General features: G+C 47.3%; 5 protein-coding genes across 10 annotated transcripts; 2 read left to right on the top strand and 3 right to left on the bottom strand.

Annotated features, from left to right (window-relative positions):
- Nucleotides 1-37,651: 37,651 nt before the first annotated feature.
- MRPL22 (mitochondrial ribosomal protein L22) lies at nucleotides 37,652-43,536 on the bottom strand. Its single transcript, XM_066329228.1, has 7 exons — nucleotides 43,485-43,536; nucleotides 42,923-42,968; nucleotides 41,555-41,690; nucleotides 40,369-40,434; nucleotides 39,974-40,051; nucleotides 39,067-39,136; nucleotides 37,652-37,949 (listed from the first exon to the last, which is right to left on the bottom strand). The coding sequence occupies exons 1-7, from the start codon at nucleotides 43,510-43,512 to the stop codon at nucleotides 37,738-37,740; spliced, it is 636 nt and encodes a 211-aa protein (XP_066185325.1). The 5' UTR covers nucleotides 43,513-43,536; the 3' UTR covers nucleotides 37,652-37,737.
- Nucleotides 43,537-43,650: 114 nt separating this feature from the next.
- On the top strand, nucleotides 43,651-60,472 carry GEMIN5 (gem nuclear organelle associated protein 5). 2 transcript variants are annotated; one of them, XM_066329225.1, is made up of 28 exons: nucleotides 43,651-43,825; nucleotides 43,990-44,144; nucleotides 44,633-44,814; nucleotides 45,123-45,274; nucleotides 45,480-45,608; nucleotides 45,764-45,896; nucleotides 46,298-46,457; nucleotides 47,084-47,296; nucleotides 47,980-48,065; nucleotides 48,530-48,624; nucleotides 49,222-49,358; nucleotides 50,526-50,599; nucleotides 50,986-51,167; nucleotides 51,309-51,448; nucleotides 51,864-52,035; nucleotides 52,262-52,489; nucleotides 52,983-53,096; nucleotides 53,290-53,418; nucleotides 53,719-53,814; nucleotides 54,095-54,232; nucleotides 54,580-54,727; nucleotides 54,839-54,958; nucleotides 55,829-56,039; nucleotides 56,565-56,822; nucleotides 57,464-57,626; nucleotides 58,206-58,779; nucleotides 59,222-59,318; nucleotides 59,888-60,472. In XM_066329225.1, exons 1-28 carry the CDS (start codon nucleotides 43,651-43,653, stop codon nucleotides 60,041-60,043), a joined length of 4,617 nt encoding a protein of 1,538 aa, XP_066185322.1. In that variant the 3' UTR covers nucleotides 60,044-60,472. The 2 variants fall into 2 exon arrangements, with proteins under 2 accessions (XP_066185322.1, XP_066185321.1); XM_066329224.1 differs by having other exon boundaries at nucleotides 45,477-45,608.
- Nucleotides 60,473-61,407: 935 nt separating this feature from the next.
- CNOT8 (CCR4-NOT transcription complex subunit 8) lies at nucleotides 61,408-69,332 on the bottom strand. Of its 2 annotated transcripts, XM_066329226.1 has the most exons (7): nucleotides 69,206-69,332; nucleotides 67,732-67,930; nucleotides 66,280-66,473; nucleotides 64,710-64,871; nucleotides 63,808-63,952; nucleotides 63,047-63,157; nucleotides 61,408-62,745 (listed from the first exon to the last, which is right to left on the bottom strand). In XM_066329226.1, exons 2-7 carry the CDS (start codon nucleotides 67,846-67,848, stop codon nucleotides 62,596-62,598), a joined length of 879 nt encoding a protein of 292 aa, XP_066185323.1. In that variant the 5' UTR covers nucleotides 67,849-67,930; nucleotides 69,206-69,332; the 3' UTR covers nucleotides 61,408-62,595. The 2 variants fall into 2 exon arrangements, with proteins under 2 accessions (XP_066185323.1, XP_066185324.1); XM_066329227.1 differs by lacking the exon at nucleotides 69,206-69,332 and having other exon boundaries at nucleotides 66,280-66,592; nucleotides 67,732-67,843.
- A 229-nt stretch (nucleotides 69,333-69,561) lies between these two features.
- FAXDC2 (fatty acid hydroxylase domain containing 2) lies at nucleotides 69,562-84,428 on the top strand. Of its 3 annotated transcripts, none has more exons than XM_066329221.1 (11): nucleotides 69,562-69,724; nucleotides 73,297-73,407; nucleotides 76,041-76,105; nucleotides 77,198-77,245; nucleotides 79,399-79,490; nucleotides 79,591-79,688; nucleotides 80,411-80,532; nucleotides 80,848-81,053; nucleotides 81,924-82,029; nucleotides 83,071-83,237; nucleotides 84,173-84,428. In XM_066329221.1, exons 4-11 carry the CDS (start codon nucleotides 77,198-77,200, stop codon nucleotides 84,327-84,329), a joined length of 996 nt encoding a protein of 331 aa, XP_066185318.1. In that variant the 5' UTR covers nucleotides 69,562-69,724; nucleotides 73,297-73,407; nucleotides 76,041-76,105; the 3' UTR covers nucleotides 84,330-84,428. The 3 variants fall into 3 exon arrangements, with proteins under 3 accessions (XP_066185318.1, XP_066185319.1, XP_066185317.1); XM_066329222.1 differs by having other exon boundaries at nucleotides 73,288-73,407; XM_066329220.1 differs by lacking the exons at nucleotides 69,562-69,724; nucleotides 73,297-73,407; nucleotides 76,041-76,105; nucleotides 77,198-77,245 and having other exon boundaries at nucleotides 79,225-79,490.
- Nucleotides 84,429-85,266: 838 nt separating this feature from the next.
- LARP1 (La ribonucleoprotein 1, translational regulator) lies at nucleotides 85,267-130,526 on the bottom strand. 2 transcript variants are annotated; one of them, XM_066329218.1, is made up of 20 exons: nucleotides 130,088-130,526; nucleotides 114,295-114,321; nucleotides 101,777-101,838; nucleotides 100,214-100,279; nucleotides 99,310-99,481; nucleotides 98,612-98,743; nucleotides 98,294-98,437; nucleotides 97,482-97,644; nucleotides 97,117-97,261; nucleotides 96,727-96,901; nucleotides 95,900-96,069; nucleotides 95,347-95,706; nucleotides 94,113-94,236; nucleotides 93,345-93,550; nucleotides 93,143-93,249; nucleotides 92,651-92,802; nucleotides 92,242-92,386; nucleotides 91,953-92,062; nucleotides 91,353-91,480; nucleotides 85,267-90,792 (listed from the first exon to the last, which is right to left on the bottom strand). In XM_066329218.1, the coding sequence occupies exons 1-20, from the start codon at nucleotides 130,428-130,430 to the stop codon at nucleotides 90,571-90,573; spliced, it is 3,153 nt and encodes a 1,050-aa protein (XP_066185315.1). In that variant the 5' UTR covers nucleotides 130,431-130,526; the 3' UTR covers nucleotides 85,267-90,570. The 2 variants fall into 2 exon arrangements, with proteins under 2 accessions (XP_066185315.1, XP_066185316.1); XM_066329219.1 differs by having other exon boundaries at nucleotides 99,310-99,478.
- Between the last annotated feature and the right edge of the window lie 10,173 nt (nucleotides 130,527-140,699).

Genomic DNA, 140,699 nt, shown 5'->3' with positions numbered 1-140,699 from the left:
GGAACCACTGCACCCTGAAACGCCTTTGGAAATACAGGACATCACGCCGAGAGGTTGGGCACATATAAATTACCGAGCTGGAAAATTATTTTGGACCCAAAGTCTCTGTACTTCAATTTTATGGCTAATTAAACCTAATGTGTTATCATTCAGAAGGCAATTAAGTCCAATATCTAGAATGCAACGTCCCCTTCCAGTGAGTGATGCGGAGGAAGTGACAGGATTCACTGTGCTGATGGATCATTGCTGGGAAGCCCCCTCATGACCTTCGGTCTTCTCCTGGAAGGGAAACTGAGCAAAACAGGGAGGTGGAGCAAGAGGATTTTCCTGGGGCTACACTTTGCACTGCTTATCACCTGCACCTCCAGGGAAGTGTGTTGGCTGACTTGGGGAGAGCCTGGAAATGAGATTTCCCGAGCAATTAGACCGATTTATCTGGATATTGCTTTACTAAAGAGACAGAAGTGGCCAGAGATGAGAGAGACCAGGGATGCAGAAACGATTTCCATGCTTTATGAATTTCACATCAAACACACTGGGCACACTAGAGGTCTTTTCACTTTTTCTGTTGGCAGAAGACACCGATTCAATGAGGCTAAAGGCACCAAAGCCATCAACAGAGGTAAGTCAGTCATTGCAAAATCACCTTGGCTGAGAGCTGTGCTCAGCAGGAGGCTCTGAACTCTTACACACCACCAACTGCCCAGGCCTGGGCAGGAGCACAGCACTCCTGGTGTGACTGGGAGCAGACCCCAGGCCATGGCCACAGCCCCAGATGGATGTGAACCAAAGCAGTCCACAACAGGGTGACCCCTGGACCCTCCAGATACCCTGCACAGCCCAACTGCACCAATGCTGCAGGAGATGTGATGTCCTCTCCAATCCTCTCCAAGCAGAGGTGCTGAGACCCATAAAAATTGCACATGACCTGCAGCCCTTGCCCATACAAAAGGTCAGCTGTCCCCAAGCTCAGTGAATGCCCTGAGTTGAGATCTTCAGGGAAAAAAAGGCAGGCTTATGTCAGAGTACCCATTAATATCACAACGTTTGTTTTGAATTCTATGTTTAAATATCATTAGGTTTAATAACAATGGTGTGCTGAGACATAATTGTGATCAAAAGGTTCACCCAAGGTTAGAAAGAAAGTTGGTTGCAAAGTCACAAAACCAATCTAATCTCCTGCTGTGCAGACCTGTACTTTGGGAGGAAGATAATTGTTACTAAGGCTCACCAGTGGGTAGTCGCCATAAAGAAAAAGTTAATAATTTAGACTCTGTATAATGCCTATTTTTTCAGTGTAAGTATGGAATGGGGAATGAGATTGGTAGGGAAAAACTAAAATAAATTTAGCAAATGATACTTTCAGAAATATTGCATCAAACCACATCTCAGAGATGCTGTTACAGTCGTGCTGACCCAGCCAAAACATTGGCCTTTTTGACAGGAAAAGCAAACACCACACTGAGAGTTCTTAAAAAATTTTTCTCTTCTTCTGTTATTTTTTATACCATTATTTGAATGCACCAGCTTTCTGCTTCTTTCATGACTGGGCAGCTTAGTGATAAGCCAGAGTATTACAAATGTTTTCTCCATCTTTGAGAGCAGTGTGTAATATCATTAGATTTACACGGCTGGCTTTGGCAGTGACATGTTCAGTGGACAGGCTGGTCCCCCACCACAGAGACAGGGTCAGCTCTGAGTAAGCAAGATAGAAGAGCAGCATTAGCAGAAACCTATTATCTCTGTTCAATTTTCCCAAAGAGTAACCAAGGCCTCTTCTGCAACAGAGAATAAATGAAAATATTTATTGTCTGATAAAAATTAGAAAGCTGCTCTAACACATTCCTGTTCTGGCACATTTTCTGACTGATTACAGCACAAGGTAGCTTCAGGTGATGAGCAGAGAAGGACTGGTGACAGCTGCAGCAACACACTCCCAGCACCCAAGGACCTGGCTTAAAGAGTAAGAGGGCAAAGATAAAAACCCTGGCATCACTACCAAAAGATTCAATATTTAGTGTTCAACTCACATTTCCACAAACAAAACAAAAAAAGCCAGTCCTGTTCCTCTGCCTGCCTACAAGCCCACCTCTCCCTTCTGAGCTGGCCCCAGCTGTCCCTGTCCCAGCTGTTTTGGGACAATTGTTTCTGAAACAGAAAGGCAGCACATTCAAAGCAACATCACCCCACCCCGGGCACCTCTGGAAGGTGAACTTTCCTGAAATGCCAGGCTTGCAGTCTGCTGTACTGCCTGGCTGATTTTATACCCTGGCCCATCCATGAGGATATGGACAACATATGAGGTCTGTTAATGGCTCATATTTCTGCATCAGAGCTGCTCCACAGGCTGGCAGTGATGTGTGACACATCAGGAATTTCCCAATTTGTTGACTGTCACAGGTTTGCTTTCACCTCCCTGGAAAATCAGTCCCAGGAGTCGAAAGCCAGATTTTCACTCTCTACTTCAATGCCTCTGTTCAGCATGTGTAGGTTAATGATGGTGTGTAATAATCAATAAACAGCTCGTGGCTTTCAGCTGATGGTGCATTACTCCAGGTCGGAACAGGAAGGTGAGCCATGCAATTGCTGCTCGCTGGGGAAGGCTCTCTCGGGGCAAGCACAACCCCTCACAGCTCCCTTGCCTGTCCTGCTGATGTCGTTACCACTCTCCTCAGTCTTTGCTGTCAGCATATTGCTGTGCTCTGGAATTAGAGGGCTGACAGTGATGGTTTTAATGACATGCAAACAGGCAGCGTTTCGATGATTTCCAATAGCTACGTGCCAGCATAAAAGCTGCAACTTCTAAGTGAGGGAGGCACATCCCAGGAAACTTTATGCTTACAAAACTCCGTGTCCACATGAATCTGAGTCAGGACCGAGCTGGAGGCTGTGGCAGGAGAGCACTGCTTCACACAGCACAGGTTTTTGGTGCTCATGCTGCAGGGTTCAGAGGTTGCTTTCTGCTTATGCCCTGCCAGCCTCATTGGACCTGCTAATACCAAAGGTTAAGAATGAAGGAGAAATTCTTTTTGGTAAAAGAAGGAACCACACATCAAAATAAACCATTCTTCTAGCTTCAGACGACAGCAAAGGAAATTACTTAAGATTTCATTTTGCTTTTCTTGGCCATTTCATATCTGCGCCTGATAGCAAGTGACATCTATCCACACTGTCAGACTTCTTTCCATCATGCAGAAGGACAGAAGAAATCACTCACTGACACCTTGAGATTGTAAGGACAGAAAGCAAAGAGACATCAAGGGGTTTATCATTGAATGAGCCAAGTACCTAAATCCATTGAACTCGTAACTTCAAAACAACTTCCACTTGACTCAAGCAAGGAGGCAGGGATCTATTGGACACAAAACCAAAAAAAACTTTCAGGCTTTAGCTCCTCAAGATAGATCACCACTCAGTACCTACATAATCCATCTCATCTAGTTTATTTTCACCAGCTGTGCTCTAGAGGTGGCATGAGCACCCAGCAGAGAAACCATCTGAAACGAGCTCCCTGCAAGGACAGAGGGGCTGAGCCTGCTTTGTGTGATTGAGATCCACCCAGGAACAATGCAGGCACACAGTGCTCCAAGGGGCAGGTTTAAGCTCTGAAACAGGCAGGATCCTGTGACCCCTCCTCACGAAGGCAGCCAGCAATAGCCCCCTTCCAGTGGGAAAGCAGCTCCCATCTCCCTGCAGTGTTGGTCAGGGAGCAGCAGATCCCGAATCCAGCCCAGTGGGTTGTGCAGTGCCCGCACACTGGTGGCCAATCATCCACGAGCTGGTTTGTGTTGAGGAGTTCTCAGAGGCTCCTCTGCCTCTGGCAGGGCTCTGCTGTGGCTGTCACTGGCTGTGATGGCACCAGCTGGGTGACAAACCCTATTGCAGCTGTCACATCTGCTTCCAGGACCTGCCACTTGGAGCCTGGTCCGAGACAGACTGAGGCATTTGCTTCTGGAAACTGCAGAGCTTTGCAGTGGGGGAAAGACGCCAAGGAAAAGGAGATAAGCAGCTGGGGCAGTGGAGGTTAGTTTTATTTCACACCTACACACACTGAGAAAGGGTCCAGCACCACAAAGACTGACCAACCATCTCAGTAGGAGCCAGGTGGAGCAGCAGGGTCTGCAAACCACTCTGGATGAAACCACAGCACAAGGTCTGTGCCTGAGGATGCAGCTCTGAGACAGGCAGAGGAAACACCAGCCCAAATCTGCTACTTATTTATTTTGGACTCCAAGTGTTTTTCCTCTTACTGAGAACACTTGGTCTTACTTGAAGAGCAGCATCATGCTTGAAATCACCCTTTGTTATAACTCAAAGTGTCGATATTCAGTATGTCAATGAGCTGAGTGTTTTTCCTTTTTTTTCTCCTCTTTTTAAATGAAAACAAATAAAACCAACCAACCAAAAAAAAACAAAAATCCAAACAAACCCCACACCATTCTGAAATCCCTGTACAAGTTTACAGCTTCTACAAAGCTTTGTAGAGCAGATGATGTGATGCAACAAGAGAAGATGAGGGAACACAGAGGATTCCCATACTGTTTACCCTCACACAATAAGGAACAATCACAGCAACTCAGTAGCTGAGATAAAATGAATTTCACACCTCAGGTCAGCTTGGAGTGAGTGGCTGCTCCCAGGTCTCTCATGCCAGTGCAATGAATCTGGGATGAAGAGGCATTGCTGAGATTCACTGAGACAAGGAGAATTCTTGTTGCAGCTTCTGCTAAAAAAATTAGCAGAACTAGCCTGTGAATGCTACAGAATAAGGCCAACACTTCCTGCATTTATTTTACCCTCAGAAAAAATAAAAATACTAAAAAAGCAAACAGCATAGCAACCCAACTGAAATACATCTCAACATTTCCTCTCATACTAAGGCTTCTTCTCCAAACTAGATTCAGCAAGTGGCATTAAGCCCATTCCACAGCAGATATCTGCACTACAAAACATTACCCTGGAGGTGAGAAAAGCCAGAGTCCATTCTAGCAAACTGTGAGGTGCCCTGTGCTGAACAGTCCCACAGCCATTAAAGTGTCATGTTATGGAACACAAAATATGCTCCTACAGGAGTTATATCATGTCATGGTTCTTTAAAATACCACAGAAAGACACACAAGAAAAAAAAAAAAAAAAAGCAGACTCCATCCTTGGAGGACAATACAGTCAGACTGACTCCAGGGGAGAAGCACAGCAAGCAGAAGCCACCTTCCTGATCACTAATTCTTGATTAAACTGCTGTCTGTCGTTTGTGGATGTGGCTCTCCAGTCCATCCAACCACCACCACCACATGCTGCTTTCAGACAAAGTGAGGAATTCATGGGAAATGTTAAATTTGTTATAAAAAAGAGAAATGCATAACAAGATCTGAACTGCTCCCAGTGTCTCCAGCAGACACAGGGACCAGCCCTCACCTGCCAGGTAAGAGAGGGCCTGGTGACTTCATTGACTCAGCAACCAGGATCCTTTTGCCTGTGGAATACCCCAAGCCTTTGCTGCAGCCAGAATGGTCTCATTTGGAGCCCCAGGACACGGGAATACTCAATTTTAGGGTTCATGATTCCAGACTCAGCTCAGGAGATCCACCACAAGGTCTGTGTGCGGAGGGATCATGGTGTGCTGATTAGAGTGGATTTGAGTGTGATAGGACAGATGCAAGCCCAGACCTAAATAATGGGGCTAAAGTGATCAAAGTGGGCTCTGCAACCCACACTGCATGGAAAGACAACTCTCCAAAGGGCTTGTTTCATCCTGTGTTTCCTCCATCAGCAGAAATCCCTCCTCGCAAAACTTCCAAAAGATGGAAATGGGTCATCTTCTCTCCCAAACACTCACATCTTCCCTGCCCTTGGGAACCATTTAAAAGCATTAGGTGACAAATGTTTTGTTACCAAGCACTGCAGAGGCCCCACAGAACTTGTCTTCTGACATCTCTGCTGGTAAACGAGCAAGTGGCATAACAACATGACAAGGGATTTAAAAAATTAAGTCTCCCCAGACACTCCCTGGGGGTGCTTCTGCTACAACATGCAGACTGGCAGCACTGCTGCTCGTGAGATGCCACGTTCCTGCATTTCCTTGTTTTACAAGAAATGGATTTCTCCTCTTAATGAAACTTTAATGTGACAGAAGGAAGGGGCACTGCAGTAGTGCTGGGCTGCCCTTTTTTTTTTTTTTTTTTTGGACACCACCATTCACAAAGTTGCCTGTGGTAGGGCATTCACCTTGCTCCTGGACTTGCCTTTGCATGACCCATCATTCAGATCAGAAATCAAACCCCTTTCTGAAGGAATACACAGAGTGTGAAGGGTTTGGCTGTGAACTTTTCACACTGGAAAGCGCTAGGAGGGGAAACAAAGTTAAAAGGGGTGGACAAGACTGGTCATTGGAGCAGAATTGGACAGGCCATGTTTCAAACACCTGTTCTCTTTCCCTCCAAGGGGTTTGAGACGTGGCAAGGCTGCTCAAGACATGCTGGAGCCCTTCAGTGACAGCCCACAGCTCGTGCCAGCCTCCACCAGCCAAAGCTGCCTTATCAATGGCTGTCCCCTCACTTCCAGTACCTGCTGCTGTAAATCATAGCCCACAGCAATGCTTAAGAGAAGGCATCTAAATCACAAAATAAAACAGGTCAGAGCTGCAATTATGATCAGTGAAGCAGGCATCAGTATGTTGTGCATAATTAAAATGACTGTAGGACTTCTCTATAAATATCAGCCAGAAAAGTGTCTCTTTGTGTGTGGGCATAAAAATGAGATGCAGGAAACAGCCTGCTCTGATGTGACAACACGACCTTGGAACAACTTTGTTGCCTCCACACCAGAGTAATTACACTGTGGAAACGTCTGATTGTGTCCCTCTTGCCATCAGCAGCAACCAAGCCTTTGCAGCAATAAATGTGGAGAGAGTAACAGTTCAATAAAGATCCACAGATAGACTCGTTTTGCAGGGGCTGCTGCTCCTTGAAGTTCTCTAAAGCTGCAGCTCCAAGAGCAGAGGCTCTCGTTTTCTCCTTTAAAACTCTGAACTCAGCTTGGAGATGAAATCTCTACTCAAGATGATAAATGGATACCATGCAAAGCTTGTCTTACATACGTCTTTAAATATTTTACTTACTGCTCATCAATCTTCCCCATCTATGCAGCATTCTTAACTACTTTGCAGAGAGAAATCCGATCCCTCCGGGGAATTTGGGAAGCAAAATACATTCCCGATCTTTTCAATGCTCTGATGACAGGAAATATGGAAATATTAAATGGAGAGTGGTGCTAAAGCAGAGAGTTGCTCCAGACAACTTTGTTATTGCCAGACTGAGCCGTGGGGCAAGGGCTGGCCCTGGCTGGACTCACGGGTCAGGGGCAAATCCACACAGTGCATTTTGGACCTTGTGAGTCCAAATATTCACAGTTTCACTGGCAACGACTCAGAACCACAAATCAAGGCTGAAATGTTGGACAGGGCAGGCTCCACAACCGAGCAGGTGAATAACATCACTGTTAATGGGCAGCACAAAAGAGCTCCCTCCATTAGCACAGAGAAAAACCAGAAGTTTGGCAAGTGACAACATGTGAGGTATGTTTTTATTCAGAGCTATTTCAAAACACAAATACTTCAATCAATAATCACTCACCACCCATTCAATACCCCAGTAATCCCCTTTTGTCCAGCATAATGCCTAGACACAATTTTATTGACCCAGCAGTATTCTCTTAGGATGCACCATTCTTTGACTGCTAATGACCGGGTGGGTACATTTCTCCCTGCAGCCAAGTATTTATCAGGCAGAAGGCAAATATGGGATTCATTGATGCATAAAACATCGCAGATAAATAATAATGAAAGACCTATGCATCATTCTTGTCAATGTGCTGAGATTTGCTGAATGCACAGAGGTTGTTGGGGGGGAAAAAAAAATCAAAAGTGTTCATCTGCAAGAACAGATGTTGAGGCAAAAGCTCACTCAGGGGCTAAAGGAATTCTTCCAAGACCAGACTATTAGCACTGTAAAATACACAGCCTGTTCTTGTGTCCAAAATTGCAACATCACCACATACTCCAAAAGAAATGCTCTAAACCATCTTATAACCCAAGGAATGGTTATAAAATGTATATTGAGATGGGGAAAAATGATGGGATTTAATAAATTAAAGGATATTTTTGTGGACATTTCACAAGCTGAATGAGTAAAAAACTGCTGGATAAATTAATTCATATAAATTATTTTCCATATGAAATATTAACATGCTGGAAAACAATCAAAAGTCACAAATTAAATAAAATAAAAGCCTGCAATGAAATTAACTGGAACACTCTGAAAAACAGGAAAAATAAGCAAAGAGGAAACAGCTGTCATTCTCAAATCACTCAAATATAGATCTTCTTTATAAAGAATAATGGTGCATCCAAAACAGTCATTTCCTTAAAATAACCTATATAAAGTACTAAAGGAGAGGAACATAATACATGGTACCATTGCAGCTCTGTCAGGTCACCATTTTCTTTTTAAGGTGTTATACTGCTTGAGCTTCTGCTGGGAATTCTCCCTAATAAATTCCCTTTATATGTCACTTTTCAGGACTGACACTTGAGGGATGCTGTGAAAAGATTTGGAGATCTTCTGGAATAACAAGGTGGAGCTGATAATGCTCAGCAGGCAGGGGCACAGCAGCCCCTTGGGAGATCCCCACTTACACATCAGTGGGTTTGGTGCAGGACAGGAGTCAGGGAGTCTCATGAACCACCGGGACACGAATGAACTCCAGGTTCAGATCCCCTTGTGCTCTGGGAAACCACACACAGAGCAGGGAGCCGGTTCTACCACACCCTGCAGCATCTCAGCCCCTCTCATGTGGAGACAGACAAAACAACAGCAGAGGGGAAAGAACCACCTTGCAAAACACCAGGCAAACCCCCCTGCAATCCAGTGCTGTGATAAGTAAAGTGGAAGAAGAGCTCAGAAATCCCAGCCTTGACACAGCTCATGGAGCAGCCTGGTCCAGCCTGGCAGCACTTTCTGCATTTTACCAGGTCACCCATCTCCTGTTGCTCAAACTCAGAGAAAGCTGACACCTACCTGTTAATACATTCCTCTGTCAGAGCCTGCTAAGTGCCCATCTGCCCTTCTCCATATCCCTCACCCTTGCAGGAGACAAACTCCATTCAAGCCAAGTAACATAAAGAAAGCTCATTTCCTTTGAACTTATTTACAAGTTTTACCATTAAACTTGCCCACATTATGCAAGCAGCTTGCAATCTTCCTTAATTCTCTGACTTTAATTATATAATTGAACAACCTAAAAACTCATTTTTTCCAGGAAACATTAAACATTACCATCTTAATGAAATTCTTAATGAAACCGTCCTCCCTGCATGCAAATGACTGGCACTGGATTTGCTTATCACACTGATAGACAAAAGGACAAGTGCCCTGCCTTTTGTCAATCATCAAGAGTGACAGCCCTTCCTAAAGACACTCCTCCTCGATGGATGGATCAGGCTGACACAACCACAGACAGGAGGAAGCAGCCAGGAAAGGTCAGTAAGTGGGAATAAACCAACAACAAATACACAATTAAGGAAAAATCTTCCTTAAGCTCATCCAAGTTCCAAGGGGCTCTGCATCAGCTGAGTTGTAGCCCACAGGGTGGGGAGAGCTGGAGAGGTGAGTCAGGGATCTCAGCAGGTTTGCACCCATGCACTGTCCATAAGGAAAAAACTGTGGGACATTTTTGACACTTGACTGTTATGATCTGTTTCAAGACACTTGGCTCAGCCTTCCCCACCTCAAACACCCTCCTTGTGTTGCCTTTGTCTCAGGGAGACTCTTGGCTCCAGCCCCACTGCTGCAGACACGCTACACTCACCAAAACACAAGAAACCACCCGGGAAGGAGCCCTGCCAGTGGCATGGCTGTGCTGGGAACACTTGCCCTTCCCCGTGAGGCTGGACGTGCCCATCATATCGCAGCACAGAGGATGTGCTGTATCAGCAGCAGCTCTACTGCAGGGACCCAAGAAATCTGCAGGGGTAAAACCTCCAGGAAATGCTGCAAGAGAGCAGGGGGGAAATAGAAACCAACACTAAACTCTCATTGCCTCTCTCACCTCACCACCAACTTGCCAGTCCTTTGCCCTAAACCAGCTGCAGAGGAGAGGAGCATCTCTCCCCTGGCCGGGGTGTGGAGGCACCTTTTTGGACCCAGGTCCTCTTTTGGAGCCTGGCTGCTGCTGCTCTCCACAGCAGACTTCTGAGGCACTGGCCCAGCCATGACTCCAAGCAATCTGATTTACAGGCTACAGCATTGTTTTCCCAAAGCACACCCATTCTCTTCCAGCCTTTTCTTGCAGGGTATTTTTATGAAGCCAAGTTCTTGTGCAGTATCAAGCTCTACTCGGTACTGCAGCAGAAGGAATTTTTGTCACGAATATTTCGGGTGCATCCTTTCCTTCACTGTCACTTTGTGACCTCCAGTTCTTGTTTTTGATACCAGTTCAAAGACACCACAAATGTCTTTCATTTTTATTCCCATCAAAAACATGTGTAGTTCAAAGACACGACCTTGGTGTCTGCTTCTGCAAACAACCCTGGCCTCGGTGCTACACCAAAATCCATGTCACTGCATCAGCTTGCTCGAGCCTCTCCTAAATCTAATTCTTTCTAAATCTAATTCCCACAGATAAAGAGCAGAATAGTTTTATTCAATAAGCATTAATTAGTTCTTTTTTTCTCCGCTCTCCTGCTTCACCGCACTTACAGTGTCCTACACTTTTGGTCCACAGGTACACCTCACTCTGCTGCAGCTCCCAGATTGTCCTGATGATTTATTGACAATAAAACTCAAGCCCCAGGTGCCCTTCCCGATTTACACTCAGATCTGCAATTATGTGGTAGATGGTCATAGCAAACTTTAAAATAAAGAGATAGCTGTGATTGGTAATTTAGAGGGAAAGATGGAAAAAGCAAAGAGGTGTCAGTGTCCTGGCACTACCCAAACCAGAAGGTCAGGGAGGAAATATTGCAAGAGTTAAAGATCCAGCAGAGCTTTGGAGATGGGGATCTGAACCTGGCCTCTGTGTGGCCTCCACTAAGGGCATTCTGCTCCTCAGATTCCTGCTGCTGTCAGCTGAATGTCTGTCAGTTTTAAAGACATTAGGGCAAAATGGTCTTTCCCATTTCAAGTCTAAAAAATATAAATATTTTTGAGTCAGCTACAAATATCTGACAAGCTAATTGCTTGGAATCATTAGGAGATTAAAGAATTAATTTTACTTAGGTCATGCATCTAATCCAGGTGGATTTTTTTATGCTGGTTTGAAAAAAAAAAAAACAAAACGGTTAGGGAGTCTTGATTTGACAAGCTCCCACCACCAGTTTTGATTTCTCAGCTAAAAAAATCTGTCAAGTTCTCCCCACTGCTGCAAATAAGTTCTATTTTCTAGCTCTTTATCTTTCCTTAAAGTTCCACAGCTCTGCCAGCACCAGAACATTATCTGTGCCCTGACCAGAAAATACTTTTTAAAACTCTGGTGGGCAAAGTGGTTCTTGATCCCATGACAGCTCATGATCCTGAACAACAGCAGGAATAACCTAACTCACAATTAACAGTCTTGGTGCTTGAACAGTCCAGCTGAAACCAACTGATATATTTCTCCAGCAGAGTTAGAAAACATCCACAAAGCACAGGGGATCAAAACATGGCCATTGAGGCCCAAATCAACTCATTAAAAAAAATAAATGGGAGCAATTCCATTGGCCTCAGTGGGAATTCAGTCTGGTGTACAGCTTATAAAGCACTTTCACCAAGTGCCTTTCATTCAAGGCTCTTTACAGCAGAGGTGCATCATTATTTGCCATAACCCCAGAACCTTCCCCTGGTCTGGTTTGTTTTTCACTCTATGATTCATTCCAGTCTCACAGAGTATTCCCCAGCTGTGCATTTTTGTCCCTGGCATTGTTTTCTGTCCTTAGGATCCCGAGTGCTGTATTCCTCAGCAATTATTTATAGAAGGGACTCATGCAGCCCCAGATCCGTGCCCCCAGCCTTATGGCAGTGCAGCTCCAGCTGTTTGTGTCCCAGGAATTCGATCACCTTTCTGCTCACAGGCTGCAGCTCAACATTCCTGACAGCTCATCCTCTCTGCAGGAGCAGAGCCCCATCCTCCCACATGGAAGATTTCCATTTGGCCTCCTCAACAGCCATTTGCACATGGAAGCATGGATTCTAAAATTCATACCTTGGGGGTCCCCAAAAATCTACTTTTTGAGGCTATCAGATCTAGGACAACATCAAAATCCTATTTAACTCTGATATAAAATTTGCCTCTTCATTCATCCCTGTAGAAAGCCTTCTTATTTTTTTACTACCTATACCATGACAGAATTTATGATGACAAAAAGCAACTTGAAGTGCTCAAATAACACACACTTGGACATACAAGCCCAAAATCAAACCCCTGTCCCATTTGCTACACAGATTTCTGTCTGACTTGGTCTCCTCTATCACCTTTTCTCTTTCCTTTCCTCTCCATTCCCCGCTATTGGTAAAGAAGAAGTAATTTTTGCCTTGCTGAGGGGGAAATCTGCAGTGACAGGGTGGGGAAGGCACCCCTCAGCAGTGGGAAGGGGAGGACAGCCAAGTGCCTTGGAGATGCACCAGAAGTGCTGACTCTGCTCCTGGAGAACAGGAGCAGCCTCCTGGTCACGCTCCATGGCTCGGAGCAGGAGGGATGCCCTTTCCAAAGGAGGGATATTGATTGCAAGGAGCCATCCCACCACCACCCCCTGGCAAGAGGTCACTGCAAAACTTCCCCTCCTCTCACTCACATCCATCTTGTTGACTCTGTGGAGATTCTGCAGATTACAGCAAGAGCAACTGAATTATTCCAGCTAATGAGAACGTAATGTTTCATCGCCGACTTCCACAGTCACTTAAATCTATCCTTATCTAATTAATTTTGCAAAACAAAAAGTGACTAGGCAAATAAACTGCACAATGTGACAGCTGTAGTGTTATGAGTTACTGGTCAGTCAGCAAACAGACTGAGAGAATGTAAGGGGGCCAAAGAGAAAAGGATGAAGATATTACTCAATGAATGATTAACTTTAAACCAGTGCAGAATTTGAGGAGGGCAAAAAAACCCCACGACTGACCCACTTTAGCTCTGTAAAAGTGTCACCACTGCCATCCTGCTATTGAAAGGCACAGAGGCTTATGAGTGGGGAAGGAAATGGAGCCGAGCTGTGCAGAGCTAAGGCAGCCACAGCCCATCCCAGCAAAGCAAAATTAAACAACATTAGCAATGACCCATTTCCTCACTCAGCAGGGGCCAGCAGAGCTAATCTGGCACTGGAGGGAACACGCTGAGGGTTTTCCCACACAGAGATTGCTCTCTGCCAACACTTCCACTAATCCACCTTGCCCCAAAATGGTTGACCATTTCTGTTTAAAGAAATAAGTGGGGATTAAGAGGAGGAAGCCTGAAATCCAACTGTATTGAAATTAAACTGGCGGGGAAGGCAAACTGCTGAGAAAGAGGGATTTGCTCAGGAAAGAGATACAGAGCTGCTGTGGGATGGGTGTAGCTGTCACACCCCACTGATGCCCTCACTAGCATGGGGGGGATGTTCATTTCTGGGGGTTTATACTTATTTTTTTATTTTTTAAGTACCAAAAGGAATTCCCTGCCTGTTCACCTCCAAGAGAACAGGCTCAAACATAACTTTAGTCACACAGGCAGACCTTTCACTGTGCTCCACGTAAATGTTTTCACTTAAGTAATCTAAACTGCAGTGACAGCAAGGTTGGACTCCATGATCTTAAAGGTCTTTTCCAACTTAAATGATTTTATGATTCTATGACAACTGCTTCAAGTGTTTGCTCCCATCCTCTACCCCTCACTCCCCCTGCCACAATTTTACTTACTTTGCCTATATCAACAGACATTTGTATCTTCTTTGCTACCAGTTCCATTTGCCCACTTTTTCCCTTAAAAAAAAAAAAAAAAAAAAAGACAGCCCCTCCATGCCTCCTGGCAGAGATCTTCAACTGCAATCACAGCAATCCTCATTTATTCCAGCTGAGGATCTGACCCCAGGACTTCCAGTGCTTCAGCTGTAATAGAAGCAGAATCAGACCAGGCTATTACACGTTTGGGAGAAGTCCAAGACACTTTCAGGTGGTGCAGAAAGCAGTGCCAGCAATTCTACAGTTTGTAAGGATTTTATTTTTTCCCCCATCAGAATCAAACAGGGATGGTCAGTGCAATGGGTAGGGCACACAGAGATCTCATCCAGGCACTCTTTTGATTATCAAACATGCCCAGATCTGCCGCAAGGTTTAGTTGCAGGGTGAGGAGTCCAGGGACATGCACCAGCCCGTTTTATAAGCCGAGGCTTACTTACATTCCTGGGCTATTGTTTTCAGTCCTAAAGGCAAGAGAGACCCCATAAGTCAGACAACCTGGTGTGGTATTGCTGTGAGGGCCACAACCCTCAGTATGTGCCATTTCTGCAAACAGGGCCATCTTCACATCCAAACTGGAACAACTAGGTTAAATTTGAAAGGAAGTTCAAACTATACATAAAAAAATCCAATCAAAGCAAACAACTGACACAAGAGCCTGGTCACATTTTCACCCAAGCATCTAAAGAGAAGGTGATTTTTCATTCTCCCTTTCTTCCTTCAACTGAACAATTTTTTCATGTGTTTTTCCTACTTCTCCACAAGAAGGATAGCCCAAGATGAGACAAAGGACAGACACCAGACCCTACCAGGTCATATCTTGAACCACCACATTTTCAACAAGAGCATGTAATAGTTACATTCAAGACCTAAAGGGCTGCCTTCCTCAGTACAATGGTCCAGCCCACAGGAGACTGCTGTACAGATCTTTGGGGATAATAATGATAATCTTCCCCGAATCTTCCCAGGTTATGCTTGGGTAAGGGACAGGGCACATCCTGCTTAACCTGGAATACTAAAACAGAAATGCCAGTCCCTCTCCAGCTGACCACTCTCACTAGAACAAGCCACTACTGTTTGCTTAATAAAGTGTTTTGCAAGACAAACCAAGAGCATCGCAGGGTGACAGTGACACAGAAAGCACCCTCTGCCCAAGAGCTGTATCAATATGTCACTGCACACACGGACCAGCAAAGAGCCTGACCCTGCACACACCGACAGCAGCTCTTCCTTGCAGGAGGAGAACTCAGCCAAAGCCTGACAAATACAATTAACAGGTGAGGAAAGACACGGCCAAGAACTAACATGTTTATTTGCACAGTTATTTTTGCACTAGGAGGATGGCATTTGGCGTAACTTGCCATGCTCTCCATTTCTGTCCCTCCAGCACTCTGACAATCTCCCAGGAAGGCCAGGAATAGGAATATGGCTCTTTTTCTAAGCAATCCTGTTTCTTTCTTGGTTTGTCTTTCTCTACTAATGTCCGGGGTTAACTAATTGAATTCAAGTTGCTTAATTAAAACATCTTGGGTTAACTGATTGAATTCAAGTTGAAACTTGTTAAGTGCAGTGCCTGTTTCTCATGCAGCAGGAACCCAAACACTGAGTGCCAGAGCCCTCTGCATTTGTTGGCAGCATTTTTTTTATTTTTTTTTTTTTTACTTTGACATGGATTAGGATCATCAGAACAATATCATGGAGACTATTCAAATTTCTAGCCAAGAAGGAGAGAGAAGATATTCCTTTTGTACAACAACATTTCTGTAAATTTTGTTTAGCTTGCGTAGGATACAGTTAATTACAGTAATCTATCAAACTGGCACAAGGTAGTATTCACACACGAAGTTTTTCCTGCAGTCAGAATCCTTAGTTTTATATGAGACTGGTTTGTGCTAATTGAATTTTCACTTGGGTAGATAAAATCTTTAACAACTCTGGAATAACTAAGTGCTCTTTGTTCAATGATGTGGATCAGAATGATTTACAGCACCTTTCACATAATCATGCTAATTTTGCTTTCATATGATTAATTAAAACAATATGTTCTTTCTTTGTAAAATAGAATTAGTGCACCCAAGGAGACAGGTTTTATTGCAAACTTCTTTTTCTGGCAATAAAAGCAATTTTCACACACTACCTTTTTGGCAAAGCTAAATAAACACGCTTAAGTGGGCAAGGAAGCTGCAGCTGGGGTCAGATCCCTCCGTGGAGTGCCACCAACAGGATCTGCAGATTGCACCAGGGATGGTTCAGCCCCAGTGCTGTGAAGCAGAGCATGGCCAGCAGGAAACTTTTGGAATCTCCAGGCCAAAGCCCCTTCCCACTGCCAGTTTCCTGGAGACCATCTCTCTCGTCACATCTGGAGCCAGACTGAAGGATGCTCCTGTAACAGCACAGAAACTCCAATGCTAAAATGGACGGTGCTCATGGTCCAAGCCCTGGAATCAGCACATCCCTCTGGAGCAGGACACCTGACTGTGATGGTCACTGACCCGTGGGAAGGGTGAGAGGGAACTTGGCAGGGCACTGCTCTCTGTGTTTGGTGCCAACTTTACACTGTCCCCTCCAGTTTTTGCTACTGTGCCTTGGCAGGATTATTAAGATCTTCTCCTTGAGGTAAACACTGATGAAATACCCAGATAATGAGAACTGTGGGAGGAGAATGGTGAAGTGGGTCCCATGGGAGACTCTGGAGGGAGGCAGGTGCTCTGGCTGATGGCAGAAAGTGAAGAGGGAACCTCAAGAGATGCTCTAATGGCACCAAAGGGGTAATTGTGCAACCTGATCCATGAGAATGTGGATTCACAACCATCATTACAATTGATGGCAACCATGTGGATGGCTAAACTCCCCACACAGAGCACTCAGTGTTTACCTCCAAGGGCTCCTTCCTGGCAAATTTCACTTCAAGTTTGGATCAAAGCTGGTTCAGAAAGGTTTCCCAACCCAAAGTTTCAAACACACTAAGGTGTCACAACTCTGACTACATGCCTGGGTCTAAGCATTCTTTACTGCAGGAAACAGTAAAGGAAATCCTATAGTGCTGGGTTTCGTAAACAAATTTTTAAAATTAACAATAAGAAATTTATTTTTGTCTGTCAGTCCAAGATCTCAAGTCACTTTGCCTGAAGCCTCCATGTGTACCAGCAAAAAGAAACCCCTCAACTACCAAATGTCACATTTCAAGTAGTTAACCCACCAACCAGACCATACAAAGAAACCTGGATAGAAGCACAAATACAAGGAGAGTGAAGATCAGGCAAGGTAATAATTTGCGTGGCAAAAAAGAAAAACAAACAAACAAGAAAAAACCACACACACACACACACACACAAAAAAAAAAAAAAAAAAAAAAAAAAACAACCCACCACCCAAAAAACAGTGGACAGATCAAAATAGAACATAACCAGTACTTGAATCTAATCCCAGTGTTCAAACGTGCTGGGCAGAAACCAGAATACTTTTAGGAAAGCAACTGTGAAAAATTGAGGCACTAAATAGAAACAGCCCATCAGCAGGTAACAGAACTCTAGAAATCAATCAAGTTTAGGACAAGTTGAGTATGGATGGAACAAGCACTTCCACTGGTGCAAGCAAAAATGAGCATTCCCAAAGAGCCTAGAAAAGGCACCCTCTCAGGAAACCAGTTGATTTGGACTCTGAAATGGAGATACTTAAACCCAGTCCTGACTCCTAGAAAAGACTGTTGCAGAACAAGCCAGAAAAAAAGAAATAAAAGGAAGAAGTTTTGCATCCATGTTTTTCTGTCCCTATCAAAGAGTTTCCAAGGGCTGTCTGATTAAGGGACCTTCACTACACCCTCTGCTGTAACTATCTCCACATCTCAGTTTGCTTTCTCCAGCAGGCAGGCAAGTGTGTGGTTATTGGGAAAATTCCTGCTGCTGCAAATAACTCCTTGTGCACACGGTCGTCTCCAGGGCAGGGGATGAGCAAACCAGCAAACTGCATGTGACAGGCCACTTACTGCACTTCATGGCAATGCTCAGGATGTAGTTTGACTACAGCCCTACCAGGCTCTAATTTAGGTGTCATGACTGCTTCTCTTCAGTGCCTGATGCACGAAGAGGAGCCCTGGCTTGTTCCTGGTCTTAACCTCTGCCTACAGCTTATGGGATGCAGCAGCTGTGGCAGCCAAGGGAGCTGCCCTTTGGTCATGTATCTTCAGTGCCATGGTATAAAATAAAAATTCCTTCTAGAAAAGCGAGGAGAGAACAGATTAATGTGCTGCTCCTGGCTCAGGGTGGTCTGGACACCAGCAGTGGTCAGACAGCCTGGTCAGTCTGTCCATCCTCTCACTGCATCCATCAGTCCTGTTGGAGCCACACTCTGCTGCCACCTCCTCTGGGACTGGCATTTCCTGCTTCTAGAAAATTAATTTGATGACTGAATTAAACTAATAATTTTTTTCATTTACAAATATGGTCTCTGAGTGTGTTTGACTTATAGCATGTTTCTCTTGGGAGGTGCCAGCGAGATCCAGTTGTATTGCTTAAGGAATCTGGGCTAATTTAATTACTTTTTGATGGAACGTGCATGATTTTGCAGACGGTAGCTGTCTGCAGGGCCACACACAGTTGCTGATATCTTTTCACTTTCCTCTGTGATGCAAGAGATGATAAAGAGCCCAATTAATAAAGTCACCTTGAGAAGGAGACCTTCTGTTAATGGGAGAACCAGAAGTGATTCACCATTTGGGAAAATTCTGGTTTCCTTATTTCCATCTTATCAAACACTCACCCACTCACAATATGCCTCTTGAAAACAACTGAATGCTAAGGGAGTCCATATGGCCACACTTCCACAAAGTCTTGCAAAGCAAGGTAACAATTAGAAGCATATTTATAAATGACATCTTGCATTTGTGCCCTTTCCCTCTTTCACCTTTCCCTCTATCACCTCCAGTTCCATCTGCTCTCACTGGACACCGCCAGCTCCACACGAGGGTTCTCAGCCCATGTCAAAATTTTGGGGACTTGAGTGCTGACAATGCAGAAATGACACCACAATGAATAACAATAAACAGTTGTTTCAGAAGTAACCTGTGCTGCTCAGACAATTAAATCTCTTTTTCCACTCCTCTCCAGGCAAGGGAAAAGTCACAGACCTCCACCCAAGAGCACCACACATGCTTCTTTTGCTGCACCAACATCCAGAGCATCCACAAAGTCATTTCTAGGGCTTCTGGCAAGCTCCCTAGGGAAGGCTGCTTCTCTCAACATTCTGCCTTGAATTCCCCATGGAAAAGGGAAAATAATTTTGTTTCTTGCCTTCCATCTTGGCTGCCCAGATCACTTCTTCCTACAGGTCCAACCACTGCTCACCGTAAGTACACACAGAGTTTAGTCCTGCAAAAGGAACAGGGTCTCTGATTTCACAGGGATTGAGATGCCAACATGACACAAGCAAAATGAAATCGAGCCAGTGAGCATTTTGTGGTAAGTGCCCTGTCAGCAGGCAGAAGAGAGGTGGAGAGCATCAGCTCCTCCCCACAGCTCACAGGAAATCCTGACAGGCACCTCAATCTGCAGAGCATGAAACACAATGGTAAAGATGCATCTTGGAATTTGAGATTTACTGTCAAGGGCAAAGTGTTTGAGTTCTGCTGAACATGCCCAGCTTTAAACAGCATGAGGAATAGCTCAGCTGCTTTTTCCAGAAAAGATGCACAAGATCTAGGTCATAGTCTGTCAGCAGTGAGGAGGAAACTTCCTCAGAGGAAATAAGCCAGAGGAGGAAGTTTGGAAGTGAAGGTAGAATAGTTTTGCAAAAAATGAGGAGGTAAGAAAAAGCTCTCCAGAGCTCTGAATCATCCTACAGATGAAGAAAATGGTGGATTTTAGTGGCACAGTGAGATGCTGAGTGGTCTTAACCCCACTCCTAAATGTGGATCATTTTCCATCAAAACTTATAAAACTAGTATTTCCATTTAAATATTTATTCTACAGGGGCCAAACCACAATTTGTAAGGTTTTATCCCTCAAACTCTCTGAAAGCACTGAAGGAAGGGGTAGACAGAAAGCAAATGGCACACACAGAACCCTGCCTATTCGTTGGAAACTCAGGTGTCCTCTCCTCTCCTGTGGTCTGCCAAGGACTGCACGCACATCAGCGGAGGGAGTTGAGGCTCCATGGGGTTTGGTGCCTCCACAGCAGAGGCTCCCACCATGAATCCCTGGCAGTGAGAGATTATTTTCACACACAGTTCTTTCCTGTTTATTGCAGAGTCACAGAATGGTTCGGGTGGGAAGGGACCTTTAAATGACATCTAGTTCAACCCCTCCCCATACTCATCTCAAGACGAGCTTTCACTCCGGACATTATTCTATTAAAGAGGCTCAGAGCCTGAAAAATCCAAAGGCAGAAGAGTGAACACACACCCAGCAGCATCCACACACACACACACACTGACAGCAGCCAGCCTGGCACCTCGTGACTCCCCTTGGGACAGAGGAGGGCTCGAGAGAGAAAACCTCGATCCGGCAGCGCTGACGTTACAAGGCCTCCAGTACAATATTAAATTAGAAGCTTGGTAGTCCCTCTAGGACCACAGACTTTTATTTGTAATACAGTCGAGCTACACTTGAAATGAGGACTTGTGAAAGGAATAGACTACTGTAAAAAGAATTAATTTTCTGTACTCCAGATCAGAGCCGTAGCACTGAAGCGAGGCCTTTGGAAACAAATGAACAAAAAGCAACAAATCTATTAAAAATAAACTTTTGCTGCACAAAAAGGGTGAAATAGTGACCTGTCAAAGGGATGGCGCAGCTAAATGAACACGTTTTCATTTTTGCAAGTCAAAGCAAGTTTCCCTGAGAAATGGATCTTCTTTGAACAAATCTTTCTTTTAGGATTGGGCACGCTGGAACTGCAGCTTGACTTTACAACATGGCTATGCATCAAGAAGACTTTCACTAAAGAAAAGAAGTTATGAACATAGTTAGTCAGGAAAAAAATTTAAAGTTGATTATCAGAAGAGTTAGGCATTAAAGACCTTGAGGGAGACTGCCTGGCATGGAAAATGCTGCGGAGCTGCAGCTTTCAGTGCATGGTGATGACCATGGCCAATGTCTTGGTTTAAAGGTGACTGTCCCTTTTCCCAGTGACTCTGGCTCCAGCCTGTTCTTTGCCAGTGACAGCTGTGGTTTGCACCTCTGGCAGGTTGCAGCAAGAGCACATTCAGTTTATTCCAACCTCTGGCCCCTGCTCCATGAAATTCATGACATGGACCAATAGCTTTCATGCCATAGGGACCTTCATCAGGTTACATGGGTCCTGGGCATCACCTATTCTCAGCCCCATGGCTCCAAAAATACGCGTACTTCAATAAAACTCCTAGGGTTTGATGACAAAAAAGGTTTGGCTTTTCTCCCAGCCTGGTGCAGACAGGTCAGAGATTCATGATACACCTATGAAGATGGTAAGAGTTTTGTACTTTTGAAAACAAGCAAGTCAGACATTTCTAGAAGCTGCAGTTCCTCAGAAAGACAACAGGAAAATTAAAATTAGAATGGCAGAACCTGTAATTGTTACGTGTACCCAAAACACATCCATAATGGTGAGGGGGAAACTGCCTCACCCTCAGACCTCGGAAAAATTCATCCAGTCCCCGAAGTTTTCCAAAGTGACAAGGTTTCATTTACTTAAAAGAGATGTATCCAGAGTTTGATGAGCTCTTGCTGCTGTTTAATCTATCACTCAGGGAGCAGCTCTTGCAGGGAGCATTTGACACTGAGTGAGAGGCAGCAGTGCCTGGCAGAACCTGACTTGCCTGTTTTCACAGAGGCTGTGTTTGAGCATCCATCAGGTGTGCTGCACACACAGCCCAGCCAGACTCTGCTCTCTGGCAAGTTTGGCAGACATCACAGCACTGTCTCTCACTCAGAGAGAGTGTTTTTTCTTCTCTCACTACACAGATGAAGGAGAAACTCGAGGAGACAGTCATCCTTCCTCCTCACACCGCTTTTGCACTTCACAGTAACGGCGTTGCTGAGCTCTACAAAGTCTCCATCTTTTCCTTGATGAGACGCAGCAATTTTATTCCACCTTTAATAACACAGGAACTGGCATTTAATTTTTAATGCTTGCTTAAAACCCAGGAGGCTGCTGGGCTTTACAGGCAAGAATCAATCTCCTCTTGGGTCAGTTAGAGAGTTCAGGAGTCCAACACCACTGCGGGCAACTAATCCCTTCCTCCCCTTCTCCCTTCCACCCTCAAACACCCCTTGAATTTTGCTGGACTAAAGGCAGGGGTAAGGTCAGATGACTAGCCAGGCTCCTGGGGTACTGCAGGGCCATAGACCAAGAGGAATCAAAGCAGGATTTACATGCCAAGTGATTGAAATGGCCAGGCCATTTCCTGGCCAGTGCAGTTTAGTGGCCCAATCACTGATCACATTCACTGATCACATAAAGCAAAAGAGAATGATGATCACATTCTCTTTTGCTTTATCTGCAGCTCTTGAACAGAGCTTGCTGCTGTCCCTTTCTGGCCACTTGGACTTTGGAGCTCTTAAGATGACCTGCAGTCTGGTTTGATCCTACCTGCAAAGGCTGTCTTGTCTAAAAGAAAAAAAAAAATCCAGTGTATAAAGGAATAGATAGGAAGATATTCCTGCAGAGATGAGTCCCTGAGGTTTTAGGGTTTCACGCACCACCAGGCAAGTTCACCAGACTTGTGACTTGGGTCCATACCACCAGTGTTATAAAACCTACTTTAGAGAGCAGACTGCTTTTTCTACTCCTTGGGTTTTTAAAAGGGAAAGATCAAGAGACTAGAATGGAAGAGGGGAGGGGGAAAAAAGCCACAAATAGGATGAGTTCCAAGAATATCAGCTACTTGTCAGCTCTGCAAAATAGCTGTTAATTTATAGAGTTGAAGTGTGCAGGTTCTTTCAGAGCCATACGTCAAAGCTTTCCCACTGTGATACCTGGCTTTATTTGGCCTTCATATTATGGACCAAAATGGATTTCTCTGGTTCTGGATAAACTGCACAAGGGTGATGTACACTGTGATTTATTGCTGCAAGTGCTTAAAATGCCTCCCACTAAATTTGTGGTGACCTTATCACACTATTAAAACCTGAAGTAAATAAATGCACTGAGTAAAGGTTAACAACACCTCAAATAAAACAAACAGCAAACAGAGGGGATAGGAGATTCTCAACCCCATCAGCAGCACAATCCAGGGAATGAAATCGCTGGATGTTCTGGCAGCACCAGGGAAGAGGCCAGAGGATGCAGAGCCATGCAGAGATAAGGAATGTGGTTTAACACCTCAGCCCAGCAGCCCACCGAGCATGACAGCTTTGCTCTGACATGTTTTCACCTCGGGAAGCCCCTGGATCAGGATCCATAATGAGCCCAGGCTGGGCAAACACAGCAGCACAGAGGCTCACAGGGCTCCCTCTGTGCAGGGAGCCTGCGTCGAGCATCAAAGCCCAAAAACCACAGAAGAGGACAGAGCAGTAACTTCTTAAGAAATAGCTCTGCAGCCATGAGGAGAAAAAAAAAAAAAAAGTTTTACACTGCAGTCTGAAAAGAGAATCATCGCCAAATCTATCTCAGAGTTTTAATCAAGGCCTGAGTATTTTCCCTATAGTAATTGGTTTAGGTTTATTTTCTAAAAGACCATGCCCAGGTCATACCTCCTGTTGTCTCTGATAAAGATTTATAATTAGCGGATACCTGAATAAAACCAGTATCAAGAAGTAGAGAAGCACTTGGAGAAACATGAATAAGGTGAACAAATGCAGACACTAATCCAGAGAAAGAAAAACAATCTTTTAAGCCACTGATTTGAACAAACTCCTTCCTGATTTGTAGAGGGAGATATTCTCACCTCCATGTGCCCATTGTTACAGCCAGATAACAATAAAGTTTTCTGCAACTCAGAGCATCAGAACACACCTTCCCACCATCAGAACACACATCAGAATTCTAATAAAAGCCAAAATTTATGGAGGGAAAAGCATTTTTCATTAGAGATCTCTCCCAAAAATGTGTTTTAAGCCCTCAAGAAAAAAGGAAAAAAATCATGAACTGATTTCTTAATGAAAGCTGGAGCAGGTTTTGTCCATTTGGCCTCTGCACTTGAAATGTTTTTATATTCCAAAATAAATATTCATTTCCCATTTCACGTAAGTGTGAAGCTCTGAAAGTTTCTCTCCAAACATTAAACTGTTTGAATATAACATTTAGTACTCCCAGCCTCATTTTCTCCCTTTACATCAGCAAAGGTGAGTCAGGTCATTAGAATCTTCTTCCTTTTTATTCCAACAGCAGTTGTGATCATAAATTCATTATTTTCATAATTGCTCCATTATAATTTAGTAATAGAGTCACATTAATTTCAAAAGTCGTACTATGAGGCATTATCCAAACAAAATAAGAAACAATTAAAATTATATTTATCTAAAATCCTATTTAGAAGGCATTATCCAAACAAAATAAGAAATACATGGCATGAAATTTATCTAACATCCCATTAAAAATGATAACTTTGAGGCCAAAGAAAGTATTTTACATAAAAGTGCACAAGATAATTGACTTTTTCCGCTATGCTCTTGAAGAGATGATGGCCAGTAGTAGTGGTAAAACAGAAAAACTGGGCAGCCACAGGGGCTCCACAGCCCCAGGGCTGACCCCAGCAGCCCACCCCACACCCAGGCTGTCTCACCCTCCCTTATAATAACCTTTAGGAATTCAGAGATTTATCACACCAGTACGAAACTCACTTTTGCCAGGACTCCTTGGGAAGTTTCTCCCCGCCGCCTTCAAGTCTCCAGGTTAAGAAATTCCTCCTCTTGAGCTGCAGGGAAGCTCCATGGGTGGTGTTTCCTCCTGCCAGCCCCAGCAGGTGACCACTGTCCCACCTGGGCAGCTCCACACCCACAAACCCCCACCAAGAGCTCTGAGGAGAAGCTCTGAGCAGTTCACGCTTTTCACCTGGGTCACTCACTGAGGAGCAGAGTATTTCAAGGAGAAATACTTTTAAAGCCAAGGCAGCTGTTGCTCATTTCTGCTCTGTCCAGTGCTCCTGCAGAAAGCACAGCTGATTATTGTCTGTTCCCTAAGGCTCCCAGATCTTTGTCTCACTATCTCGAATCATAAACTGCTTTATTGTTTGCCACTTCAGGGAGCAGCACGTACCTGAGCCCTGCCTTGGGCTGCTCTCTTCAATGTCCCTCCATTGGGTTGTTGCCGCTTTTAATTTCAAACCCTCATATATTTCATTTATTTTTTGGTTTTAAGCATGTGTTGAACTGTTCTTGCCAGACAGATGTGTTTTCTCAGCAGTGGTGGAACTTGTATTGATGCAAAGCTGCCTTCTGTATAACAAATATGTGGTAACCTTAACATGTTTCCTCGTGTCTCAATAACTAGGTCATGTTCAGCATTAAGAAAGAATGCTGCAGATCAGATTGCTGTCTGCCATGGCCCACCAGAGGAACTCACAGTATCATTTTATATGATTTACTTGATCTCAGTGTCCAGTTTTAAATTTGAGAATGTATGTCCATGGTCAGAAACACATTAAAGCAAACACTTAACTCCACCCATCAGTTATCTCCTGTCTCAGCCTTCCTGAAATGAGTCATTAGCTGCATTTCATCTCTTCAGTTCCAAAATCCTCAAATTCAGCTGCAAAAATGGAACCCCTTTGATCTTAGATTGCCACTAATTCATAATTGATAACCCCGTCTGGAAGGAAAGGAAAAAAATTCGTCCCCATTAGTTGTTCCACTTAATATGTTCTGGTGCTTCAATTATGCAAAACCCAACTCTCAGGGCCTGACTGCTTTCCAAAATGTGAGTCAATGGGGGGAAGAGAAAAACCCAGATCGAATTATTCCAGCTGTAAATCTTTGTAATAGCAGAGATGTCACGAGAGCAATGCTCAACACTGAACCATTCTGTTTGTTTTCCAAGCTGTTCCTTTGTACAATTCCCAAGGCATCCATAAATGACTCCAGAGAGCTCAGTGGAGGACTCAGGACGTGTTCTCCCTCACTTATATTTTTTTGGTCAGGTCATTAGGCTGTGAGTTGTAATGATCCTTTTTGGCCCAAGGCACTAAAAGCCTTGGAGTAATATACAACCCTCTAAGTGAGTAAGTGAGGAGGAATAATTAACACAAGTCATTACACTCTTTATTTTGTAGAAGGGAAACTGTCACTTCTTTCTGAAGACCTTTGAATTATAAATGTTCAGAATATGAGCAGGGTGAAGAAAACAGCAGTGCAGACATCACTGGGCCAAAGCGTGTTTTTCTACTGGGAGACTGACAGAAGCAGGACTACACAGCAGGGAACTCTGCTGAAAAGGCACAGATGCCTGCAGCACCTCATGAATAACCAGCAATCAAAGATATGGATGTGACTGTACCTGTGTTCTGACACCCAGCAGGTTCTTGGGCTTAAAGAAGAATCTTTGGACTTGCATTTCTCTCAGACAAAATTGTACAACCACGCAGCAAACTCCCAGGAATCAGGGCAAATTAAAGCCTGCAATTGCACAGGTGCTGGTCAGGATCAGGAGGATCACCTGTTCAGGATATTTTGGTTTCATAGTTCTCCAGAATTCACACACATTAGCAAAAAAAAAAAAAAAAAAAAAAAAAAAAAAAAATTTAGTTTGATTTTCTACTTTTATGTCAAGTGACTGATGGACTTCATGCTTTAGGAAGGTGGGAATTCAGGTGAGAGTTTTCCTGGAGTAGGGCCAGGATAAGGTCTCTTTTCTGGAAAGCATCAGAGCTTTTCTTTTTCAGGTGCTTACAGGATCTCCCTTCTTCCTCTCACTAATTTTCTGTAAGCTTCAATCTCTTCCACACTCATTCTCAAACCTGGTCAACAGCTCCTGACACTGCTGGGAAGCCTGGGAGATACCAACACAGAGGCAAGAACTTCCCTCCTGGAGTAAACTATGCTAAAGAAAAACACATTTATTTTGCAACAAATTCACATTTGCTCTTTTTTTCTTACGTACAGTTTCCTACAGTGGCAGAGTGAAGTCAAAGGCTTAAGGCAAATGGAGGGAACATCTTCACATTGCATTTATTGCCAGAATGTGTCAAAGTCATCACATAAACCTCCTTGCATTTTCTGGTACATTTTAAGGGCTAAGCCATTAACCTCTTACAAGAATAAATCTATCAAGTTCCCCAGGCTTCCCTTGCTCTGTTATTACTTCCAAATCTAAATCCTTTTGGTATTTGGAAATTGAGGGGTACACTGTGCCTTTTACAGACAGACAGCTGCCACTTGTCCTCACAGCCCACTCCCTTCTCTCCCTTTCTTTGTCATGTGCTGCAACACACCTGCCCTTTAGCTTTGCGCTCCTGGTGTTCTCATTCCCACCTGAATCGCCTCTTATTTCTCAAGGGAAATATATATCTCAGCCTTACAGAAGTCTAGGAGAGCAGAAAACACTCAGCTGGCTTCCCTGGGCAGTGCAGACCCTTCCCCACCCCTGTCCTGCAGGTGACAGAGCTCTGACTTTGCTGGCAGAATTTGGGGATCCTGTCTTGTGGCCAGCAGGATTGCGACCATTGATCCAGGGCCAGTTCTTCTTTTACATTTTGCCCCTCGTGCTGCTTGTTTTCTGGTTGTTTTTACTTTTCACAGACACCTGGCAAAGGAAAAACAACCCTGCACCTCACAGACATTTTAATAATTCATATTCAACTTCAGTCACTGGAAGTTTAATAAACAAGTACTTATTAGAATACAATCAGTTCTTCTTAAAGTGGGCAGTTTTTGCAATGAAATCACAATAATTACCTGTAAGAATATGTATGAATAACAAATATTCAGTCCTCCTGTTTTCATTGTTTCGTTCATTTGCATGAAAGACTTCTGCACTGTTCCCCTTGCCTCTGCTTTAGCAAAGACTGTGCTTTTAATTGGACTGAATATTCAGCTGGGTTCAAACCCAAATTTGTATGTAAAAAAGCTACACATAGAAACCAGCTCATCCTGGAATCCATTAAAAATAACAAGAGGGATTGGAATGAGATTATTTCAAGGGCTCTCTTGCATTCACAGGAAAACAAATTTATTGCACTTGCACAGAAGATCTCCTAGGCAAGGGAGATGCAGGTGATAGCACTGAGTCCTCCTGGTTTTTCCTCTTGTCCACAAAGCAAAACCTTGAGGATTTCTGAGCTAATTTCACCCCTGAAAACCAGCTTGCCATGTGCTGAGAGCCTTTTGTCGACACTGCCTGTTTCTGCAGCCTCCTTGCTCCCGCCCTCTCTTGGGATGCATTGCAGGTCCCTGTGAAATTCAACCTGGCACTAACTGGAAGCAGTGGAGAATACTGTACAAAACTAAAACAAACTAGATGCTGCTAAGTGGCAGCTGCAATTAAAACACCTGCAAGAGGCAGGAAAGCAGGCTGAAAAGCTGCCTGACACCCTCAGAGCAGGTAAGCCCAGCAGCTTCAGCAGCACACTGAGGGTGAGCACATCCTGACCACCCACCCCTGACCCAGCCACCCTCTCACTGGGCTCCCGTGAAATTTGGGCTCACCAAATAAAAAAGCAGCATATTGCCCTAAGAGCAGAGCACAGTGCTAAATTGCAGCCTGCCACCTCAGCTGCCACCCCTCTGGGAGGACGCAGGCTGTGTTTTCATTCCAATGGAGGTTTTTTATTTCTCTCACTTAAAAAAAAATAGCTATTTTCATTAAAAGCATCTTTCCCGCACTCCCACTCACAGCAAGAAAATGGAAAGTGATCCAGAGACTTTAGGTTTCTCCTTCTAGCTCTTGACAGGGGAAATTTTCAGGAAGAAAAAGAAACCCTGCTTTAACAAGATAATTAATTGTTTTGGGGGACATATTGTGGAACTCTTGAATGGAAAAGAACGTGGAGGTAGGAAAATTTTGACTTTCTCAACAGAGAAAGAAAAAAACCTTTGTAAATCAGAGGCACACACACCCTGAGGCTGTAGCTGAATTTTTGAAGGGCAAGTCCTCTACTAAGACTTTCCTCACTGGCTGCCCCACAGTGACCTCATGCAGCAGCCCCTGCAGAAGCCTTGAAGTCACCATCTCCAAAGGCACAGAGGCTCAGATGTGCCTCCTGAGCAGGATGCACATTTAACTCCAGGGCTACAAACACAGGCCAGGTGTGAGCAGCATGATCTCCTGTGTCAGGTAACACATGGCCTTTCAAGCTGCTCCTCAAAGCAGAACATCTTCCTTTGGACCCCAGAGCCACAGGCAGCTCCAGCTTGGGGTTCTGGGGAAAGGTTTGTGATAGAGGAGCCCTGATTAGAAGCCAAATGAAACAGGGTAAATTTGTAGAGGTTTTAAGAACAAGTTTTACTTACTGCCATGCACCCTTAAGCACTGAAAGTCTGCTGATCCCAAAGGTCTGAGTTGCTAAACAGAAGTCACAGGAGCCAAGGAGGTTTTCTTTGAAGTCTTGTTTCTAGTTGCTTACAACCTGCAGTTCCCAAACTAAATGAGCTGAAGTTGGGCTCTCTCAGATAAAGGTCTCACATTTGCACTAAACCCAAAGAGCTCCCAGAGGAGCAGGTTCCTGCAGGAGTTCATCACAGTGGGAGCTTCTGGTGAAAGGCACTAAGTCCCACATTTTCCTGCAGATCTCACGTCTCAAGTTTGTTGCTGTTGTGGGTTTTTGGGGGGTTTTTGGTGGGGGAGGAGGGGGTGTTTGTTTTTGTTTTGGGTTTTTTTTTTTTTTTTCTTCTAAGAGCAAACTAAAACGAACTGAACATTGACATGGCTTAGTTCTGTAGCAGTTCTTTAGCTGATATAAATTAACAGAGCTCTGACCCATATTCCTAATTCACACTTCTTGCCAACCCAGGAATGGGGAGTGAAACACAACCAGGAGGAATAACAGTTAACAATAAGAGCCTTGGCTTCAACAAGGTCAAGGACTCATCTTTCACCTCCGTTTTGATAACCCTCATACCAACACCAGAAGAGGAAAGAGGCATTTATTTCATTGTCCTGGAGTTCATTCACTCTGTGTTTTATAAGAATCTATAACTTTGTGTTTACTGCCAACTCATTTTCCCTGGTGCATTGGCAGAGAAGCATGCTGGGCAAACACAGAAATCCCAACAAAAATACTGACCATGTTCGGATCTAACCTACTTTGGGAATCTCTGGGATGCAGAGGAAGTTGAACTGGCTACCCAGTTCCAGCTGTGTAAGAGTGCCCTGGCTTCTTTTTAAGCTTATTTATGTACAGATCAAACAAACAGACTTCCAAGTGCTTTCATTTAACTTTGATGCCAAACTTTGATGTCTTCACCATTTACAGTAATCATTTTTATGTGCATTTAATATTATTTTTTTTAGTCCAAAACGCTATACATAAAAAGACCAACTTCATTTAAAATATGCAGCATTTTTGCTATTTGAAAACTCTGCATTTTTAATTTGTTTCTTATCAGCAGAGTACTTCTGGGGCAAGGAGAACATCAAGTTCTTAATGCCTTTCAGTTGATTTAAATTAATATTTTATGTTTTTATTCAAAAGAGCTGGCTGATAGAAGGGTGATGACTTTTTTTCACACTCTTTCTCTGGCATGTGTTATATGCAAAGTAATGGTTATTTCCTAAATGTTTGGTGCTTTATTCCATGATGAATACCCAGGAGATGACATTTCCCCACACTTTAATGCACTTGGATCACTGCTCAAATGCCCAGGCTGGGTAGGAAAGGGTCTCCTCTCTCAAGGTCACGATTTGTATTTTAATATATCAAACATTTGTTTTAGAGGCAAACACTACGTTTGTGTGCTTGAAAGCCCCATCCCCTCAAAGCAACAAAGCAAGGAAGTGTTTCCCTCCCTGGCTCTGTGTCTCTGCCGAACTCTTTTCAAAAAACATAGAAAGCCAGAGAGATAAGAGTGAAACTTTTAATCAAAAGGGGCCTGAATGATTTCTATTGCATTTAATAACCACTTCATCACTGTCTCTAGATGGAAGTGCTGTATTGGATTCCACAGCTGACAGGAGTGGTGAGGCAAAGGACAGTCTTCAGTTGGGAAGCTGGACCCCTCTCCTTTTAAAATCGATGGAGGAGCATCTGAAGTTACCTTTTCACTGCTGAATGCTTCCCCTCACTTTAGCCCAGGTAGCTCAGGGGCTGACAGAAATCTGGTACCTGCAGGATGGAGCTCAGAGAGGAGCCACTGGGGATGCAAATTCAGATTATCCCTGCCACAGCTACCGCAGTCTAGAAATGTCATTTCTAGGATCTAGAAATGTCTGAGAAAGTGGGGGAACTTAGGGGAGAACTGGTATCACACAGCCAAGTCACACAGCACAGGCTACTGCAGTGTTAGCACCACATTTTTACAGAAAGAAAACATTATTGCCATTATCCATGAGGGCAAAGTACAGGGGAGAAAGTTTCTCTCTCGAGGGCAGATGGAGGAGGAGGAGAGCAGTGAGAAGAAATCATTAGTAAAATAATTGGCTGCCTGCTTCGCACAGTTGCCACAAAATGTTTATGCTGTCAGTGCCATGAGGGTATTGACTTGCCAAAGTCACAGTTGTGCCAAGGAACTGTCAACCACAGGGGCTGCTGTTGCTTTTCACCTTGTGGGTACAGGAAGCACCCCTGGGTCATCACCCCCACTGCCCTGCCTTTCCCAGAACCATATCAGAAAGATTTATTATCAGCCTCCTACTGAAACCCAAGATTTTGCCCCTGCGATTGCTATCAGGAACAAACATAACATCTGAAAATATCTCTGAGAAATAAAGATAGGATACTGTGTGATAAAGGATCTGAATTGTTTTTGGAGGGTTGTTTTTGTTTTTTTTTTTTTTTTTTTTTGTGTGTGTGTTTTTTTTTTTTTTTAAGTGAGTAATAAGTTGGAAAATTCTGTGTCAGGGAACAAAAGACCCGTTGTTTTTCCCTGCTGTAGATAGAAAGAAATGTTAATATCTTACATTCAGCAAAATGATACTGAGTTTATTCCAGGACTGTGCTGAAGTGGGGCAGAAATGTCACTTTATTAAAGTAGTTTTGTTTGTTTTTCCACCTCCTTTTCCAACTAACTTTAACAAAACACAGCTTGAAGAAGGAAGAATGCCTTTGTTTTGTATCAAAGCAGATGGATGTAAAAAAAAAACCTCCTGGGATATCCAAAAGTGGTTAACTGAGCACAGGCAGTCATTGCAAAAATTCCATCAAGAAGCCTCACTTATCAACAAGAAATCATATTAAAGAAGGGCATGGTCTGGGAAGGAAAGACATGCACCACACAGTAACTTATTCATCTATTACATGTGTAAAGAAAGCCTCTAAGGGCAGAATCCTGAGCGCAGCTGCAGCTCCCTGCAAGGCCCTGCTGCCCTGGGGGTGGTGAGCACACTCAGCACACGGCAGGATTTACCTCTCATGGCTATCTCAGCCCAAAGCCAAACTGTTAAATGAATGCAACCCCTGCATACTAGATCAGGACATGAGAAGATTGCCCGTGTTGCTGAGAGATTATCAAGTGAATAAATCTAGCATGTGATAGATAAAACAAATACCCATTAAAAATACAAATCTCTCAACACTAGGAAGAGAACTGCATTCCCAGCACAGACTCTGAAAGCCTTCAAAAAGACAGGCATATCCAGCATCACAACAGATGGAGAAGATGAACAATAATTGCTTTCCAAGCATCCATCCCTACAAAAGCAGTGAGTACAGGCCCCCTAAAGAGACAGATAATAAGAGCAAAAGAAAAATGAAGAGTATCTCTGAAACACCTCAGACTTGATGAGAACAGCTGGGAATGTCTGCTTTGAAGTGTGACATACTACAGACAAATGCAGACACTTCTGGCTACTCAGCCAATAGTTCATTTGGTATTGCCTTGATCTCAGAAATTTTCACTGACTTCTGGAGGTAAACCAGGTGCAACTGCACCAGATTTCTGATTCTTGCTCTTGACTCGAGTCAGCACAAAGTAAACCCAAGTTTCAAATAATTTTGCCCCTTCCCTTCCCTGACTTCGGAATCTACCTCCCCTCCTAAGGGCACCTCAGTTATGGTTGTGGCACACCCAAATTCTCCAGAATTCGCCTAGAACATGAAACTTGTCTTGCCTCATTCACCTGTCAATAGAGAGGTAGTAGCAGAAGGCTTATTATTAATTATTAATCAGCCGTTTGTGGGGGTTTCTGGGCTCATGCCAGCTCTACCTTCAGAGTTTTAGGACAAACACAGTGTGAGGAGGATGGACTCCTGTGCACTCTCCCAAGCTGTTCCATTACACCTGATTTATAGCATGACACTACTTGTTCTAGCCCATAACCTTGAGATTGTAAACTACACAGGGGAAAATTTACTAACTATTGAGTTCATCTTAATGCACTGTTGGGAATCTAAAGTGGGGAAGAAAGAAGGCAAGGAGTTGGGCATCTAGAGAAGCTGGTTTTCAACACCAATCCTGTACTGGCCCAGTGCAGTGCATCTCACTCTGCTTTCCTTTAAATAAAGTTTTAATTTACACAGTCAGCATACAGTAAGGACCCATGTTTGCCTTGCTCTGAAGGTGATAATCAATAAGAGAGTTGTAGACACATTTCCCAGCTTATTAGCTGCACACATGGATGGAGTTTCCTACAACAGCATGTACAAATGTCTTTACTCCACTCTTAGCTGGCATCAGAGTTTGATTAATAACAGAAGTCAGAGCAGTGGTTTACAACTTTTTTATTAGGATAGAAAATTGTCACCCACATAGCAGATAAATTCCTAGCAGTAAAGGAGTCCCCATTAGTGTAAACAGAAAAGCACTGAGAGCTGGAACATGGGTGCCACAGGTCCTTTACCACACAAAGCTTGATGTCTGCACTGCTGTGCAATACACACAAGCACCACCCACAGATGCAGCAGTTATTCAGATGCCCTGTCCCACGTTTTGTCATTGTTTTCAAGTGTATTACACAGACTTTTAGGTTAATTTGCTCAGCTAATACTCCTGAGGTGAATGTCTAATTTACCCAAGGTGGAGTCAGGCTCTCCTTGGCTTAGTCCCTTCAATGGCAGCCTGCCCTCTGTACTAATGTACAACTTCCTTGAAACAAGTAGAGTGTTGATGTTACAGAGTAAATACAAAATGAGCTCTGCATTCACTCACTACTCCCAAGAGATATCTTGCTCCTTACTTCAGTCTAAGTACTCAAAAGTCAGTCCCTGAAACTTTTTCCTCAAGTTATTTTCACCATGTAAGGCTCTGGCAAATAGCAACTTGTGTGATTATTTCTGCCATTACAGTCACTGACTTTGTTCAGCTTTTAATTATTTTAAATTACATGGCTGAAGTGCTGCTGTATAGATGTCATTCAGCAATAAAGGCTTGTTCTTTGAAGAGCCTGAACTTGGGGCCTTTTCAGCAGGGCTGTAGCTCATACGCTGGGGAATGTCAAACTCTGTTTCTGTGGTTCACTGAGGACATTAGGAGTAACCTTATTTCTATTCAAAGCAGAATTCAGTTTGCAAATTACTTTCCAGCATCCCAGCAGTGGATTTTCATAGGGACTGGCAGGAAGCAGTGATTCCTATTGTTCCTTCACTCCAGTGACTGAAGGATTTCCCAAGTGACAGCGCAGTGCAGACAAGACAGGACTGTCACACAGCTCCTGCTCGTGCCAACAGGGAATCACAGGATTTGCACTGCACGACCTTGGTTGAGCAAAGTTCACAGCAGGTACAGCAACAGGGCTGAAGCACCAGGCAGAACACACCTGCCAGTGCCCAGGTACCTGCTGGGCCTCAGTGCAGCCCACCCACCTCCCCACAGCAGCTCCCAGCACAGACCTGGCCAGGACCAGCGGCACCCAACGGTCCAGCCACGGACTCTCACATTCTGATTTCTCTTCCATGTTTAAAAAAGGATGATGATCATTATAGAACTACAATCATGAGCCTTTCTTACTCTACCTTTGATGAACCACCTCATTAATAACTGCCCAGAAGTCTCAAAAAGGAAAAAAAAAACCAAACAACCACAAACATCCATAAAGAGATCAGGCTGCAAGACTAAAAGTACTTCTTCTTTCTCACTGGATACATCAAAATTTTTATGAGAAAGCCCAACAGCAGGTTTACATGTTTCTCCTCAGTTAAATCTCACATTTCTGAGCAGAGCTCACAGTTCTGCTCTCCCCAGATTTCCCTGAAGCCTCACTACATCTCCACGTGTACTTGCTCCTTTCTCCTGCTTCCATACCACCAGCACAAACCCACACCAGTGGTGAGTTTACAGTGCCCCCAGATGTTACTCAGGAAATCAGCACCAAGTGGAGGCCTCACTGCCTCTCCATCCCTTCTGGTGACAGTCCATTTTAAAACATTCTTTTATAATAAATGGTCTGCTAAAGGCTTATTGCAGTTAGCATGGGATTTTGTGTCTGAATCTGTTCCAAACACCTGAGGTGCAGATGTACTAACTACCAGGAAAGCACAGTAGAATCAAACCTCTAAAATTTATAAATATAGAACCGTATCTAGAACTTGTCAGTAGAAAGCTGTGTCACTAGATCTTACTGAAATGGAAAAGGTTAGGTTCTCAGGATTCTGATGGACCTACCATGGAAACCACTCCAGAGATTTTTACCATCCCACCAGGGAAAGGCAGAGACCAAGCCAGTTCCTCACCTCACCCATCTCCCATCACTCCTGTCACAGACACAGCTGTAGAGCTCCTTTAGCCAGCACCATAAAGATCAGCTCTGAGTTATGCATGTTTAAGGTAGCAGAAAATGGCAATAAGGAATAGAAGAATACTAAAAACATGCTAAAAATGAGTTTTTCCCACTTACAGTCTCGAGGAAGAAAACAAGAACAAGCAACAACCTTGCTTTTTAACTGAAAAAATTTTAAAGCCCAGGTCTGTTTGTTTAAAGGACTTTCAGGGCCACCCACAAATCCTAAAGAAGCTGGAAAGCACATCAGTCACATTCTCACTTCTCTGTCTGTGGATTCATAACCAGAGTAATAATATCTCTAAGGATACAGCCTTTTCTGGAGTCCAGAAAGGATCTAACGCAAACTCTACAGCATGCAGGACTAATAGGTACTGGAATAGAATTCCTAGAAGCCAGGTTTTAGATATTTAGATGTATCTAAGTGTAAAACATGTGAGTGCTTATTAAATTTGGATTATTTTGCAATGCTTTAGTCTTCTCCCAGATCAGTGATCCCCAAAAAGATGATAAACAATCCAAGTTCGCTACAACTTGTAAGAGATTCCTTCTGACAGAGAAGTTAAAGGGCAGCTGGCAGAGCCCAGCACAGTTGTTTATCACAGTACAACAGAAACAGTTCTTCAAACACACATCAGGGACTGCAGAGATAGAGAGTTTTATCAGAACACACCTTTCAGGCAAGTGACTAAATCGTGGCTTTACAGCAAGAAATGTGTTTGAAAGAGCACTGCAGAAAACCAGACTGCAAATAGGCCCCCATAAACGGTACAGAGCTCTCAATGTGCTTCTTGTGTAACTTCACCATCCCCTAACACTCTTTTAACATCATGAGACCCTTTCTGTGGTAGCCAAAAGAAATCACTCTGTACTTTAGGACAATAATTTGTTTCCTTATAGGAACTGTCCCTTTGCCATCATCCAAGTACTGATCAAAGTAAACACATGTAAAAAAAGCTACTGTGAGTTTTTGTGGTAAAAGAACCCAAATTAGGTAAGCAATCTATCTCCCACTTTAATGTTCCCAGAATGGAAAAGAAAAGTCTCCATATCAGACATTTGCACATGCAAGCAGCTGCTCATTCTGTTTGTATGCTGATGTTCATCAGTTCTGGACATCTTAATATGAAAATCTGACCAAATGAAATGAGATGTTTCCTATCAGTCTTTTTCTCTTCAAAGAAGTAATGATAAAAATGGGATTGTTTTCAGGGAACTGAAAGCCTGATTTGTATGTGCAAGAAGCCGTTTCATATTAAATCCATGGAGTGTTTCACTTTCCTCAATATTACAAAAGCAATTTGTTTCCAGACAATGCAGAATTAGTTCACTCTTCACCCAAAAAGGCTTTTCTCCATATTTTGCCTGTTACCCACAATGAATTACCAGAGAGAACAGCCTGAACTCCATGCCTGTATCAGATTATTAATGGCAAAATCCAAAACAGTTTGACCATTCTGGAAGTTTTCACTGCCACTTCCTCCGTGACAAACTAAATATTGCCACCTACTGACTGCCAAAGCCTGAACTTCCAAAGATTTTTTTATTTCCCACTCCCAGACACAATGCTCAAGACACACAACAAAGGCTATTACAGCCCAGACAAACCACAACTTGATGTCTGGTATTCTGATATTGTTACTTGGTTTTGTCCACTATTACTTGCTTTTTTCCAGTGTTGTAACTACTTTAAGACGGCAATTTTTAGTTTGAGGCTTGATCTCGCAACATGACTGTCAAGTCCAGTTCTACAATGAAAGGCCCATCATACATAACAGAGACACCAGGCTTTGTAACAGCACCATACGTTTTAGATTTGACAGCCCAGGGCTGAGCTCAAATGCTGTGGTCCAAGTAACTCAGAAAAAGTAACATCTGCAGCTCCAAGATTTTTACATACCCATGATTTGACAAATAAGAAAAAAACCCCATCATTTTTCTCACATCATCCAGCTCCAGCAGCACCAAAGACATAACTAATCCGTGACTTTAATGATTCCTTTACATAATTGCATTGCCTAAGAAGGAGATACACACACCATACAGACACTGAAGTGTGTCACAGTGTATGAACAAGGGTTCTGTTTCTCAGCTGCTGCACGTATTCCTTTGCTTGCTCAAAGCCAGTCTTTGGTGGCTCTGGGGGAGGAGGAGGACCTTCCACCAGCTTCACAAAGTAGTGGCACCTGCTGATCTTCATCATGCCAAACATGCCCTTGCCGTGGCACCGCAGGCGCTTCACGTAGCGGCCCCTGCCCGTCTGCGACTCCGCTGAGGGAAAGAGGAGAGGGAAGATTATTCAGTCCAGAACAAACTGCTACAGCTGCAATAAAACACCTTGTCTTGCCAGGGTATTTTTCATGGCTGCTTCTAGAAAGTTAATTCTGCTCGGGATTCTCCCCTCCATCTTTCTTGTGTTGCATTTAGCGGATCGCTGCTACAGAGGAGCCCGTGAGCTGCATTAACGCCCTTCGGGAGCACCAGAAAGGTGGATTTAGAAAGCAGGCACATGAAGATAAATATGTGGTGAAGGACAAATCACACTGAGCACTTACTAGATTATACAGCTCTTCTGAAGGTGGTATTCGTTTCACTGCCTTTCAGTAGTTTGTCTCATGAATTCCTGTGAAGTCTTACAGACTTCATTTTCCCTCCTTTCTCCCTTTATTGCATTCATCACAGGTATTTTCATTATCTGCACATCCAGTCCTGCACTACAGCTGAGCCTTCATGTGGCAGAGGCCTGGAAGGCTCCAAAGAATTCCAATCAAATCTCTCTACAGTCCAGGTGACTTTAAGCTTATGAGGTCAGTTTAGTAAAATTTATCCCCTCTTAGACAAAATGAGAATATTTTTCCTTGGGTCCCAAAACACCTAAGAGTAAACATTTCTCTAACATTTTTGTAGGTTAAAAAGCACTTTAGTTATTACAAGCCTATCCTGAAAATTATCTACAGACAAGTCTTTTTATTAAGAAGTTTACTGTCATTACTCATTTTACTTTTATACTGTGTCTGATGGAAGTTTAACTTTGATCCTGTAAATCAAGTTGTAGCAGCCACAGACAAAGCTTCCAGCATCTCTGACTGGCAACATTATAAACACTTCTTGTTGTCCAATCTTTCATATTTGTGTCAAGCACCTTTCCTCTTCAGGACCTTCTGCTCAATAGCGAGCAGAAATTCCACTCTCAGATTGATACATTCATCTTAAAAATTTGCAAACATGTGCCTTTCGTGTTTGGTAAAGTTAAGTTTAACAGAAACTGTCCTCTATTCACTTCTGGCGATTTCAAGCATCAAAATCTTATTAAATATAAAGCATTTTCATAGGGTAGGATAGAGTAGGATGACATTTTTTTCTAATACACTAAATTAAAAAAATGTACCTATGTGTAAATTTGATTTGAATTCCACATTGTGCTTTCTTACAGCCATTTCCTGTGCTTCTAACAGAACCTGTAATAAAAGGAAAAGAAATGGAAATACTGAGGAGGAATTTAAGCAATGCTATTTCTTATCTCTAGATAACATGAAAGAAATTGCAAGTTTAAGTCAGTTACAGAAAAAGTATTTTATAGAGATAAAAACTGTTAAAAGACAAGCATCTTTTACATAAGGATGTTCCTTGCATAGAATGAAAAAGCCTCAGGATGATTTTATTACATTTTTGGGAGAGAAAGGGAGTGGAAAAGATGGTTTCCAGCAGCATTTGTCAGCCTTCCATCCATGGACCTTTGTGTAATTAGACATCTGACTAGAAATTCCAAGCAAAATTAACTTGGTCCATTCAATATTTTTAGCTAATACAGGACATTTCCTTGCCATAATTGTATCAGAAATCAATGCTTCAGCCAAGAAAATGAGTAATTTGAGAATTCAAACTACTATGGTGTATTCAGAGCTTTTGTGCCTTTACAGAACTCAGTCCTCTCCTTAATACTATCTTTCATCTCTTACAGTTCAAGAACCAAAGCACAGAGATGTAGCAGCCACTAGTGACCACGATTCTGCACCTTTTACCATGAACTTAACACCAAACTCTGCTGAAGAGGACACCCACATGGAATTTACCACCATGACAAACCAGAACAGCTAGCACAAGTGACCCCAACATATTCATAAGTCACAACATTACATGTCTGCAACAAAAATATGTTGTTGGGATGTAGTCACAACAGGCTTACTTGAAACACAAAAACCCACAGAAGTAGAAACACCTCCAAACTTCTGGTGACAGGTATTGATTTTAAAGTTTTCTGGAAGCCAAGAGTGTTAAAGAATACTGCTATTTACCTCTTTGATCACCTTTGCTCCCTTTTTGTCACTGAATTCCAGCTGAGCAAGAGCCTGATCAATGGACATTCCTTTTATCTGCAAGCAAAGTGTTCAAATTAACTTCTGTATTTACAAATATTTCCTTTCTCTTATTCAGAAGACATTACTTAAATTATACAGCTATTATAAAAACCCAAAAATACTGTAATTTCCTTAATTACCATTTCTTCAGTATAATACTTTACAGTTAAACCAAACTACAAACAGCTATTCCCTGGCCAGATCCATGCTCATCCCCAGGACTCTGCTAGAAAGATGCTGATTAAACTGTGATTCAATGAGGCTGTTAAGACAAATACAGCAATTAAATTTTGCATTCTCTCAGGCACAGTTACAAAGTACTCTTTGCTTACCAGTTTTGCCAGATACCACATCTTATCCTTGCTGTATTTTATTTCCCTCCGACAGTGATATATTTCCTAGGGGGAAAAAAAAAAAAAAAGTTAAAGGATGAGTAGTTCTGCTGTGAAAACAGGAATGGAGCATCCATGTCTGCCCCACAATCTATGTTCTTACTAGGAATAAAATAAGAATGGCTCTGCCTACCATGAGAAGAGCATATCAGGGATAGCTTTGATATTTGAAACTGAAAGCACTAGAAAAAGGTTGCGGGCACACAGAAATTTTAATACAATCTTATGGCATTTAATTTATAAGCAGTAGTCTCTGAAAAGGATAATCAGAAGGTCTATCACCATTTTTTCTCTCTCTTCACTTGAGAAGCAAAGATTGATATGCCCATTCAGCCTTAAAAATATTACCCTGCTGTCAAGTCAACTTACTGGGAGAGCAAGTAAACAATATTACCAGAATGAACTTAATTAGCCGTCCAGAAGTGAAGAGGGTTTCAAGTTTGATTGGCACAAAGAGCTGCCTCCACAGACCCAGTTAATACTATTGCTAACAGGGAGTAGCACCAGCTGGTGGAATCTAACATCAATACAAATTTGAAAGAGATGGCACTCTTGATAAACACGTAAAACACTGATTTAATAAACAAGTCTGTCAATAGCTGCATTTTCACAGACACTGCATCAGTCTGCAGCAGGGATTTCTGTCCTAGGCCACAATGTTCACAAGAGCAATCAAGAAATGCTCATGGCCCACACAGTACATGCCTAAAAAACCCATTTCTTTTGAGATATAAATACTTCTACTTTGCTGAGCAGTGTGTCTAACAGAAGCCACAACACATCAATTCCTAATGAAGAAAAATTATAACAATGGAATTCCAGAGCATCAGGTTTTGACAGTACCATTTCTACCTCCTTATAGTTCAGAAACTTGCACAGAGGATGGGCCTCTTACAGCTCAAACCACACAGTGAGCAGGTGAACAGCTCCAAGTAACTTGAGGCTCCAATATAATTTCCATGTGATATTAACTTCTACAATACAGCCAAACTAAATAAAACCTTAAATAATGAGCAAATAAGCTTTCAAACTAGTGCCTTGTGCAGTCACCCCGTGCAGACAGTGACAATCTGTTCAGAAATTGCTACACATTCCCAGGTAGGGACATTCCCAAGTGCATCCTTACAGCTGGTCTGCGAGGCTCCCCAGGCAGCTGGGGAGGGTAAACAATCCTGTTCTTCTTCTCCCACTTCCCAATTTTCTGCAGAGATGTGCTTGTGTGGATGCATGACAGAGGAAAGAGGCTACCAGATGCCAGCCACCTGCAAGACAAGAGCACAGCCTCAGCTGCTGGACACAAGAGTTCTTTCTCCCTGCCCAGTTTATCTGGAACGTTGTGAACTTGCTGTCTTGAAAAAGAGAACTGGCACATTTGTGTACTCAAAAACCCAAACTATTAAAGTCCTTTGTAGTTTATGCTAAATAGGGTTTTTAATTCAGCAAGAAGACTCAAGCTGCTTAAAGCAAACCAGGAATACTGGAACGAGATTCCACATTAAGTGTCCTCAGATTGCCACACGAAGTCACAGTCCCCTCTGTTCTGATGTTCTCGTGGGGCTCAGGACTCACACGAACCATTTGTACCTTTCCCAAGGTACATTCCACACTTATTTAACCTTTACCAACAACATATTTAGCAGTGAAAATTTCTGGTTTTCAAAGGGGCTGAGTATCTCAGAGCATTAGAGGTTTATAAACACCATGAAATCTGAAAAGAGAGGTGTTCTAAACTACTTCCAACACACAATCCAGTCAATACAAAAACCAGACAGCTGTTAGCAATAAAATCAGTTTTCAGGCAGTTTGTTCACCTCAAGATTCTGAGAAACCAGGCTACATTTTGCCCCCTGCTGCCTGAATAAAGCAGCAGTGAGCAGCCACTCCTTGACTGCAAGAAGCAGAGGAGTTCAGGACCAAGTACTCTGAGTTTTACTGAGCCTTGAACGTCTTTGTGTGCACCTTAAAAATACCAGGCAAACAGCATGCTGATTAGTTTCAAAAGGGCATTGGACACCACTGTTCACATCCTATAAGCAGAGATTAGCATAATACACCTATTTCCATGTCATGGAATATTTTTTCAGCTATTTGCAGGGATACAGCTGGTAGTAGCAGTGCTCCTACAGCACAACTATGGGATTCCTCCAGAATGAGGGGAAACTTCAACAGCTAAGGAAATCAGTGACTAGGACAGTACAGAAACCACATTACTGTCACCTGAAGTCAGAGAAAATATGGATGTCCAACAGAAAGAAGTGAGGAGAGAGACACCTCCATCATGGCACAAGCTCTGAACACACAGAAAGACACCACAGGGGCAGAGAGTGACCCCTGTGAACACAGGGCTGTACTCCCCACAGCTCCAGGACTGGTGAGATGGCCAAGCCAGGCGACCCCAGACTCAGCCCCAGGTTCCCAAGCAGGGCACGGTTTCCAAACCTGTTTCCAGGTTTCCAAGCCTGTCCCACGGGCCAGGGAACAGAGGCAGACTCACCTCTCTGGCCGTGCCCAGCTGAGGAGTCCCCGTGCCCAGGCAGCACCTGAAGGGAAGGGAAAGTGAACGAGGCATGAACAGAAGCATAAAATTACAGAATGCTTTGGGTTGGAAGGGACCTTGAAGCCCATCCAGTCCTACCCCTCACCATAGGCAAGGACACCTTCCACTATCCCAGGTTGCTCCAAGTCCTGTCCAGCCTGGTCTTGAACACTGCCAGGGATGGGGCAGCCACAGTTCTCTGGGCACCTGTACCAGGGCCTCAGCACCCTCAGAGGGAAGAATTTTTTTCATAATATCTAATCTAACTCGTTGCCAGTTTGAAGCCATCCCCCTTATCCTGTCACTTCAGGTGCTTGTAAATATTCCCACTCCATCATTCCTGGACGCTCCCTTCAGACACTGAAAAGCTGCATCTCGATCCCGCCTCACTTCTCCAGGCTGAACAACCCCAATTCTCCCAGCCTTTCCTCATACGAGAGCTGCTCCATCCCTCCACCAACCCGCTGGCCTCCTCTCAAGCTGACCCTCCCAAACCAGTGCCGCGTCCCCTCAGCCTCACCCGCGCTCAGCACCCAGGGCGCCGCCATCTTCCCGGCCGCGCTTTGCGGCAGCGCCCTGGGCGGGCACAAGGGCAGGGGCGAGGTTTGCGACACTTTGCGGTGGCGTGCGCAGCGCTCGACGGCAGCACCTGGGGCACGTGGGGCGGCGCGGGGGAAGCGGCGGCGATGGCGGCGGAGACGGGGACGGGGCTGGGGATGGGGGTGCGTGCCCTGCCCGCCTCTCCCAACTGGTACAGCAGCCGCTGCAGCGACGCCAGCAGCGACGGCCGCCTCTTCGGCTTCGCGGCGAGGCACCGCGTCTGCCTGCTGGATGTCGCCGGCGCCGCGCCCGCGTTTTACGGTACCGTCACAACCTTCCCCGGTCGCCCTGCACTGTACACGGGGGGGGGGGTTTCGGGGCCTCCCCGCCACCGGGAGCCCCGGGAGGGCACGTGGGATGCGGGGGTTTTTGGGACGCGGGAGGTTTGGGAAGGCTGCGGATGCCGATTCTCGCTGTGGCGGCAGGGGAGCTCATCGGGCACACGGACAGGATCTCCGGCTTCGCCTTCTGCCACTGCCCCGGGCAGAGCGGCCTCTGCGCCAGCAGCTCGGACGACGGGAGCATCAAGATCTGGGACAGCGGGAGCCTGTCGGCGGTGCTGGAGTACAGCCTGCACCAGGTGGGGACACGGGCCGGGGGACTCCCGGGACGGGGTGCGGTGTTTCAGGGCTGGCACACAAAGCACGGTGAGGCTGCTTTACCCAGAAGTGAATTTCTAACGCAGTGGAATAAAATCCCGTTGGCGCTTCTTTGTTCTTAGCCTGCAGCGCTGTTCCGGCGCTGTAATTAGCGGCTGGTTGCCGTCAGAGCCGCAGTGAAGCAGCGTGCTCCTGGTTTGGACTCGCTGCCGCTTAACCCAGCTCGCCTGAAATGATCTCAGCAAGCTGCTGTGGCCCACAGGACAGACAAAATGTGTATATGAATCGTTACTGCGGCTCGGGAGTCCCCATCAGCAGCTACTTCTATCCTGTAAAGCCTAAAAGAACTGAGACACTCAGAGACAAACCAAACTGATGCTGGGCAGTGCTCACAGATGATTTCCTGCCAGTTTTTCCGTGTTAGATGGCAGTAAAACAGCTTTAAACGTTTCCAATGCTCTTTCTTCAGAATGCCATCTCAGCTCTACACTGGTCACCTCTTGTGAAGGATCTGATTGTGTCTGGTGATGAGAAAGGTGTCATTGTTTGTTACTGGCACAACAGAAGTGACAGCCAGCAGTTCTTCCCAGAGCCCCGGACAGTTTTCTGCCTCACCTGTTCTCCTCATCATGAAAACCTGGTGGCCATTGGGTAAATGCTCATGAGTTAATATTCCTTGTGTTTTGTTTTCCACTCTTACTCTGCAAGAGTTTAATTGTGAGGTTTTGCTACATGGTTGAAAGTTAGATTTTGTGGCTGTTCTTTTAGTTTTGGAGTAAAACAAACTAGAAATAATTGGTAGACCTGCAAAGGCAGGGAAATCTGTAAAAGCATAATGGTCCGGGCTGGTTTCTCTGTAATAGGGTGATAGGGACCCTGGAAAGAGCCTGTAAATCACCTCGGGTATTATTCCACAAGCATCCAAGAATCTCTTCATTAATTTAAATCTCTGCTTTCAGCTACAAGGATGGCATGGTGGTGATAATTGATATCAGCAGGAAGAGAGAAGTTGTGCACCGGCTGAGGGGCCATGAGGATGAAATCCATTGTCTGGCTTGGTGCCCTGTGCCTGGAGAAGAAAAGTTATCTGCTTGGCACGATGAGCTCCAGGGTACGTAGACATGATTAACAGTTTGTGGAGTGATTTTTATTCCATGCAAATGTCCTTCTAGAGGACTGAATTTTTTACAGAAGGTTTGTAACTAGCTAAGCAAGAATAAAACATGTTCTGATACAAATCAGTATCACTTTTAGCTGATTTTTATGGAGCTTTGTATTTTAAAGCTTAGTAATGTGACTTTAATGGTATTCAGCAGCTCCTTCAGAAGAAGGCAAGGTTCCAAATGGGGAGGTGACACAGGACACAGCCACGAAGAGAGGTTGTTACCTGGCCTCTGGGAGCAAGGATCAAACCCTACGAATATGGAGCTGTACCAGAGGCAGGAGTAAGTAAGATAGAAAAAAGAACGAGGTGTGGAATAACTCTTGAACTGCAGCCTTTGAGCGCTAAAAGCATGGGGAACGTAGTTAAAGCTGCAGATTGCTCTGTGTGTCTGAGAATTTGCGTGTGTGAGGTCAGTGCTGCCTCCTGGCTGTGCAGGTGTGATGACCCTGAAGCTGCCGCCCACCAAGAGGAGAGGCGGGGCCGTGGACCCGGCGGTGAAGGAGAGGATCTGGCTGACGGTGCTCTGGCCTGCTGGCCGTGCCTCCGAGCTCGTGTCCAGCGCCTTTGGGTGAGTGAGACACTCTGCAGCAGCTGCACAGTCGTTTGTCCCTGCTGAGGGAAGTGCTGAGTAGAAAAGACACCCCTTTCTTCCTTCTTCTCCAGTGTAACAGGAGAAAATGGGCCAAGAGGTAGAGGTCAGGTGTTAAGAAAATTATTATTTGTCCCATAATTTGCCCCATAATCTAACTGGGTGTTGAGTGCTAATATCACTCGTTGTGGTTTTGCCCATCTACTGGGAAAAATGTCATTTTTCAAGTGATGTTTGTGTGTGTAGCTTTGTACAGGCATTGGATGTGTGCAGTGGATGTGTGAACTCTTACTCCTGACGTGCAGGATATTTGTGATGTAGTCTGTACGGAGCCTCTGTTCTTCTGAAGTAAAGAATTTAAATAAATTTCAATTTTGCAGAGGAGAACTGCTCCTTTGGAATTTGACCCAGCCTGGCAAACGCAAGTGGACTCTTCTGGGATCTTCAGAAGGACAAAACCACTCCCGAATTGTGTTCAATCTCAGTTTTGTGAAGCACCAAGACAAAGAGCTCCTTTTTTCCATTTCAATGGACAGAGATGTAAGAACCATTTAAAAATTAGCATGGGAATGCCTCTACAATACAATTTGACTGAGTGAAGCTAATCCTTTTAGGGCCACAGTTTTTCTCTTGAAGTGGGTTTATTTTAGCATTTTATAACATCACTTCCTAATGTTTGTTCTGAGCACAGGTTGTGTATGTTTCTGTTGATTTATAAGTTCAATCTCTTACCATGGTGGAGTGAATGATTGTGACATTCTGGACTTGAATAGTAAGCATTTAATGAAAGGTGTTTTCCACTTCTTTTCCTCTGTGTTTCACTTCTGAAAGACCTGGTTTTCCTTCTTAAAATCATTTAATTGTACAAAGTAGTGAATCTATTTTTTTAACCGGGTTTTCTTTTCAATCCTTGGCCTTTTACAAGCAGCAGAGAGTTTCTTGTTTTGAAATTCAAAGAAATACTTAGAAAAATATATTCATTAGGTCCATTCCAGTCTTGCAGCTACTGAAGCCCTGTCTCTGACATGTAATCCTCTGGGTGCAGATCACATCCTGTCAAGCCTCAATTTTCACCCTTTGATTCATTTCACTTCTGCTTTGGTTTTTCCTCATCCTGTCAGTCACTCTGTATTTAACCATTCCTTGTCCATTAAAATATTCTTCAGGTGAAATGCTGGGATCTGTCAACTCTGGATTGCAGCTGGACCATGCCCTCCCTTGGAGGATTTGTCTACAGCCTTGCCTTCTCCCCTGTGGACACGGGCTGCCTCGCCATCGGGGTTGGGGACAGCATGATCCGAGTGTGGAACACTTTGTCCATGAACAACGTTTATGATGTTAAAACCTTCTGGCAAAGCATAAAGTCCAAGGTTACAGCAGTAAGTGGGCTTTGGATTCCGTTTTTTCCCCCCTCTTCTCCCTTCTTTTCATTCAATTTTTTTTCAAGTATGATTTTCTCTCTTTCGCTCTGAAGGTTTGTCCCAACTAAAGTGAGATAACGCCAAGTTGTTCATTTTATACTCAATTCTTTCTGTATACAATGCATTTTAGAATCTGGCAACAAGTTTCTAGAGCTGTTTACAATCCTAGAAGGTTGCATTTACATCTAGTGGAAATAAGGTGAAGTCCTGCTGTCTGTTATGTTAATGTTTCACTTTTATCCTTCATGATTCTTCCTTGCTTTATCCATGGTTTCCCTTGCTCTGCTGGGAACTTTGACAGATATAAAAAACCAATACAATCAACACAGGTGTCTTCAGCTGGGATTTAACCAGTGGTTGGTCAAGAGCTACTGCCTGGTAAAATAGCTGGCAGGTATTTCTGGTTTGTAATGCAGCTATCAAGAGGCATTTTAATGATTTTAGTCCCTTCCATCTTATCCCATCATAACTGGAAGGAGGAAAGTCTTTGATGCTCAGAGCAGAGTGATCAAGTCAAGTGGTTGGAAGGGTGGGTATAAGGGCCTTGCTCATCAATTTCAGCATTTTCATTTTGTTTATTATTTAGCAGTAAAGTGCTTGTAACTTAGGTAATTTTGTGTCTCTTTGTATTTTCCTTGCAGTTATCCTGGCATCCAACTAAGGAAGGCTCCTTGGCTTTTGGAACAGATGATGGAAAAGTTGGCATATTTGACACCTTGTCCAGCAGGTAAAAATGTAGCTTTCAAATTCATTAATGTCAGATCCCGGTGGTGTATCCCTTTCCTGAGGGATACTTTTGCTGTTAGATGAGTGACATTAAATTAAAATTAGTCAAACGGTTGGATTGTCAGTGCATGTTTTCATTTGCATTATGTCTGTGATCTTCTAAGGTGAACTTGCTTTAAGGTAAACTTAAAATGGCATGACCAGAGATCTCCTGTGGGAGGACATCAGTTCAGCAAGACTTCACCCAGAAAGACATTTTCAGGGAAGGAAGGGAAGGTCACCAGGACAATTATGTTAGAATTTTAGTAGTGTTCTACAGAAGATGTTACAGAAAGCTGGGTTGAGCCATGGCTTTAGAATGTTAAAGCACCTGGTGTCTCAAATATGTTGTTTTGATTTTATCTTCCTTTAATTTCCATTTGCTGAAATCTGACTGTCTTGTCTCTTCCTTATCTTCCTGCCCAGTGCTAAGAATAAACCACCTCAGATCTCCAGCACTTACCACAAGAAGACAGTGTACACTTTAGCCTGGGGTCCTCCAACTCCTCCTCTGATTTCTGGTGAGTCTTCCAACACTTTGTGGCAAAGCAGAATGCCCTTAAAGAGCACACAGATGCCATGAAGCTGCTCTTCCCTCCCTTCTTAGGAGAAGGAGCCCCATTTGCTTGGTGGCAATCCTTTGGAGAATGTGTTCTGCTTGAGGAAGTGTTAACAGTTTTGCAAGGGTAAAAACCTTCAGGAAATAGGTTTGAGTAGTGCCCCAAGCACCTCTGGGCTTGCTCCAGGGTGTTACAGACCAGGAACTTCAAACTTCACAGGCTTCCTGTAGCAATTGCATCAAGTCAAATACAGGTTCCAGAGTTTCTGCCATTTGAAGTTTAGCTCTTCTTACACAGCTTGGAATTTTTTTCTTTTAAGGACCAAAATATAAGGGGAATTTTACTCTTTGCAGGGGTTGTGCTATGAGGGGTCTGTTGGTAGAAATGAGAGCTCTCTTTAAAGGGTTGTACTGTAAGAATTTCCTGCTGCTGGACCACAGGCATTGAAGGATGTATATTGCTTTTTGAAATAATGCTTTGATTTATGGTGGGAGAGATTAGTTCTGTGAAGACTGATGAAGAACAGAGTGTAATTAGCTCTTTTTCTCGGTTGGATAGGAGAAGAAAGTGAACAGCCCTCTGTAACTTTATATAGTTGTGCTGGAGAAGGAATTGTTTTTCAACACAATCCCTGGAAGCTTAATGGAGAAGCAAATGACATCAACAAGGTTATCAGAGACACCAACTCAATCAAAGTGAGTATGAATGTGAGAGGGTTTTACGGATTTATAGTAACCACAGCAGACTTTCTAAGGGCTTGTAGTTTTACGTTTCTGATTTGGCCTTTTTGATGTATTTGTAACAAAAAACTTGAACCCCTCAGGCTCCACAGATGAACTTCAGTTCATTTAACACTAACTGACCCAAACTATTTAAAGAGTTTAATATATTTGTGTCTGAAGAGGGTTGTTGGTATTTTTTTTCCTCCTGGTGTCAACACAACACATCTTTCTCTGGCATCAGTTGCTTAATTTTCTACACTGTGGTTTACTTGGGAAAGGTTAATGGGGGGATAGAGTTTTGGTTTAAACTGTGTGTGGCTGTTCAAAATAGTAGGAGATTCCCAGTTTCAAAGAACTTGAAGTGATATTCTGAATCATATCCTGGCTTAGACCACATGGTGGACATGCATGAGTTATTTCCCTCAATTCCTTTAGTTCCTTTGCTTCAACCATGACCTTTCTAAAACATTTTTTTTTTTATTAAAAACAATCATGACTTTGCAGGAGGCTGTTTCCATTTTTACTGCACCCAGTGCAGAGTGGTTGGTGAACACTGAGTATCTTCTTAAGTGTAATCAGTCATTTCTTAGTTGAAAGTATAAAATAAGTGAAGTGGGTTGGATCTCCAGTTCTTTTAAGTCAGCTGGAGTCAGTCCAAGGGTGCTGATTTGTATGAGCTGGGTTTTGGCTTCTCACTTGAGTTAAGACTCTTGGAGGGTTAAGAGAGTAATGAAATGATCATGTTTAGGGTAAAGTTATAAATTGTAGATAGCTTTTGTCTGAATTCAAATGAATAGGGATAATTAAAAGTAAACTTCAGTTTCTCTTGAAGTGTGAAAGAATTTGCTTGCAGTATTCTGGTGCTTTCCAAGGAGTGTAAGGATATGAAACATCAAGGTCCTACTGGAATCCAGACTGTTCAGAATAAACAACAATAAAAAACAATCACTGGTTCTTGCATCAGTTATTTCAGTCTTAGTTGTTCAGGTTTATGTCACTGCTACAAAAGCAATGGGCACTTTTATGACTTTCTATTTTGCAGACTAATTACAGCTCTGTCCAGTTGCCAGCTTTGCTCTGTTGAATGTATGTGAGAGAGATTTAAGAGTTTTTGGCAATAATTGTGTCTTCTTTCTGCAGCACAAGCTGCCTGCACGTACAGAGATCAGCTGGAAACCAGATGGCAAACTCCTGGCTCTTGGCAATGAGGATGGGTATGTCCCACTTGTGGGTTAAGGTGGTGTCTGTGCTGATCTTGACTGCAGTCACTGTGGTGAAGCAAAAGTACTTTTTGTTGCCCTGGTTTGTCTCCATTCTATCACTGCTGAATCATGATAATACAGAATTCCCTGCTCTTATTTGTTGTAGCTGCTCTTGGCAGGGAGGATCCTCATTATCACATTAAATGCTATTTCAAGGATCCACTCATGGTTAAAATGCACTTTTGCTGATGAGTGAAACCAGGGCTTGAGTTGAATCCAGAAAGCACAAACTCAATTATTCCAATTCACATGCTCCAATTCTGTTTGTGCAAGACAACAAAAAAGTTCCCATTTTCACCAGCTACTGAAATTCTTACACTGTTGTTCTTACATTTCAGCTCAATTGAAATATTTCAGGCACCAAACTTGAAGTTGCTCTGCACTATCCAGCAGCATCACAAACTGATCAATGCCATTCGTTGGCACCATGAGCACGGGACCCAGCCCGAGCTGAGCTACTTGATAGCCTCAGGCTCCATCAATGCCACCATTTATGTGCATAACCTGAAGACTGTTGTAGGTAACAGTTTGCAGATTATGTTCCAAATCTTGGGGTTTTTTTTTGCTTTTTTGTTTGTTCATTTTGGTTTTGGTTTTTTGTTTTGTTTATTTCTGTTTCATCTCTGTGGCCGTACTTAATAATTTTTCTTTTTCCTACCAGAGAACTCTTCAGAAAATCCCGTGATGATAACAGAGCCTTTTCGAACTCTGGCTGGGCACACAGCTAAAATCACAAGTCTTTCCTGGAGCCCCCACCACGAGGGCAGATTGGTGTCTGCTTGCTATGATGGCACTGCACAGGTATTGTCCAAAGCATCTCAGCATTGTGTTCCAAATCGTCCATTCCACAACAAGAGCAAAACTTGTTTTTTGTGAGGTAAACCACTGAAGTACTGCAACTTTACCTTGGGTAACCATCTGCTGGTTCTGGATACCTGATATACAGATTATGCTGTGATTTGTGAATCGATTTGTAAGTCCAGTCATGAAGGTTTTCACGTTAGATTTTTGGATCCTTAGCAAAGAAAGATGTTGTGCAGTTGTATCAATGCAAACAAAACAAGCCCTGCATTTTCTCCATTTACATGTTTGTGTTTGAAATACCCCTGCAAAATCCCAAAAGAGAAGTCCCTACCTGTCCAAATCATGAGGAAATGCAGAGTATTAGGTGAAGCTGTGACTTTCTGAGTAACTGGATTTTTTTCTTGTTGCCAAGGTGTGGGATGTGATGAAGGAAGAGCCACTCTGCAACTACCGAGGGCACCAGGGCCGCCTGCTGAGTGTGCAGTGGTCACCAGTGGAGTCAGATTGTGTTTATACAGGAGCAGATGATTTCTCTGTTCACAAATGGCACATCTCCAAGCAGGAGCACACACGGCCTCCTCAGGGTGAGTGTATTCAAACAGAAGATCTTTCCTGGAGGTGGCGTTGGAGCTGAGAAATGGAGAGTTGACATGTTGAAGTGATGCAAGTTCTTGCACTGAATTTCAAATCTGCCTCTTCCTCTTCAGGAATAAACTGTGTCTAGGTTTAAATTGAATGTCCTTATCTGGAGACTAAATGTTGGTCCTGAGTTAAGGGCAGTTAATATACTAAAATTTGCACCTTTTACAGGCAAAAAGAGTATCGAATTAGAGAAGAAAAGAAGTATACAGCCAAAAGTCAAAGCCAAGAAGAAGAAAAAGCCTGTAGGCAAGAGCCCAGGCAAGCAGGATGCAAATGATACCATGAATGGAGATGACAGCATGAAGGAAATGCTGCTGGAGGAAAATGGAGTGTCAGACCATGAAGGAGAAAAAGAAGCTCAGGAGGCAGAGTTGGCTGATAAAGTCTCTGTGACTGGTAATAATCAAATAATCTCAGTTCAATGTTTCCCAGACTGTTTAGCCCTCAGAGCATCACCAAGTTTAATTTTCACGCAGATTTTCTCGTTGTATGGTTTTATAGAAATTGTCCTCTTGAAGGAAAAAAAGCTCTGGAATGCCTTTTATAATTTTCTTAACTAGTTTGGGACTAATTGTCTTTAGATAACAAGATTCTGGCCTCATGAACAGTTACTGCGTTTGGCATGAAACTATGTCATTTTTGATCAGCATTGATAAATCTTATAATAATTGGTGGATCTTCATTGGTGTCTCTTGACATCTCATTTAGCCTTCAGACAGTTGTTTTCTTTATATTTCCTTTCCCTATAAAGCTCTTAAGTTCTGTGGCAAAGCAAAGCTTGGTTTCTGTCTATTTCAAAATTAATGTAATGGAATGTGAATATGTGAATTATTCTGTGTGCATTTCCATTCACTGCTTTTCCTTTTTTTGAAATCACTTGACTCCACAGTGTCCAGGGATACATCTTCATCTGCATGTGATTATTCTGCATTCAGCTTGCCAAAGCCTTTTGTGACCCAGAAAGCTGCTCCTGTGAAAAAGGATCCACTTAAAGAGAAACCAAGTTAGTATGTTTCAAGGATTATTAACAGTCCTGTTTAAGGCAGAGTTCCTTATGCTGGGCTTGTGTGGCTGCAGATTCCCTTCCTAATTGACACCAAATAAGTGCCAGAGAAAGAAAAGGATGATTTTGAAATAAATTTAGGGGTTCTGCTGTAATTGCAGCAGCAGTGACTCAAATGTGTCTGATTTTTCAGCTCTTGATGCCTCTCTGAAGAAGAGGAAGCCTCGTTCTATTCTGCCCTTCAGCACATTAATGGATCACAGATCAAAAGAAGAATTGCATCAGGACTGCTTGAAGCTGGCTGCATGTCTGAAAACTAAAGGTACCAGTATAAAATTTAAAATACTTAGAGGGTAGCTGCTGTCAAGTCAAGTGTCCAGGGACTTGACTTCAACTACAGGACATTCTTTTTTAAAATCCTCACCTTTATCATAGAGTGCTACTTGATGTGATACCAAACTTAGATCTGAGGGTTGACCAGCAAATTATTTAATCTACTGTACAGGAAAGAAAGTAGAAGACAGAAATATTTGCCAGCACTTGAGTGGTACAGTGACTTGGCACATTCCAGTCCCCAGTTTTGTGTTAAATCCTAAATATTCATTCTTCTTATCTGGTTTAGATAATAATGAAGATGTGTCCCCTGACCTCAAGGATTGCATCCACTTGGGCCTGTTCACAGACAGGGATTCTCTGCACAAGATGATTGATATGGAAGGTAAGTGGCATAAAGAATATGTCCGCTGTAACTGTTACATTCAAGTAGAAAACAAATTGGGAAAAATGCTTGAGTTTTCTTTACTGTGGATTACAGTCTAGGATTAAGAATGCAGCTCTGTGTGAGGACATACATTTTTTTCCCAGATAGTTTTTACATCTTTCAGATGCAAATCTGCCTTATCTTAAGCTTGAATAATTTCCCTTTTGCCAGGCTATTTCACTATGACACATGATGCTATTGCACTGATGCTGATTGGAATTGTGTTTGCTTCCAACAGGAAAGCACCACTTGGAGAATGGGCATGCAGAGCTCTTCCAGCAGCTCATGCTGTGGAAAGGAGACATGAAGGGTGTCCTCCAGGCAGCTGCTGAGAGGGGGGAGCTGACAGACCAGCTTGTAGCCATGTCACCCATGGGTATGTTTGCTCTAGCACCACGTAAACTGGTGGAATTGGCTGCCCTCATTCTTGTGGTTCTGGAGAGAAACTCAGGAATTAGTTCTTTGTGATATGATTAGCGCTCCTTACAGCTCACTGCTGGTTTAAATATGCTTTTAAGGTATTTTACTGGCAGTAAAGTCCTGCAGTCGTATTGAAGTCCTAGTTTTACCCTGCTTCAGTGAGTTGTGTTAGGATGGTTAAGAAATAGAAACTGACTTGGGGCAGAGAGAAGAGGTACATGTTGAAGAAACCAGTGATGGTATGGCACAGGAGTTCCTCCAGGTACAAAACTGTGTCCAATGGTGTTGCCTTCTCTTTTGCAGCTGGATACCAGGCCTGGGTTTGGACAGTGGAAGCCTTTGCCAAGCAGCTGTGTTTTCAGGAGCAATATGTGAAGGCTGCATCCCATCTCCTGTCCATCCATAAAGTCTATGAGGCTATCGAGCTCCTGAAAGTGAACAATTTTTACAGGTTGCTGTATATTTATGTTTAGCACTTTATCTTGGGGTTTTTGTGGGGTAAATTGAGCATTTTTGTTCACTCTTTGCACACAGATTAACTTTTCTGTCTGGTTTGCATTAGGGAAGCAATTGTAATGGCTAAGGCCAGGCTGCGTCCAGAAGATCCAATTCTGAAGGATCTCTACACCAGCTGGGCAGCTCTGCTGGAGAAAGATGGTCATTATTCCATGGCTGCCAAATGGTGAGTGTTGCTGGGGAGAAGACAAAATTAGTTCCATGCCTAAAACAAAAAAGGTTCTTGGTTTGGTGCCAGTTGCAATCTGTTAACTGCTCTGGTCATCGGTTGTCTAAGGTGCTTTCTGAGCCTGATCTGGCTAAACTTCCTCCAAGGTAGGTTGGAAGAGAAGCTCCAGAGAGCAGTTCAGGGCAGAAAGCCCAAATGCCATATTACAGTAGAGCCATCTCTTTCCACAGACATTACTGGAAGTTTCTGAAAACTAGTCTAGCAAGACTAAGATTAAGTTGTCTACAAAAAGCCTATGTGAGATTTCCAACCTTTCCACTGGAAACATGCAGTGCAGCAGTTCATCCTGAGTTTCTTGAAGCCGTAGCTAGTATCTTGGTCATTGGGTTATCTTGCTTCAACTGGGGATTTTTAACTTCGTGACTACCAAATTAATACCCCTTGAAATATTTTGGCTGGAGTAGTGTCCTCTCCTTGATGCTGATTTCAGTTCTGGCGTTTTTGTGGGTATCACACTTGGGAAAGGATTTGCATGAAACCCAGAGAATTGCAGTAAGGACAAACAGCTGCATATAAACTTTGTCCCCATGAGTCTGTTTAGTTTTATTGCTCATGCCAGCCATGTGTGGTGTGCAGACCACCAGAGATGCCAGTGCTGACTTTAAGGCTGCGTGACTTCTCCTTCATGGAGATTTGCATCAGATTGTTCACCATATGTCTGTAGTAAAATTTGGTAAGAAAAAGTGATGAGAGCTCTGAGAACCTGTGGGAAATTCAGGATCTTGTGTATTTGTGCTACTGTGTTGCAATACAATTGTAAAACTGTTTTAGTAACAGTCAACTTGTTTTGCTTTTTATCTTTTTCAGTTATTTGGGAGCTTCCTCACCCTATGATGCGGTGAAAGTGTTGTCCAAAAAGGGGGATGTGACATCTCTTAAAACTGCTGCTGAGCTTGCTCTGATCTCTGGGGAAGAGGAATTGTCAGCAACTTTGTCTTTGAGATGTGCCCAAGACTTGCTGTTATCCAGGAACTGGGTGGGAGCTCAGGAAGCCCTTCAGCAGCATAAAACTTTATTTGTGAGTCTGTTCCTTTCCACTTTCTTCAGTTTTGTGTCTCTTTCAGATTGACATAACTTGGCACCACTTCTCATAGTCCACAGGTGGTCCTTTGGGCTGGTTTTGCCTTAAAATATTTTTGTAGGAGTATTTTGGAATGTCCCTATGAAATGGTCATGTTGGGGAGACATGTAGACTCTGCTTGTTGTATGAGAGGTTGTAGTGAAAAGTGGGATTCTTTTTTTAAGTGTGTGAGACTGATCATGAGAAGAAAGAAGTGAAGCATTTGCTGGTTACATTAGAGGAACAAATGAGCCAACTGGAGGATTAAATTTGAAATGTCTTTTTGTGAACTGAGAATCATGTAGCTGCCTTGCCTTGCTCTGAGGTTTCCTTCTGGCTTCCCTTAGGCACTGTAACCAAGAAGCTGCTACAAGGCATGGTGTTCTGAAGTCACTCTACCTGCTGTGGTCAGCAAGGAATTGTTTTTCTTGTTGCAACAGCTCAGTGCTTTTTTTTTTTTTTTTTTTTTCTTCCTTGTTAAAGGGACAAAGACTTGTTTTCTGCCTGAATGAAGTGCTCTGCAGGTGCCTCAGTGAAAGGAACCCTTGTGAGAGAAAGAGCCCCGTGCCCCCCTGTTACCACAGCTGGGAGCTGAACAGAGAGGCCTCGTTTTTTGACATGGTGACAGAAGTGTGGCAGAATGTGCTGGGCATGGACACCACTGAACAAGCCACATGTGCACAGGAGCAGCTTCACAGGATTGAGCATCCCCCTTCAACCAGCAACACACACCCAAAGCAGGTACATGGATTTTGATCTGTGCAGGCACAAATCCTTACTTGGGTATAGGCAAGTAAACCCAGCCACTCTGAGGTGTTCCAGCAGCCATTCCCAGGGAACTGATGTCTGCACCCTGCTGCAGGATGGGGTTTTAGTCTGGGAGAGAGATGAGGAGCAGCTGGTACAGCTTTGTGTAGCCACCAGTTTGTTTCTGTACAGGGTAAGAACTGCCATAGGATGTTGGGGCTCAGCACTGAGGTCACTGAGATGTCCTGGCTGGCAGTGATAGACAGAGCTGAGTGATCTCAGCACTGTCTCAGGCCTTTGCATTGGACTGTTAGGGGAAGTAAGGCTGCTTGCCATTAAAGGAGTTTGCAAGGTCTGGCCGTAGACTGGTGCTCCTGCAGCTCTTTGTGACCACAGTCAGTCAGTGCTCCCACTTCCCATCTGTTTACTGAGACACAGGCAAGCACAGTGGCTGATTTAACACCTCCAAGTGACGTAGAAATGCTCTTATCTCCTGCATGAAGGAGACTGTGTAAATTGCACTGTCACTAAAATTGCTTTTGGTCAAGTCATGTGCTTCTGGGCTCTTCCACAGTTGTCCTAAGCTCACACTTTAGAGTTAAACTAATAACTGTGCTCTCTGGTGCTTCCTGTAGGTGCTTTTCCATGTCTCCCATGACCTGACCCTCGCAGCCCTGAGCTGTCACCTGGGTATGTGGGATGAGGCAGTGAAAAGTATTCTTGGTGCTGTGACACGCAGTTTTGATGCTGGGAATTTCACTCTGCTGCAGGAGATTTGCAGTATCATCCTTCCTAAGGGTAAGTCTCTCCTTGTGTCTCTCCTGGCACTGACAGGGCTCTTTCCTGCCAGCAATGCTGTGTCCATTGATGTTCCTAGGCTAGATAATGTTTGGAAGCAGCAAGACATAGCCATATCTGTGGAAATTTGGCTAGTGCTAAGACCACTGGGTGATGAAAATTCCTGACTCTGGAAGGAAGCTCAGCTATGTCATCTGGTGTGCGTGATGTAGGAAACTGAGTGAATTCTCTTCTGTGAGGGAGAGAGGGGACATTAGAATGCTGTGTTCATTTCATAGCAACACATACTCCAACTTATCCTCCATTCTCTTTAGCATGTGCAGTGCATTTAGTTTGTGGCTCTTGATTATGTGACTCTTGTGTTTTGCAGCTTGGGACCAAAGAAATTTGCTGTAGCTGATGAGAACACTTTAGCTAGAACAGAGTATTGTGTTCACAAAGATGCCAAAGATGTTTTTGCTTTCATAGTTCTTGTACTGTTCTGCCAGCATCTGAGTAAATCCCTGATCTGGGTTTCCAGGCTTTCCTGGTTCTTTGGAAAGTTCTATGAACTATTTGTAATCTTTTTCTCGTTATTAGGCTGCGATGACCTGAGAGACAAACTGGACAGCACAAACTCTCAGAGCATGGATGCCTGCAGGAGTCTGGAGGGCTTTGTGGCTTACAGACTGCTCTATGACCTGTGGTGGAACCCACCCAAAGACTCCCTTGGCCTGCAGAAGGCTGTGTTGGATCCTGTGCCATGCCCCAGTGAGCAGACAGCTCTTGAGAAGAGCTGCATTTCAGGTGACCCATCCCCTGAGGAAACGGTTCAAACTGCAGCTGAGACGGGTGAAAACTTCTGCAGTACAGCTGAAGTTCCTCAGAGTGAGACACAGAGTGACTCAAGAACTGATTCAGTTGATTTGGTAGACAGACAGTCAAAAGTGAAGGGTTGCCAAGTGCTCCTTTCAGAAGAGATGGCTGCCCTGCAGAACACCCAGAGAGACATAGCTGAGGTCCAGGAGACTTTAGCAGAAATGATCCGCCAGCATCAGCAGCAGAGGAACAATCTCCAGGAAAACACAAATGGAAACACCCAGGGAAGCAACCTGGAACAGAGTTCAGACACTGAATCAGACAAACCATGCTCTGACAGCAACCAGCTGAATGGGTAAGAGTCAGCATATGAATGAATAGATTGAAAAGTGTTGCTTTTTGTGTGTTTGTGCAGAAAATGTCTTGTTTTGCCTATACTGCCTCTAATCTCCTGCCCACTCCCCAGGAACACTTGAATATACAGCTGAGAAATCTTGCATTTCACCTGGGCTGAACCACCACGTGCATAAACTCAGTGCAGCTGAATAGTTTTGTTATGCATGAGGTGTTGGTACAGTGAATAAACAGGGCAGCTTGGAAAAGGGAGGATAATGAAAAGGCTAAGCATGATCTAAGAGTTCTGTTTCTTTGTTGAACATTGGTTTGGGACTTTGGCAAGAATGAGCTAGAGCATAAAACATTCAGCCAGTTCTCTCCTGTGCTCATTGTCCAGGAGGGAGGCTACACAGTCTCCTAACAAAACAGTTCCTCATGACACTTGCTCTTTTTCTTGACAGCAAAGATGAAGCAAAGCAACCAGTTACACTCCCTGAACTCACAAAGCAGCTTCTGAAAGCAAAGCAGAAATTAGCTGAATTCCCAGACAGTTTAAAGGTAAGTTTTCAGAAGAGCCTTTGCAGTTCTGGGAAAAGTCATTCTGTAAAGGCAACCTCATCAGAGAATCCCTTTCATACAGAAACAGTGACATTCCTTCTGATCCTGTGGCAGTTTTGAGAGACAACTGACACATGGCATCAGCGTGGTATTTTTCTTTCAGGTATAATTTTCCCCATGCTGTTGGAAAGCATAGCTAAAGCTCCTGTGTGGGAGAGCTCAATGAGCTCTTCTGTATGGATCATCCCGTGCATTTCAAGAGTAATCCCTTGCTGCTTATGTATAAAAAAGAAAATTATAAACCATAAAATGAAAAATTTAAGCTGTAAAATGGCCTTAATAATTTAGGAACTGTAGAAAGTACAAATCACACATTTGAAAACATGCAACCATGGTGATTGGGCAAGAGGGGACAAACCTGGATAAATGTGAGGAGAAAATGCATTTGACTCCTGGCTGGCTGGTCTGAGAATGCTACAAAGCAGTGTCTGTAGAGAGCTGCCTGGTTATGTTGAACAACTGTAATATAAACTGTAAGACATCACCTGGTGTTCCTTTCTTTTTTGCAGGTCTTCCCATTCCCTGATGTGCTGGAGTGCTGCCTTGTGCTCCTTCACCTTGGATGCCAGTGTCCTCCTGAGCTGCAGGGAGAGGCTCTGGCTGTCCTTAGGAAACACGGTGGTGCTGGCGTTTACAAAAAGGCTGCCAGGAGCTTCCTGACATGACATCCCTTGAGCTGCCTCCAGCCACTTAACACTAGGGCTGCTCTTTCTTCAAGTGAAGGTTTTTTGTGATGGCTGTGGCTGTTACTGATGCAAAATGTCAGGTTTATACACCTCCACTTGTGCTCATCCACTGGTACTTACTTAAGGAGACTGTTAGAAAACCAAAAAGCAGTAGAGTGTGGGCTTGAACTGTTACAACGGATTTTTGTATAGTTTTTTATTTGTTGGACACTATGTTAATGAAGGCTCTTGCTATTTACATGCAAGAGAAAGTTTTGAGCAGCTGTGTAGTCTTTCAGCAGAGGAGGAAGAGTAGCTGCCCTCAGGAAAATCAATGGTTTCTGTAAGCAAACTGACCCTCAGGCCAGTATTGTTCTTAAAAGCATTGTGAGTGTCTTTCCTTTAAATAAAGTCTTCTACCACCATGAATTGGTGTTTAATTTGATGCATAGAAATAAGTTCTCTAGAAAGTGCCAAAACCAATCCTGGATTTTGCAGTTTTGAACATGCAGTATTTTGACCAGTCTTACAGCTTACTTAAAAGGCTTTGTCTGTCTTAGATTTCTGATTAGAAAAAATAACTTCTTTGAAAAGCACAAGGGTGCATAAGCCTTAGTGAACCCAGCATCTTAGTCCTTTTTAGAAGCAAGGTTTTAAATGCAGCAAAGAAAGTTGATGGGAGAAGGTGTGCATCATGAATTTAGAAAGCTTCAAGTACAATGAAGATAATTGTTCAAGAATTAGAAAGAAGAGTGACGAATTTTTTAGATCAAAAGCTGTTCCAGATTCTTCCAGCCAAAATGCGAACTTCATCCTGACAGATTTCCTGCTTCAAGCTGAGTAAAGCCTCAAAACAACTTCAAGAGCAGCAGGTGAAAGCCGACGTTCGACTGAAACAAGATCCTGCTGTAGATGTGTTTCATCAGTGAAGCGTTGCCACCAATTTCAATTTGTTAAATTCTGTACAAAGCGCCCAAAAACCAGGCGGGGGAGCCAGTGCTTCACCAAACTACCTCCCTGCACTTACAGCAGCAACCACTGGAGTTTGGGTGGAGCAGAAAACTTCACACACAAGTTTGTCCCTTTAAGTGGCCACTCTGCAATGCAGGAATTCTGCACCAGACACTTAGCTGTGCTGAGAGACCAGCAGGGAGAAAATACAGCTCTGCCAGAGCTCTTCAGCTCAGCTTTCCTCAGCTACTGTGCAATAGGCTCAAAAACTGTTTTGCTAAGAGCTATATGAGCAGCACATCATAAATGCTAATGGAAACAAAAAGGATCTTTAGGCATGTGTCTCCCAAATTCAGATTCCAAAGCCTCAACTGTGAAAATTCTAGTGCTTGATGGAAAATCCAAAACAAAGCCTGGTTTAAAAAAATTTATTTTACAAAAAATAAAACCTAGTCTTTACAAACATTTCTAATACCAGCTCTAAACCTCAACTCTTTAATATTGGATTAAGCTTGTTCAAAATGCCAGACAAAGTCTTAAAAATTTTTAGGTTCGACATGTCCAAAAGGATCTGTTCTTCTAAGAAATGCCATTACAGAGCTGTTAAAAAAATACTATAGAATGTGTTTCAAAGTCAGAATCCCAAGTTCTTCATCCTCTTAACTACTTCTCAGGTGTTTATAATGAAAAAAAAAAAAAGCAGAAACTCAGGAAAAAATCAGAAATTCTGTTTTACCTCTTAAGCATATTGTAAAATTAGGGGCTGGAGAAGCAGGGGTGAGAGGAGGAACTTGTCCATGGTGATCCAGTTGTGTTGCAGGAGAAGAGTAAAATTTGTAGGTTTAAGATAAAAACTGAATTCAGAGTATTGGTCCAATCCCCTGTCAAAGGTGAACTTTTGGGCCTCTGAATTTCCAGAACAGTTCCTTAATACCCGTAAGAACAAAGCTGAGGCTTAGTATGGGTCAAAGCAGTAACAAAGAGAATTGGAAACTAAGGAGTGCTTAGTTTCAAATCGGCTCCATTAATCTCCATTCCCTCTGTTGTTAAAGCAAATCTCTGAATATTTTTAGCTGCAAGGATCATTTTTAATGTCATCCATTCCCACACCTCTGCAGTGATCAAAGGGAGCAATTTCCACAGACAGAGATAAAATAAGCAACACATGAGGTGAAGCTGTCACCCTCACAACATGCAGAAGTTTTAAAATAAGCTTTATAAAACACAAATTGCAAATTTGCGTGCGTGTCTGTGTCCATTTTCACTGCATTTCCCAACCCTTAGGTCTCCCCAATAATCTACTGGTAAATCTTCCTTGCAGATTCTGTACAGTATAAAGAGGAAAAAAAACAGAGGTATACACAGTAGATTCTGTCCTTTGCCCTTGGTATTAAAAATATGGCAAACCACAAATGCTGGCATTAGGAATTCAGTCAACTCTTCTGGGTTTCAAAGGAAAATGCAGTTCTTCAGCAAAACTGCAAGGCTTGGTGCAGCCTGTATACTGGAGATGCTTTTTGTTTGAGACACTATTTAGGGAAAATGGTTGAGGACAGCAGCTGCCAATATGGTAAACATGTTCTGCTGAGGGGCACTGCTCATCACGGCTGCATGTTGTTGATAATGGCCAAAATGCTCATTTTCTCTTGGGCTGAGTCCACATCTTCATTTTGTTTCTGAGCCACTCCTGTGCCAAGGCCATACAGTCGTCCGCAATACTTTGCATCATCAATTGTATCCTCAAAAAATAACTGCAGAAAAAAAAAAAGAGAAAAAGGTTCTGTTTAATTGTGCCTCTAAATCAGAAAACATCCAATGTTAATTAACAGCTCATTTGAAATTAGCCACCTCCAAGATGGAGTGTACAAATTAAAATAAGCACATGAAAGGCAAGTAAACAGAACAAGTCTGTGCCAATACCAGCAATTGCTATTCCTGACAGTTTGAAGTGTGATGGCCACAAGTCTCAAGAATCCCAAAGCAAAACAACCAACACGTTGTGCATGTTGACTTTTATGGACAGGAAGGGGAGAAGGAAGAACAGTGCAGTACCTCTTTCATTCTGAAAAATGCCATTCCTGTGAGAAGGGAGTCTGATCCTGCCTGGTGTTGCCGTCCAATTCGCTGCAAATCCAGCTGATCTGCCACTTCCTGAAGGCCACCCTGCAAAGAGAACAGAAGGGATTTTATTTTGGAAGATCCATCTCTGGCCAAAAATTGCTACATTTTGCCAAAACATGAGGGCAAACAGGGTATGATGAACCAATGCAGATCCCAGCAATATGCACACTCCAGCTGTGAGTGAAACACAGTTGGAAATGGTGTTGGAGAGTGCACAAATAACTCTTTGCAAATGTAGGTGCCTTCTTTTCCTGTTGCAGATACTTGAGATAGCTGTGGGTACATTCATAGGTTACACATGCTGAGTCTTTCCCTCCCTTTACTCAAGGCTGTGATTGAATAGATAAATTACTATCAACCCTCTTACCAGTTAATCAAGTCATGGAGTATTTCATGTAAAAGAAATACCCTTGCATCGGAAACATAAATATGCTAAATTATAATTAGCCTCCAAAACAAACCAGAAGGCTGTGGCAATGTCCCCTTTATAATAATAAACACATTGCTAAGTCTGAAACTGGGGAGGGCAGTATCCATTAAACACAAACTGTGTCTCAGGTGCTTCTGTGTCACTAGTGACTTTTATACACATTCCTGTTTTAAGACAACATATGCAGCAGTTCTGCCACTTGTATTCCTGTACATGTGCAGTGTTGATGCCCATCACGTGCTTTCTGGGGAGATAAAAGTACCTTGAGGTTTTTGCAGCTCTTCATTAAGTACTTCACATCATAGATAGATGGGAAGAAAAGGTTTAAGATATGGAAGAATTCATGTTCCTCTTCTGGTAACCTGGAATCTGTCAACAACTTCACCATGTAGCCAAAGTCATAACCACTGAAAACAAAACCACAGAGACCCAAGGTAAGCAGGCAGTACCTATAACCCAAGGTACTAGTACCTCCTTTTTCAACAGAATTTTACTTGCTGTGCCTTTCAAGATTAAACATTTTCTGAAATTCATAGAACTCTAGATCTCAGCCAGAACTCATCCTGATTTTCTATGTCATCGCAGGACTTTGGGATGCTCCCCAAGTGCCTTCACCAGCCTTTTGTGGAACACCTAAACCATTGGGAAGAATACACATTCCTTCCCAACTCTGTACATTTCTGTAGCTAAGGGCAATACAGAATAGCAGGAAACCCTGCAAGTATCTGTTGAGGGAGAAGGACGTGGTGGCAAATTCTTTCATTTTTGATACCATGTTGGACCAGAGGCTTCCAAATATAGTTGGTTGAAATGCTACAAGAAAAATGTCTTAACCACACAGGTGGAAGTTCAGAGCACCACCAACTTTGTAAGGAAGAAGAAACAAAATTCTTACTTTACAATGCATTTACTAAGTGCAGAAATCACATTTCAACTTGTTAGTAGCTTCTTCAAAAGAAGGAGACTGTAACAGCAAAAGGATTCACAAGCAGTCAGAAAGTCACACCATGAAGTGGCCTACTTAAAACCTGGCCTTCATATCTTGACGCTTAATTTAAGAACTGTGGGACTGCTAATTTTTCTCCTTAAAATCTATCAATCTCCATGGAAAATGCAGTGAATTAAGAAGAAATTTAAGAGGGTCAGTGAGCATCCTGGACCCACCTGTGGAAGGACAGCCATTTCACACTGTCACTGAGGACGACCCCAGATGTCATCAGCAACTCAGCAAAATGCAGAGTATCAATCCCTTCTTCTTCATGCTTCTGGAACTGCAGCCCAGAGCTGGCAAGGAGGTCTATGGAATCCTGAGAGTACATGTCTTCTCTGAAGGAAAAAAAAAAAAAAAAAAAAAAAGCAGGTTTGCACTCAGGGTGCTGCCAAGACAAGCTCATTTTAGAAAAATTCTCCCCACACTATGTCAAGAATTGGACTAACCAGTAGCATACTGCTGGGCTCTAATTTGTCTCTCTAGAAAATTCAAACTGACTCAGTTTCAATACCACTACTGCAGCCTCCTACATCTGTAACAAGCTCTTCTGTGATCATAACTAGTTAACACTTCCATTGCCAGTGCAAATTCCAAAGGTTCCACCTCCATGGGACTGAAACTGACAGTTTTGAACAATGTCCCTTCTGCAAGGTGAAGGGAAGCACCACAGATGAGGGCCCAGAGGAAAGGGGAGTTCTCCCAAACAGGGAGATGTGCAATTCTAAAGCACTGACCATCATTCCTGTCTACATTTTTCCTTTTCACTCCACAGCATGTACCACCTTATCAGCACCTCCACTTCCATCTCTGGGAGTTAAGAGAATTGCATCATCCTACACTCAGGAAAGAGGACAAGAATGATGTGCTTGATGGAGAGCTGAGCAGTAACCTGATTTCTTTACTGGTTTGTGTCATTTGAGAGGGAGGAAACACACAGAGACAAGTCCTATCAATATGGTAACTCATTTAAATGAAGTGATCATACAGCAAAAAACACTTCACTCTGATTTCAATACTTGTAAGAGGCTCACAGATTTGTGGAGTAAATAGTGCAACTTTTGGGGTCAGGAACTGGATGATCTGCACATAGTAGCTACAGATTTTTGTAATGCTTTCCAACAACAGTTTCATAAAAATAGATTGATTTCCTCTACATATGTGGTTTTGCCAGATAAACCCTTTCTTTATTTCCAGACAGCTCTAGTGGTGGTAATTATGCTGAGTTAATCTTTATAATTACAGGGGAAGGGATAATGAAACTTGTTTCAGCTGCAACCCAGGATATTACAGTACGGAGGAGACAAGAACTGCCACACTCCATTTAACAAGATTCATTCTCCTGAACAGATGTGATGATTACACCAACATCTTTTTAGATCCCAGCTTATACTTAAGCATGGATCTGTAAAAAAGGCATTTTCTTTTTGATGAGACCAGCACATCCATTTATTTTTAGCAGAAAGAGATGGAGTTTTACATAGAGATATATATATATGAAGTTTCAAACATTGTTTCAGAAAAAAACACACACAAAATTATCAAGAGAAGGGGTCATAAGGACAGAATTTTAGCATGACTCTGACCTCCGGATACACTGTTAACTCCAAAACAGGTTCCCACATAATCTGTACTAGAATCTGAAATCTTATTGTGTGATGACCACATGCACACGGGTATTTGCCACAGGAAAGCATCACTCCAGCAGAAGGGAACAGGGAATTATCGCCAAGCCCGAAGACTCACGTAAGGTTGAATTTGAAGTTGAACTGCCAGGTATTGATGCCAGAAGGATATTCCCCCTTCTCGTTTGTGAAAGTCAGGCCCAGCTGGATGATTTTCAGCAGGTCGACGTTACAGCGGAGCAGCTGGTACTGATAATCGATGGAGCTGCGGAACTCACCGATGGGCCGGACAACAACCCCGGGGAACTCCGTGTCCTGGGGAGAAGGGAAACTCAGTTTCACCATGGATGCTGTCAGCATTCACTCCTACCACTCTGGCAGGAGGACAGTCCACACAGTGAAAACCTTCACTGCTTCTGAGCAACAGTCAGTGCCTACATGAACAAAAACTACTGTCAGTGAAAATACACCTCAACAACAGCAGCTTCTATTAGATGAAAACCCATCTATTACATGAAAACCCATCTCTTAGATGGAAAACCTCTTACTCAGCCAGTGACTGTGTGCTATCTTTGCTGAACACCAAACTGCCACACTGTTGTTACCCTCAGACTGGGTCACTGAACTTCTACTGACTAGACACAGAATCTTTCACAACAAACCCAGTGCTGTGCACCTGACACAATCTCCCTTGCCCAAGAGGTTTATCTGGCTACTCTTACAGCACAGACACTAAAACAGACCCTAAGAACACTTTCAGTGAGACTAAAAAGAAGCAAAATGTTCATTTCCCCTTGAAAAATGCTAACAAAAAAAACCATATTCACTTCCACAGCTGAATCTGACACCAAAACCCCACACACTCTGCAGAGGCACCTGTCCTTTGACACACTTTTAATGAGGACATTTCGTATCTTGAGGTTCAGTGCTCCTAAGCAAAGCTGGCAGAACTTACACGATCACAGCTAAAACCAGTTCTTGATCTAACACACTGGGGTGCTGCCAAGCAGATACAGACTTGTAAGAACAGGAGGAAATTCCTCCCACCTGGCTCTTCATAAACAAAGCTTTCTGAACATATTATCTTATCTACAGCCAGAATATTTTTCTTCCCTAAGAATCAACATCTGCCCTCATTAGAAAGGAGGCAGCCCAGCTGGCCAGCAGTCATTTGCAGGACTTCTGACCTCCAGTCCCATGGCATCTTCTATAATCAAATGGACAAAAACATTCAAAGGACAAACATACTGGTGAAAAAATAAGGATTTAAACCCAATTGTGATTTGTTTCATTTTCCTGTTGCAGATACTAATACACTATGACTAGCTAAATATTAAATAAATTAATGTTATTTAAGGTGGTCTCCCTCTTCCCCTTCTTTAAATCAACCCATACTCAGCACTGCTTTTATTAAATTCTGGAAAGGTACTGAACAGCTTTTTATTTTTTCACCATTTCTAGTTTGGTTTGACTGGGGGTAGGGAGAAATCATTTCTCACTCAAGAATCAACTTAGTCCACAACCCAAAAAAATCCCTTGACTAAGAGAATTAGGTCAAGTATAAAACATTTACCATGGCAATGTAGCTGTAACTCAGAACAATCTCCCGAATTTTCCTCATCTCTTCCTCCAGGTTGTTGGCCCATACTTCACAGATAACCTGGCTGTTCTCTGCAAGGGCTGCTGGCATCTTGCAGGGAACAGAAAAAAGGCAGCTGATGCTGAACTCAATGACAGTGTAGGATCACAAGCTGTGCAATCTTATCAGTGTGCTGCATTAAAGAGATAAAAAAATAATACTTTAAGTGAAGGAAGAGTGACATATGAATAAATGCTCTGTAGGACTCAGTCCCACTTCCATTTTCACCTCCAAATAACCCACTTAAAGTTTACACCAAGTTCTTTCTTGCTTTATCACTTTCTGTAAATATGCTGAATGAAACCTAGAGCATCTGTTCACAATATAAGAGCAGATGCACAATCAAAAGTCCAGTTATTTACGTAAAGAATCATTATCCCTATCTTGCTTTTCCTGGCATAAGCTTTGAGACTTTGGTCACAAGATGTTCAGGCAGTGAATCCTCATCTTTAATCCTCAGCTATTTCCCCAACCCTGGAAGTGCTCAGGGCCAGGCTGGATGGAGCTCTGAACAGCCTGGTCTAGTGGAAGGTGTCCCTGCCCTCAACAGAGGGGTAGAATGAGATGATCTTGAAGGTCTTCTCCAATCCAAACCCCTCTGTGATTCTATGATGAAGACAATTGTTTAAACGCAGTAACAGAATGCATCAGAGAGAATACTCATTGCAAAGTTTCAGTGGGTATGAATATCTAAAGGGGGCTGCCAAGAAGATGGAGCCAGGCTCATCCTGGGGATGCCAAGTGACAGGACAAGAGGCAATGGGCAAAAAGTGATGCACAGAAAGTTTCCCCTGAACATGAGGAAGAACATAAGCAAAAACTGTACAGGGATCGGGAAGGAAGAGATTTTGGAGTCTGCCTCAGTGGAGATATTCCAGAACTGTCTGGACACAATCCTGTGCCATATGCTCTGGGATGACCCTGCCTGAACAGGCAAGTTGGACCAGGTGACCCACTGTGTTCTCTTCTAACCTGACCCATTCTAGCATTCTGTCCTTCTCTGCTGTAACTCGGGACACACTGCAGCGGGGTGTTTCAGCTGGAACCACCGGCAGTGTCAGCAGTGCTACAGCTGGGCTGAGCCACCGGCTGGTGTCCCTTTCCCGCAATAACACCGGCGAAACCGCTCCCAGGCGTCTGCAGGGGGCTCCGCCTCAGCCCACGGTTACCCGGCGGGACCGAGCGCACCGCCACAGCCCGGCCGGGCCCGGGGTCACCTCAGGGCCCCCCTCACAACCTGGGGGCGGCCGGACGCGGCTCATCGCGGCCGGGAAGCAGGAGGGCCGCTGTCCGCGCCGCCGCCCCTTCAACCCCAGCCCTGCACCCCCAGTGCTTGTCCCAGTGCTTGTCCCAGTGCTTGTCCCAGTGCCTGTCCCGCTGCCTGCCCGCCCGTCCCGCTCCCCGGTACCTCCCGGCAGCCGCGGCCGGGACGCGCCGCTCTCGCCCCGCGCAACCGCGATGGCTCCGAGTCCCCCCCGCCGCGAGGGGCGGCGCTTCCGGGTCTCGCGCCGCTTTGGCTCTCGCGAGAGAGAGCGAGAGATGGCGGAGCCGGCGGCGCGCGCGGCGGGGCGGGGCGGGTACGTTCCTGCTCGCGGCCGCGGTGCCCGTACTGCGCATGAGCCCCGCCGCGGCCGGCTCGGGTTTCTCCTCCTCCTGCTCCCCCCTCAGTGCAGCTCATGGGCTCGCCCGGGCTCCCCGCGCTCCGAACGGCGGCCGAGCCCAAACTCCGCGGGCGGGGGGGAGGGACGAGGGAGTTGGGTGCCTCCGCTCCTTGAGGGAGGAGGCGCCATAACGCCCACCGGGGCTGGGGTGGGCTCCCAGCATGGGGAGCCCCCAGCACCCCGATCCCCTGGGACACGGGCTGCGCCGGGCCCTGGCTGAGCGTCCCCGAAAGAAGCAGCGGCCGCCCCTCCCTCACCAAGGGGAGGTGAGGGGGTCCCCGGGTCGGGGTCAGGCCCGAGCCCCCCGGGCTCCCAGGCCACGGGCGCGCAGGGTGGGACTGGGATGAGGGTTTGCTTTCCGAGGGGGATTTCCTATGGGCCGGAGAGCAAACCGCTGCTGTCCTGCCACGCGTTGCTCCTACGGTGTAGTGCGTATCAAGCTCATTAAATGAGCAAGCTCTGCTTCTTCCTGCAGGGGCTCAGAAGTCATTTAAGTTCCTGCTGCACCTGCAGACTTTTAGTCTAGCTTCTCCTGTTCCAGGAATGGAATTTAAATTACGTTAGCAACAGAAGGTTGTAGCTGGTAAAGCAGCTACTGCTTGTGTAACACGGCTGCCAACACTTGCTTTGCTGGCTGATGCTGATGGCAGATAGGCAGTTCATTTGGAAGCTTGTCTACTAATTAAGTTTAGATAGTATTTCCCTTCTTTTAGACTGCCTTCCTTCTGGACAGGGTTGCATCTGTTGTAAAATATCTATGTGCCTCTCTCTCTCTATATATATACTATGTTCTGGTACAGGCTTATCTACCCACCATATGGGAATCTTCCCCTGAATCTCGGCTACTTGCCCAGCATTTTGATCAAAGTGTCTGGAAAAATCAGATATTGGTATCTTTCACATGTCAGACACCATTCAGGGGTTCAGGTTTAATGTTCATGCCTCAGCAGAAATGTTACCTTTAGAAAAGAAGAGGGTTTTTCTGCTGCTGCTGTGTCGAGTGACCTTGCTGCTGTCAGCATCTTATTACATTCCCTTTATTGAGCGTTATTTTGATTCCAAGTTTATCTTCAGGGATGATAGAGAGTCACTGGTTTGCCTTAACTCTGCAGTCTCTGGTATTGTGTAATTTATGCAACATGCAATATGCTACACTGCCAGAATGTAATCACCTTTCTTCCCAGGATCATTTGGTCTGGGGTTTTGTACAAGGAAATCTGTGTTGTTAGAAGGTAAATTCAGCAGGCTGGATTACAGCACCCTGTGAATAAATATAAGGTTAGATTTTTATTTCCCAAAAGAGCTCAGAGTAATTTTTCTTGCTCGTAAACCCAGCGCTTGAAGGGATGTTGAATCCAGGGGAAAAGGGAGGACGCATCTCCTCAGGCCACTGTAAATATCTGTGCCTTGGTACTGTAATAAAAATGTGTTGCAGGCAATAATCACCTATGATAAATTACATTTCTAGTGTGTAAAAATTTGTGTGTAAAAAAAAAAAAAAGCTGTTCAAGGATGTTTGCAAGCCCTGGTGGGAGGAGCTGGTGACACATTTTGCTTGATGAGATCAGAATTGTTTTGAAACATGACATGGCTAATAAAGATTCAGAACAGGTGAAAAAGGTACCCTGCTCTTTAAAAAATCCCATCATTTTGGTATTTGGAGGTTACCAAGGTTGCCTCCAGCTCCAGCACTCCAAAGCAGTTCTTAGAGAGTCCTCACATCTACACATGAATATAGAGCTGCATTATAAAGTGGAATATAGGTCTTTAGCTGAACGTTTTCACACTGGGCAGCTTGAGCTGCATGTCCTGTTGTGCCTTTTCTTTAGAGCTTCGTCAGTACCACAAGAAAACTTACTTGTGGGAATCCTGAAAGGTGAATTTATGTTTTCCTCGCCCTCCTGTTGTTCCACAGGTGCTCCCAAAGCAACCAGTGCAGTGCTAGGTGGTGGCACTCATGCCCTGGCAGAGGGTGAGATTTGTGATTTCAGAATGCAGGGAATGGGGCAGTGGAGATCTGTGCCAAGTTCACATTCCTCTTCAGCCTTAGAGGAACTAATGGGCTTGTACAGTCCCCTTAAAGATACTTCATAGATTTCCCCCTGATGTTCCTCTCAAACAATGAACCAACCAGTGACCATTACAAAACCTGTGGGGAGTGAACAAAGTTGTTTTATGAAGTCAGAAAGCTTTTTAGCTGAGAAGGCATCACACTTCTTGCATGGCTCAGCAAAGATTGCAGCAGCATTGGAGTGTCTGATGTGGAGGCATCAGCACAGGGCACAGGGCAGCCAGCAGGCAGAAGCAGCCACCAGTTGGTTAGTGACAAGCTGTGCTTGACACAAAATTGCAGCAGAATATGAATGGCATTTACAACTCTATGACTAATATGCTGAGCTGTCCCTATGGGTATGAATATTTCAGAGATGACCCATGTTGGTATTGAACAGTGATTCAAAAGGAACACTGAGGTCTAAAATTCACTCTTATCACCTACTATTGGCTGTTGAATGAATAGTCCTCCCCCTGCAATCTCCAATCCAAAGATCAGCTGAGGACATTATCCTTACGGCAACCCTCTCTTGAGATGCTCATTTCCACTTCCTCTGCACGTGAGTAAATAGTTTGAAGGAATCACATTCCCCTCTGTTGAATCTACTCCGTGTGATAAATACCAATTAGTAGCAACAGCTAAGAATTACAACTTCTGTCCCTACTAGGGAATAGTTGGAATTAGCCAAGAGAAAGTGACGATGGAAGCAGCAACAGAGTGTTAAATGCTGTTCACTCTTGCAGAGCTCTCTGCAGCTCCAGCTCTGCTGGCATGAGGTGTTACTGAGAAAGAGCATGTGTTGTTCCACCTGTGAAGGGCAAACAAGGCTAACTCTGAGGCAGAGGTGATATTCCTGCTTCTTCTCCTGTGGAAAAATAGATCTGGAAAGTTTTGATAGTAACACCCTCAGTTCCCAGAGCTTAGTTCGTAATAGGGCATGATTTATCAGCCAAGTAACAGATTGGGGCCACATTTGCATAAGAAAGATCAATGCTGCTGTAAATTACATCTTACTCTCTGCAATACCATAATTATACACTTTATGGTCTGTAAACATCATGTTTAAAGACAACTGAGCCCAAGCACATGCTGACCTATGTGTCTCTCCACCTTACCCATGGAAGCAGAGTCTGTAACTGGTTGAGGGCACCATGTGGCAACAGAGTTGGAGTAATTTTTAGACTTAGTAGAACAGCATGAAAACTGGACCGCTGGTTTTCTGCCACATTCCACAGTAACCCTTGTTGCTTTTAACAAATACACCTTTGACCCATTCAGTTGCAGTAGCTATTTTGTGCTCCAGCCATGACTTAGTGAATTATAAAAACTACTTATCTTTAGGGTGTCAGTGGCTTTTTTTGATTCTCAGGTACAATGATGAAAAACTTACCTGGGGAGATGTATTCCACGTGCTTAACTGAGTAACAGCATGCACATCCCCACGGGGAACAGTGCCAGCACTAACAGTGACATGGCACTGGCTTCACATGACTTGTCTGGGAGGGGACAGGCAGCTCCTGCTTGGAAACACCCCCCCCCCCCCAGTTGCCCTTGCCTAAACACTCATAAAGTTTCGACAGCAGTAGTCAAAAGTGAGGAGTTGAACTCTGGGCTCTGAATAGACACAAAGGACCTCTCTCCTAGGCTACATCAGCAGGAGGTGAGCAAAGAACGGGCAGGCAGAGTTCAAGGGTGTAGTAGCTTGAAAAGATATGATAGAGACTTTGAGGAAGTCATTAAAAGGCTGCGTTGTGTCTGTGTGAAGTCCATTGTCAGCTCTTCTAGGAACGGGGTTACTGGTGAAACCGTGCAGTGCTTGGTAGGACATCAAACACCACGTCTACTCCTGTGTCTGTCCCCACAGAGTGGCTGATATGCAACTGTTCAGGTGACCAGGTAAGGGGTCCTGTGGTTTTTGTTCTATATGTTCTGTATTTTCATGGATAGTCACAGCCTTTGTTCTCCCAGGAGCGATTTTTCACTGTCTGTGCCGTGTAAAAGTTGATTTCAGTGAAGTGAGATCCATACCAGAAGTTTCAGGCAGGAAGGCAAGAGGAATCCCAAGGAGCTGGGGTGGGCAGCCAGTCCATCACAGCAGATGGAGCTGCTCTGAGCTGCACCTGCCATGCAGGTCTGGGGCTGGTGGCAGAAGGATGCAGTGCAGTGGGTGCACCACAGGGAAAGGGCACCTCTGCTGCCTCAGCTTGGGGCTGTCTGGGCACCAGAAATGTAAGAGAACAGCAGGCATGGGGCATAAATAATAATTCACATGTTAAAAAAAATGTAAAAAATGCAGCAGGGTTTTTTTTTCAGATTGTACTCAGATTGAGCATTTTAAAACATGACTTAGACAAACTAGCTTTTTTCGGTACCAGAAGTAGAAAATTCAGTGAAAACAAGATCTGTGATTTAATGAACAGTTGTTGGGCAAATGAAGTTATATATGGTAATAACAATATTAAAAATGTATTACAATTATTGTTTGACTAGTGTGTGTTTCCCCTTTAATGCCAAGAGACTGATTGGAAAAGCAATTACTTTTATTCTGAAGTTGAGAATTTGCTTTGGATCAAATTTTGTGTTAACTAATTTGAAATAACTGTAAAGGAACTTTATTTAAAGCAGTACTAGTTCTAGCTGATATTTGGAAATAGCTGCAGACAGCTGAGAGCTTCAGTGGTTGATCTGGGGCTGTAAAATATGCCAACATGAGACCAGTGCCAAGCAGCTCAATGGCTTTTTTGTTTGCTGAAACAGCCATGGTTACATGAATGGTTTTTTAATGTATTTGGTGCATTCTGAATCAGGAGAGACATTACACAATTAAAAAAAGAGTAGGTAATGAGATATTGGGGAAAACCTACTCTATCCAGATTTTTCTGGGTTTAATGTAAATAATGTAAAATTTTATCCTGAAAAGTGGCTTAATGAAGACAGTGTTCTGAAACAGAGGGTAAGCAGACGTGGCAGCTCTGCTTTGAACTGGAAATCTTTGCTTAAGCCAGCCTTCTGTCATAAATTGATTATTTTAAAAGAGTACTAGAAATGTGATTGTAATTTTAAGTCTTTCCTAAATGCACAGAATATTACTTGACTCAATCAAGTAATAGCTCCTTCTCCTTCTAAAAACTCGAAGCAGAGTCACATTTTTTACAGTGCTCTGCTCTGGAGCTCTTCATATGCAAAGGGTCAGCAGGTTTGAGTCAGCACTGCTGGATGGAGGAACCTCTGGAGCATCAGCCTTCCAGCTCACTGAGGTTCCCCTTTCACATCTGCCTCTCCTAATCTAATGTTGTCTGCTACAAAGTCATCAGAGCAGAATAATCTCTTTAACCACAGAAAACTATGGCTGGCACTATTTACTGTCCCAGTAGAATAATTGGATATTGCTCTTTTCAGCTCCCTACTGGGGGGTTGTAAAGATAGGGATGGGCACAGCCTAAGAGAAAATAATAAGAGTTATAACCAAAAAAATTCCAAGTGGCAAAAAAATTACAGTGAAGGTTGTCATGTGCTGGAACTGATTTTCCAGAGAAGCTGTGAAATCTCCCTCTGTGCGGACACTCAACTGTTCAAGAATAACCTGTTAAGAAAGCTAGAATGGAGCAAAGCCTCAAAGGAATGGATTATTCAAACCTGACATATATCAAGCTTTAGCAGTGTTTTCTTGGAGGCAGTGGGCACACCTGCCCTGAGAGGACCTGTGTGACAAGATGGGCCTGTAGTGGATGTTACATAATGGATGTGATTAGAATGTCTTTTAAAAATTAAGATAAGATCCATTTAAATTTGGCCTGTGGCATGTTATTTATGCTGTTCTCTTCAGGCTAGCAGGTTATTTTTGGTTGTTTCTTATGGGTGTTCTTCATCAGATATATTAGAGTTCAACTGTATTTTATCAATAAAGATGTGGCTGGCAAACAATAAATGAGAGGAAAAGAAAATCCCACAGACTGGCTGTGGTAGCTCACACAGTGCAGTACTGATAAGCTCAGTGTCTGGGGGAGGACGAGAAGCCCTGGGACACTGCAGGTTCCCCAACACATTCTCATTTTAAGCAACAGCACCTTAGGACACCACCCACGCTACCATTTTTGGCCAAAGGAGACAAAGTGAACTTGGATATCGTTTCTTTTTTAAGACTGCTACCAAAGCTTAAGTGTTTCCCATAGGAGTACATCCAACCCTAGTGTTGAAATACAGAGTTGGGAGTTGGCCTCAGGGTTCCAAGTTTCAAATCCCTTTTTGCCTTATTTTTCTTTTTTTCCTTCTCGGAAGTGTCTAACATCAGTTTCTTCCACTAAAGTGTGTGGTGTGGTGGGCTGGCCTTGCTCTTGTGTGTCTGTGAGTAAGCAGGAAGAAGGTATCTAATTTTTCTGTCTCATGCCCTTTGACCTGCATACTAATATGTAATGTAGCAGAGCTGGGAACACCTGTAAATAAACAGAGTGGTATTTGTAAGAATATACCCAGAAGGCTATAATTTCAATTCTAAACCTCCTGACTAATACAGGATTTCTTTTTGACAGTTTATTTCTCCTTTCTGAAACGCTGCAAGAAGAATACTCTCAAGAGGCTTCCCTCTATCATCAAGGTAATAGAATATCAACTTCCTAATGTTTCAACTGAGTAATTTTTCAACTGTTTGTACCCTAGACAGGGACCTTTGAACCTTCTCTGTGCTTGCCTTTGTACTTTAGGTAACAGTTTGCCTGTGCTTGAATATTCTGCTGAGTAGGAAAGGCAAAATGGATTAAATTCTGCAATCCTCAGTAATCTGGCTGTCGTATTATTATAAGTTGTGTGTTTGTTCTTAAAGACCATGTGAAACCAAGAAAACATTAAGGAATGTTTTGTTAACTTTTGTTAATTATATCTGATGATAAGACTGCAGAAATATAAAAACAGCTATGCAGTAATCCCTAGGACAGCCAGAACATGGCCTGAAATACAGAACCCTTCATGGCCATGGCCAGCAGTGAAGCCCCAGCAGCTACTCAAACCTTGGGTTTGATTCATTTTTTAATTTATTTTAACAAAACTATCAACAAATGGTCAAGCCAGAGCTAAACACAGGGAGATTTATTATGAGATGGCCACATGCCTCTTTAGGACTAAGTGACCATAGCAGGACTTGAAGCAAAGATGATTTTACTTACCGTGTCCTTAAGCTGTAACTCAGAGTTTGAGTGAAGGCTCTAGTGTGTTAATTCCCTGTGGCACAAACTCACTTTGTTTTCCTCCCTGTTTGTTTAATTGCATGTTGTCATTATGGAAGAACATATGTCCCACATTATCGTTTCCTTACAGCCTGGGAAGGGCTGGAGTAGCTACTGGGTGCTGCAGTGTATTTATTCCTGGGCCAGATCAAGGGAGGAGGTCTTACCACAGCACACCAGTGACACAATCAAAAGCTTTGGTTTTAGCTCTCCTCCCATTTTTCTTTGTTGTCCCTGTTAATCTCCCGGGACACTGCTAACTCCTCAGGAAATAAGGGCACTTTTCTTCTCAAGAACTCAGCTTTGCTTGATGGCCAGCACACGAAGGATGGACATGGCACAGAGAGTAAATATTTTACACTTTCATCACTGAACTGCAAGTGGAGGGGATTTGCTGTTGTCAGCATCATATTCTGCCACTCTCCAGCTGGACAAGGTTCACTTACTTAGGTCACCTTTTATTTCAGATGGAAACAGACTCTGGATATTCCTCCACTGCTGAGCTGCAGAAGCAGGTAAAGGCTCAAGCGTCATGCAGGCACTTTGGAAGGCTGAATGTGTTGAATCACCTTCTAAGAGAAGTGATGGACACATCCTCATTCCAAACATTTTAGCATAATTAGCAGCTCATCTCTTATCGCTAAAGCAACATTTCCCCAGCATTTTCCCCTTCCAGTGGACTGCAGCTACAGCAAGTGTGGGAGGACCTGTTATCTTTGCTTGCATGGCAAGAACCCACCACAGTTCCCCATAACCAGAAACTGTGCCAACTAACTGGGCCTGGTCCTCAGAGTGGTCCTGCTAAAATCTTATGGCCAGCTGATGTGCCCCAGTCTCTTTACCTTGCCACCAGCAACCCTGTTATGCACTTAAGGAATTTGCCAACTTCTACAAGCACTTTAGGAGCAAGAATTCAAGCAATCTGTGAATTAGTTCGGAAACTACTGTGCTGTAGCTGTTGGCATGAGGAGAAACAGGGTATTAAGCACTTGGACTTGATGAACAAGTTTTTTTCTTCTATGTAAACTTCTCTACTTCTACGTCTCGTGTAATTATATTGTGTGGGATTCATGTAATCACTTCATCGCATGCAATAAAAACACAGCCTCAGAACAAGACAGTTTCTAGCCAAAGGGCTGTTAAAATAGCTGAAGTGCTGAACTTCACCTCCTCTCTGTCCTGTCTCAAAGCAGGACATGCAGTGTCTGTGATTATTAGGAGTTACAAAGGTTTGAAACTCTTGAGCTGGAGGATGTTAAAGCAACTGAAACCTTATTTGGACTAACTGGAAATTCTGACACTTGTAAGACAGAATTTGTATTTGGTATGCTCTTCCTCCCAGGAGAAAAAGGATTTATAGTGCATAAGTGTTTAAAAGCTCAAAGCATTTTTTCCAGCAGGCACTATCTGATGCTGGAAGAGAGCCTTTTGCCAGCCTGGCATTTGCACTTCAGTACCCTCACTGATAACAGTGGCAGCTGATTGCACTGCTCTCCTATAAACCCAGAGGGTTCACAAATACCAAACTGTAGGGCAAGAGTCCTGCCAGGTTCTTCCTTCCTATCTTCTTTTTCGATTAAAAAAAAAAAAAAAAAAAAAAAAAAAGGTGATAGAAAGAATGGTTGGTTGATTGGTTGGTTGTTTTAATAGTGAACGTTCCATTGCTAATGAGCAAAGTTCTGTCCTGGGACAGATAAATACTGCTTATAAGTCCTGGGCCACATTTAATGTTCTGTAGCTGTTAAAGAATCTAAAAGCCATGTAAAGAGGATTCATTTATATTGCATTACCCTAAATCACCTGCATTTGGCATTTCTCAGAGCTGCCTCTCTTGTTTGTCCTCTCAGACAGGAGGCGAGCAGGACAGCAGCTATGAATCACACTGTTTTCACTCCAGTCTGTTTGTGCAGCACAACACCACAGTTAAAAAACAGGAAGGACAGAGGAATGAAGAAGACAATAGCTGGTTATTATACTATTCCATTGATTTTTAAAAAAAAACATTTACATTGCAGATAGATATAATTCATATTCACTCACGAAAACCAAATTAATTGTACTCCAGAACCAATTCCTACTTGGAGTACTCTAAAAGACAGATCATTAATCATACCTTTGTTGTATATTTGATAAACAGCTTTGGGTTGAATATTTAAATATTCAAATATACTGAATACTGCTTTTTGAATATACTTTTTCCTGTTAACCAGGTCATCTGAGCACAGCAGTTCTTGATTACTGTGGGGAGAAAACACTGCATCCTGGGAGGGAGAAAATACCGAGGGAGGGAGGTGTTGAGATGGAGTACCATTCCTTATTGCTCAGTGTTCCTTTCCCACTGATCTGAGTTATCCAGAAGCCCCTGGAGTTATAGCCCCCCAGGTACTGAGCAGCATGCCAAATGAAAACAAAGAGGGGAAAAAAATCAGTGGTCCTTTTTCTCCCTTTGGTTATTCCAAAGAAATTTCACATCAGTCATGCACCAGGTCTCTGTAGGCATGACAGATGGATGATTACACACAGTATCCCACAACAGGTTTGTTGTTGTGTTCTTCAGAGTATGCGTGAAGCAAAACAGGCCATCACACGACTGCCTTCATCATTTCAAATACCAAAAATGCCAGGGCAAGACACAGCAGCACGTGCTTACTCTTGTTACTTCTCACAGGGAGAGAAGCTCTCGCATGCCTTGAGGATCAGTGCCTATGTCTTCAGCACGGGCCTGGTCATGTTCACTGCCTTAGCAAACTCTGTTTCCTGGTAAGAATGTTCAAACAAAGCAGCTTGAGGAGAAACTTTTCTGTGGGAAGGGGGAAAAGTGGATGAATAGATGGGCAACTAAGCACTGTTATTCCCACAGGGTTACGCAGAGTATAACTTTAGGCAATTTCTGGCAAACAGCATGGTTGGAGTTCTACGACTATATGGAGGGAGATGAGTGGGCAATCTTCCTCGTTGGTGAGTCCTAACAATGCTTCTCAGGATAAACCATCTGTGTGTTACATAGAAAAGGGACACATGGACAAGTTTCCCAAACTCACTAATTTTCCCACTGACAAGCCCTGGCTTGGAAGGTACCCACAGCTGATGCGGTGCAGCTGTTCTGCTTTTGGATGGGGTCACTATCAGAATCCTGTACAGATTAAAAATCTGATCTTTTTGCTGCTACTGAAGTGGCTTCCCTGTGAAGACACTTCACTCCTGTGAGAACTGAAAGACTCAGTAGAACTAACTACTAAAAATGTAAGTAAAATTAGTGAATTCTACTCTTGCTGTAGTACTTACAGGATTCTTTTCTGTGATTAGCAGCTGGGGAACAGAACTGGAAGGGACCTTGCAAGGTTCTAGATAAACTCAACCTCGTCCTACTTGAATTTAAAAGCAACAGAGACCTCCCAGCCACCTAGAAAAGCCTTTTCTTAGCTTCAGTTATGTCAAGTTTCAACCTCTGAGACATTTGTCTGCTCTAACCTCCTTCCCATTCTTTAATCTTACCTGGATGTCAGAACTTACCCCCATTCCATTTTAAAGCTCCATTTAAACCTTGGGGCAGGGGAGGCACACTCGGCACATCTGGGGCCCAGCAACATCCTCTGGGTACCATGCCAATGTATTTTGTTTCTGATTTAGCCATAATTCCCAGTTCATTCACACATCTCTGCCCTTTCCTCATGCCACAGGGGCTGCATTGGTGCCTGCACTTGCTTTCTGGGGCTTCAATGGAATCCTTCTGGTGGCTGATATAACAGGAAAGCCAACTTTCATTACTCGCTATCGCATTCAGCTGGGCAAGAATGATCCTGTAAGTACTTCTCACTCTGCCTTTTCTGCTGGCTAAACACTTCCTGCAGTCTCTGGCCAGGAATGGGGAGAAGAACCTGTTACGCTTTTCTCTTGCCACCAGGTAGGATTCCAGGAGGATCAAGCCAAGTCTTGTATACCCACTTTAAAGAGAAAGGCAGTTCCTGTTGTGAGGCTACTGATGAGATCTGCACCGACTCCTTGTTAAAGAGTTGATCCCAAAACTATCTGCCAACAAATCTTAAAGCTTTTCATCCTTTCAACTAAAACTGCATTGCTTCTTTCTTAGCCTCAAGTCCTGACTTCTCTTTTGCAGGTGGACAAAAAGAAACTGTACAAAGCCATCTACACAGCGTTGGGTAATCAGTTCTTCATCTCCTTTCCCATGCTCGTGCCCATGTTCTACATCATGCAATGGTGGGACAACACCTTCAGCAAGGAATTACCAACCTTCCAGTGGTTTCTTGTGGAGCTAAGCATTTTTACTGTAGTAGAGGAAATTCTCTTCTATTATACACACAGGTGAGTTGAGCACAGGAAGAGGACTCCTGATTTTCCTCCTACAACAGCAATAATCCTCTGTTCCACCAATCTTGTATTTATATGGGAAATCTTACAGATCCTGAAATCCTCCTCAAAACATGAGGCCTTGGTGCTGCCAGTGACTGTAGTAAACAAAAATAAATAGAATTTTAAAGGTGGAACAGCTTAAAAGCTAAGGAAGAAACAAAACAGGCAGTTTTGCCCAGAAGCTGTAACCCAGCATTCTTTGAAAAGAACAAGACTGACTATCCTGAAAGGCAAAAATCTCAAGGGTCAGTGACTGATCTCTGTTCCCTTGTACAGCACCTACAAGTCAGGGCCTGACTCCCAACACTGCAGGATTTCCAAGCACTGACACTAACATTAGAAGACAGAGCTAAAGCAAGGAAGACAAAAGAAGCAGAAGCAAGCACAGTACTCTCAGAAATCTGGTTTCCCTTTAAGACAAGTGCACCTAAAAATTGTAAATGTCATTTTTTATGAAGGACCCATAGAACTGAAAATTCTAATTCTTTGACAGTTGCCAGTAGAAAAAAATCAAAACCGTAAAACCATAAAGTGAGTCTTTACCTAAGTAGTACTCCCAGATTTGAGTAAAGAAGTAATTCAGGGACTTAGATTTGTGGGATTTATCTGGACTGAGTTTAACATCAGCCAGCAGACACATTAATTGAATAAAGGCTCAATACAAAGAGAGCAAAGGAAGCAAGGAATACTACAATCTTACTGCCAGCTGCTCTGAAATCTTTATGTTAGAGGAGACACAAGCAAGTCTCCTGCAGAAACTGTGTTGTGTTACTCCTTTTTTGCAGAGCTCAAAACCTGCCTTTCTGTGTTTACTCTGCCTAGGCTTGCTCACCACCCAGTGCTGTATAAACACATTCACAAGAAGCACCACGAGTGGACAGCCCCCATCGGTGTGGTCTCCATCTATGCTCACCCAATTGAGCACATAGTAAGTGCATTCTCCCCTGGTCACCCTCCAGTTGCTGTGTGGAGTGTGATTTCCATGGGATGAGGTGGAATGGTGAGAGAAGAGAAGCAAATATGCCCTTAGAGGCTTCTTCCTTAGGAAGAGGAAAGCTGAGCTGCAGTGCCAAGAGGCTTGGCTCTAGGAGGGTTGCAGTAATTGTTTATACTGGACTCCAGTAGCTTTCAGAGCACAGATCCAAGGGCCTCCAGCAGATAAGGAACTGACTGGACAGGGCTTCCCGTGAGCCCCAGGAGGACTGGGAGCACAGTGCTTTCAGCAAGAGCTGGGACACACAGCCTGAATGATTGTGTGGACTTGGAAATCTGACAGGATTTTTGTGGTGGTTGCTGGGATCAGTGTTTGCAAGGAGTGTATTCCAACACTCCTCCAGCTGAGACTTCTCAGGAAAACCCATCCCACCTTCAAAAGATTCCACTTATTCTATCTCCTGTTACCAATGGGCTGCAGCACCAGCTCTGAGAGTGTGCCCAGCTGACGATCTTTGGACAGCACAATGATGGAGGAGCGCAGCTAAGCTGTGCTGATGCACACAGCTGAGTCTGGGCAGCCAGAGCCATTTGTGCCAGGGGCAGGACAGTGAAGGGATGCAGCAGGGTTGTCACATTGCTGTGTGTATGTGCAAGCCATGCTCTTTCACAGTGAGGTTTCCCAAGAGCAGCTTCAGCATTATTCCAAGGTGAAGCTGAAATTCACACCTCTGCCTCCAGGGTGGTTTACTGGAATCTTGCTGTCCTCACCCAGGGTTTGGTGTCATGTCTAACTTCTACTGCAGGCTTAGACAGCTTGGGCTATGACAGTGGTTTGCAGTAGTAGAACTCTCTTAATCTATATTACTGCTTTTTGGATGATTATGTAACTTTAGTAAGATGTTTGCAGAGGGATCTTCCCTTTACACTGCACAGAACAAACCAGTGTGATGGATCACCAGGTGACAATTCAGCTCCTAAAGGAGAGTTTGCTTGTTGTGGACACATTAATGAGGCTGTTTCTTCTCATTTCCAGGTCTCCAACACTCTGCCTGTCATGACTGGCCCGATGATCATGGGATCTCATATTGTTTCAGTCTCAGCATGGTTCTCCATTGCTCTTGTAACAACAAGCATTTCTCACTGTGGCTACCACCTGCCCCTCCTGCCATCTCCAGAGTTCCATGACTTCCACCACCTCAAGTATGTCTGGGCACTGCTCAGCTTCCCCTTCTCCTGCCTCTCCTGCCTGTGCACTGGCACCACTGACAGGGAAAGCTCCTTTCTGAGGGTCAAGTGGGTTTGCCTAACTCCTGCACCAGCAGAGCAGCTCTCCACCTGAGAGCAGGCTGAGTGCTGCCTGTTCTTAGAGCAGTTAAACAGGGATTTCAAGGGATTCCAGCCCTGTTAAGGACAGTTCTCTGCAAGGTTCTTCCTAAAAATTCAGAATACACTTTATGTGACCTAAAGACAGAGCAAGGGCAAGTCACACAGGTGAAATAAACGAGCCTGGGTGTCTGTCCCTCTCCCATACACTGGGATTAGTAACACTGATCAGATTACACTTTGCCCAGACAATCACCATTAACCCTTCCTGACAGATTCTCAGCCTCCTGTGCTGGAGAGAGCAGTTGCAGCAGTGTTCAAGGATACATACCTGAGCAGTGGAGAAACATTCCCATCTCCCAATGGGCACTACGGCCAGACATACTCCCAGAAATGTCTGCCCCTGCTGCTGAACCAGCCCAGGGGACAGTTCAGTCACCACATGCCAGGGCACAGATCCCTGCAGAGGTGACACACTCTAGGTGAAACATCTGTGCCAGCTGGAAGCACATCTGCTCCATATCTCAGGACAGCCAGGTCCTGAGAGCACATGGGGCATGGTGACATGGGTGTTCAATGCTCCCACAGCTCTGAGCTGCCCAGGAGAAACAGCCACTGCTCAGTGCCACCGTTTCTGGGCAATGATGGTGCCAGACAGGAGCAGCACATGGTTCCCCCAGGCTTTGACAGAGCTGCCAGCGAGACTGGTGCAGAAATCCCATGGACACATTATCAGGGCTCAGAAAGGAATGGAAAGAGGAAGGGCAGGGTAACCTCAGTAACTTGCAGTGATGTTTATCTCTGGTTCTCAGGTTCAACCAGTGCTATGGAGTGCTGGGAGTGCTGGATTTTCTGCACGGCACGGACAGAATGTTCAGACAAACCAAAGCCTTCGAGAGACACAAGGTCCTGCTCGGCCTCACGCCGCTCTCTGAGAGCATCCCTGAGCCACCCAAGAAGGAGGAGTGAAGCAGCCCCTCCTGCCCAGCCTGGTGTGGAGCAGACTGAGAGACAATGATTTATGCCAAATAGTATTTTAATCAGGAAACAAGTTCTTTTCCACACATACGAGAACATGAAGCTGAACCTAAATGTGCTGCTTGAAATGACTGTGATTTGCTGCCATTGTTTTTTCTATCTAAGACACTCACAAAAAAATCTGCTCTTGAAATCCATTTTTAAAATTTAATAGTTTGTTTCTGTGTTACTTCCACTGTCTCTTGGTTCCAGCTGCCTGTGTATGAGCCAGGTGTGTTCTGGGCCACATGGCTCAGGGTTCTCATTTTCAAGGTTTTAGCACCAGACTCCACAGTGATGATTTGGCCTCTCTTGTCAGCACTCTTCCTATAGAAACATCGGTCACTACTTCTGCATGTGATACAAAGGGAGTTTTCCCTTGTGAGACATGGAAGCAGACCTGGGAGCTGATGTGCTTCATGGCATCACCTCCTGCTGAGCCTCCCCTCGCTCCAAGACACAAAATTCTGATAAAAGTAGAGCTTTTCCAAGGGAAGCAGAGTCCCTGCTGTCCTGAACTGTGTGGAGATTAAGGAACTCCTCTAAGAAAGGACCCAAGCAAGCAGCTCCCAGAACAATATGCACATTCCCAAGTACCCACAGACCATCCAAGACATACTGTGAATTCTTTCAAGGATCCTAAAAGTCTCAGTCCTGCCTGGGGGCTGGAACAAAACCATCCCATTTCTCTCCAGTGCTAGAGCAGTCTCTCGCTAAACAGGCACACAGGGTTGACCTGTGCTGCACTGCTCAGCTCTGCCTGTGGAACCAAAGTCATGCCCCTGCTCCTCTCCAGTCCCCACAGCTGCACCAGGATGACCCAGCCCAGTCACCCACCTGCAGTTCCCTGGGAAGGGCAAGTCAGCAGAACAGAAAACCCAGGCACCACTGTCTTTTGATCTTTTTATTTTTATACATTTTTTTGTATTAAAAAGGAAAAAGCATAATTACCACAAATTACAAAGGACTAAAGCATTACTAGAATAATGAATCACATCAGCCTAGAAAGCAGATACTCTGAATAATATTAATGTTATAATACAAGCTCTCATTCAAGTATTTTACATTTTTCTCTTTTCCTTTTATACGTGATGATGATCCTAGCACATGGGTCAAAGATTATGTACTATCGACAGAGATGGATCATGTACAGCGGGCCGTATTAACAAGATTTTCCTCCCAAGTGATACATGGTCTGTGATGAGTCATTTTAAAGTTTGTCTCTACTATAAATGCAGCTGAAGAAGGTTGCACACACTCTCTAGGTTTGGGAAACAGAAGGCTGAGGTTGGGGACACAGGGTTTGAGAAGGGCCAGCACATCAAACCATCACCCCTTTAGCTCCAGGCGAGCAAGCAGAAGGCTGCACTCGCTGGGATGCAGCTCAGTGGGTGTCTCTGAGCCACAGATCCAAAGGTTTCCAACCCCAGTGGGACCAGGACAGGCTGGGGGGGAAGATGTGGAGCAGGGCTGCCCCAGGGAGGCTTGAGGAACCAAGTGGTGCCAAGCACCCCCTCCAATGGGGGCACCACTGGCACAAGCCACCCTGGTGCAGGGCTGACAACCTGGGGAGAGAGCAGGACAGTGTGGGGAGCTGGAGGGACCCCAACACATCCCACAGCAGCCAGCTGGCACCCAGGGCACTCCCTGCTCCTCTGGAGCTTCCCACCAAGGGGATGTGCTTGTCACAGATACATCGGTCCTATGTTCAAGTGTCTGCAGAAAGTGAAACTGTAAACTACTCCTGGGAATGCTGCCCTCCAGCCACCCACTCTGCGCCGAGATGAACGTTTGCTTAGAAAAGAAAAAAAAAAAAATTCTTTTATCTGTTACCTGTATTGGAAACTTTAAAAAAAGTCAGTGAGGCATTTAACATCAAGTGTAGCAACCCTCTCAAGAAGAGCCCAGCATCCATTTCAAACAGTGACAAGTGACAAAACCAGCCCCAGAGGAGACAGGAGACAATAAGCATTGCAAACACAGCTTGCTACATTTACAGTTTTCCTTTTTTTTTTTTTCTTTTGATAAAGTAACTGGAAAGGCATTAACAGCTAGAAGGCCCCCTCTGCACTTCCATGTGGAACGTGGCAGGACACTGAGGTTAAACACATCAGTTTGTTACAGTACAACGACCAGTCCCAAGCAGGTGCAGAAACTCGAGGGACCCAAGGGCTACAGTGAGAAGGCGCCATCAGGGATGCCAGGGGGGCAGCAGAAGAGATGGACAGGCAAAAACAGAGCAGCAGCATCAGTACTTTTTAATTTATTATTTTTTTTCCCCCAAATGAGCATGGCAAAGCAACAAAGCCTCCTCAGAAACACATCTTCCCACCTCCACTCCTGAACCCACACCACAGCTCTGTACCTGTTGCAGCCACCTGCATTCTAAAGACAAGTTAAGCTCAGCAAGGAGCCCTAAACTCCAGCATCCTGGAGGACCTCCTGAGAAGAGGGGCAGGATGAGGAATGCTCCCCTGACTCAGCCTCCCTCAGCCTTTCCAGAAGCAGCTGGGGCTCCCCCCAGCCCAGGCTCTGCCAGTGGCTAGACACCAGCACCACGCAGCCCTCGCGGGCTGTGGGACCATCAGCGCTCACAGGAGCAGTGTGCAACCACTCAGTCCTCTGAAATTCATAAAAGCACAACACGTGGTGGAGGTAAAGCACCCAAACTAAAAGCAAGAGCTAACTTGCAGATGGGCAAGAGCTTCCTCAAATGCAAACCCCCTCTGGACAGCTGTCCCTTTATCCAGTGCGGACACGAGCCTTGCTGCAGCCACTCCTGACCCAGCACCCACAGCAGGAGGGAACAGTTCTGTGTTCCCTTCCCTGGAGGAAGACAGGTGTGAGTGAGCAGCAGCTGCCTCAGGCTGTCACATCCATCTTTGCCCTGTCCCATGGAAACAAGGCATACAGCTCACAGACCTGGAGGGCACGGGGACCGCAGGATTGCTCTTCTGACCCACCTTCCCCCGTGTGCACACACTAATGTGACAAACCACTCACTTGGCAGAGAGGGAAGGGAAAACACTTCCATGCCAACACTAGAGCCTCAGGATCAGAAATTAAAAATTACTTAAAATCAGTATTTTGGGAAATTCTCTGGGAAATGTCCTACCTCTTCTACAACCCAAGCAATTCCACAGTTGCTCTACAAGCAACAAATTCATAGCAGCAGCTCATCCCTCCTCATTTCCTATTAATTTGTTGCTAAAACGCAGACAATTGGTTTAAAGAGAGAACACACGCCAACAAAAGCACAGATAACAGCAGTAAGGATCACCTGTGGCACATCCAGACCTGCCTCCACTTGCAAACAACCAGCGACACATCTACAATGTCCTTGATTGACTCTCCAGCCTCCTCCTTCCCAAATCAGGGACAGACCCACTTACATATATAACCTTAGAGATCTGACTCCAGCTCACAGGAGGGGAAATCCAGAGATAACAGTCACGGCCACAGCACTGTACAAGAGTGACTTTTGCCCATCTTGCCCAGTTCCCACCTCACAACCCCAGAGCACTGCTGCCAGAATGGAGATCCACAGCCTCGGTGGGCTCGCCTGCTGCAATCAGGCCTGTGCACCAGCTGCAGGGTGACATGGCAGGGCTGGATGGACCAGGGCAGGAAACACCACCAGGAAACAGCCAAGCAGCAGCTCCCCAGCCCCTCAAACCCAGCTGTGCTTTCGATTCTAGCAGCAGTTCATGAAGCCACTCCAGCTGGAGCAGCCCATGTGCCCCCAGCAAGGCAGCATCCTGGGGGCAGTGCCAGTTTGGGAAGTGATGGCCTCAGCCAGGGCCCCACCAGCACCCACAGCCACTGCTGATGGACAGCTTGGCCATGCTCTTGGCTCCTGCTCTCAGTTGCTGGCTGCTCTCACCCACCCACCCTGCAGCCACACAGGGACAGCCCTGGTGTCTCCCAGCTATGAGACACAGCTCTGGATCAACTGGATCCCTTGGGAAAACACTGTTCAGTATCAGCTTGTGACTTTGCAGAGGGCAACACAACGAGCTGCACCTTTGGAGTGGTGCAGCACGTGCTCACTCCACACTGCACACAGCTCTGGAGCTCACAGGGACGGCCCTGGAGCCACAGCCAAGCCTGGGATCACAGGGACCCAGCAGGAGGAGCATAGTGGCAGCAAAGCAAGTGGGTCTGGATGTAAAGGAACGCAACTTTCCAGTGCTACCTCTGGAGCATCTCCAGAGGTAGCACTGGACACCTCAAGAGATCTCATGCCTGACACACACCCCTCACAAAGGATCCAGCTGACAGCCTGGGGAGGGTTTGCCTGCCAAAGTCCACCTGGTGCTGCGTGTAAAGATCAATCAAGTAAATGCCACAGCAGCTCTGCAGTCAGCCCCTGCCTCAGCTGAGTAAGGAGCTCACGGTGTCATCTCAGCCCTTGGAAATGCACAGGGACTGTGCCCTGAGTGGGAGACTCCATGCAGCTGCCTGCCACAACACAACACACAAGGGAAGCCAGCAAGAGCTCTCCTGTGCCAGGCATGTCTCCTGCTCACCCCTGCACAAATCCCACCAACAGCCCCGAGCCAGTGCCTGCTGTGGGACAGCTTTCCCAGGGCTGCCTCTCTCCATCAGGCTACAGCAGCAGCAGCCCTCGCTCACAGGCAGTTCCAGTGCCCCCAGCTGCTGTGCCAATCTCCCTGCTCACTCCCCAGCCACGCTGGAAGCACAGGCAGGAGCAGAGCCACCTCCTGCCAGGAAGGGCCGGGGGTGTGAGCAAGGCCATGACAGAACAGCTGCTGTCATGGGGACGAGGCTGCCACGGTACCGACAGAGCAGAGCTGCTGTGACTGCTGCGTGAGCACGAGTCTGGGATGTGACTGCCCCCGGCACCTTCCCGGGAGTCTCAGGCCTGGCAGGGAGGCTCCGGGGTGGGGGAGGCATCCGAGCGAGCTGCGGGGTCAGAGGAAAGGCCGCAGGGAAGATCAGCTCGGCAGCAATGCCGTGAGGAGTCTCTGGGCCTGGGGGGAGCCAAGAGCTCAGTGCACCCCAGGGTGCAGGAAGCCAACAAGCCTCCCCGGTCCAGCTCCACCATAAGGCAACTTTTTTTTTGTGTGTTTTTGGGGGATTTTTGTTTCTTTTCTTTTTTTTTTCTTCAATAATATTTCCAAGGAAGAAAGCAAAGGGAGATGTGTCTTTTTTTTTTTTTTAAGAGTTTTTCTGTTGTTGTTTTAGAGGGGTTTGTGGTGTTGATTTTTTTTTTCTTTTTTTGTTAGGTCATTTTTTCCAAGGGAAAAGGAAGAGAAAAGCTCCTTCAGCAAAGTCCTGTCTTTGCAAGCGATGGGCATTCCTGGGGCAGCGGGTGCACCGTCCACACAGGCTGGAGTCCAGGTGCCTGCCAGCCTCCCAAACCAGCCATCCTCGCAGGAAGGAGTCAGAACGAGCCTATCCTTGGCAAAGGTCCTTTGGTTGACTTCCAAATTGTCCGTGACGGAAGGGAGAGGCGGACAGAGGGAGAGCCAGACCCTCGGGAAGGTGAAGACGTCGGGGAGAAGGGAGCGGGAGAAGGAGCAGGGCGACGCTCCTGCGGCAGAGGTCGGTGTTGGAGAGGCACCGGCGCCCGTGGAATGGGAGATGCCAGCCGGGTCATGGAGGTCAGAGGCTCCGCAGCATCGGCACACGCTGTGGCTTCGGTCCCCCACTGGGGGAACCTCGCTCCTCCGAGCTTCCTGAGCGGCTGCCCCGCGATCCGAGGGGGACACAGAGGGGACTCGTTGGGGGCCACACAGAGCAGACTTGTTTTGGTAAATCCAGACGAACTTCTAACAATAATTTAAAACTTGATATATATATATAATAATAAAAAAATCTCCCCTTTCCAACCCAGCCAGAACACATTTCATTTTTTTTTTTTGAAGAGACACTAAGACACGAGTGTGTGCACAGGAGGAGAGGGAAGGGAAAGAGTGGATCTGCTGGGAGCGGGTCTGGCTCTGGTCAGGGTAGTAATAGCAAAACGGTGTTTTGGATGCAGATCGTCTTTGCTTTCCAGCCACAAGAGAAGAAAATCATGTGCGTTGAAGTTTCTCCCAAGCAGCCTGTTCCTGGGAACCCACCTTCCAGCTCCCTTCCTGTCCCACCCCCTCATGTCTGCCCTTTTCCGAGCCATTCCCCACCAACCCACCCCACACCCCCACAGGAAGCGGACGCTGCAGCCTCTCTACTTCCCCACTGTCTGCAACTCTGCAGCTGATGGAGCAGGGGATTGCTGGCTCAGGTTTTTGGCATCCTCTTGTGCAGGCTGGCTGGGTGAGGCGTGGGCTTGGCTGGATGGGCACTGGCTGACCGTTTTGCTGGAAGACTGGGATGGGTAGCGCTTCCTGCCATCTCCCCCTGACGTCGTGGGGTATCTCTTGTGTCCACCTTCCTCCCCCATGGGTGGCTGGAAGAGAAGCACCCCAGTATCAACACAACCTCCTCCAAATACAGGTGCCCTCCCCTGGGATCAGTAAACAGCCTTCCTGCATGCCTCCAATTGCAACTTCTCTCCCTGGCCCACAAGGAACACACTCACCCTCCCCCAAGCACTCAGCTTCCCTGTCCAAATTTCCTGCTGCCAGATTTGACAGAAAAATTGACTGGCTTCTAAACTGACCACAATGGTGACAACTTGCTCGTGGTCACCTGCTTCCCACACAGAGGCACAGTCCAAAATTTGGGAGCCAAAACTCCACACAATGGAGCTGGCTCTACTCAAACCATCAATGTTCCCTTTCCTCATCAGGGAGGACGGGCTCACCCAGCTCCCTTATCCCACACTGACTGCGTTTGCCATATTCTAATCCCACAGTTTGTTCCCGGCCTGGCTGCAATGACTGGGAGTGACAGTAGGTGTCACTGCCCACCTCCTGCCACCATTTGGGGACCCCCCCAAAATCCTCCATCCTCAGAGGGCTGTTTACAGGGGCCATCAGTGGGGTGCAGGAATTGTTGGCTACTCACATCTACTCGGAAGTCCTCGAGGCGCTTGAACTTGCTGAGGTATTCTTGCAGTTTGCTGTTAATGTCCAGATTTTTGGCTTTGGAATATTTTAAGAAGGCCCAGAACTTTTCCAGCCCATAGAGCTGCCCTGGAGGAAACAAAAAAACCAATCCGGATGTCAGCAGGACAAAAACCAAACAAGACACCTTTCCTCCAGGCTTCCCCACAAACCCTACTGTCTCGCTGGTGGGCACAGCCTAGGCAAGATGGAGAACCTAGAGGGAAGCAACCTACATCAGTCCTGGGCAGCAACCTTGACTTGGGATGTCCCCAGGCTCAGCTGACTTGCTGGTGACAAGGTTCAGTTACTCCAGGGCCTTGAGAAATCCCACAGGAAATGCTCTGGGAGAGCTGCAGCCTCATACTACCCTTCTCTAACCCCCAGCAATCCTCAGGATCATGATCTTCAACCCTCTCCTGTGAAATCGAGCAACAGGATATCCCAGTCCTCAACGTACAGCACTATGTGGCTTCCCCAAAATGCTGACAAGAGACTCAGGAACAGCATGCAGCTGAGCTACATCACTACCAATCCCAGGGAAGCCAAAGGAGGCACCTACCAGCTTCATAATCCTTGATGGTCTCTTCTTGGAAGTCCTTAAATATGTCTGGCCGGAATTTCTTCTCCAGCCCGTAGCTGTAGTATCTGAAAAGGCACTCCAGACCGTACCTGGGAAGGGAGCAGCACATGCAGCTCAGGCACTGGTGCACACAACACAGGGCAGCAGCAGGAGACTGAGAATAACCCCAGACCCCACCTTCAAGCAAGGCACAGACACTGCCCTAATTCACTGTGAGCCCTGGAAAAGGCCATGCCCTTAGAAAAGGCCACTGTCACTTCTCTCTTACCTGTATCCCTCCTTCCCATCCTCCACAGCCAGTTGCTTGAACTCCTCATACATTTTCTTGTTGAAGTGATCTCGGAGGAAGAAGGACCAGAACCGGAAAAGCGTGTTCATCTCCTGGGACTGACCAATGCCCAGTCGTTTTCGCTCTGTTTGGGGAAGGGGGATGATTACAAAGCCAATCCTCTCCCAGGGAGTCAGGAGCTCATGCGAAGGAGGGCCCTGTGATGACATCCACCCCCAGCACTGGACACCATGAGCACAGCCCATGCTCCCCACAAAGCGTGGGGACACAGCAGCTGCCAGCAGGGCTGTCCTGTAGGACCCTGCCTGTGCCCATCCCTGCCACATTCCTGCCCCCAGCACGGCAGGGCACTGACACCCTGTCCCAGCCCTCGGTGCAGGGTCCCTACCGTTAAGGCAGCGCCGCCGGTACTTGTGGTAGACGTGTTGTGTGAAGCCATTCTCCTTGAGCAGCTCATGTGAGGGGTGCTGGAACTTGGGCAGGGACTGCGGGGTGCAGCCGTAGCTCCCGACGGCCGGGGTCCCCTCCGAGGGGCTGGAGCTGAGCATGAGAGACTCCTGTCAGCACCCCTCCTTGGCATCACTCAGAAAAGGGGGGTGACAAGCCACCCCACCTGTCTGTTGGTCCCACCCACACCCTGCCACTGTCCTGGGTTCGGGACATGAGCCATAGAGCAGCATACTAGGAAGAGGACCGATGTTCTAACCAAGTCTCATCTTGCTACTCTCCAAGGCTGGAGATTTTCCCAGAAGGGCAGGTTTGATCCCTGTCCTTTCTGCAGTCACATAACAGACGACCTCCCCTGCAAGACCAGATGCTGCCTTTCCCCTTCCTTCCCATTTTTGCCTCCTCCACGATCCTGCACGCCTGTCTGTGGTACCTGATGGAGGCAGTGCGGGGCCTGTGCTCCCTGGAGTCCATCACCCAGCCCACGTGGCACTCCATCGGAGGGTTCGAACTGTGCCTCGTCTTCCTCTTCCGTGGAGTCTGCAAGACACGGAGCATCAACGGCTGCGTTCCCTTCCTCCTCAGGCCCCAGCTGGGAGCCCCAGCTTCTGTCCCCCAGCCCAGCCTGCTCCCACCTTGGCATCTATCGTCCTGCCCTCTTTCACCACAGGGTAGAAGCGGGGCGTCTGTGTCGGGTCCTTGAGCTGAGGCGTGCGCGGGGTGCGGGGGGTCCTGGCGTTGCGGTAGTTGGGCGATTCTGGGACGGTGGTGGGCAGGGAGCGGGCGATGGTGGAGGGCTCAGGGACTCCGAAGAGCTTGTTGGCCAAAGCGTCTGTAGGTACTGCAGGGAGAAACCCCCGCCCAGGGTCAGGCCGGGCAGGTGGGAGGCAGCAGGGGCACAGACACATCCCAGCTCTCCCACACAAGCAGCTTGAAATCCAATTTGGCCAGAAAGCCCAAATCCCAGCAGCAGATGCAAAGAGCTCCCCACAAGGTATCTGCTTCCTAGTGCTTAATAGCAGCAACAAATCCCTGTCCCCAAGGACACAGCCCTGGTGTTACACAGGCAAACAAGGTCCAGCAGGCAGCTGCATTCCAAGTACTCAAGAGAGGGTCCAAGAGGAAAGCCAAATCCCAGGAACTTTATCTGAGTCTGCCATGGTTTTCTCACTCCACTGGGACACCCCTGCTTTTGGGCTACTCCTCTAGAAACCCAAAGCACTCAGCCAGAAGAGCATCATTAATTTGGGATAGATGCAACTCAGAATATTCTGTGAACTAGATAATCCACCACAGGCATGACCCCAGTTCCTTCTCCCCAGCTGCCACCCAGCCTCCAGGAACCTCTCAGCATGAGGAGCCTGGACAAATTTGGTCCCATCCATTCCTGCCCCATCTCTTACCTTGCTGGAACCTGGGGGGACCAGGAGGGACTTCCTGGTTTGGATCCACGGGGGGCTCTGGGGTCAGGGTGTCAAACTGCTCCCTGCTGATCATATTCACCTTCTTGAAGTTCTCCACCTCTTGCTGCATTGGAGGAGGAAGATGGTGAAGAAACCACTCACCCCAGCACAACCATAGCTCTGCTTGAACAACAGCCACAACACTGGGCCCCAGAGGACACCTGCTGCACAGGGGCAGGAAGGGGAGATGCAGCAGACAGACCACTGGGCACTGCACAGGCCATGTCTGAGCCACCAATGCTGCCAAGCTTTCAGGGATCCCACAAGGCACCTTCACTAACCAGCACCGACTGCTTTCAGGCTTTTACCAGGCAGGTCAGAGCCAGTGCAGTAAACCTCAAGATGAGCTCACTGACCCATTCTTGGCCAGGACCCTTCTGCCACCATCTTGTGTCCCTAGAGCCCGGCTCCCCACATCCTCACAGCCATGCTGGCAGCAGGGCACTAGCCTCCCATGGATCTGAAGGACCCACACCCCAACACAGAGTGTCCCTGTCACCTCAGCACCCCAGAGAGCAGCACTGCTTCAGCAGTGGGCCAGGTATCAAACTTGGAAGCACTGAGCCCAGCTGGGAGCTCCAGTAAGTCATTCCACCTCACAGCCATGATTTCTGTCACTGAATGAGTCTAGGCAAGTCCCCAGAAGTGAGAGTCACCAAGTTGGGACCTAAATGTTTCAAAACAGCAGATGAGCTTTCTATAAAAAGCCCATGTCTATGCAAACTGACACCAAAACGTAGAAGAGCACAGGCCAAGTGCAGCCCAGCCACCTATGCATCCATCCCCAACACAAGTAGTCCCCAACAGATTTACCACAAAGCACAGGGCACTAAGGGCAGTGCAGAGACACCCAGCTCCCCTCACAGATCTGGCACTGCCAGCCAAGATCCTGGCAGGCAGCAGAACAATGGGCTCCACGTTCCAGGTCACGTCACTACTGGCACTTGGCTACCTGGCTGTAGCCTCACGTCTGGTTACAGCATTGTGTTTATCCCTGGTACGGCCAAACATGATGCTGGCAGCCAAGAATCCCAAACACTGCAGGAGGACTAATCCCATCTTAGCTCTACCCCACTACACTGCCCTTTTCACCCCAGCCCAGCAGCCACTGCTGCTCACCAGGCTCCCCACAGCCCACACGGATCCCTCCCGTCCTCGGATCAGCCGCTCTCACCTTGATCTGCGAATACTCTGGCTCAAACTGCTCTGTCCACAGGTCCTGCTCGTAGTAGTAGAGCCCATCGTTGATCACCTTGGCCAGCTCGGAGCTCATTTTAGCCCTGGAGGTGTGGTTGCCAGTCCGGTCCCCGCCGGGATGGCGGCGCAGGTACGGAGGGGTCTGCGTCACGATCAGGATCTTGTTCACGTCGCGGTCGTCGATCTCGTAATCAGAGTCCTCGTCTGACCAGTCGGTGAAAGTGTTCTTGCGGCCATCCATCTGCTCCATCTCCTCATCAAAGAGGAAGTCAAGCTCCTCAGGTTCATCTTGGTCCTTTTGCTTCTGCTGCTGTGGTGTCTTTGACTCCTCTGGCTTCTGCAGGTAGGGGGGCAGGAGTGACATGGTAAAGACCACACAGGGACACAAGACCCAGCTCTTGCCCCTTGTTTCTTTACCCCAGCCTGTCTGGAACATCACTCCCAACAAACCCTACTGCCTGCCCCAGGTATGATCCAAGTCACCCGAATCACTGGGAGACTCCCAGTCCACCAGCCCCTACATCACCTACCTTGGGCCTGGCTGGGGAAGGTCGGGGTCTCTTCTTCACTTCAATCCATGTCTCTGAATCCAGGTCTGGCAGACTTGTGGACAGGCCCTTGGGCATTGTCTTCAGGTTACTGACCTCCTCTGTTTTGGTGGGGACTGGGCTGGCAGGACGTGGGGAGCCCGGAGCAGACTCTGGAGCCAACAAGAGCCACAAACTGCTTTAGAGGGAGGGAGGGAGGGAACCCAGAGGGTGTAGTTATAAATTACCCAACCATTCTGGCAGCATGGCACTGGACTAACTGGCATACAGTGGCCAAGGTTTACCAGCACAGAGCCCTTAAGTGCTACAGTGGGAATCTCCAGTTAGGGCATGATGCCAGGGTGGCCACAGAGCTTTGCAGGTGACAGCTTCACAGCTCTCTGGGAAACCTTCCCGAGTCTGGAGCCAGATCTTCTCCTGTCCAAGCTTTTCCAACAGCACCAAGATCCTTCACGTGGGCTCCCAGGCCCAGCCCTGGGCTCCTGCCAGCCCCCGTGGGATGGGGTGATAAGAGCTTGGAAAGCTCATGAAAGACAAAAAGACCCTTCTGCAGCACTTGGTTGATAGCCCCCCACACGCTGCCCAATTTGTGCCCAGTATCTCCTCAACCAGTAAAGGAAGGCTGGATTCACAAGTGTCCTCTGCTCTGCCCAGCAGTTGTAGACTATTTTCCAGGCAAGTCAAGAGACTCAGCAGGACTGACTCTGAATCCCTTCAGCCCTAACAGAGGACGAGCCACACTCGCCTCAGCCGTGCTGCAGTCCCAGCACTGCATCCCACACTTCCCTCCACATTCCCCCTGTGCTCACCAGTCTCCTTCTGGAAGCTCTGCCGTGGCACAAACTCGGGGCAATTGATGAACTGTGAGAAGTCTGTCTGTGTGTAGTCTGCCATAGGAGGGCCAGGCAGAGCCCATTTTTCTGGCTGCTCTTTTCTCCTGATCTTCTCATCCACAATTTCCACCACCTTGCTGTCCTTCAGAGCCTAGAACCAAGCAGTAACTCAGTTAACTCAGGGCCTGGCTTTGGCCTACTGAGGGGGTCAGCCCAAGCCATTCCTCACTGGGAGGACTAGTAGGAGGCAGGAGCAAGTCAAGGACAAGGGAAGGCTCCACTTGCACCTCACCCACAGTGACAGGCATTACACAGGGGTGATGAGAAGCAGAACAAGGAGAAAAAGTCACCTCTCCTTGCCCTCACCTTGATGATGAGGCTGATGTCAGTGGTGAGTGCCTGCACCCGGTGGAAGCTGGCGATCAGCGTGATGGGCAGGAAGCCATCCGAGTCCATCTTGCGGCGCAGGAAGAAGTCTCGCTCCAGGTTGTCCACGCTGAAGTAATATTCTCTGCATGGACAACATGTCTGTGAGAGGAAGCCCCAAACCACCATCCTCTGGGCAGCTCCAAGGAAATAACCCCCCACACACACTGAGGGGAGCAAGCCTGGGGAGCCCAGATGTGGCTGGTGCTCGAAGCAACACACAGTCAACACCTCGGCTCTAACCCTTTCCATGGGATTGGCTGCACAGTCCCCATCACCCAGCAAGGACAGGAGGTGGTGCTCACATCTGCCTCTTGATGTAGTCCTTGAGTAGCTCCTGGTCCACGCTGTAGAGCTCAGCACTGCTGATGTTGTCGAAGTAGTAGGTGATGTTGCTGGCGTATTTCTGGGTGCGGGAGCCGTCTGAGCCCTCGAATTTCCGGTATCCATACTGGTAGTCAAAGTGCCCTGGGGGACACCAGAGGGATCAGCAGAGCCCCTGGGATCTGCCAAACAGGCTGCACTGCCAGATGGGGCAGGACTCCTGCACAAATATTTCTCTCTTCCTGAGGACCCCCTGGAAGCCTGCAGTGGAGCATCCACATCCCTCACCATCCTATTCTCTGCCTCTGCCACAAAGGAGGCCAGGAACCCTCTTACCCAAGTGCAACTGGGCTGCCCAGCTGATACGTGAAGGCTCTACACTGAAGCTGCATCAGTGTTAGCACAGACACAAGTCAAATGCCAGGGCAGATGCTCTTCATCACCCAAACCATAACTCCTGCTTGGCTCCCAAATGGTATAAAGCCTTCACAGACTATCAACATGCTTCAACTCCTGCTAACAGGAGTATTGCAAGGGGCAGAAACATGAAAAAGAGCTTGGCCCTCAGCAGCAGGAAGACATCTGCTTTTATAAAAATAGTAGTAAGACTTATTTCTTTGTTAACAGCAGCTCAACTTCCCGGCTGGAATGACCTGCCACGCTATCTCCCTGCATCCCTGGCGTGCTCTGCCCTCCCCAGCCCAGTTTAGAACCCCAGGTCTCTCAGGCACACAGAGCTCTGCACACTGTGCCACTCTCCCCGCAGCCACAGGAGCACACACACAATGATCACCTCCTCTGCCACGGCCACGGCCCCTGCCCCTGCCGCGGCCTCTGCCCCGGAAGGTTCCTCGCACGGCCCCTCCCTCGCTCTTCACGCTGGAGGTCTCATCGTGGTCCTGCCAGCTGCGCTCGTGCTTGTTGTCGGGGTGCCAGCCTGCAGCACACGGGGAAGGACAGGCAAGAGCGGTGTTAGGCTATGACAGCACCTCCCTGGAGCAAGCCTGCTGCACCCAGAGCCCCCTGAATGCAGGGAAGTTGTGCCCTGAGCACCAGGGCTTGCTCTGCCCCGTGGCCAGGCCAGGAGCAGGTCCCCAGCCCGAGCCCCCACCTTTGAGCTCGCTGCGGTTGTTGGAGGGGTGCCTGTGCTGCTCGTTTTGCCGGTTGTTCCGAGAGGCCGTTTTGTCCCTAGGCACCTCTGACTTCATGTCTATCTGCAGAGGGACCCACTTGTGTTTGTTGCCTGCAAAAGGACAGGGTTTGGCTGTGACACAGGTTCAGAGTGCATTTGCTTCCTCCCCCGCAGCCCCCACAAATGGAGGAAAGAAAGCAGCAGGGCCTTCTGGACAGACCCTGTCCTCTGACATCCCTCCAGGCCTCACTGAAAGCAGAAAAGCTCTGACCAGGACTCTGAGACATGAAGGGACATGAGTCAGAACTTGCCTGTAGCAATTGTCACAGCACTTGTCCTTCCTCTGCCCGTTCCTGCCTGCCCAGGCTCAGGCCAGACTGAGCCTGTGTGTCAACCACAGCTGAGACAACCCACAGTGAGGGGCTGTTCCATGCCACCATGGAGCATACGGGAAGGCAGGCTCCTGGCCTGCCCCTACTTGGGCTCTGCTCCACCTGCTCCCACCAAAATGACACCTGAAGCCTGCAAACACCTTTTCTCACAGCTGTCCCTGCACTGGGGTCATGTCCTGCAGCAAGGCCCCCAGGGGAGGCAGAGGATGCTGCCACCTGCCTGTGGGTTGGGAAGGGGGAGACAAGCTGAGCTTGGGGGACTGTCCCCACCAGCTCCTGCCTTACCTTTCTTCTTCTGGGCTGACTTCTGGTTGTCATCATCACCATTCTTCTCTTCCCCAGACTCATCTGATTTGGTTTTCAGGCTCTCTTTGCCATCACTCCCATCCCCCTTTTCCTGCTCTTTCATGTCTTTCTTGACAGGCAGCTTCCGAAGGGACGGCGCTTTGTGCGGCTGCTGAGGACACACCAGTGCAGGAAAGAAGTGAAAGAAGTGAGAGGTGAGGAGCTGGGGGCAGACCCCAGCTGTCCCCGCAGGAGCAGGAAAATTTTACCCTAGGCTGGGTGCATCCGTGCTCTGTACTTCCCAGAGCTGTCCTGCTCCTAGGGAGGGGCTCATGGCTGAGCAAGGCAAGAGCTCACTGAGACACCAAGATGAGTGAACCTCATGGTCATGGATGGGTCTATCCTGTAAGGGACCAGACTGCCTCAATGGCAAAAGGGTGAGTGACCACCTTGCCCTGACAGACAGCCAGGAGCCAGCAGAGCAGCATCCAAAAATAGAAAGGTTTCAGTGACACCCATGTCCTCACCTCACCAGGGAAGAAGGGCCAAGCCCCTCCAGCACACAAAACCTTTCTTGTGCATTTTCAGTTCCTCCTGTGGAACTCCTGACTTTGGGCCAGTCCCTTTCTGCACAGAGCAGCCCTGAGGGGAGCAGGTCTGGGAGCTGACCTACCTGCTTCAGCCAGCCTAGGGTTTACACTGGGCCCCAGATTCCCAGAATAGCACTAGGGAGGGAGTCTGCCACACGGGCAGCCCTAAAAGGAAATTCCCTGCACACTATTCCTGGTTGCCTCTGCACTGACACTCAGCACCCCAAATGACCTGGCTCAGCCAGTGTTTCCAGAGGGATAAGGAGGTCTGCAAGGGCCTTATCCTGCTCATCACAATGGTTCTGCGTTCTCACCTGGACGCTCTTGTGGGCTATTTCTCCAGGTGTTGGCCAATTTGTGGCATCACCAAAGTCACCAACCTTGTACCAAAAAGAAAAGTCCCGTTAGTGCACAAAGCTGCAGGTGTTCCCTGCAGCAGGGAAGCATGCTTCCACCCACCACTGTCCCACAAATGGCTGTCCCCAAGAGGCTGGAGGGGGACACCCACACTGCACATACAACCCCTCTCCCCGTCAAAGCAGGAAGCCTGAACTAATTCCAAATGTCCATCAGACATTGTAATGAGGCTGCCACCACTCCTGCAAGATCCCAGCCTCTCACCAAATATTCTGTCTCAGCAGCAGCATTTGGCAGCAAGTTGCCCACAGTAATTCACTCAATCACAGGTAACACCCCTTGGACAGGGAAAGCACTCAGCTTACAGCATTCTACATACACCTGAAGCAACTACATCTCACTGAAGAGGCTCTTCCACCTAGTGGCAGCCACAGCCAGGCACAGCCCCAATGAAGTGCCCAGAACAACCACCACATCCTGCCAAGAAAGCCAGGGGATGGTCTCAGAGTGGGTGAGAAAATTCAAGCAGGTGAAGGGAACTCCCTCATTCCAGTCACCCCATGGCCACATGGGGGAACATCAACTACTTCTCTGCTGAATAAATGACCTGCTTACTACCATAATTTTTATCTCTTTCAGGTTTCAAAGGACCTGCAGGACACAGGAAAGAAGCCAAACAGCTGCCCAGGTACCAAATGAATCATGGCTGGGCACTGAGTTTATCTGGGCACAGAAACGTCTCCTTGTCCTTGTGGGATTGTTACTTCTCAACTAATTTGGAGTCAAATTAATTTTTTATCCCTCAGGAGATCACATCTTCACATGCAGGTGCCATGCTCCTCTGCCCAGGAGGTAAGTTTCCTGGGAAAACCAATTCCAGTGCAGGGCTATGCCTGTTTCACAGAGAGGAGCACCTTCCATCCCCAGGGCCCTCCTCTCTCCAAAATGGAACAGAGAAGGAAAGTCTTATAAAGCTGCACATACATCTTCACTGGCTGCTGGGAGCCAACAGCAACAGCTCCTGTCCCAGCTGTGCCCAGAAGAAACTGTCCCTGCACCACCACTGATTCCCTGGAACAAATTGCCCTGGTTCCTCCAGAGGAGTCGCTTTGTCCTCCCCGGCTCTCTGTGTGCCAGGGAGGAACACACTGCACAGGGAAGGGCAGAGCTGCAGACACACCACTGTCACCACCCTGCCTGCAGAGCTGGGCACAGGCTGAGCCCACAAGGAATTTGGGGTGTCCTCACAGTGGGGTGAGAGGTTTTCCACATCCAGGACTCTCCAAGTGCCTCCCTGTTAAAGGGGAGGTGAGAATGTCTCCCCTGACCTAGCTGGGGAGAAAACCAGTCAGAGCAGCATGCAAGACCCCTAAAATGCTGAAGAGCCAACCCATCAGCCTCTCCATAACCAAGCTCATGAAGGGAGATCTCTGCTCTCCAGACTCTCGAGAGGCTCATGCAACACTGATAACTGCACCAGAAACTGGGGGCCAGTGAGAGGAGACCAGGCACAGCCTTACCTTGCTTCCTTTCCTCTGTCTCGGGTTGGCAGCCCTCACCACTTTCGCTGGAGTTGTAAGTTCTGCAAGAGAAGGACAACAAAAGTGTTAAAACACAGCTGAGGGCTGTGGGTGGGAGTGTTGGCTCTGAAGAGAAGTGGGTAGGAAGCAAAGCAGCTCCCCCTTCAGCAACGGAGGGCTAAGAGGAAAACAGAAAAACCAGCCACCTCCTGACTTGAGTCTCAGAACTCAAAAAAATTAAAATCAGAAAACTCCTGACCAATCCAGGTGGCCCAGGGATGGATTTTTAACCCCAAGCTTCTGCAGGAAGGCATTCCCTGCCTTAGCTCTGCCCTCCCTTCCTGCCCTTGCCAGCCAGGGAGGAGGTGGGGGCAAGGAGCTCAGCTCATGCTGCAAAGCACCCACAGAACAACAAAACAAACATGCCCTTGAGAAGCCAAGACCCATCACAGCCCAGTGAGGCTGCTGGTCCCCAGGGAGCAGAGCAGGGCTCTGACACAGGGATGCAAAAGTCTGTGGTTGCTGAATCCTGGTTTGAAGTCAGGCATCCCAGCAGGGACAGCAAGTTCAAGAGAGGAAATGTACAGAGAGAATGAGCCAGATACATCAAGTGCCTAAATCCCGCTACAGCCGAAAGCATTTAGGCACTGAAGCACCTCTGGGGTGTTTTAACACATCAGAGTGAGACTGCTGGGGTTCACACCACCACAGACCTCAGAGCAAGTCAAGTCAACCTCACCATGGCCCATCTGGGCTCCAGCTCACACACCAGCTCCTTACAAGCAGAAACAGGAATTCAACTTGCTTTGTCCCTCAGGTCTGGCTGCAAATTCTCTGATCAGGCTCACAAAGGGCATGTCCAAACAGCAGAGCAGCACAACTCTGCCCAACACAAACCAGCCCCACGAGGATGAGGGTCTCCTCCAGGACACTGGTGCTCCACAGGGGAAGGAGAGCCTGTTATACCCTGCCCTGAAGGGCAGCCCCTGCCAGGTGCCAGGCTCCTGCAGCAAGGATTTCTGCTGACTCACTGGCTTTGTTTAGAAGAAAAGCAGCCCTGACTGGGGTAGGGTGAGGGTGGGAGGATCAGCACAGGCTATCTGGGGATGCCCCAGGAAACACCCTGAGTAGCCTACTCAGCTCTGCTCAAAGCTGCCTTTGATCTCCTTGGAAAGGCCGGACAACTTTGCCTGGATGATCAAAACCGGTCCCCTTCTGAGCATCGAAACCAGTGATTCATCCTGGCCTTGCTCAGAGCTGGAGGCTTTGAAGTGGCAATAAGGAAGATTCAGACATGGCAGGACAGAGCCATGTGCATTCCCCTTCCCCAATTCCTTTCTCTATGGCTCCTGCACAGGGATTTCAACTCCAGAAAAGTCCAAGCTCTCAGCTGGGTCGCTGAATCCTCCTCTTTTCCCCTAGAACCTCCCCAACCCACCTGCAGTGCCTCCCTTCATGAGCAGCAGCAGTCCCACGTGTCTCTCATTTATTCCACATGCACTTCATTGAGAATCCTGGCTCCACGGCACAAAGCTTGCCACAAGGCTTTTAAACCTCCCTGCTAGTGTAGGAAGAGCCAGCGCTTTCAGAACAGCCCCCAAAATCCTCCACTCAACATCCACAGATACCACCAACTAAATATAGCTTTGAAAGGCACCAGGAGCCACAGCACAACCCCACAGCCAGCACAGTTTTCCACAGACACAGAGGACCCCTGCCTGCTCCAACAGCACTGATGGGACTGGCACAGTCTGATCAGGTTCTGGGGGACAGCAGGGATTCCTCTCTCCGTGCAAGGATCCCATCCAGCTCCCTGCTCCCACCACAGCACAGCCCCAGTGCTCCCAGCAATGGCATCCAGCCCTGTCCTCCAGCTGCTTCACCTCAGGAGCCCTCAAGGCCATAGATGTTCTTGTGCCTTTTTTTTGGGAAGCAGTCAGAGAGGGGCCTCACAAGCAGCAGTGGAAGAGCACAAAGGGGCAGAGGCTGCAGGGGCAGGTGCCGCAGACTCCATCATCTCTGCGGGGGAGGGAGGAGATTGTTTGAAACAAGTTCTGCTGCTTTCCTTATCTGCAAGATATGAACAGGGATCCCTTATCTCGCTGAGGTGCTGAGAAGACTAATTAGCATTTGCAGAGCACTGCGGAAGGCAAAACACAAAGCAAAGGGCTGCAGCCCGCAGGGAGGGAGGCAGGCTGCTCCGGGCTGGGGCTGCGGGCATGTGGAGCATGGATGGAGCCAAGATCCAGCAGTTCACGGTGGAGACCAAAGCAGGAGACCGGGAGGGTGTGACTGTGCTAGTGGACACACGGCCCGACACAGCACCTGCTGAGCCAAGACCAGGCAAGCAGAAGCCACACATGCCTGGCATCCTCCAGGGCACAGCAACATAACCAAGGGCACCAGCAACACATCTTGTGGTCTCAGCTGAAAAGACCCCCTCCAGGAACACCTCACTGCATCAGCCTGGGAAGTGCAGAGCAAGTGAGTGCTCTCACCCCACGCAGGAGCTCAGAACAAGCAGCAAGGGACACTGGATACTGCCTTGTTCACAGCCGAGCCTTTAAAAGCTGCTGACAGATGTCTCAGGCCTCTGGATGTCTCACAACCCTCCTTTTGCATCTGTCTGGTGGCAGTCAGTAATTTCAGTTGCACGAGCAGTGCCTGACCACCCCGTGAAAAACAGAGCCTCTGTGTGAGGGGACAGACAAAACAGCTGCAGCAGGAGCCAGGGCTTTAGTGGCGTGAGGCTGGCACGGGGACAGTGGGCAGGGAAGCAGCTTTGCCTGCGGCCACAGAGCAGATGCTGCCACAGCCAAGAACAGAAAAGCAGGTCTCAAGTTTTGATCTGCTGCCTGCAGCCAGAACCTGATCATCTGCCCAGCCATGGGGTTGCCCGGCCGCAAGGAGATTATCCCTTAGCAACCAAGGGGACAAGGCACAGGTGGGAGCACCCAGAGCAGCCCCAGCCACAGCCAAACCCTTCCCGTGGCCATGCCACGGCCAGAGCACTCGCTGGCTCTGGACACTCACTGGTTTTGGACACTCACTCCCCAATGCACCTGACAAACACCAAGAGCAAGGCTGTGCAGACACCTCATGCCTTCCTGCAGCCCACACTTGTCTGGGGAACAGAGGCCTGGGGAGGAAGGCTCACAGGGGCATCCAGGTGAGCAAAGGCCTCTTATCTGGAAAAAGAGCCCTTGCACAAGGACCAGACAGTCAAGAGTGACAGCAGATCCACAGCTAAATGTCCCTCCACCCAAACAGGGACATATAACATAGGACCACTGAGCTCAGCCAAGGAGACATATCTACTACCTTATCTGGGAAAACACAACCAAACACCCAGCAACTGTCCTTGCATCCAATGGAATGTATAATGGAATTTTAGAGAAGGTAAATAAAGAGAGGGAATAAATCTGCAGTGCTGGGCAGAGGCCATGCATTACTGGAGAAATACCTGTACCTATAGCAAGAATGCTGTAATGCCTGCTGCAGGTGTACCACTCAAGTGCAATGCAGAGAAGGGCTCTGAGAGCCCCAGCAGCAGCTGGGACAGCCTCAGAGGGCAGCCCAGGCTCCCAGCAGGAATGCAGAGTCCTCAGCTCTGGCACACTGTCCCTGACAGAGCACCCCTCCTTCCCCAGCAGCCAGGTCGACAGGAAGGAGCCATCCTGCTCCCTGCTCCACAGCCTGGCACCTGCAAGAAACTGCTGATAAAGGTGGTTCCAAGCCAAGAGCCCGGACTTTGTGCTGAAGTGGCTGAGGCAGGGGAGCATGCTCTGTGATGCAGGTCCTGATGGGGCTGCAAGAGCCAAACCAGTATCTCCAGCTTCCCCAGAGCCCTGGCAGGAGCTCGAGGGTGCTGTGTGGAACAGACAGCCACGTGCCCAGAGGTCCACCAGGACCCACTTCACTCTTCTGTCTCTGAACAATCCTCCCTCCCTCCCACAGTCCACACAACATGTGAAGACTGTAAGTCATAACCAACACAACGGGACACATGCTCTGGCACTGAGGTTTTTAGGTGAGAAAGAGCAACTGCAGCTTGGGCAAGGTGAGCTGAGAAAAGTGTTTAAAAATGTTTCTGTGTGGGATTAGCTATTTTCCCAGAAGATAGACAGCTCCTTCAGAATCATTTCCTGAGGGCAGGAGAGTCTCCCAGGGTGGCCTGATCTGCACAGCATGACACGGGTTCACAGACTCTCCTGTGGCACTCATCACTGTCCATGCACTCAGTGCAGGACTTGGAGTCTGAGCCACCCCAAGCCATCAGAGGACACAGCTGGTGAGCCTCATGTCCACCAACAGAGACATCTGCAGGACCAGTCCTGCAGGCCAGATGTGACCTGCAAGCCAACAGCAGTCCTCACTCCCATCAGCAGCCTGCTTCTTGCAGACAGTGACAAAGCTCTTTTCTTTTTGAGTCCATCCTAAAGAGAACCTCCGGAAGTTACAGGCACAGAAACCTTGGGGGCCTGGCAAACACTTTATGCCCCTTTTGTGGGTGCTGCACTTGTTTCTGCATCAGCAAGAGGCTGCGATGGGCAACACATCCTTGCTATAAAGGGGCTGGGAAGCACTGGCAGATGGGAGGGGACATCAGCCTCCCCAGGGAGCCATCTGGTAGCATCTCTGGGTGCAGAGAGGTGCAGATACTCCCAGAGACCAGTCAGCAGATCCACCTCTGCCCTGCCTCCCAAGGAGCTGCTCCCAGCACAGCCTCAGCAGTGTGCCAGAGCTGAGATGGGAAACACTTGTGGCTGCAGCTCCACACACGAGCGGAAAAGCCTGGGATTTATAGCACTGACTGCTTGGCACGCTCACATTTTGCTGAAGGCATCACAAGGCACACAAAGCCAGAAAGGTTCAGGACAGGCTCAGCCCACAGACTGCACCTCCTCTAGATCTGCAATGTTTTACAGCTCTACCTCCCACCAAATCACAGTTGCAGCCGGAGGCGCGCGAGTGCACGGAGGGGGAGACGAGAGCACTGGATGGAGTTCTCCAACAGCTTTCAATCAGATGTCATCACAAGGACATCTTCCAGCACAAACAGGTTGGTGTCTCTACAGCAGGGGCTCCCACCTGCTCCTGGGGACTGCAGAGAACCACAGTCGGCCCCATCACCTGCAGCATGTAGTCTCACAGCTCCCTGTGGGCAGCGTTTGGCCTTGCTTACAAGGGTAAAAGGAATATTTGCAACATCTCAGCAGTATCAGAAGTTTACAGATGCAAGAAAAACTGCAGAAGAATGGCCAAGGTCAGGACCAAGCAGAAGACTGGATCCTTAAGGTGGATGGCTGAGCAGGATTCAGGCTTGCAAAGCACTGGGAAGCCTGCTCAGCTGGAGCAGGAGATAAGCTGCAGGTACCACGGCTCAAAGCCTTCCAAGCAATTTTCCACAGCTCCTCAGCAGAAGTTCCACTGTACAAGCCCTACTGTAACAGCAAAGGGAACAAGGAGCTGCCTACACCTCTCCGCAATGTAAGCTCTGCAACTGCTGCAAAGATCACTTGCTAAAAATAACTTCAAAAAGGGCATCTGACAGCTCCACAGAGAGCATGAGAACACTCCCACCTGGGTGTCCCAGGCAGCTCCAGGAGCTCAGGAGTTTGCCCTGAAAAGTGCAGGGAGGGAGGCTGGGGTACAGGCAGGTAGAGCCAGGACAGCACTGTCACAGGCTTCATGTGGGCATCTGAGTTATAATCCCAGCTCTCCAAGCCCTCACATCCCTCAGCTGATAGTCCACAACTCAAGACATGTGCAGAGCACATCTCTGCTGACAGCACAGATCCTCACAGCGAGCAGGGGCTTCAGTCAGACCACAGTCCTCCTCAGGGAGCTGAGGAACAGCACTGCTCCTTTAAACACACAAAGCTGCTACAAGCTCTATACTCGTGCATTATCTGCAGGATCTGACATTTATTTCCAGAGCAAATAAGGGGCAGGAAGGGTCTGGACTTACCAAAAATGCAAGAATATCTTCACTGCAGTCTCCCACTCTGAGACAGAAGTGCTTCAACTTGTGACCAAGCTACACTCCAGGAGGAGCGGGTTAGGAAACGCCGACAGGCATTTCTAACATTAACAGTGTCAGTGAGGGCACCCTGGATTCTTCCTGGCACAGACAGCTACTATTAAAGGTAGCAAATGAACTCCCTCTTAAGGGCGAGTGACATCTTTCCACTGCCTTTTCAAGCAAATCGCTTCCCTGAAGAGGACTTCTAGGAAACTCCTGACACACCATCCATGCTCACAGCCCCACACACGATCCCTGAGATGCCAGGCACACACACAGAAGGAGATGGCATAAGAACCACCTCCCACCCAGTTTTCTACAAAAAAATGAGTCCTAAACTAAAGATTCTCTCCAGGGGAAGCCAATGCTTCCCAGAAATCAAGCATCATCACACAGGGGACGCAGCCAAGGTCACCCAGCTGACCACACTTCAGAAACTGTCAAAATGAGGAAGCTGGGCTGGTTCAGGCCCCTGCAGCTGCTGAGCCACCCTGTTCTGAGCAGGGAAAGACACCCATCACCTCGGCAGGAGAGGCTGCTCCAGCACCAGTGCCTGACCCAGTATGCCTGGTGTGGACATCTCCAGCTGGCAGAGCATGTCACCACCAATCCCTCTGCCCGCATGGAAGGCAGAGAAGCCTTCAAGGACACCTGTGAATGCTCCATCAGATTAAATGGTTCAGGGAGAGGGGCTGGAAAAGCCAGCAGCACTCCAGGGAAAATGCCATGTCAGTCTGGGACCCTGAGAAAAGGCACGAGTTGATCCAGCTGCTGCTCCGGGCACAAGGCACAGCAAGGACACCTCAGCTCTGGGACAGGAGGGCACCTGAGGCAAGGCTGAAGGGGCCCAGGGTATGCAAGTGAGCCAAATCGTGGAGGAGACGGAGGGTCAGGCCCTCCTCCAAGCCAGCTCAAAGACCAGCTGATAGTTCATCACCTAAAAACTAAAATCAGTGGTGGGGGAAGAGGGAACAGGAACTATAGGACAGCAAGGGCAGACACCAGGCAAGACTCACAACTCCTTATAAAACACTAAAAAAACTAACCCAGTCCACTCACCTTTGGGGACAAGTGATTTGCAAATTAAAAGGGGGAGTCCACCCTCCAGGAGGGATCGGGAACAGTTTCCTCTGCTCCCTGCTGCTGCACCGTTCTGCCAGGCTCTAATGAAAAGCTAGTTAACAGTTAATTATTACCCATTCAGACACTCGATCTCCTACTCTGACTGCCGGCTGGGAGGGCTAAGACAGTCACGTGATGCAAAAATCCCGACCTTATGAAAGCACGGGCAACTATATTTAGTCGGGAAAAGGATGACCTAGCCAGCCTGCTCCTCCCCGACCCCCCCAGAGCAGCCGACCTGCCACCTTCCCAGATCCCACCTCCAGGGCACCCGGGAGGATCCTCATCCAGCAGGAGCTGGAGTATTTGAAACAAGGACAGCTGGCACAGGAGCAAGCCCTGTGTGCATGTCTAGGCTATCCTGGGTGGAGGGGCCAGACCAGCACACAGCCCGGCCTGGGGGGACCCTCCCTCCCCATCCTCAGTGCTCTGCAGCAGGTCACCTTGTCAGCAGCAAAAGCTGATAAGCACCAAGAGCAACAAACAGGGGCCTAGCCCAAGGTCCTGGACCTTATCTTGAAAGCAGGAGGCACACTGGGAACCTGACCAGTGTGACCAGCATAAGAGATGCATTCAGCAGAAACGCTCCAGCTGCTAGCAGGCTTCTCCATGCCAGGGCTGGTGATGCCCAGGGCTGGTGACAGGAGTTTGACCCCCTGGATCAGTCTACCCCTCTTTTTTCAGGGCGGCTGGGTGACCAAGACAGACACAGGCGTGCTTGAGAACTGAATGGGAGCCAAGGCAACACCACTGCTGTGGAGATGGCCCTAGAAAAAAAGATGCAACGACAAAATCCTAGAGCATCACCCCCTCCTTCTGCAGAAGAACAACAAAAAGGAGGAGCAGACATCATTAATCTCTTGACATCAGCAGAAGGGTGCTCTCTGCCTGGATCCCGCTGTGGCTGACGAGACAGCGCAGCAGCCTCAGCGCGAGTGAGAGGAGGTCACTGCACCGCCGCCGAACCCGTGCTGACACCATCCCTTTAATGGCCGTCAGCCTCTTCTGCAGCTGCATCTGGGGACTTGGAAGCTGACAAAACCCTTCCTGGAAGCATCTGGTAAATCTCACTGTAAATATTTAACAACGAAGAGACAGGATTCGAGAGCCAAGCGCCTGCAGAGAGACCCTCCAGCTCCAAGCGTTCACACCATCTAGGAGGAGACTGTGCAGCTCCTACTGTGCCAGTGGAAAGGGGAGAGGGGTCATACAAGGCAAAAGTGCAAACCCTGCACAAAATATGCCTCTGGAAAACCTGTCATCTCAAAGAACAGAATGGAGAAGAAAGGAGACTGTGATGTAATTCAAATAACATCAATCCAAGTTCCTCCTGCTGTGATTCCTGGACTCTCCTGGCTACTTTTGCAGAGGCATCCCTACAGGACCAGAGTGTCCCCTGAGCAGTGGCCACTTGCTAAGTGACCACTTAACCTTGCCCCCAGTCTGCACAGCTGCAAACATGCCTCCCTGACTGCACAGAACAAGAAGAGACTGAGCAACAGCTCAGCTTGTGAGGTCAAGGAAGACAAAGCCACCACTGTGCAGAAATGCAGGTCCATCTCCTGGGGCAGGGGAAACTAAGAGTAATTTGGTGGTAGGAGAAGGTGCAGCAAACTTTCCCAGGAATTTAGGGAGGTCATACCTAGGTCTCCCAGTAAGCAAGGTGTCTCCATAAAATGTGCTGAAGAAATCTTACAGTCTCATAACCACCTGGCTTAAACTGAGCACAGGTTTTGGGGCTTCCTCCTGTTGGTGAATCCAGAGCATTAAAACCATAACAAGGCACTCAAATATCCCCGTGATCTTTGAGGGCAAATGGAAGGGCTTCTTTATGTGCTACTTCAGGATCACAGCACCTCAGCTGAGCTGATTTCAGGGCAAGCTTTTTCAAGCAGAAGATAAACCACCCTCACTTATGCCCCCCACTTTAAGTGAGATGCAGTGACATTCCAGGTTTTTTCTAAATAACTCTGATACAGCAACTTCCTTCCTGGGTTCACAATCCCATGAATCCTGCTACATAAACCACTCTCTCTAATAAAGCTAATTCCAGTGTTGCAGGTGAGTGCCTCCCATGTCAATACAGAGCATAAAAGAGCACAACACCCTAATCAGACTAAGTCTTCCCAAAGGAGTCAAGAATACTCAATTACAAAAGAGTGCAACATAGCAGTTTCCTAATTTAAAGATCCATCTCCCCTCCTTTTATTTCTAAAGGATTAAAAACCACTTCCTTGCAGTGGTAGCATCACCCTCATCTCTTTATGGAAAACTTCACAGAATTTAATTCAAAGAGGCATTTATAAACTCAAGAAAGATATCTCAGCCACTGCTGACAGTTGTACAAAATGATCAGGTCAGGGTGCAGCAGATGAAAAAAAGTCATCAGGAGTGGTGAAACCAAGACAGAACATCACTTGCTGCTCTGTTGAACACCAGTGCATCCACAACTGCACCCTGCAGTCAGATCTGGTCTCTGGAATTCAACAAGGGCACACGGCTGTTACAGCTGCTCAAAGAAAAGCAATTAAACCACCCAGAGGCAGCTCCTCGAGAGGTGAGACTAAAAAGGCTGGGATCCTCCACCATGGAGAAGAGGAGGGCTGGCTGCAGCATGTAGGAGGCCAGGAGGGCACAGGCTCAGCACACTAAGCTAGCAGGAGATCCACTTGAAGTGCAGAAGTATTCCCTTCCAGAGCAGGCAGCACATTTCACACAGCAGCAAGTCCTGGGAGCTGAACAGCATCGGCTGCCCGGCAGAAGAGTTTGCTCATAGTGAAGTCGTTCACAGACACCCAGCTGCAAATGTGACCTCCCATTCCTCCTCAGCAGAAGTGGGAATGTGAGAGTATGGCCCTCTGCCCACCAAGCCCAAACTTGCGTTTCTCAAGGGTGTTTAAACCTCTCAGCTTTCTATCTGAACTCCAGATCACACCGTTTGAAACGGCTTGCTCAGAAAAGCACCCTACAGCTGCCGAGTGCTGGTGCTGGGATGCAGGAGAGGGGAGGACTGAGGCACTGCTGTGCCAGACAGAAGGAAAGTGAGGCCTCTCTCCAACAACTGCTCTATTTGCAAACACTATTAGGGATCTGGGACGCAAACAGTGCTGCGCTTCCACCTCCACAGCGCTCGCACGTGACACAGGGATGATCCAGGCTGAGGATCCAGGCTGAGGGCAGGCCACTGCTGGCATATGTATGCTAACAAGCAGGAACATGCTCTGGGGCACACTGCAGCTACCGTGCCTACAAAATGGCTGAATTTTGGCTCAGGCACCCCACCTATGCAATTCCCAACCCTGATACTGTGCCTCAGCATCTTCCGTTGCTCTGCTAACCATGTCCTTGGGAGAAGACCAACAGACTTCTCACTCAGAGGGGAACCAGCCGTACAGACCCACCTGACTTCACAAGATAAAGCTTAAAAAATAGACTCCTGACACATGTATGGGAGTTCTGGTGACCAGAGTAAATTAACTCATTCAATAACCTCAGCAATGAAAAGGAGGTGAGGGAGTCAAACCCAACAGCCTCAGGAGTGCACAACAGCTCTGGTGGCAGGAGCAGTGCCACTCTGCCTTTGCCTGCTGCCTTCACACTTCACTGTGTTTTGAGATACCACAGCTTCCAGATAAGCTTAGTGCATGGGAAGAAAAAGCATGGCACCAGCTTTTAAGGCTTTTCTGGAGAAAGGTGTAAGAAAGACTGGACAGTGTCTGTGCAGCTACCATTTAGAGGAATCCTGTTTAAGCTTTAACTTATCTCCTAAAAAACACACAGAATTGTCAAAAAAGCCACAAGCTCTGTAGGCAATGTTTTCTGCAACACTGCTGACATGTAACAAACACTTTCTGAAGCACTATCATCTGCCACAGACACACACTCATGCCCCACCCTGGAGGCAGCTGTGCAAGGTCCCCAACCAGCTGGAGAACAGAGGATGGAGTAGTGCCAAGCAAAGGACATCTCTGAATTCACAGCGCAGGCAGACAAAACCAAATACCCAAAGACGACAGATCTTCAGCAAGGTGGAAAAAAGCCTCCTACAAACTCAACAGATGGGAATATATCTTTGCTCTTCAAAACCCTAATATTTCACTATTACATGTTAAGAAAGCAAAAAAATCTTAAGGGACTTACAAATGTGGTATCAAAGCCTTAATCCAGTGCATTTAGTTGGACAACATGGCCTTCTTAGCTGGCAAGAGCTCTGGAAACAAATCCACAACTTCCATCCCTCTGTGCAGTTCAGCAAGTTGAGTTACAGTGACTCCAGTGTTACACACTAGACCACTCTAAACCAGTGAGTTATTTTTACTGAAATCAGCTTTAAGACACCAGAGCTGATTCCATACTTCCAATGCCTCCTCCACCAACAGTGATTTATCCTCAGGCTATCCATGAACTGGTGAAATGGGATCCCAATCAAAGCCAAAGATGGACATCAGAGGTGGACACAGTGACATGCCTGAGGTGACACAAGGACAAATGAGGCACTGACTTCCATTCCCAGTGCCTTTGCTATGGCACATCTCCATGTGGCACTACAGTTCTGAAACAGCTGACTGATCTCAGTGTCACTGGTAAAAACACAAACGTTTCCTTCAGCCTGGCTGGAGCTTCTGACAATTTGGGAAAGGCAGGAATTGAGATCATCAATATCTGCTTCTGAAAACTACATTCCTTTCCTGATCTGAAACCTCCATTTGGAGGAACCTCCTTCTCCCAGCAAGCTTGCACAACCACTGGGGCCAGGAAGTTTTTTCTTTGCACTGATGGCAACAGTGAGTACTTTGGTTGTCCTTAACAGCAATACTCAACAGCAACACACAGACTACAAGCCACAGGGAAGTCTGTGTCTTCCCAAAGTATTGCAAATTAAAATATGTATCCTCAGGTTCATAGCCACATCCATCTGTATACAGGTAACATATAAACAACAACAATCTGAGTTACATTTGCATCTTGACACGTCAGTGTTTTCAATTATGTGTGATGACCAAGACCTACAAGTTCCCAAACTCCTTCACCCCGGACATCCAAATTTGCTATGCTACAATGTACGGGAGGAAAGAACCTTCCAGCTGCTTAGTCATCACTACATGAAAGCATAAACGATGTCACTGCTATACAGGAATGACCATATATTAGAGGTTTGTTTCGGAAGTTTTTCTGCTTTGGTTTTTGGGTGGGGTATTTTGGGGTTTTGTTTGTGGTTTTGGGTTTTTTTACCTTAATGTCCACTGCATATTCCAGACTATACATTGCATGCACCAGTCTTTTAAGTTTGGTTAGCACTGACTCTGAAGGAAGAGAGGTGAAATGAAGGGGGAAGGAGGTTTGAAGAGCTCCATTTTTATTTAATACATACCAGACTGGCCGTCAGTCGGAAATATATCTGTAAAAGAAAAAAAAAAAAAATCAGTATTGGTTGCATCTGGAGTGCAAATCATATTTAAAAGGTCTCTTCTCTCAATTTGTTTGCTTTAGCTAAACAGAGGAAGTATTTTCTTAGTATCTCAAGTTAAACATCAATCCAGCTTGGAACCCACCTCAATTCAACCATTTGTTTTGAGAAAGATTTTGAAGGAGTCTGTGTTTACCCGAACACGTTGCTCTCATAAATAACCTCCTGTACTGGCTTCTAACAGACAGGAGTGTGCAATAAAAAAGGTTGTTGTGATGTACAAAGATTCACACAACGAGCTACTTGGTGGCACCCCACACTGCCCCTGAGCAGCAATATCCCATGGAAATCTACAGACAACATCTAACAGGGAGCACAGGTGGAAGCCAAAGCAAAAGCCAAGTGAGTGTTCTTCTGGTTGTCCTTGGTTTTGCAGCCACGAGGGACATGAGCAGCTGTGCCTGGCTCTAACACAGCACCTACCCCAGACACACACACCCATCATCAAATGGACATCCAGGGCCTTGGCACATCACCCATCAGACCCTTCCCTCCCTTTCCCAGCTCAGGAGTTTCTGTCAGCAGGCAAAGGCCACTGCACAGGAGAGATGGAGTCTGGGGGGTTCACACCCCAAAACAGATTATTCAGCCTCCCCAGGCTCTTTCCAGTTAGAGGAACAGGCCCTTCTCTTGGGGGGCTTTATGTATTCCTGAGAAGATGTTTACTTCAGTAGTTGTAAGGACCAGACTTTTCATTTAAGGAGCACACAGGACACTCTGTGTGGAAAACCCCTGTTGATAAAGACTCCCCCCAGAATATACGAAAACAGGACTTTCCAGAGAGAAATACATTATGTTTTCTTCAAGGATCTTGGAAGAGGAGGGGGAAGGAAGGCTGCCAGTAAGGCAAGGTCCTCCTGGGACAGGGGCAGGCCCCTGGCTCCTGCTTATCAGCTACCCAAAACACACATTCAGCTGGAAAGTCACAAGAGCTGCAGCAAGGACTACTCGTCAGGCAGGGCAATGCTCTCTGGCCTGGGCTCGGCTCATGCAAAAACACCCCTCTGACAAAAAAAATTCTGTTTCTCTTCCTTTGACTTGCACCATGTTCCAGGCATTCTCAGGCAGGGATGCTTTCACCCCATATAGGAACAGGAAGGACCGAGAGGAGCAAAAATACTCAGAAGTTAAATCAAGATTCTCTCTACCATTATTACACAGTTATGGTCTATGGCCATTTGAAGGCATGCTATTAAAGACAGCCCAGCACATCCAGAACAGTCTCCAAACACTAATCGGGATCCTTTGCAAGCTGTATGTTCTACTGCAATCCTCCACCAGCCCATGTCCCAAATGCATTTAAACATCTTGTACGGTCACTAAGGAGTTCAGGCTTCTACATCAGCAGGCTGAAATACCCTGTACTTCACAGAATCAAAATCGTTAAGGTTAGAAAAGACCTTTAAGATCTCAAACAAGATACAATTTATTTCCCTACTTAAGCTTCTCTGCAAAGGAACAAGGTGGTTACACTGCTATCCCACCTGTTCGGATCAGCTGTACCAGATGTTACAAAAACCCAAAATAAATAACACCACCACAATGGTTGATAAAATAAATTCCTTTGTGCCAGCCAGGAATTTAGCAAAGCCAGGCTTTGGCAAATGTTTCGCCTGCTGAGAAATGCACTTCCCCTGAGGGGTGCAGTTCTCCAGTCTGCATTCCTGCAAGGCTGTCCCACCAACTCTTCATCAAACACAGCAGAACCAGCTACTCACAACAGGTCCAGGCTCTGGACACCACAAATGTCACCAAATCAGGCAGCAGCTGCAGGTGACCCCTCAGCAACATCTTCTATCAGATGTGTCACCACTGGAACTCCAAACTCACATTCCCTCAAGGTCTCCTCTCAGCTCACTGTTGTATTCTCCACTGCCCTGTCCTGTTCCAAATGTGTAGCAAGGCACTCCTGGCTCCTCCTGAGCTCAGCCACAGATCTAAGCAGCTTTGCCACTATATTTATTAGAAAAGCAGTGACTACTCAGTGGCTGAGGTCAGTAGAGAAAGCAAGGACCATTCCTGACAGCCAAGGGCAGATAGGGCTCACATTCACCTCAAGAGGCTTGCCAGGGCAACTCCTGTCAAGGAAAGACACCTGCATCCAGTGCTCAGCCCCTTGTCTGGGAGAGGCTGACCTTGTCCAACTCATCTGAGTTGAGACTGAGAGCACTGGGCTTGCAGGCAGCTTTCCCCAGAGCTGAGAACAAGCACAAAGCAATCAGTTTGCAGGACTTGCCTTGAAAAACGGGGCTGCTGGGAGGACACATCTGAGGCAGGGCTGGTCAGGGACTGGCAGGCACAACGACCCTTTGGGACACCTTTTTCCCCCGCAAGCACAAGAGATTTAAATTAAAAATTAGCCTGCCAATTAAGGGCAGCACCTCAGGTGCCCAAGAGAAGTCTAAATCAGGCAGAGCTTTCTTTTCCCAAGAAAGCCATGGAAGGGAAGCAGTCAGAAATGTGACCAGCAGGTAAAGCTCTGAGCTGCTCTCCAAGGAGCCCACCTCATACACTGCAGGACGGAGGCTGCCTGTCCAGGTCAGCTCCCTTCCCAGCTCTCCCAAGCCTAAAACTCAAATACAAAGGACCAAGGCACAGAGATGGGTTTCTGCTCAAAGTCCCAACACGGAAAGGTGAAGCCAGCAAACCAGCCCACCAATTCCTCCCACCACACACACCTGCTACCTCCCAAGGCACCCTGATGCCAGGTCTCCCAGCACTGTCCAGAAGCTACAGGACAATGCTTCACAGCAGCTCTCCATCATCCCATCAGCCACCTGCTCAGCAGCAGGCAGTTCCTACATCAGACATCATAACACCCTCCCAGCCATGCCCAGCCTGCCCTCCAGGCAGCACAGGGGGAAGGAGCAAGAAATAACAGTATCGCAATGCAAATGAGCAGACCCATGGAATTTGGACCCTACAGTCTCACATTTCCTTCTCATTCTTGCATGCAGATACTTTTGTTTCTCATCGTGCACCCAAAACCAGACTTGGTGTCTGAACAAAGGCACCATAGTCACCACGGGAAACAGTGATCTCTTCACTACAGCACCAGTCTCTGCAGAGCCAGGTATTTCTCAAGACCCTGACCATTCTCCTCAGCCTCGTACAGAATCCATGCAGCCTACAACATCTCAACAAAAAACACATTCTGTGAATCTTCCTGCTTATTAGTAAAGCAGGGTGGAGGATGGAGTGAGGAGGAGGAGGTCAGAGGTGTGGATGGCAGCTGGAAGGATGCTGGGACAAGCACGGAGCATCCCTTCCAGGACCATCATGTGAAGGTGTAGATATGGTACAGAGGTGCTTGCTCTGGGCACTAATACCCAGAGTTGCTGCACACAGAGCCCAGGAGACATAACTAAATTGAGGGCAGTCATCCTTATTTTAGGTGGTGCTGGGGGTGGATCTCAATTTCAATTTTTGCCTGACGGTATTTTTACACAAAGGAGAAGACTGTATGCTAAAATGGGGCATTTAAAGAGAAAAGCTGATGCATCCACACACATACCCTCTTCCCCAGGGGCTATCTGGCTACTGCTGCTATTCAGGTATCTGGGACAGGTCCAAAAAAGTCACCCCATTTATGAGCCCCCATCTCCCCTCTGCTGCTCCCTGAAGAAACACGCACCAACCACTCTCACAGTGCTGAATCCAGACACCCGCAGAAAAAGCCTGTCTTCTCCCAGCTCAGGAGCTACAGCTGGGAAGGGACCTCCACCAGCCCCTTCTCCAGCACAGATACAGACACTGCTTCCTCCTGGCAGGGCGCGGGAGGCAGCGGTTGAAGAGCAGCTCATTATCCCTGACGCAAGAGAAACGCTGACTCGTTATTACAGCAACCTGCAGCCATAACTGCCGAGGGGCCCAGTGCCAGCAGGAACCAGCTCCCTGCTGGTCCCCCACCTCCCACTGCCCTCCTGCTCTCCCAGCGGGGAGAAAGGACCTCAAGAGTGCTTCATGGCAGCTGCCATAGCGCACTGAGTGGTCCCACCACAGCAGCGTGCTGGCCGAGGGCTGTGCACGCACAGGTACAAGCACAGGGACGATGGGCAGCTCCTCGGCTGCTCCCACTGGGACACGGGGCTCATCCACGCTGCCACAGGAAGACACCAGCTGATTTGTTCTGGCTTTTGACCCGTGAAGTTGTAACCAAATCATCCTCCACGTTTTGCAGACAAAAGACTGGAACGTCAGCAAAAAAAAAAAAAAAAAAAATATGACCTCTCCAAGGTCACATGGGGACTCGGCAGCAGGGACGTGAGCAGACCTCGAGCACAAGGGCTCGAAAGCTGCACTGGCTGCCCAGGAGAGGCGCTGGGGAGGGAAGTGCTGGCCGATGGCAGGATCGATTGGTATCTCTCTTCGTAACCCGACCTGCTGCCCAGTAGGGACATCCAGGCAGGGAAAAGGTCCAAATTACACAGTCCAGCATGCACTGCAAAGAGACCAGAGCTGCCTGAATCTCTTCTCTGGCCCTATGGAACAGTTCAAATCTGGCTCCCCCCTCTGAGGCCAAGGCAGTGCCTGCACAGGTTCCCCAGACACTCTAAGTAACACTCAGCAGAGAAGAGGCTGAGATCTGCTAGGGAAAAGTAGCAAAGCAAGAAACCCTAAACCCGAAGATTAGCATGGCCAATTATATCCCTCCCGGGATCTTGTTTGCTTCCTGTTCCCTTCCTTTGTTACCTGCTGAGCAGGACTGGGGAGGGTCCAGCTCTCACTCACCCAGATCCTTCCAGCCCTCTCCAGCTGCCAGGTCTACACAAACACCTCCCATGCCTCTCAAGTTACTATAGGGTATTTACCCCCTCAAAAAGAAGCTGAAGCATGAGACAGATGGATCAATCCTAACATGATGCTGGCTAGGTCCCAAGACACAGCTAAGGCCTGTGCAAGAGAAACAAACAAACAAAAAAAAAAAAAGCTACGGAAGACTTGATCCCAAATCAGTTCCTCTGCAAGGGTATCCAGTCCACCAGTACCTGCTAAAGGGTTTTATGTTCCCTGTCCAGAGGAAAGGTTAGATTCATTCTCAGACACTTCCATCACCTACACTGGCTCAAGAGCTGCAGCCAGTGTGAGCTCTGACATCAATTTCCCACAAACCACATGGAAGCAAATGCTTGAAATAGGTTTTCAGCGTATAAACAGCTGTGTATCAGCTGAAGTTCAGCTGTGGTGCCCCTGCTATTTTCATGTGTTTCAGAAGTACTGAAGACTTCCAGCATCACAGAGTTTCAAGAGGAACAACCCTGGGAAAAAAAAAAATCACCTACTCCAAAATCAGAGCGTCACCAGAGATAACTCCCTAACTAATCCACACCACACACTAAATGAGTACCTCAATGCTGATGGTCAGCTTCCTCCAGACCAAAGGGGAGCAGTGCAGACCCAGCAGGGCTGTGACACCAGCTGAACACACAGTCACCAGCAGGACCAGCACAGTGCCCAGCAAAAACACCTTTCAGAAATCCACATGGAAGAAAGAGGGTCCAGGTCTCTCCTCCAAGAACCAGAGATGCCAATGGGGTTCTGCAGAACCTGACCAGAAGAATGAGAGCTCTCCAAACAGACAGTCCTGCAAATCCAACACTCACATATGCACAGGCACACAAGGAATAACTGGAAGGTCACAGGCTGTTGTTTCTCCCATCCACTTATCAGTGCTTGCACTAGAGAGAACAAACACTGGGTGTTCTCTCCCATTAACCCCTTCCCCTCATCTCCAAAATGGAGAAGCAGCAAAATGTTGCTGCTCCAGAGTATAAGTCCCAACATTCCTGATCATGAACCCAACAAGAGGCTTCAGAGAAAGTCCAAGGCAAGTTAAAGGTGCTGGATTACTCTTGCCATGGAGCAGCTGGTGGCCCAGCTCTTTGCCCCACATCCTTTCATCACCAGTAAGCCTGGAGTGATACCACTGGAGGCCTTAGACCTTCCAGGAGAACAACCCTATGTGAGTCTGATCCAAATGACCAGTCACCCTCCCCAAACTGCCCTTTAAGCCACTGGATATTGAACAGACACTAAAATCCTGGCACAATCAAGCAAAATACATGTCTCAAAGCATCTTGCTGAAATACAGGAGCCATTCTGGTGCGGCCTGGAAGCCAGCTGGATCCCACACTGTAGAAACTGATACAAGATGGTGTTTCCCCTAACAGGGTCAAACTCAGAGCTGCAACACACTTTTCTGTTGCACATCAAGGGCAGACCCAAACTCCAAAGAAGCTTTGCCCAAGAACAGCTTAGCAACCAGCAGGCAGGACAGATGCATCTCCCTACAAAGGAGAATCCATTAACGTACCCAGAAACCCAGTGTCTCCATGAAAGAGGATCCCACTCCACCCCCTCAAATGCACCTACTGGTAAAGCCCCATAACATCAGACAAGGATGCCATAAGTCCCTATGAAAATCCCAGAAACTGAAAATTGCAAGGCCCTCTCCAATTCTGGGCTGGAGGCAGAGGGCTGAGCAGGAGGCTGTAGGATACACAAGGCAGCACAGTGAAGACAACGTAATTAAATCTCTTAACTGAATTACAAATCATCAGACTCACAGTCTGAGGTGTTCCCTCCCTCTGGCCCAGGCTATCTGCTTGGTTTTAATCAAACACAACCATTCCAATCACCCTCCAAAGTCCATCCTTGCTTGGTTCCACTCTCTGCTGATAATTACATCAACTCAGATTTCACCTCCAATTGAAGCTAAGAGGGTTATCTCACTGTAATCTGCCAAGTCTCCTCCAAGTCATCTTCACAATTGTCTTTACAGGTTTTATTTTAAAATTTAAAACCATGGCTCATTTACAGCAGATTCATCCCTGTAGAGTATGCAAATGTCACATTCACCATTCCACAGTTACAAAAAAAACCCCAACAAAACAAAAAAAAACCACACCAAACATCCACAAAAACCAAAAAACCCAGCAACAGTGAGCTTGGAAAGCTCACCTGAGATTGGGAAGCCAAGGAAAAGTCCCCTTTTTGTTCAGCTCAGTGCAAGACCCTCTACAGTGGCAGAGAATTTCCGAACACTCAGAAGATGCATGAGATCACAGTCAGTATTCCCCCGAGCTCTCAAGGTTGAGCTGGGAGTTGGGAAGTGAAATTCAATACGATTACAGACAGTGAAGTCTCATGCTTTGTCATCCGAGCACATGGTGGAGACACCTCCGTGATTCGTCCTTCTGTCTCGCTGGGTGGAACCTCGTGCACAAATATCCCATCACTTCTGTGTCTGTCACAGTAAAAACCTCCCGACTGCATTTTGGGGATGTGTTTCTCCACATTTCACTATCTGCTGCTACAGACACATCATTTCTCAGCATCACACATACTGGTGTCACTCCTTACACTTAATTCTTCATTGTGTTTTTCCCTCTGCTTTCCCCCCTGCACAGCCTTGCAGCTGACCTGCCAACATGAGCCCACCTGGAGATAACACAGCTACGGTAAAGTGCTTCAGCCACTCCTTTAGGTGTCTCTTTTTGGGCTGAATGAGGCCAAGAGCATTTGTTATTGTGGCTGTCTTTATTTTCAATAGGCTCATTCTGTGAGGTCAGGAGAGCTGACACAGACTTTCTGACTACTTGGAAGTGTAACCTTCCCAGTTACAGGCAAGGCATAAAAATTGCAAAGAACCCTAAAGGTGTTGCAGGAATAAACTCAGCTGCTTCTTTTGCAACATATAATAAAAAAAAAAAAAAAAAGGAAGATGTGACCTTGGAGAATCTGAAGAAATTAATTTCCTGTAGTTTAAGTGAATGCTGGCTTATCACACATTTGAGTGTTGCTTATTAACTGTGAGCTCTCACTATTTATTCCGTCACTAGCTTCATCATCTGCAAATGTGCAAACCAGATAGTTTGGTAGCTAAGACTTGTAAAATAATCACTCATTCATATCACTGACCAGAAGCTTTCTAAAGCAGTCTTTAAGAAAAACAAAATAAAAAAGGCTGTGTGATTTAGTGTGGAGGCTGAATATATCTCAAATAATCTGCTTTAAAGACAGTGCTCAATATTTAGCAGCATACCCACCTCTGAGTTACCAGGCAGGTAAAACACCAATCTCCCCACACACCTTTTCTCTTACTTTCCCATCAACAAAACTCTACCCTTCCCTCATTTTTGTGGTTTTTCCAATTTCATACTTGTTTCCCTACATATTTAGCCAGGAAAAAAAAAAACAAAAAAACAAAAAAAAAAAAAAAAAAAAAACAAAAAAAAAAAAAAAAAAAAAAAAACACAAAAAACACAAAAAACAAAAAAAAAAAAAAAAAAAAAACACAAAAAAAACAACAACAAAAACACCTCACCTCTTCAGTTGTTTTTTTTGGGGTTTTTTTTTTCAGGCTCCTTAAAAGCTACCTTATCCAGCCCTGCAAACCCCCTGTTGCACTCACACTGCAGCGAGTCCAAGAAGTCAAATGACTCCCGGGACAGGAGAAGGGGAAGAGCCCCCGGTGTCTGCCCGCGGCTCCCCCGGCACAGCCGTGCCCTGCAGACTGCACAGTCACTCTGCAGGAGCCCGGCACACGCCGCTGCTCGGCTGGAAAAACGTGCTCAGCAGTGTGCCCGGGCCAGGCTCCACTGCCTCCCAGCCCACCACCCCCGGGCTGTGCCCCGTACCTGGGCCGGGAGAGCGGAGCAGTGCCCGTGTCCCACCTCGGTCCGCAGGAAGGACAGCGCAGCACATTTCCGCCCCCGTCCGGCTTCCCAGCCGTGCTTTAACCCTGCCTCGTGTGTCAAGGACACGGCAGGTCACAAAACCCAGCTGAGCCTCCGTTTCTCCCAGTTGCCCCTCGGCTGCCAGAGTCACCAAGAGATCAAACGAGTGACACTGAGGAGCACCAGAGATGCTTCTCTTCCAGCGTCTTCCTCGTTGGACGCCTCTCCTGGGTACCATCAGCAGCCAGGGCTGCTTTGGGGAGCGAGTTGGGAGTGCAGAGAAGCTCCTGCCAGAGCAGCAGGTTGCAGACCTGCTCCCAGCCACTTCAAGGGGTGTCCAGCAGGAAGCAAATGCGCGTCCCCAGGAGCACAGGGCAGGGCAGGCTGTGCCCACCGGCACACCGCAAGTGTTACGCATTCCGGAGGAACCAGAGTAACATTTTCTAGACCAAAAGAACAAAGGGCATTTGTGTCACCTCTGAGTGTCATCAGAATCACACTGAGTGGCATCAAGACCTCAGTCACACCAACAACCACTCCCGCTGACCATTTCTAAAGCAAATATAGGTTTCTACATGGCCGGTTGTGACAAAGCACCCAACCCAGCCAGGGCCACCACGGTCACCTCCAACACACCCTCAGACTGCAGCAGAGAACTCTACCAAACCTTACAGCTTGTCACCACACAAAGGAACAGGGTGACTCAAACCCACAAAATAAAAATAAAATCACAACCACTGTAAAGCACTGAACCCTGCTGTGTGTTCCCATACAACCCTGACACATAAAAGTGTCAAGGGAAGCTTCTGCTCCTAAGTCAGCTTTGCTCCAGAAGGACAGTGAAGGTAACTCTGATGAAGCAGGTATTAGTTGCCAGCCCTTCCTCCCTCTTCTTGCATGTCTCAGCAGAACGTCCCCCAGCAGACGCAGCTTCAATGCTGCAGGAAGAGCTCTTGATCCTGGCAATACCCACAGCGGGTGTCACACCAAAGTTGGGCTGGATGACTTGCTAAGGATGGATCCAGCAGCTCAACCAGCACCATCAGCCTGGTGCAACAGTGAAACCAGCAGAGCCAAAATACACCACACACCAGTTTGCTCAGGAAAGGCAATCCACCCACGAAGCCCCCCAAACTGCAGCACAAATGCATGCTCCGACAGAGCAAAGTTCAGTTAAGATGATCTTCTGGGAACCTCCAATTACAGGATGAGCCTCCCTTTAGAAACATGTTGACACTTGACCACAGTTTCCACAACCTTTCCTAAAAACAAAAGTTTATCTTGCACAGCGTTAGAATTGCTATCAGCAAACCTATTTCCACCAAACGCCTCGTGCCAGGTTTTGCTCCACAGCTGTGGGACATTCATGTGCACACCCACTTCTCTGTTTGCCAAGCAATCGAGACTGACCCTGACCCAAAACTTTCCCCGAGAAGAAGTCTGGTAATTGATTTATTCAAGGCCAAATTCAGTTTCCATTTGTTCTAGTCACCCGCTAGCAATACCTAAATACACAAGTAGCTCCAAGTTCTCCCAGCACTGCACTAATTTCTTTGAAGCCCTTATTTTCCCCTCTCCTCTGACCTCAAGTCCTGCAGCTGCATCATTTGATTCAAGATACTCAGATAAACCACTTATTTTCAATGCAAGGAGATAAGTCTCCCAGCTCTATTCAGACCTCACTAACAAGGACCAGGACCTGCAGAACGAGTGGAACCAAAACCTGGTTTCAAGTGAGAAAAGGAACAAATGCAGAGCTGGCCATGCCAGAGACCACAGAGTGGATCCAGAGATCCATCTCCAGCTTTAGCCAACCCCAGGAGACAACTTCTTGGCCATAAAAAGCTCCACCTAGACAGCACTATCACCATGGGAGAGCTAAGCAGGTATCACTGAGGTTGCATCACCTCTTTCCCCAAGCTCCCTGTGTACACAACAAGCCAGGGATTTGGCTATGTGGAAACTCAGGCCCTTGGTAGGAAGTCAGCAAAGGCTTCAATGCCAAGATGACCAAAGGATAAGTAACATATTAAAGACCATAATGTAAACGTGTATCGCGGTTGGGATTGAACAAAGCTCCCCAGGCCCAAATGGACGAAGGATAACTGGACCTGTAATAACCTGTAAGGGTTAAAATGTTCAGCCTGGTCTAAACAACAAGCACAGCTTTCTATTAGAATGCCCATTCCTTATTTTGCCAAACAAGCACAACCAGAGAAATGGTGTTGGTGATTTATTACAGTCTTGAGTATGTGAAAAGCAACCTAACCCTATCCAAGTCTGCATTTGGCACTGCCCTGAGGATAATTTCACACTGTTTGACCACAGCAAAAAGATCTGGTGTCATAATTTGGAAGGGAGAGCAGAGCATTGCAGCCCCAGTGCCCACATTCCCTGTCCTGCTTTCTGAACTCGATTTGTCCTCACATGCAAATGAAGTCCTTCTGCTGCCCAATCCAGCGATCACCGATACAGCCCTGCTGGAAACCTCCGTGGCACCATGAGCAATATGAAGTTTAAAATAAGAGTTGTGAGGTTAAGGAGATGGTTGGAGACAATCCTTCAGCGAGGCCTTGGACCTGCCATCTGGAACTGGAGGTTGCAGCAGAAGCAAGCACTGAAGCCCAGCAACCAGGGCCAGTGAGTCAGCTCCCAGGAGCTGCGCCGCATTCCCGAGCCTTCTCTTCCTGAAACAAACAGTGCAGAACAGGGCAAAGGTCCAGCACAAAGCTGAAGGGCAAAGGTACAGGGGGAGGGAAAACACTAAACCTCACGGTTTTTTGGAGCAACAAGTTCCAGTTACCCTCATCCTCCCCAACAAGATGGGAAGTTACTTGATTGTGAGTTGTGGGATTGGAAAAAAACAGTAGTTTGGAGAGGAAACTTGGGGCGATGGGGGAGGCCTCCTGCTGCGATAGCAGCTCTGTTGCAACAGCCAGAAGGGCTCCACAATTACGTGCCACGACAGAGCGAGAATTGCCCAACACTTTGGAAATAGGTGTGTGCAGGACTACCAAGCTGGATACCTGAGCAAGCAGATGTGTGTGTCTACTCTGAACGCGAAGAAATGCCAATGGTAAAGCAAGCTTCCCATCCATCTTATCTCCTGCACTGGAGGCTGATTTCAAGGAAAGCCCTATGGGGAGTTAGTCAGCAAGGGGTGAGATGCTAATGAACCTTCCCCTGCCTTCTCCTTAGCACCGGTAGCCAAGTCAGCTTTGGCTCAGGCAGAATAAAGCAACATGCACTCTCAACAATAGTAAGCTCACCCCTGGTGCTTGTTGCTAGTAACTAAGGTGTGCCTTCTAGAAAGTACTGCTTATCCACCCAGCACGTTTGCCAAACAGCACGCAGGAAACTCTGCTCAAGAAATCAAAGCACCTCCTGCATCTCTACTAAGAAATACACCACTTTCCCTGGCCAGGAACTTGTAAGGAGAATTTAAAGAGTTAGCACAGGCAAAGTTCAGTGATTGCAGTGCCGGTCATTAAAACCTGCATGTTCTTACTTCCAAGAAGTAAATGGCTTTAAAAATAAAGAAGTGCCAAGTGCCTTGATGCAACATTTCTTGAAATACATCCAGCAGGTTTTCAAAACGGGGTGCTGTTAACACCTGTCCACACCAACGCTTGCATCAGCACCAGCCCCAGCCCTGGTGCAGGGCACAGTGGAGGAGTACAACATGTTCCAGAAGGTCGAGCTGTCTTAACTGCAAGCCATACTTCTCATCTAGAGAGGAATTGAAGAAAACACTTTGAATTTGGTTTATAGCCAGTAGTGCAAAGCTGGTTTTGCCAGAAAACGCTTCCTTCACTACCGCAGACACACACAAACTACCATCATGTCAGTCAGGCTGCTGGCTGCATTTATTTACATGATAAGAAGAGAACATGTAATAACGAGGGCATGGTCACACAGACCTTGCTACTAGATCATTAGAGAGTAAAAATGAGGCATCATTACAGCTCTGCAGCGTCCCTCACAAAGCAATCAGCAGTGTCAAGTACAAGCTTTGCCATGTGTATCTCAGGACTCAAAGGATCCCCCCTCTCCTCTTTGCACCTTGCACCCTGATGGAAACACACATGAATAAAAAGGCAACGTGCATCTTGTAAAGAGACTGTAAAAATTTTCTGGTGTGCCACTCCAGATGAACCTCAGCCTCCACTCACAGCATCAGCAGTATCACTGCTGTTTAACTCGACCTAATGGCTGTCCCACTTACTGCCAAGCCATTATGCTTTTGGGACGTTAAGAAGCAAGGAGAGGCTTCACTTCAAGAGCCCTCCTTCCTGAAAAAGCAGAAACGCTTGCTTGAACATCCTATTATATTACAGGCTTCACTGCCAACTTCAAGCATAAAAATCCTGCAGCAGGTAACAAGACACGAGCTTTTAAAGGTAAATTCTAACCCATGAAAAAACGACCCTGGTTCTTCAATCTCCCAATGCACTCAACTTGCCCAGCCATGGCAAGTCAAACAGTGCAAAACAAGCTTCTGTTTTGACCACCTGGAGGTGGAGTTGCTAAGCTCTTCCCTATCCATCTTCCAACACAGAAACTCACCAAGATCTTGCAGCAGAAACTCACCAAGATCTTGCAGCAGAAACTCACCAAGATCTTGCAGCAGAAACTCACCAAGATCTTGCAGCAGAAACTCACCAAGATCTTGCAGCAGAAACTCACCAAGATCTTGCAGCAGAAACTCACCAAGATCTTGCAGGTGGCTCTGTTTTCCCTGAGCTCAACGCTTTTCCTTTTATAAACACCAATCCCAACGCAATCCATTGGAGAATGCGTGGACACATCAGGAGAAGGTCTTGTCCATTAAATCTGCTCTACGGGTCTATAATTAATATAACCATTTAAAAAAAAAAAATAGGGCTTTCAAAGCCTGTAAAACAAGTCATAGAGGGATCCCTTTATCTTTACAGAGCTGTCTTCGCCATGCTCTCTGGTCTCTTTGCTACCTCTGGCGGATCAGGGCTGGAAACATTTAGTATCTCCAGTACACAAGCACCGCACTGGGAACACTGCTGGATTATGAGCAAAGGCTCTGTAAACTCTGCTGAGAAACCAAAGACTTCCAGCAGCGACTTTCCAGAGTTCGGAAGCTCTCAGTCCCACTGCAAGCGTAGAAGAGTCACTTTCCTTCGGTGATCCTCCTGGAAGTCACTACAACACGACAACTCACCTCACCAGCTGATTCTTCCACACAAATTCACGCTCCAGATCTTTTTTGGTAAGTGTCTGCCAAAACAAATCCTCCACCCAATCAAATGAAGATACAACATGAGTCTGCAAACTCTACAAGAAGGTGCCTGGGCGCAGGGCTGCCAGGCAAGGTCAGCTGCCAGCCTGCCTCTCATGGGAGCTCACCAGCCGTGTTTATTTTACACGTTTTCTCTTCTGCTAATGAACAGGCAGCAAAAGAAACAATGGCCCAAGAGAGGAGAGCCAGGCAGCAGCACTGGGGGCACTGCTGGAACCAGTCGCTGCTGCCAAGCGTCCCGGACACCACCACTAACAAATTCCATTTTTTAAACACCTTTGGGAATACAGAGACAACTGTGCTGGGCCCAAGGACAATTCTGAGTGTTGCAGCATTACTCCCTTACCCTACAACTGCGTGGACACGCTAATGACACGCTCTCACTCTCTCCTTCAAAAAATCATCCCAGGAGTTGCAAGGGCCTCCTGCTTGTGTTGGGCAGCTGCCTCATGGCTGCTGATTCTGACAAATCACACACCTTTGCAACTGACGAGCCTGGTAATTAATCTGGACACCCCTTACGCAGGAGATTCAAACAGGAACATTCAACCCTGCAGTTTTGCATTTCTTGGTTTATTTCTCGGGATCGTTATCTCAGACGGCATCACAATAGAGTGCAACCTTCACACAAAGGAGCGATGTGACCAGTTTAGTGTCATAACGCACGAGGCGAATGCAGACAGCGACACTGTCCTGGATTTCCTTAAGCTTTGCTTATGTCCATGACTACAGTGACAAACCACCAAACAATCCGAGCACAGACCTGGCACGATTAACTTGTCCTCTATGCTTCTCATTAAGATGACAGCTTTCTAGGTGGAAATTGCAGAGCTGCCCATCTCCCAAAGATCAATAACTCTGATGAATCATCATGCTAGGCAGTAACAGCTCTTACAAAACACTGGCACGTACAGTAATCGGGAATCTGATGGCACATCTGGCAGCGTGATTTCAGCGTTAACACAGACAGGTAGAAAAAGATTAAGTCTTTCCCAAACAAGACGCTTAGTGAAAACTTCTGTTGTTTTCGCCTACTCCCGATTCACTTGAAGCAGGTACGACGGGAGCGCAACACCCATCCCGACAGGCGAGGAAATGGGTGCTCTGCAGTTTCAGCCTTTGCTGACGACAGCAGCGGGTCACGGGCGCGATTTGGACAGCGCAGCCCCTCCGCTCCCCTTTTCGGGGACCCCCGTTCCCCGGCCGTGGCCCTCACCCGGGGCAGCGATCGCGGCGGGCAGAGGCGCGCCCGGCCGCGGCCCCCGGCCCCGCGGCCGCCATGAGTCGGCAGAGAAAGGCGGCGCGGCCTGCGCGGGGGAGCCGCGGCCGCGCACACGTGGGCAGCGCAGGCCGCGGCCCGGGGAAGGGCCCCCGCGGGGGCGGCGGGGCCGCGCTCCCGGGGGAGCCGCACGCCGGGAACCGACCACGTTGCCGGCGCTGCTGCGGCGGAATGCCGGGAGCGGGAGGGGAGGTGGAGGAGGGGGGGGGCCGCGTGTCCGCCGCCGGGCCCGCCCGCCCGCCGCCCTCCGCTCCCCGCCGCATGGCCGGGCCGCGCTGCCCTCCCCGCCTCGTGGCCGCGGCCGCCGCTCCCCCCGCGCCCGGCGCGGCCCCCGGCCCGGCGCGGCCCCGCAGGCCGCGGGCGCGGCCCCACGCCGCGTGTGCCGCATGGCGCGGCCGCCCGGGGCGCGGTCGGCGGCGCAGCCGGCCTCCCCCCCCGCCCCGCTCCCGGCGACCCCCGAGCACCCACCGGGAGGCGACTGCCCGTTCACGGCCGGCGCGTTCTTCGTCCAGGGGTTCACCTTGGGCGGCGGGGCCTCGATGAACTCCCTGCGCCCCGCGCCGCCCGCCTCGCCGCCGTCCTCCGCCTCGCCGCCGGCCCTCAGCAGGCTCTCCTTCTCCTGGTTGTTGCTCTCCTCCTTCTGCTGCTTGGCGCTGGGCGGCCTCGGCGCCGCCGGCCCGCCGTCGGGGCCCATGGGCGGCTCGCCCTTCTCCCGGCCGCCGTCCTGCGGCGGCTTCAGCACCAGGGCGCGCTCCTCGGCGGGCAGCAGCGGGGCCGTGCCGGGCAGCAGCGCCTCCACCTGCGTCGCCATCTGCGCGCCCCCGAGCCCCGCCGGGAACCCCCCGACCCCGGTGCCGCCGCAATATGGAGCCGCGCGGGGACCACGCGACTGCCGCGGGGGCGCGCACCGCCCGCCCGTGCGCGCCGCCGGCGAGGGGAGGGGCGGTGCGGGGCGCGCCCCCGCGGGGCGGCCGGCGGCGCGCACGGGCCTGATGCAACGCCCGGCTGGGCCGGGGGGGCGCGGGCGGGGGGCTTTAAAGGGCACCGGCCCCTTCCCCGGCCGCGCGGCCTCGCTCCCGGCTGCCGGAGGCCGCGCTCGGGCCGGGGCTGCCGCTGCCCGCTCGGGGGCTCCGGGGACCAACGCGCCGCTGGAGCTTCGGCGGAGTCTCCCCGGCCGGCGGCAGGCAGCAGCCGCGGGATAGGGATGTTCTCGGCTACTCGAGCCTGGGGATAACGGGATAACGTGGTTGGAAAGTGCAGAAAGGGGCTCGGTGCGTGTCCTGGGGAATCACGGAACCACAGGGACGGTCAGGTTGGGCGGTCTGGTCCCACCTCCCTGTGTAAACACGGTTGTCCCAGAGCACATGGCAGGATTGCATCCAGAGGTTCTGGAATATCTCCAGTGAGGGAGACGCTGCAGCCTTTCTACGCTCTGTTCCGGTGTGGGTCAGTGCACAGAAAAGAAGTTCTTTATATTCAGGTGGAACTTCCTCTGCATCAGTTTTTGCCGTTGCCTGTGTCCTATTGCTCAACACCACCGGGAAGAGCCCTGCTCCACCTTCTTGGCACCCCATGTTTAGATATTTATACCTATTGATGAGGGAGAGGCCACCTCTCCTGTACCCAGCAAAACCTTTGTTTGAGTAGGCTAAAAGATTTAATTGATCTCTAGCTGATAGAATGTTGCTTGCTCATCACCATCGTTAATATTCCTGGTATTTGTCCTCAATTCTTGAAGGCAGCAAGACAGTGACTGCAGACCGTGTGTGTATGTGCACACGAATTATACACACTTAAAAGGCAACTTGCATTGCTGATACCATTTAGCACAACGTGCCTCATTCACAGCAGCCCTTACTTGATGCCTTTTTTATTCAATGCAAGACTCTCCCAGCCTCTTCCCTCATCACAGCAAGCACACCACTCTGCTTCTGCCCAGAAAGGTTCATCTGGAAGTCCCAGCATGTCCTGCAGCCCCAGGGACACATCTATGCAATCCCTGCAGGAGACCCGTCAGCATGACAAGGCACTGAAGATGTAGCTGCCAGCTGCTGATGCGTGGAGAAGGATGAAAAGCTGATTTCACTGTTGGAAGGAGAGAAGAAAGTGAGAAACAAACATGAGCTCAGCACAACATTTGGAAGGGCAACAGCATCAGGGCTTAGGGATCCATGGAGAGAGTCCCAGGCTGTCAGGGATGCTCCACTGAGACCATCTCAGCTCTCTGTGTGCCCTGGTAACCAACCTCTTGGCTCAGAGAGTACCCTCCTGTGCCACAGCCTCAGGGATCACCAGCAGTTATCCCAAATCATTCAAGAGTTTGGCCAGTAAAATTCCAAAAGGAGGTTTAAATATAACTCCAGTAGGGAGGTCTGCTGGCCTGGCTGCCTCAAAACCTGAGCTGCGGTAACCCAAACCACATCGTGTGCTCCTGTGCCTGGTTCCTGATGTGCCAGGGAGGTCCCTGGCTCCTCACGAGCATGACTTGGGGGCTGCACAGCTCCCAGCCAGTCTCCCACCTACACCCTCTCTAGGAGCAGCTCCTTGTGTGGGGATCACAGCTGGGTGAGGAAGGTGGCTGCAGCCAGGGGACCTGCAGGCCAGTGGTGTCCCTCAGCTGTCCCCCAGCCAGGGTGCAGCATTCCAGCTCGGTCCCTTTGGGACACTGCTCTGCTGCCACGTGAGTGGGAACGAGCCCGCAGTGGCCGAGAGCCAAACTGGCTCCAGAGCTGCCAGGCAGGAGGGAGCTGGGTGAGTCTCACCCTCATGCCATGCCCGGCCAGGCCAAACCCCAGCAGGGTTTCAGTGTTAGAAAATAAATGCATGAGTGAGGGGGGAGAGAGGGAAGTGTCCATGCAAGCTTCTTGCATCAGCCACAGGGACCTTGGCATGTCAGCTCTCAAACAGCCATCCTTCATGGGAAGGGAAGCTGGGGGTGCACCACCTCCAGCTGGTGTAAACACGCTGGCCACGTCCAGCAAGCTCCATGTGCCCCTCTCCTCCCTTGGTGTCCTCACCTCTGCTCTGCCCAGCATCCACACCACTTGGATATTCTGCTCCTCCCTGCAGGGGCTTGCTGACAAGCAGCCAAGGAGTCTCCACATTTCTGCAGCACAATTCACTGGGAAATAACCCATTTCTGCTTTCCCCAAATTCAACGAAAGCACCTGACCGGCATCCCCAATCCTGCTCCTCTGCTTCATCCTTCACCCCAGATGTGTCCCTGTGCCTGCCCAGACCACTTCAAGCAGCTCTGGGTGCTGCCTCCCAGCCCTGTGCTCGCCCTGCGCAGGCTCCAAGGAAGCAGTCTCCAGGGAAACTCCTCTGCTGAGCAGTGATTTGGGCAGGAGCTCCCCACCTCCCTTGCTCCGTGTACAACAGCTTATTTATTTCTCCCCGACTGAAGCGTGGCTTGCATATTTATCACAGACAGCCGGCTGCTTTGGTGCTGGGCTGGAGGTTTAAAGATGCTTTGATGGTGGCCGTTAATGTCTCTGAGCATCTCTGGGTCTTGCTTGGCTGGAACATCCTCAGCCTGATTTCTGCTGGTCTGGCAAGCTCACCCAGGGGCCCAACCTTCTCTTTGGGAACAGCTTTAGCTCAGTGGCCTGGAGCAAGGCCTGTGCATGGTGAGGAGCCAGTGTGACTGATACGCTCCTTAACTTCACCATCCTGTTTGGCTGGTAGCTCAGCCCCTTTCTCAGGTTCCACTTGCCTAATTTTGTCCAGCTCTGTGGCCACGAGGTCACCGTTAAAAGTGTTTCCTACAGTTTCACCTTTGCTCCAGTCTGGTCCTGAATGCCAATCAGCAGCTGCAGCACACTCCTGATCACACCTCCTTTCCCTGCATCCAGGGCCTGGGCAGAGCCCACAGTCAGCTCAGATTTGAAGTGTGCTTCAGAGGAGAATTTTCTCTCCCCAGCACCAACAGACCAGTTTGCTTGCTGCCAGTGCTGGTCACGCTGTTCCCTGGTGAGATGCCCAAGCTTTACACGTGGATGGCAGAATATTAAGGCTCAGGCATCTTTAACACTGTGCAAACGAGAAAGAGGATTTTTCCAAGGCAAGTCCAAGCTTCCTATCCTGAGTCATATGCTTTGACTTATTTATGTGGTTGTTATTGCTCTGTGAACCCTGCCAGGCAGAAACATTGTCAGGGACAATGCACACGAGGTTGGGCTGACTTTCCTGCAGCAGCCCTGCAGTGTTGCCCTCCAGCAAATCCAACTGCCCCCAAGGGGTGTCAAAGTCCTGCTCCCAGTGGACTTACAAATGCAGCCTGACCATCCAGCTGCTGGTGCCCACAGGGAAAAGCTTTTCAAGGCATGCCCAGAGCTCATTCCTAGAAGAGGAAGATCTTCACTCTGAGAAGAGGGTGGTATATTGGTGCAGAACCATTCTCAGGACTCAGGGCCAACAGTTACAACCCTGAGACGCAAGTGGGAACTTTTAATTTCAGAAAACCTGACAGTTTCTCATTGAAAAATACTCAGCTTGCCCTGAAGTTCCTCATTGGGCTGTGTTCCTGACCCAGCCTTTTCAGTCTGGGTGAGATTGTTTCCCACAAAACATGGGAACCCCAAATTCCAGTCCCAATTTGCTGCGCCGCTGGTGAGTGGGGCTGAGGGCAGGCTACCTGCAAATCCCTGTGACCCTGCCATGGTAAGTGCCTCCGAAGCCCAGCAGACACCTATTAATGGCACAGAGTGGCCATCACAAAGGACTCGGGTACTTTTAAAATAAAACACCTAAACCTTTTATTCTACTACTCAAAACCCCCATATTTCAACCCGCTTTAGCTCAGAACCAGAAGAAAGTGCCCATTGCTGCAGGTTTCTGCCAGAGAGAACTCCAAAATCCCCTTGTTTAAGCACCTCCCACCCCTGCTCTGGAGAGAAGGGCCATGCACTAAAGCACAATGTGCAGCCAGAGCAGCTCAGCTTCTCCACGTCTGCTGCCATGGCACGGGGGTGAGAACACACTGAGTGCCCCATAACAGTCCCTAGGCTTTTTCTATTTGCAGCCACGTGATCCAGAGAGATGGAAGACATTCCCTGGCTCTGAGATTATCACTTGCACCCTTCCAGCAAAGCATATGAGAGATCAGTGTGAAGAGCGAGCGCATTCCCACCACCAATAAGTAATTTCCAACCTGCATAATAAAGCAGCAGACACTAACGAGTTCCATTACATCCCCATTAAAAAGTGCTTTCACTTAGCAGGACTCCACAGCCCAGGGGCTGGGGCTCAGTGGTTTGGTGCTGCAGCCCATCCAAAGGCACTGTGCTCTCAGGGCACTCGTGCCATGTGTGGGGTAGGAACCAGCTCCCAAAGCTGCTGACCCCTCGCTGCTTCCACCCATCCTCTGCATGCTGGGAAATGGTGCTGCAGATGTGTTCGTGTCTGAGAGTGCACCCCATGGATTTTCCTGGTGCTAGGAAGTTAGACTGAAATGTGAGCTAATATCCTGTAATTAAAATCTGAGGGCGGCTATGCAGCTTTTGCGTGTTTTTAATAAGTGGATTGGAAGTGGGGGAGATATCTAATGATACAGAACTGCTTTTATCATCACAACTTTTCCCTCCAAAAGCCACAGTTCTTGTAGGACTCCCTCAAAGCCAGTAAATAATCTTGACTGCTTGAGAAAAATTCCCCCACTTTCTAGTTATTGATGACATGGGCTTTGGAAAGCAATATCTCCTGTAGAACACAATTTCCCACTTTGTATATTTTGCTGGAGATATATTAGCCCAAGGTTCCTTATGTCCCCTAAACCACTTCCATTTCCAGGAGCTTGTGACAACATGACGTAAGTCAACCACTGAACCTGATATTTTCTCTGGAGGATATTTACCCTCCATGCTACCCTTCCACCATCAGGAATTTCAGCAGAAATATTTCAGACACTTTGACAAAGAGAAATGAGGTAGAAGAGCTCTACTGTCCTTGTTCAAGGTGCTCCATGTGCTTCAGATGGGATGTCCTGAATCCTTCCCAGGTCCCAACCACCCACAGCAGTGCCAGAGGTCCCTGACTCAGCCCACCCGAGGATGTGCTATTCCTATGGAGAAACAAAGCATGCTGGCAGTGTTCTGGGATTCCCAGAAATTTGTGTTTCCCTGCCATCAGCTCCTTGCACCAGCACTGGCCAGGGTCATACATCTTTCTGCCTCGTGCCTGATGTGCAGGGAGGCACCACCAGCGGCTGCTCCGCAGAGCTCAATTAATTCAAGCAGTGGCAGCTTGTGCAGGTGCCCTAAAAGCTCCCAAAGACTCAAGGTGAGAATCAATAAGATTGATGGGTGGAATTGCTGGGATATTTTCCTCTAAGCACCTAAGGATAATTAACAGCCAAAATGCTTGGAGTCAACCACCAAAGTTATGAAATACTAAATCAGAGGCAGCTCCCAGCAGCTTCGCTCGCTCCCTTTGCAGGTTGTACATTCACGATGAAGCCATCAGCTACTCACGGCTGCAAATCCTCTCTTTTCCCGAGGGACTTCTGCTCCTTCCAGTGCCTGGCAGTTGTTTAAATATTGTTTTACCCCTCTGCAGTCAAAGCAAAGCCCTGGGCTTTGCCATTCAAATCCTAGCCTGGCCCACAGCACGAGGACATCGCTGCCGGGCGTTTCCCTGGCAGGCAGCAAGCTGGGATCTGTGTGTTGCACCAGTAGGTACAGATCCAATGGGTGCTGTTCTCCTCCTTGGATAGCCAGGGAACTGAAAAATAACTGAAAAATAGTGAGAAATTAAAATTGCTTTGCTCTTTTGTGTGCAAGAATTCAGATTTCTGCCCCCAAACTTTTGAGGGCACTGGGCATTCTACCCCAATGCTTTCCTTCCCACTTTTGTAGCCACGTTGACTCTGGTGCCAGGCAGAAGCAGCCAGCAGCCTGGACTCCAACAGGCCTCAGTGGGGTACCAGAGGAGGTGGAACCAGGAAGAACCCCATCAGGAGCCAGTCTGGAATGGTGGGGCTGAGCTGCCTGGCCAGCTGTCCAACACAGAGTTCAGGTCCCCTCCTGTGACCCACAGCAGAGGGTCAGCACACACCCACTCCCTGTCCAGCCGGTCCTGGCTGCCTGCCCTGAGCACCACCCATCACACCATGAGTGACAAAGGACCTCAGGAGGGCACAGCACATCTCTGTGTCCAAGAGCTGCACTGTGCACTTAAGCAAAGGGGCTGGAACAGGGGCAGCTCCAAGCCTGACTTTGCTTGACTCCCAGGCATGACTAAATGATCCTTTTTTAACTTTGGGATGTGCTGTGGGGCCTGTCGTGGTCCTGGCATCACAAGGTTCTTCCTCCACCGCATAGGTTTCTGCTCCCATCCCTGCTTCCATTACAGGGAAGTTTCAGTGCTGAGAGGGTTTTCCTGCCTTTTCTCCCATTCTATGACTTTGGAAGGCTCCATCCTGCACAGATGCTCCCCCAGCAGCCAGCACAGCTGTCCCATGTTCCCAGCAGCCGGGGAGGGGACATGGCTCCATGCTCTGAGCATCCCCTCCCCTTCACTTGTGCTGTGCCTCGAGCCTGTGCCTCTGGCTGTGACTCCCACTCAGCCTTGCCAGCTTTGTGTTTGCTTTCCCGAATATTTTGCTGGTGCAAAGGACACATCAGCCTGCTGAATTGTGAACTGAGCCACCTCCACCTCTGAGATGAAGCCCATGAAGTGGGAGAGATGATAACATGGAAGCAAAGCAATGCCAAAGCGTAGAGCAGCGTGCAGCAGTCCTCCTCACCCCCTGGCAGTCTGCCTTGGTGTCACCAAGTCAAGCTGGGGACAAGTCCCCGTAGCCAGGATGCTGGTATTGCCACTGCACCCACCACAGCCTCCTGATAACACCCTGTCAGCAGCTGACCAGCGAGTCAGAGGTAAAAGGGCTTCAGCAAAGTGCAGTGCCAGCACCCAGCCGTGGCCACCGCTGTACAAGCACGGCCCATGGGACACAGGCAGGGGGATTAAGAGATCTGTGTCAGCAGTGGGCTTGTGTACACAAACAGGGCAGCTAAAAGGGCTCACGTTCATGCTTTGTCCCCAGGGAGGTCACTGGGGATGGGAAAGAGTCGTGGAGGGCCAAACGTGCAGTGTCTGTGTCAGTCCTCTCAGCCAGAGGAGGAACAGGGTTGGGGATGGCAGAGTGAGATTGGCCACAGGCAAGGGGATTGTCCCCCAGCTCCCCTCCCTGCAGAGCCCCGGGCTGGGGACGGCAGATAATGCTGTAGTGCCTGGAAGGCTGCAGGGAACTCCCTGGCCCTGCAGTGGCCCTCAGGAGGGCTGGAGAACCTCCACTGGTTCTGGAGATGAGAGCAAAGGAAAGGAATTGTTCCACCTGTGGTTTTAAAAAGTCAGCCCAGAGCTGTTGATGTAGGAAAGTCATCAAAGTCAGCGGCTGCAATGGCATTAACCAGAGGATCTCTGAGTAACCTCAGGACATAGCTTGTCTGCTTTGCCAGCTCCAGGGGGCAAGCAAGACTATGGGATGCTCATGGACATGCTCCTGTAAAGCTTCCAGGAGGATCTGGAGTCCATAGACCACAGAGAGCCAGTGGATCAGGGGTCCAGGCTTCAAGACACAGTATTTTATGACTCCATGTATTTGCCCTTCCCCTTCCGCCAATGAGCTCCTGAGGTTCTTGACAGCTGAACAAGCAAAGAGGGGGAAAGAAACCCACCTCAGGGACCTGAAACATCCTCTGTCTCCAACACTGTCAGGGGAAATCAAGGAGGGATGAGAAGTTCAGTTGCAGATCAGTGCAATTGCAGATCAGTGCACTGTTCAATTGCAGAACAGTGGCCATGTTCTGCATCAATGCATTCATTTTTACAATTGTATCAAGCAATACCAATTATATCCAGTGATTATGAGATCCTGAGGATGTTAGGTGATGAAGATTGACAGAGGAGCGACAATGACTGACCAGCTCCAGCCATGTTGAGTGAAAGAATCTCAGGCCAGAAGTGCAGAATTTACAGGTGGATTTTGTTATATTTTGGCTGCCCAGTTTGGCAGCGATACAAGAGGAGCAGTGCTGACCTGTGAGGGAGTCTGTCCTCCTGCCAGACTCGTTGTTAGACTTTGAAGTTCAATCATGAGCAAAATAAATGCAAAGTGAAGCCATGTGCAGTCAGAGCCAGGATTTCTCGCCTGTGTTTCAGTCTGTTCAATTTTCATGCTTTTCAGCTAACACTGTTTGTTCCTAAACACATTTTCATCTGACAGCAAGCAAGCCCAAGACTTCAGAGTGGAAACAACAGGAGCCAAAAAGGAATTTATCTTCTTCAGAGAGAGACATCTTTCAGGTCCTCTCCATCCTCAGAAATAGAACAAGGAGAAAAACATATTTTGCCCCTCTCCACCCCAGCAAGTTACTTAAGCTCCTGTTCTCACAGTGAAGTCTTGCCTCTGTTTCAGTAGAGCCAGCACAAGGTTAGCACAAGACCACCCCAAAGGTCATCTTTCCCACCCTCCAGAAACTCTTGACAGCAATTAATGTCCTAAAGCAAGATCACCCAATAAGTCTGCCCAGCTGGAGAGACATCTTCACTCTTGAAACGGGATTTTTTTTGAGCTTGCTTCCAGTCTACAGCCTTATCTTATTATTTTGTAATTCCTCTCCTAAAGATGCAAAACCAAGGCTCGTGCCAAACCAAAACATCCCTGCAGTTTATCCGAGCAGGGAGGAGCCTGTGAGGGTGGCCCAGAGCCTGGAGCAGGACGGCAGCTGGAGCCTGGAGAGCAGCCAGGGATGGTTAAAGCTGGTGGGCCAGGAGACCTCCCCAGGACAGCCCGACACAAAAGCCACATTAGAAGCTGCATTTGACTTTTTCTCCTGCCTGGTGGGATGGGGACACCAGAGAGGGGAAAAGCCAGGGCAGTGTCCCTGCACACACATCTCTCCCTCTCTGCACCTGCCAAATCCAGCCCCGTTCCTCCTCCCAGCAGGTCCTGAGGCGGTTTTGCCCAAAGGCTCCCTCCGGCAGGCACGAGCCATCCTGCTCCTGGTGGCACTGCAATTCCTGTGCCAGCACTGGCTGTCTCTGCAGCTGTACTGTCTTAGCTGTTAATTTAATAATTAACTTTAGCAAGCCTCATTAAGGCACCTCCTGCCTTTTTCCACATGGCGATGGCGTGTTACGGTCGCCGATAATCCCGGCCAAGGCAGGGGCGCTGAGCTGCTGCTGCTGTGAGGCACCCAGGCACTGTCTGCTCAGTCCTCAGACACAGACATGTCCCTCCAGAGCTCCTCAGCCTTTCTCCCCCTTCCCACGCTCTCTGGGGGCCACACACTTCCATCCTGTCCCCTCTCCAAGCAGTGACAGATGCAGTGCTATTGCTCCTTGAGGTCTGCTTGGGATGGCACCATCTTTGCACAGGGGAGTGGAAGGTGATGCCGTGGGGCTTCCCCCAGTGCTGCTGTTTGGGATGCTTTGCCTGCTGAAGCTGCTCTCCCTGCAACCCCTCTAGTGTCCTGCTCAGTTGTGTCATAGCCCCAAAAAACCCCTGGAAATTGCAGTGAGGTTGGCTGTTTACATTTAAACCTTTTCTAACACACTGCATAACCATTTTTGTCCCATTTTGACGGCCTGCTGGCTGCTGGAGGGCAATCCTGTCCATTCATCCCTCCTCCAGAAGACAGGACAGGGTTTGGAGGCAGCTCCTGGGCTGCACCTGTCCCAGGAGCAGCTGCTGATATTTGGGGGTTTGCAATGCCAGCGCCAGAGCAATCAGGATCTGTCCTTCCCTGGAAGAACCAGTTCCCCAGGCAGCAGCAAATGGCACTTTCCCTTGGGCAGAGGCCAGGGACCCCGTCCTGCTCAGCAGGGCTTTGCAGATAGGCAGGCTGCAAGGCGTGCAGTTCACATGAAGAGGGGAGATAGCACAGCCAGACTCTGGGCCCTCAGAGAGGCCAGAGGGATGGAGTGAGCCAGCAGGGCTTTGCCCATGATAAAAGCTTCAGCACCCCTGTGTGTAATCAGGAGAGGGCAGCCCCAGCTCTTAACTGCATCTCTGGTGAGCCAGGCTGGGTGGGGTGACACAGGCACCCAGGAGGACAGTGCTGGAGATAACTCAGTG

This window comes from Sylvia atricapilla, chromosome 14, assembly GCF_009819655.1.
Source record: "Sylvia atricapilla isolate bSylAtr1 chromosome 14, bSylAtr1.pri, whole genome shotgun sequence".
NCBI lineage: Eukaryota > Metazoa > Chordata > Aves > Passeriformes > Sylviidae > Sylvia > Sylvia atricapilla.
The sequence above is the reverse complement of the archived record's forward strand: the minus strand, read 5'-3'. Positions and strand labels throughout refer to the sequence as shown.

Coding starts and splice junctions, on each gene's coding strand:
- MRPL22 (XM_066329228.1), bottom strand. CDS start 43,512: ATGGCGGCGCCCTGGGTGCTGAGCGCGG. Junction 40,052..40,368: donor TGTGGTATCTGGCAAAACTG/GTAAGCAAAGAG, acceptor CTTTGCTTGCAG/ATAAAAGGAATGTCCATTGA. Junction 39,137..39,973: donor GAGCAAAGGTGATCAAAGAG/GTAAATAGCAGT, acceptor CTTTTATTACAG/GTTCTGTTAGAAGCACAGGA.
- GEMIN5 (XM_066329224.1), top strand. CDS start 43,651: ATGGCGGCGGAGACGGGGACGGGGCTGGGGATGGGGGTGCGTGCCCTG. Junction 48,066..48,529: donor TTTGACACCTTGTCCAGCAG/GTAAAAATGTAG, acceptor CTTCCTGCCCAG/TGCTAAGAATAAACCACCTC. Junction 52,490..52,982: donor TGATAAAGTCTCTGTGACTG/GTAATAATCAAA, acceptor TTGACTCCACAG/TGTCCAGGGATACATCTTCA.
- CNOT8 (XM_066329226.1), bottom strand. CDS start 67,848: ATGCCAGCAGCCCTTGCAGAGAACAGCCAGGTTATCTGTGAAGTATGG. Junction 63,158..63,807: donor AGAGCTGCAAAAACCTCAAG/GTACTTTTATCT, acceptor TTCTCTTTGCAG/GGTGGCCTTCAGGAAGTGGC. Junction 62,746..63,046: donor CATTTTTCAGAATGAAAGAG/GTACTGCACTGT, acceptor TTTTTTCTGCAG/TTATTTTTTGAGGATACAAT.
- FAXDC2 (XM_066329220.1), top strand. CDS start 79,240: ATGATTACACACAGTATCCCACAACAGGTTTGTTGTTGTGTTCTTCAG. Junction 79,491..79,590: donor TTAGCAAACTCTGTTTCCTG/GTAAGAATGTTC, acceptor TTATTCCCACAG/GGTTACGCAGAGTATAACTT. Junction 79,689..80,410: donor GTGGGCAATCTTCCTCGTTG/GTGAGTCCTAAC, acceptor CTCATGCCACAG/GGGCTGCATTGGTGCCTGCA.
- LARP1 (XM_066329218.1), bottom strand. CDS start 130,430: ATGGCGACGCAGGTGGAGGCGCTGCTGCCCGGCACGGCCCCGCTGCTG. Junction 98,438..98,611: donor CAACCGCAGCGAGCTCAAAG/GTGGGGGCTCGG, acceptor CGTGTGCTGCAG/GCTGGCACCCCGACAACAAG. Junction 91,481..91,952: donor CATCAAGGATTATGAAGCTG/GTAGGTGCCTCC, acceptor TGTTTCCTCCAG/GGCAGCTCTATGGGCTGGAA.